Genomic DNA, 140,567 nt, shown 5'->3' on the forward strand with positions numbered 1-140,567 from the left:
TGCAGCCGTTTGCATGGAGTGCTTCCGAAGGCTTAAAAGGTATGTATGATCCTGTTTAAGGTAAGGCACTTGTTCCATTTTGCTAGCCTAATGTATTTTTCTCTTTTTTTCCTAGGTCCAACATGCCCCGTGTCGTGAGTGTGCAGCCGTTTGCATGGAGTGCTTCCGAAGGCTTCGAAGTATGTATGATCCTGTTTAAGGTAAGGCATTTGTTCAATTTTGCTACCCTAACTTATTTTTCTCTTTTTTTTCCTAGGTCCAACATGCCCGTGTTGTGAGTGTGCAGCGGTTTGCATGGAGTGCTTCCGAAGGCTTCGAAGGTATGTATGCTCCTGTTTTCCTGTTTAAGGTAAGCTATTTCTTCAATTTTGCTAATCTGATGTACTTTTTCTCTTTTTTTCCTACATCCAACATGCCCCGTGTCGTGAGTGTGCAGCGGTTTGCATGGAGTGCTTCCGAAGGCTTCGAAGGTATGTATGATCCTGTTTAAGGTAAGGCATTTGTTCAATTTTGCTACCCTAATGTATTTTTCTCTTTTTTTTCCTAGGTCCAACATGCCCCATGTCGTGAGTGTGCGGTATGTATGCTCCTGGTTTCCTGTTTAAGGTAAGCTATTTCTTCAATCTTTCTAATCTGATGTACTTTTTCTCTTTTTTTCCTACATGTCCCGTGTCGTGAGTGTGCAGCGGTTTGCATGGAGTGCTTCCGAAGGCTTCGAAGGGATGTATGATCCTGTTTAAGGTAAGGCATTTGTTCAATTTTGCTACCCTAATGTATTTTTCTCTTTTTTTTCCTAGGTCCAACATGCCCCGTGTCGTGAGTGTGCAGCGGTTTGCACGGAGTGCTTCCGAAGGCTTCGACGGTATGTATGCCCCTGTTTTCCTGTTTAAGGTAAGCCATTTCTTCAATCTTGCTAATCTGATGTGCTTTTTCTCTTTTTTTCCTACATCCAACATGCCCCGTGTCGTGAGTGTGCAGCGGTTTGCATGGAGTGCTTACGAAGGCTTCGAAGGTATGTATGATCCTGTTTAAGGTAAGGCATTTGTTCAATTTTGCTACTCTAATGTATTTTTCTCTTTTTTATCCTAGGTCCAACATGCCCCTTATTTTCGGGGATTCCAGAAAGTTCTCAGAGGTACGTGATGCAGCAAGATTCAGGTAAGTGCGACTTGTGCATGTACTTTTTTGGTTAGCCATCTTCTGCTTTGTTTTTCAGGTTTCTTCTGGCTGGTGTCCGGCTCGTGTCTTCAGGTCTCCTATACTAATATAATGTATTTTTCTCTTTTTTTTCCTAGGTCAAACATGCCCCGTGTCGTGAGTGTGCAGCAGTTTGCATGGAGTGCTTCCGAAGGCTTCGAAGGTATGTATGACCCTGTTTAAGGTAAGGCATTTGTTCAATTTTGCTACCCTAATGTATTTTTCTCTTTTTTTTCCTAGGTCCAACATGCCCTGTGTCGTGAGTGTGCAGCCGTTTGCATGGAGTGCTTCCGAAGGCTTAAAAGGTATGTATGATCCTGTTTAAGGTAAGGCACTTGTTCCATTTTGCTAGCCTAATGTATTTTTCTCTTTTTTTCCTAGGTCCAACATGCCCCGTGTCGTGAGTGTGCAGCCGTTTGCATGGAGTGCTTCCGAAGGCTTCGAAGTATGTATGATCCTGTTTAAGGTAAGGCATTTGTTCAATTTTGCTACCCTAACTTATTTTTCTCTTTTTTTTCCTAGGTCCAACATGCCCGTGTTGTGAGTGTGCAGCGGTTTGCATGGAGTGCTTCCGAAGGCTTCGAAGGTATGTATGCTCCTGTTTTCCTGTTTAAGGTAAGCTATTTCTTCAATTTTGCTAATCTGATGTACTTTTTCTCTTTTTTTCCTACATCCAACATGCCCCGTGTCGTGAGTGTGCAGCGGTTTGCATGGAGTGCTTCCGAAGGCTTCGAAGGTATGTATGATCCTGTTTAAGGTAAGGCATTTGTTCAATTTTGCTACCCTAATGTATTTTTCTCTTTTTTTTCCTAGGTCCAACATGCCCCATGTCGTGAATGTGCGGTATGTATGCTCCTGGTTTCCTGTTTAAGGTAAGCTATTTCTTCAATCTTTCTAATCTGATGTACTTTTTCTCTTTTTTTCCTACATGTCCCGTGTCGTGAGTGTGCAGCGGTTTGCATGGAGTGCTTCCGAAGGCTTCGAAGGGATGTATGATCCTGTTTAAGGTAAGGCATTTGTTCAATTTTGCTACCCTAATGTATTTTTCTCTTTTTTTTCCTAGGTCCAACATGCCCCGTGTCGTGAGTGTGCAGCGGTTTGCACGGAGTGCTTCCGAAGGCTTCGACGGTATGTATGCCCCTGTTTTCCTGTTTAAGGAGAAGCCATTTCTTCAATCTTGCTAATCTGATGTGCTTTTTCTCTTTTTTTCCTACATCCAACATGCCCCGTGTCGTGAGTGTGCAGCGGTTTGCATGGAGTGCTTACGAAGGCTTCGAAGGTATGTATGATCCTGTTTAAGGTAAGGCATTTGTTCAATTTTGCTACTCTAATGTATTTTTCTCTTTTTTTTCCTAGGTCCAACATGCCCCTTATTTTCGGGGATTCCAGAAAGTTCTCAGAGGTACGTGATGCAGCAAGATTCAGGTAAGTGCGACTTGTGCGTGTACTTTTTTGGTTAGCCATCTTCTGCTTTGTTTTTCAGGTTTCTTCTGGCTGGTGTCCGGCTCGTGTCTTCAGGTCTCCTATACTAATATAATGTATTTTTCTCTTTTTTTTCCTAGGTCAAACATGCCCCGTGTCGTGAGTGTGCAGCAGTTTGCATGGAGTGCTTCCGAAGGCTTCAAAGGTATGTATGATCCTGTTTAAGGTAAGGCATTTGTTCAATTTTGCTACCCTAATGTATTTTTCTCTTTCTTTTCCTAGGTCCAACATGCCCCATGTCGTCAGTGTGCAGCGGTTTGCATGGAGTGCTTCCGAAGGCTTCAAAGATATGTATGATCCTGTTTAAGGTAAGGCATTTGTTCAATTTTGCTACCCTAATGTATTTTTCTCTTTTTTTTTCCAAGGTCCAACAAGCCCCGTGTCGTGAGTGTGCAGCGGTTTGCATGGAGTGCTTCCGAAGGCTTCGAAGGTATGTAGGATCCTGTTTAAGGTAAGGCATTTGTTCAATTTTGCTACCCTAATGTATTTTTCTCTTTTTTTTCCTAGGTCCAACATGCCCCGTGTCGTGAGTGTGCAGCGGTTTGCACGGAGTGCTTCCGAAGGCTTCGACGGTATGTATGCTCCTGTTTTCCTGTTTAAGTTAAGCCATTTCTTCAATCTTGCTAATCTGATGTACTTTTTCTCTTTTTTTCCTACATCCAACATGCCCTGTGTCGTGAGTGTGCAGCGGTTTGCATGGAGTGCTTCGAAGGCTTCGAAGGTATGTATGATCCTGTTTAAGGTAAGGCATTTGTTGAATTTTGCTACCCTAATGTATTTTTCTCTTTTTTTTCCTAGTTCCAACATGCCACGTGTCGTGAGTGTGCAGCCGTTTGCATGGAGTGCTTCCGAAGGCTTCGAAGGTATGTATGATCCTGTTTAAGGTAAGGCATTTGTTCAATTTTGCTACCCTAATGTATTTTTCTCTTTTTTTTCCTAGGTCCAACATGCCCCGTGTCGTGAGTGTGCAGCGGTTTGCACGGAGTGCTTCCGAAGGCTTCGACGGTATGTATGACCCTGTTTTCCTGTTTAAGGTAAGCCATTTCTTCAATCTTGCTAATCTGATGTGCTTTTTCTCTTTTTTTCCTACATCCAACATGCCCCGTGTCGTGAGTGTGCAGCGGTTTGCATGGAGTGCTTTCGAAGGCTTCGAAGGTATGTATGATCCTGTTTAAGGTAAGGCATTTGTTCAATTTTGATACCCTAATGTATTTTTCTCTTTTTCTTCCTAGGTCCAACATGCCCCTTATTTTCGGGGATTCCAGAAAGTTCTACGAGGTACGTGATGCAGCAAGATTCAGGTAAGTGCGACTTGTGCGTGTACTTTTTGGGTTAGCCATCTTCTGCTTTGTCTTTCAGGTTTCTTCTGGCTGGTGTCCGGCTCGTGTCTTCAGGTCTCCTCTGCTAATATAATGTATTTTTCTCTTCTTTTTTCCTAGGTCCAACATGCCCCGTGTCGTGAGTGTGCAGCAGTTTGCATGGAGTGCTTCCCAAGGCTTCAAAGGTATGTATGATCCTGTTTAAGGTAAGGCATTTGTTCAATTTTGCTACCCTAATGTATTTTTCTCTTTTTTTTCCTAGGTCCAACATGCCCCGTGTCGTGAGTGTGCAGCCGTTTGCATGGAGTGCTTCTGAAGGCTTCGAAGGTATGTATGATCCTGTTTAAGGTAAGGAATTTGTTTAATTTTGCTACCCTAATTTATTTTTCTCTTTTTTTTCCAAGGTCCAACATGCCCCGTGTCGTGGTTGTCAGCGGTTTGCATGGAGTGCTTCCGAAGGCTTCGAAGGTATGTATGATCCTGTTTAAGGTTATGGCATTTGTTCAATTTTGCTACCCTAATGTATTTTTCTCTTTTTTTATCCTAGGTCCAACATGCCCCGTGTCGTGAGTGTGCAGCCGTTTGCCTGGAGTGCTTCCGAAGGCTTCGAAGGTATGTATGATCCTGTTTAAGGTAAGGCATTTGTTCAATTTTGCTACCCTAATGTATTTTTCTCTTCTTTTTCCTAGGTCCAATATGCCCCTCATTTTTGGGGATTCCAGAAAGTTCTCCGAGGTACGTGATGCAGCAAGATTCAGGTAAGTGCGACTTGTGCCTGTACTTTTTTGGTTAGCCATCTTCTGCTTTGTTTTTCAGGTTTCTTCTGGCTGGTGTCCGGCTTGTGTCTTCAGGTCTCCTCTACTAATATAATGTATTTTTCTCTTTTTTTTCCTAGGTCCAACATGCCTCGGGTCGTGAGTGTGCAGCAATTTGCATGGAGTGCTTCCAAAGGCTTCGAAGGTATGTATGATCCTATTTAAGGTAAGGCATGTGTTCAATTTTGCTACCCTAATGTATTTTTCTCTTTTTTTTCCTAGGTCCAACATGCCCCGTGTCGTGAGTGTGCAGCGGTTTGCATAGAGTGCTTCCGAAGGCTTCGAAGGTATGCATGATGTTGTTTAAGGTAAGGCATTTGTTCAATTTTGCTACCCTAATGTATTTTTCTCTTTTTTTTCCAAGGTCCAACATGCCCCATGTCGTGAGTGTGCAGCGGTTTGCATGGAGTGCTTCCGAAGGCTTCAAAGGTATGTATGATCCTGTTTAAGGTCAGGCATTTGTTCAATTTTGCTACCCTAATTTATTTTTCTCTTTTTTTTCCTAGGTCCAACATGCCCCATGTCGTGGTTGTCAGCGGTTTGCATGGAGTGCTTCTGAAGGCTTCGAAGGTATATATGATCCTGTTTAAGGTAAGGCATTTGTTCAATTTTGCTACCCGAATGTATTTTTCTCTTTTTTTTTCCTAGGTCCAACATGCCCCGTGTCGTGAGTGTGCAGCAGTTTGCATGGAGTGCTTCCGAAGGCTTCGAAGGTATGTATGATCCTGTTTAAGGTAAGGCATTTGTTCAATTTTGCTACCCTAATGTATTTTTCTCTTTTTTTTCCTAGGTCCAACATGCCCCTTATTTTCGGGGATTCCAGAAAGTTCTCCGAGGTACGTGATGCAGCAAGATTCAGGTAAGTGCGACTTGTGCCTGTACTTTTTTGGTTAGCCATCTTCTGCTTTGTTTTTCAGGTTTCTTCTGGCTGGTGTCCGGCTTGTGTCTTCAGGTCTCCTCTACTAATATAATGTATTTTTCTCTTTTTTTTCCTAGGTCCAACATGCCCCGTGTCGTGAGTGTGCAGCAGTTTGCATGGAGTGCTTCCGAAGGCTTCGAAGGTATGTATGATCCTGTTTAAGGTAAGGCATGTGTTCAATTTTGCTACCCTAATGTATTTTTCTCTTTTTTTTCCTAGGTCCAACATGCCCCGTGTCGTGAGTGTGCAGCGGTTTGCATGGAGTGCTTCTGAAGGCTTCGAAGGTATGTATGATCCTGTTTAAGGTAAGGCATTTGTTCAATTTTGCTACCCTAATGTATTTTTCTCTTTTTTTCCAAGGTCCAACATGCCCCATGTCGTGAGTGTGCAGCGGTTTGCATGGAGTGCTTCCGAAGGCTTCGAAGGTATGTATGATCCTGTTTAAGGTCAGGCATTTGTTCAATTTTGCTACCCTAATTTATTTTTCTCTTTTTTTTCCTAGGTCCAACATGCCCCGTGTCGTGGTTGTCAGCGGTTTGCATGGAGTGCTTCCGAAGGCTTCGAAGGTATGTATGATCCTGTTTAAGGTAAGGCATTTGTTCAATTTAGCTACCCTAATGTATTTTTCTCTTTTTTTTACTAGGTCCAACATGCCCCTTATTTTCGGGGATTCCAGAAAGTTCTCAGAGGTACGTGATGCAGCAAGATTCAGGTAAGTGCGACTTGTGCGTGTACTTTTTTGGTTAGCCATCTTCTGCTTTGTTTTTCAGGTTTCTTCTGGCTGGTGTCCGGTTTGTGTCTTCAGGTCTCCTCTGCTAATATAATGTATTTTTCTCTTTTTTTTCCTAGGTCCAACATGCCTGTGTCGTGAGTGTGCAGCCGTTTGCATGGAGTGCTTCCGAAGGCTTCGAAGTATGTATGATCCTGTTTAAGGTAAGGCATTTGTTCAATTTTGCTACCCTAACTTATTTTTCTCTTTTTTTTCCTAGGTCCAACATGCCCGTGTTGTGAGTGTGCAGCGGTTTGCATGGAGTGCTTCCGAAGGCTTCGAAGGTATGTATGCTCCTGTTTTCCTGTTTAAGGTAAGCTATTTCTTCAATTTTGCTAATCTGATGTACTTTTTCTCTTTTTTTCCTACATCCAACATGCCCCGTGTCGTGAGTGTGCAGCGGTTTGCATGGAGTGCTTCCGAAGGCTTCGAAGGTATGTATGATCCTGTTTAAGGTAAGGCATTTGTTCAATTTTGCTACCCTAATGTATTTTTCTCTTTTTTTTCCTAGGTCCAACATGCCCCATGTCGTGAGTGTGCGGTATGTATGCTCCTGGTTTCCTGTTTAAGGTAAGCTATTTCTTCAATCTTTCTAATCTGATGTACTTTTTCTCTTTTTTTCCTACATGTCCCGTGTCGTGAGTGTGCAGCGGTTTGCATGGAGTGCTTCCGAAGGCTTCGAAGGGATGTATGATCCTGTTTAAGGTAAGGCATTTGTTCAATTTTGCTACCCTAATGTATTTTTCTCTTTTTTTTCCTAGGTCCAACATGCCCCGTGTCGTGAGTGTGCAGCGGTTTGCACGGAGTGCTTCCGAAGGCTTCGACGGTATGTATGCCCCTGTTTTCCTGTTTAAGGTAAGCCATTTCTTCAATCTTGCTAATCTGATGTGCTTTTTCTCTTTTTTTCCTACATCCAACATGCCCCGTGTCGTGAGTGTGCAGCGGTTTGCATGGAGTGCTTACGAAGGCTTCGAAGGTATGTATGATCCTGTTTAAGGTAAGGCATTTGTTCAATTTTGCTACTCTAATGTATTTTTCTCTTTTTTATCCTAGGTCCAACATGCCCCTTATTTTCGGGGATTCCAGAAAGTTCTCAGAGGTACGTGATGCAGCAAGATTCAGGTAAGTGCGACTTGTGCGTGTACTTTTTTGGTTAGCCATCTTCTGCTTTGTTTTTCAGGTTTCTTCTGGCTGGTGTCCGGCTCGTGTCTTCAGGTCTCCTATACTAATATAATGTATTTTTCTCTTTTTTTTCCTAGGTCAAACATGCCCCGTGTCGTGAGTGTGCAGCAGTTTGCATGGAGTGCTTCCGAAGGCTTCGAAGGTATGTATGACCCTGTTTAAGGTAAGGCATTTGTTCAATTTTGCTACCCTAATGTATTTTTCTCTTTTTTTTCCTAGGTCCAACATGCCCTGTGTCGTGAGTGTGCAGCCGTTTGCATGGAGTGCTTCCGAAGGCTTAAAAGGTATGTATGATCCTGTTTAAGGTAAGGCACTTGTTCCATTTTGCTAGCCTAATGTATTTTTCTCTTTTTTTCCTAGGTCCAACATGCCCCGTGTCGTGAGTGTGCAGCCGTTTGCATGGAGTGCTTCCGAAGGCTTCGAAGTATGTATGATCCTGTTTAAGGTAAGGCATTTGTTCAATTTTGCTACCCTAACTTATTTTTCTCTTTTTTTTCCTAGGTCCAACATGCCCGTGTTGTGAGTGTGCAGCGGTTTGCATGGAGTGCTTCCGAAGGCTTCGAAGGTATGTATGCTCCTGTTTTCCTGTTTAAGGTAAGCTATTTCTTCAATTTTGCTAATCTGATGTACTTTTTCTCTTTTTTTCCTACATCCAACATGCCCCGTGTCGTGAGTGTGCAGCGGTTTGCATGGAGTGCTTCCGAAGGCTTCGAAGGTATGTATGATCCTGTTTAAGGTAAGGCATTTGTTCAATTTTGCTACCCTAATGTATTTTTCTCTTTTTTTTCCTAGGTCCAACATGCCCCATGTCGTGAATGTGCGGTATGTATGCTCCTGGTTTCCTGTTTAAGGTAAGCTATTTCTTCAATCTTTCTAATCTGATGTACTTTTTCTCTTTTTTTCCTACATGTCCCGTGTCGTGAGTGTGCAGCGGTTTGCATGGAGTGCTTCCGAAGGCTTCGAAGGGATGTATGATCCTGTTTAAGGTAAGGCATTTGTTCAATTTTGCTACCCTAATGTATTTTTCTCTTTTTTTTCCTAGGTCCAACATGCCCCGTGTCGTGAGTGTGCAGCGGTTTGCACGGAGTGCTTCCGAAGGCTTCGACGGTATGTATGCCCCTGTTTTCCTGTTTAAGGAGAAGCCATTTCTTCAATCTTGCTAATCTGATGTGCTTTTTCTCTTTTTTTCCTACATCCAACATGCCCCGTGTCGTGAGTGTGCAGCGGTTTGCATGGAGTGCTTACGAAGGCTTCGAAGGTATGTATGATCCTGTTTAAGGTAAGGCATTTGTTCAATTTTGCTACTCTAATGTATTTTTCTCTTTTTTTTCCTAGGTCCAACATGCCCCTTATTTTCGGGGATTCCAGAAAGTTCTCAGAGGTACGTGATGCAGCAAGATTCAGGTAAGTGCGACTTGTGCGTGTACTTTTTTGGTTAGCCATCTTCTGCTTTGTTTTTCAGGTTTCTTCTGGCTGGTGTCCGGCTCGTGTCTTCAGGTCTCCTATACTAATATAATGTATTTTTCTCTTTTTTTTCCTAGGTCAAACATGCCCCGTGTCGTGAGTGTGCAGCAGTTTGCATGGAGTGCTTCCGAAGGCTTCGAAGGTATGTATGATCCTGTTTAAGGTAAGGCATTTGTTCAATTTTGCTACCCTAATGTATTTTTCTCTTTCTTTTCCTAGGTCCAACATGCCCCATGTCGTCAGTGTGCAGCGGTTTGCATGGAGTGCTTCCGAAGGCTTCAAAGATATGTATGATCCTGTTTAAGGTAAGGCATTTGTTCAATTTTGCTACCCTAATGTATTTTTCTCTTTTTTTTTCCAAGGTCCAACAAGCCCCGTGTCGTGAGTGTGCAGCGGTTTGCATGGAGTGCTTCCGAAGGCTTCGAAGGTATGTAGGATCCTGTTTAAGGTAAGGCATTTGTTCAATTTTGCTACCCTAATGTATTTTTCTCTTTTTTTTCCTAGGTCCAACATGCCCCGTGTCGTGAGTGTGCAGCGGTTTGCACGGAGTGCTTCCGAAGGCTTCGACGGTATGTATGCTCCTGTTTTCCTGTTTAAGTTAAGCCATTTCTTCAATCTTGCTAATCTGATGTACTTTTTCTCTTTTTTTCCTACATCCAACATGCCCTGTGTCGTGAGTGTGCAGCGGTTTGCATGGAGTGCTTCGAAGGCTTCGAAGGTATGTATGATCCTGTTTAAGGTAAGGCATTTGTTGAATTTTGCTACCCTAATGTATTTTTCTCTTTTTTTTCCTAGTTCCAACATGCCACGTGTCGTGAGTGTGCAGCCGTTTGCATGGAGTGCTTCCGAAGGCTTCGAAGGTATGTATGATCCTGTTTAAGGTAAGGCATTTGTTCAATTTTGCTACCCTAATGTATTTTTCTCTTTTTTTTCCTAGGTCCAACATGCCCCGTGTCGTGAGTGTGCAGCGGTTTGCACGGAGTGCTTCCGAAGGATTCGACGGTATGTATGACCCTGTTTTCCTGTTTAAGGTAAGCCATTTCTTCAATCTTGCTAATCTGATGTGCTTTTTCTCTTTTTTTCCTACATCCAACATGCCCCGTGTCGTGAGTGTGCAGCGGTTTGCATGGAGTGCTTTCGAAGGCTTCGAAGGTATGTATGATCCTGTTTAAGGTAAGGCATTTGTTCAATTTTGATACCCTAATGTATTTTTCTCTTTTTCTTCCTAGGTCCAACATGCCCCTTATTTTCGGGGATTCCAGAAAGTTCTACGAGGTACGTGATGCAGCAAGATTCAGGTAAGTGCGACTTGTGCGTGTACTTTTTGGGTTAGCCATCTTCTGCTTTGTCTTTCAGGTTTCTTCTGGCTGGTGTCCGGCTCGTGTCTTCAGGTCTCCTCTGCTAATATAATGTATTTTTCTCTTCTTTTTTCCTAGGTCCAACATGCCCCGTGTCGTGAGTGTGCAGCAGTTTGCATGGAGTGCTTCCCAAGGCTTCAAAGGTATGTATGATCCTGTTTAAGGTAAGGCATTTGTTCAATTTTGCTACCCTAATGTATTTTTCTCTTTTTTTTCCTAGGTCCAACATGCCCCGTGTCGTGAGTGTGCAGCCGTTTGCATGGAGTGCTTCTGAAGGCTTCGAAGGTATGTATGATCCTGTTTAAGGTAAGGAATTTGTTTAATTTTGCTACCCTAATTTATTTTTCTCTTTTTTTTCCAAGGTCCAACATGCCCCGTGTCGTGGTTGTCAGCGGTTTGCATGGAGTGCTTCCGAAGGCTTCGAAGGTATGTATGATCCTGTTTAAGGTTATGGCATTTGTTCAATTTTGCTACCCTAATGTATTTTTCTCTTTTTTTATCCTAGGTCCAACATGCCCCGTGTCGTGAGTGTGCAGCCGTTTGCCTGGAGTGCTTCCGAAGGCTTCGAAGGTATGTATGATCCTGTTTAAGGTAAGGCATTTGTTCAATTTTGCTACCCTAATGTATTTTTCTCTTCTTTTTCCTAGGTCCAATATGCCCCTCATTTTTGGGGATTCCAGAAAGTTCTCCGAGGTACGTGATGCAGCAAGATTCAGGTAAGTGCGACTTGTGCGTGTACTTTTTGGGTTAGCCATCTTCTGCTTTGTTTTTCAGGTTTCTTCTGGCTGGTGTCCGGCTCGTGTCTTCAGGTCTCCTCTGCTAATATAATGTATTTTTCTCTTTTTTTCCTAGGTCCAACATGCCCCGTGTCGTGAGTGTGCAGCCGTTTGCATGGAGTGCTTCCGAAGGCTTCGAAGGTATGTATGATCCTGTTTAAGGTAAGGCACTTGTTCAATTTTGCTACCCTAATGTAATTTTCTCTTTTTTTTCCTAGGTCCAACATGCCCCGTGTCGTGAGTGTGCAGCGGTTTGCATGGAGTGCTTCCGAAGGCTTCGAAGGTATGTATGATCCTGTTTAAGGTAAGGCATTTGTTCCATTTTGCTACCCTAATGTATTTTTATCTTTTTTTTCCTAGGTCTAACATGCCCCGTGTCGTGAGTAAGCAGCCGTTTGCATGGAGTGCTTCCGAAGGCTTCGAAGGTATGTATGATCCTGTTTACGGTAAGGCATTTGTTCAATTTTGCTACCCTAATTTATTTTTCTCTTTTTTTTCCTAGGTCCAACATGCCCCGTGTTGTGAGTGTGCAGCGGTTTTCATGGAGTGCTTCCGAAGGCTTCGAAGGTATGTATGATCCTGTTTAAGGTAAGGCATTTGTTCAATTTTGCTACCCTAATGTATTTTCTCTTTTTTTTCCTAGGTCCAACATGCCACGTGTCGTGAGTGTGCAGCGGTTTGCACGGAGTGCTTCCGAAGGCTTCGACGGTATGTATGCTCCTGTTTTCCTGTTTAAGGTAAGCTATTTCTTCAATCTTGCTAATCTGATGTACTTTTTCTCTTTTTTTCCTACATCCAACATGCCCCGTGTCGTGAGTGTGCACCGGTTTGCATGGAGTGCTTCCGAAGGCTTCGAAGGTATGTATGATCCTGTTTAAGGTAAGGCATTTGTTCAATTTTGCTACCCTAATGTATTTTTCTCTTTTTTTTCCTAGTTCCAACATGCCACGTGTCGTGAGTGTGCAGCTGTTTGCATGGAGTGCTTCCGAAGGCTTCGAAGGTATGTATGATCCTGTTTAAGGTAAGGCATTTGTTCAATTTTGCTACCCTAATGTAGTTTTTCTCTGTTTTTTTCCTAGGTCCAACATGCCCCTTATTTTCGGGGATTCCAGAAAGTTCTCCGAGGTACGTGACGCAGCAAGATTCAGGTAAGTGCGACTTGTGCCTGTACTTTTTTGGTTAGCCATCTTCTGCTTTGTTTTTCAGGTTTCTTCTGGCTGGTGTCCGGCTTGTGTCTTCAGGTCTCCTCTACTAATATAATGTATTTTTCTCTTTTTTTTCCTAGGTCCAACATGCCTCGGGTCGTGAGTGTGCAGCAATTTGCATGGAGTGCTTCCAAAGGCTTCGAAGGGATGTATGATCCTATTTAAGGTAAGGCATGTGTTCAATTTTGCTACCCTAATGTATTTTTCTCTTTTTTTTCCTAGGTCCAACATGCCCCGTGTCGTGAGTGTGCAGCGGTTTGCATAGAGTGCTTCCGAAGGCTTCGAAGGTATGCATGATGTTGTTTAAGGTAAGGCATTTGTTCAATTTTGCTACCCTAATGTATTTTTCTCTTTTTTTTCCAAGGTCCAACATGCCCCATGTCGTGAGTGTGCAGCGGTTTGCATGGAGTGCTTCCGAAGGCTTCAAAGGTATGTATGATCCTGTTTAAGGTCAGGCATTTGTTCAATTTTGCTACCCTAATTTATTTTTCTCTTTTTTTCCTAGGTCCAACATGCCCCATGTCGTGGTTGTCAGCGGTTTGCATGGAGTGCTTCTGAAGGCTTCGAAGGTATGTATGATCCTGTTTAAGGTAAGGCATTTGTTCAATTTTGCTACCCGAATGTATTTTTCTCTTTTTTTTTCCTAGGTCCAACATGCCCCGTGTCGTGAGTGTGCAGCAGTTTGCATGGAGTGCTTCCGAAGGCTTCGAAGGTATGTATGATCCTGTTTAAGGTAAGGCATTTGTTCAATTTTGCTACCCTAATGTATTTTTCTCTTTTTTTTCCTAGGTCCAACATGCCCCCTATTTTCGGGGATTCCAGAAAGTTCTCCGAGGTACGTGATGCAGCAAGATTCAGGTAAGTGCGACTTGTGCCTGTACTTTTTTGGTTAGCCATCTTCTGCTTTGTTTTTCAGGTTTCTGCTGGCTGGTGTCCGGCTTGTGTCTTCAGGTCTCCTCTACTAATATAATGTATTTTTCTCTTTTTTTTCCTAGGTCCAACATGCCCCGTGTCGTGAGTGTGCAGCAGTTTGCATGGAGTGCTTCCGAAGGCTTCGAAGGTATGTATGATCCTGTTTAAGGTAAGGCATGTGTTCAATTTTGCTACCCTAATGTATTTTTCTCTTTTTTTTCCTAGGTCCAACATGCCCCGTGTCGTGAGTGTGCAGCGGTTTGCATGGAGTGCTTCTGAAGGCTTCGAAGGTATGTATGATCCTGTTTACGGTAAGGCATTTGTTCAATTTTGCTGCCCTAATGTAGTTTTTCTCTTTTTTTCCCTAGGTCCAACATGCCCCGTGTCGTGAGTGTGCAGCGGTTTGCATGGAGTGCTTCCGAAGGCTTCGAAGGTATGTATGATCCTGTTTAAGGTAAGGCATTTGTTCAATTTTGCTACCCTAATGTATTTTCTCTTTTTTTTCCTAGTTCCAACATGCCACATGTCGTGAGTGTGCAGCCGTTTGCATGGAGTGCTTCCGAAGGCTTCAAAGGTATGTATGATCCTGTTTAAGGTAAGGCATTTGTTCAATTTTGCCACCCTAATGTATTTTTCTCTTTTTTTCCTAGGTCCAACATGCCCCTTATTTTCGGGGATTCCAGAAAGTTCTCCGAGGTACGTGATGCAGCAAGATTCAGGTAAGTGCGACTTGTGCCTGTACTTTTTTGGTTAGCCATCTTCTGCTTTGTTTTTCAGGTTTCTTCTGGCTGGTGTCCGGCTTGTGTCTTCAGGTCTCGTCTACTAATATAATGTATTTTTCTCTTTTTTTCCTAGGTCCAACATGCCCCGTGTCGTGAGTGTGCAGTGGTTTGCATAGAGTGCTTCCGAAGTCTTCGAAGGTATGTATGATCCTGTTTAGGGTAAGGCATTTGTTCAATTTTGCTACCCTAATGTATTTTTCTCTTTTTTTTCCAAGGTCCAACATGCCCCATGTCGTGAGTATGCAGCGGTTTGCATGGAGTGCTTCCGAATGCTTCGAAGGTATGTATGATCCTGTTTAAGGTCAGGCATTTGTTCAATTTTGCTACCCTAATTTATTTTTCTCTTTTTTTTCCTAGGTCCAACATGCCCCATGTCGTGGTTGTCAGCGGTTTGCATGGAGTGCTTCCGAAGGCTTCGAAGGTATGTATGATCCTGTTTAAGGTAAGGCATTTGTTCAATTTTGCTACCCTAATGTATTTTTCTCTTTTTTTTTCCTAGGTCCAACATGCCCCGTGTCGTGAGTGTGCAGCAGTTTGCATGGAGTGCTTCCGAAGGCTTCGAAGGTATGTATGATCCTGTTTAAGGTAAGGCATTTGTTCAATTTTGCTACCCTAATGTATTTTTCTCTTTTTTTTCCAAGGTCCAACATTCCCCGTGTCGTGAGTGTGCAGCGGTTTGCAAGGAGTGCTTCCGAAGGCTTCGACGGTATGTATGCTCCTGTTTTCCTGTTTAAGGTAAGGCATTTCTTCAATCTTGCTAATCTGATGTACTTTTTCTCTTTTTTTCCTACATCCAACATGCCCCGTGTCGTGAGTGTGCAGCGGTTTGCATGGAGTGCTTCTGAAGGCTTCGAAAGGATCCTGTTTAAGGTAAAAAAAAAAAAGTTCTTTTTCAGAAACAAAAAGTTAAAGTGACTAGTGAAATAAATAAATAAACGAACTAGTGACGTTATAAAAAACGGACCGATATGTTATTTTCATATAGGGATGCCTAAAAAACAAAAAATAGTAAATCATTTCCAGTATTGGCATTTATGTTGTTGATTGCCTGTTTAAGGTAAGGCATTTGTTCAATTTTGCTACCTTAATGTATTTTTCTCTTTTTTTTCCTAGGTCCAACATGCCCCGTGTTGTGAGTGTGCAGCGGTTTGCATGGAGTGCTTCCGAAGGCTTCGAAGGTATGTATCATCCTGTTTAAGGTAAGGCATTTGTTCAATTTTGCTACCCTAATGTATTTTTCTCTTTTTTTTTCCTAGGTCCAACATGCCCCTTATTTTCGGGGATTCCAGAAAGTTCTACGAGGTACGTGATGCAGCAAGATTCAGGTAAGTGCGACTTGTGCGTGTACTTTTTTGGTTAGCCATCTTCTGCTTTGTTTTTCAGGTTTCTTCTGGCTGGTGTCCGGATCGGGTCTTCAGGTCTCCTCTACTAATATAATGTATTTTTCTCTTTTTTCTCCTAGGTCCAACATTCCCCGTGTCGTGAGTGTGCAGCAGTTTGCATGGAGTGCTTCCGAAGGCTTCAAAGGTATAGATGATCCTGTTTAAGGTAAGGCATTTGTTCAATTTTGCTACCCTAATGTATTTTTCTCTTTGTTTTCCTAGGTCCAACATGCCCTGTGTCATGAGTGTGCAGCCGTTTGCATGGAGTGCTTCCGAAGGCTTCGAAGGTATGTATGATCCTGTTTAAGGTAAGGCATTTGTTATATTATGCTACCCTAATGTATTATTCTCTTTTTTTTCCGAGGTCCAACATGCCCCGTGTCGTGAGTGTGCAGCGGTTTGCATGGAGTGCTTCTGAATGCTTCGAAGGTATGTATGATCCTGTTTAAGGTAAGGCATTGGTTCAATTTTGCTACCCTAATGTATTTTTCTCTTTTTTTTCCTAGGTCCAAAATGCCCCGTGTCGTGAGTGTGCAGCGGTTTGCACGGAGTGCTTCCAAAGGCTTCGACGGTATGTATGCTCCTGTTTTCCTGTTTAAGGTAAGCTATTTCTTCAATCTTTCTAATCTGATGTACTTTTTCTCTTTTTTTCCTACATGCCCCGTATAGTGAGTATGCAGCGGTTTGCATGGAGTGCTTCCGAAGGCTTCGAAGGTATGTTTGATCCTGTTTAAGGTAAGGCATTTGTTCAGTTTTGCTACCCTAATGTATTTTTCTCTTTTTTTCCAAGGTCCAACATGCCCCTTATTTTCGGGGATTCCAGAAAGTTCTCCGAGGTACGTGATGCAGCAAGATTCAGGTAAGTGCGACTTGTGCGTGTACTTTTTGGGTTAGCCATCTTCTGCTTTGTTTTTCAGGTTTCTTCTGGCTGGTGTCCGGCTCGTGTCTTCAGGTCTCCTATGCTAATATAATGTATTTTTCTCTTTTTTTTCCTAGGTCCAACATGCCCCGTGTCGTGAGTGTGCAGCCGTTTGCATGGAGTGCTTCCGAAGGCTTCGAAGGTATGTATGATCCTGTTGAAGGTAAGGCATTTGTTCAATTTTGCTACCCTAATGTATTTTTCTCTTTTTTTTCCTAGGTCTAACATGCCCCGTGTCGTGAGTAAGCAGCCGTTTGCATGGAGTGCTTCCGAAGGCTTCGAAGGTATGTATGATCCTGTTTACGGTAAGGCATTTGTTCAATTTTGCTACCCTAATTTATTTTTCTCTTTTTTTTCCTAGGTCCAACATGCCCCGTGTTGTGAGTGTGCAGCGGTTTGCATGGAGTGCTTCCGAAGGCTTCGAAGGTATGTATGATCCTGTTTAAGGTAAGGCATTTGTTCAATTTTGCTGCCCTAATGTAGTTTTTCTCTTTTTTTCCCTAGGTCCACCATGCCCCGTGTCGTGAGTGTGCAGCGGTTTGCATGGAGTGCTTCCGAAGGCTTCGAAGGTATGTATGATCCTGTTTAAGGTAAGGCATTTGTTCAATTTTGCTAGCCTAATGTATTTTCTCTTTTTTTTCCTAGTTCCAACATGCCACGTGTCGTGAGTGTGCAGCCGTTTGCATGGAGTGCTTCCGAAGGCTTCAAAGGTATGTATGATCCTGTTTAAGGTAAGGCATTTGTTCAATTTTGCCACCCTAATGTATTTTTCTCTTTTTTTCCTAGGTCCAACATGCCCCTTATTTTCGGGGATTCCAGAAAGTTCTCCGAGGTACGTGATGCAGCAAGATTCAGGTAAGTGCGACTTGTGCCTGTACTTTTTTGGTTAGCCATCTTCTGCTTTGTTTTTCAGGTTTCTTCTGGCTGGTGTCCGGCTTGTGTCTTCAGGTCTCCTCTACTAATATAATGTATTTTTCTCTTTTTTTTCCTAGGTCCAACATGCTCCGTGTCGTGAGTGTGCAGTGGTTTGCATAGAGTGCTTCCGAAGGCTTCGAAGGTATGTATGATCCTGTTTAAGGTAAGGCATTTGTTCAATTTTGCTACCCTAATGTATTTTTCTCTTTTTTTTCCAAGGTCCAACATGCCCCATGTCGTGAGTGTGCAGCGGTTTGCATGGAGTGCTTTCGAAGGCTTCGAAGGTATGTATGATCCTGTTTAAGGTAAGGCATTTGTTCAATTTTGCTACCTTAATGTATTTTTCTCTTTTTTTTCCTAGGTCCAACATGCCCCGTGTTGTGAGTGTGCAGCGGTTTGCATGGAGTGCTTCCGAAGGCTTTGAAGGTATGTATCATCCTGTTTAAGGTAAGGCATTTGTTCAATTTTGCTACCCTAATGTATTTTTCTCTTTTTTTTCCTAGGTCCAACATGCCCCTTATTTTTGGGGATTCCAGAAAGTTCTCCGAGGTACGTGATGCAGCAAGATTCAGGTAAGTGCGACTTGTGCGTGTACTTTTTGGATTAGCCATCTTCTACTTTGTTTTTCAGGTTTCTTCTGGCTGGTGTCCGGCTCGTGTCTTCAGGTCTCCTCTGCTAATATAATGTATTTTTCTCTTTTTTTTCCTAGGCCCAACATGCCCCGTGTCGTGAGTGTGCAGCAGTTTGCATGGAGTGCTTCCCAAGGCTTCAAAGGTATGTATGATCCTGTTTAAGGTAAGGCATTTATTCAATTTTGCTACCCTAATGTATTTTTCTCTTTTTTTCCTAGGTCCAACATGTCCTGTGTCGTGAGTGTGCAGCCGTTTGTATGGAGTGCTTCCGAAGGCTTCGAAGGTATGTATGATCCTGTTTAAGGTCAGGCATTTGTTCAATTTTGCTACCCTAATTTATTTTTCTCTTTTTTTTCCTAGGTCCAACATGCCCCATGTCGTGGTTGTCAGCGGTTTGCATGGAGTGCTTCTGAAGGCTTCGAAGGTATGTATGATCCTGTTTAAGGTAAGGCATTTGTTCAATTTTGCTACCCTAATGTATTTTTCTCTTTTTTTTCCTAGGTCCAACATGCCCCGTGTCGTGAGTGTGCAGCAGTTTGCATGGAGTGCTTCCGAAGGCTTCGAAGGTATGTATGATCCTGTTTAAGGTAAGGCATTTGTTCAATTTTGCTACCCTAATGTATTTTTCTCTTTTTTTTCCAAGGTCCAACATTCCCCGTGTAGTGAGTGTGCAGCGGATTGCACGGAGTGCTTCCGAAGGCTTCGATGGTATGTATGCTCCTGTTTTCCTGTTTAAGGTAAGGCATTTCTTCAATCTTGCTAATCTGATGTACTTTTTCTCTTTTTTTCCTACATCCAACATGCCCCGTGCCGTGAGTGTGCAGCGGTTTGCATGGAGTGCTTCTGAAGGCTTCGAAAGGATCCTGTTTAAGGTAAAAAAAAAAAAGTTCTTTTTCAGAAACAAAAAGTTAAAGTGACTAGTGAAATAAATAAATAAACAAACTAGTGACGTTATAAAAAACGGACCAATAAGTTTTTTTCATATAGGGATGCCTAAAAAACAAAAAATAGTAAATCATTTCCAGTATTGGCATTTGTGTTGTTGATTGCCTGTTTAAGGTAAGGCATTTGTTCAATTTTGCTACCTTAATGTATTTTTCTCTTTTTTTTCCTAGGTCCAACATGCCCCGTGTTGTGAGTGTGCAGCGGTTTGCATGGAGTGCTTTCGAAGGCTTCGAAGGTATGTATGATCCTGTTTAAGGTAAGGCATTTGTTCAATTTTGCTACCCTAATGTATTTTTCTCTTTTTTTTCCAAGGTCCAACATGCCCCGTGTCGTGAGTGTGCAGCGGTTTGCATGGAGTGCTTCCGAAGGCTTCGAAGGTATGTATGATCCTGTTTAAGGTAAGGCATTTGTTCAATTTTGCTACCCTAATGTATTTTACTCTTTTTTTTCCTAGGTCCAACATGCCCTTTATTTTTGGGGATTCCAGAAAGTTCTCCGAGGTACGTGATGCAGCAAGATTCAGGTAAGTGCGACTTGTGCGTGTACTTTTTGGGTTAGCCATCTTCTACTTTGTTTTTCAGGTTTCTTCTGGCTGGTGTCCGGCTCGTGTCTTCAGGTCTCCTCTGCTAATATAAAGTATTTTTCTCTTTTTTTCCTAGGTCCAACATGCCCCGTGTCGTGAGTGTGCAGCGGTTTGCATGGAGTGCTTCCGAAGGCTTCGAAGGTATGTATGATCCTGTTTAAGGTAAGGCATTTGTTCCATTTTGCTAGCCTAATGTATTTTTCTCTTTTTTTTCCTAGGTCCAACATGCCCCGTGTCGTGAGTGTGCAGCCGTTTGCATGGAGTGCTTCCGAAGGCTTCGAAGTATGTATGATCCTGTTTAAGGTAAGGCATTTGTTCAATTTTGCTACCCTAACTTATTTTTCTCTTTTTTTTCCTAGGTCCAACATGCCCGTGTTGTGAGTGTGCAGCGGTTTGCATGGAGTGCTTCCGAAGGCTTCGAAGGTATGTATGATCCTGTTTAAGGTAAGGCATTTGTTCAATTTTGCTGCCCTAATGTAGTTTTTCTCTTTTTTCCCCTAGGTCCAACATGCCCCGTGTCGTGAGTGTGCAGCGGTTTGCATGGAGTGCTTCCGAAGGCTTCGAAGGTATGTATGATCCTGTTTAAGGTAAGGCATTTGTTCAATTTTGCTAGCCTAATGTATTTTCTCTTTTTTTTCCTAGTTCCAACATGCCACGTGTCGTGAGTGTGCAGCCGTTTGCATGGAGTGCTTCCGAAGGCTTCAAAGGTATGTATGATCCTGTTTAAGGTAAGGCATTTGTTCAATTTCCCACCCTAATGTATTTTTCTCTTTTTTTCCTAGGTCCAACATGCCCCGTGTCGTGAGTGTGCAGCGGTTTGCATGGAGTGCTTCCGAAGGCTTCGAAGGTATGTATGATCCTGTTTAAGGTAAGGCATTTGTTCAATTTTGCTACCCTAATGTATTTTTCTCTTTTTTTTCCTAGTTCCAACATGCCACGTGTCGTGAGTGTGCAGCCGTTTGCATGGAGTGCTTCCGAAGGCTTCGAAGGTATGTATGATCCTGTTTAAGGTAAGGCATTTGTTCAATTTTGCTACCCTAATGTATTTTTCTCTGTTTTTTTCCTAGGTCCAACATGCCCCTTATTTTCGGGGATTCCAGAAAGTTCTCTGAGGTACGTGACGCAGCAAGATTCAGGTAAGTGCGACTTGTGCCTGTACTTTTTTGGTTAGCCATCTTCTGCTTTGTTTTTCAGGTTTCTTCTGGCTGGTGTCCGGCTTGTGTCTTCAGGTCTCCTCTACTAATATAATGTATTTTTCTCTTTTTTTTCCTAGGTCCAACATGTCTCGTGTCGTGAGTGTGCAGCAATTTGCAAGGAGTGCTTCCAAAGGCTTCGAAGGTATGTATGATCCTATTTAAGGTAAGGCATGTGTTCAATTTTGCTACCCTAATGTATTTTTCTCTTTTTTTTCCTAGGTCCAACATGCCCCGTGTCGTGAGTGTGCAGCGGTTTGCATAGAGTGCTTCCGAAGGCTTCGAAGGTATGTATGATCCTGTTTAAGGTAAGGCATTTGTTCAATTTTGCTACCCTAATGTATTTTTCTCTTTTTTTTCCAAGGTCCAACATGCCCCATGTCGTGAGTGTGCAGCGGTTTGCATGGAGTGCTTCCGAAGGCTTCGAAGGTATGTATGATCCTGTTTAAGGTCAGGCATTTGTTCAATTTTGCTACCCTAATTTATTTTTCTCTTTTTTTTCCTAGGTCCAACATGCCCCATGTCGTGGTTGTCAGCGGTTTGCATGGAGTGCTTCTGAAGGCTTCGAAGGTATGTATGATCCTGTTTAAGGTAAGGCATTTGTTCAATTTTGCTACCCGAATGTATTTTTCTCTTTTTTTTTCCTAGGTCCAACATGCCCCGTGTCGTGAGTGTGCAGCAGTTTGCATGGAGTGCTTCCGAAGGCTTCGAAGGTATGTATGATCCTGTTTAAGGTAAGGCATTTGTTCAATTTTGCTACCCTAATGTATTTTCTCTTTTTTTTCCTAGGTCCAACATGCCCCGTGTCGTGGTTGTCAGCGGTTTGCATGGAGTGCTTCCGAAGGGTTCGAAGGTATGTATGATCCTGTTTAAGGTAAGGCATTTGTTCAATTTTGCTACCCTAATGTATTTTTCTCTTTTTTTTCCTAGGTCCAACATGCCCCGTGTCGTGAGTGTGCAACGGATTGCACAGAGTGCTTCCGAAGGCTTCGACGGTATGTATGCTCCTGTTTTCCTGTTTAAGGTAAGCCATTTCTTCAATCTTGCTAATCTGATGTACTTTTTCTCTTTTTCTCTTTTTTTCCTACATCCAACATGCCCCGTGTCGTGAGTGTGCAGCGGTTTGCATGGAGTGCTTCCAAAGGCTTCGAAAAGTATGTATGATCCTGTTTAAGGTAAGGCGTTTGTTTAATTTTGCTACCCTAACTTATTTTTCTCTTTTTTTTCCTAGATCCAACATGCCCGTGTCGTGAGTGTGCAGCGGTTTGCATGAAGTGCTTCCGAAGGCTTCGAAGGTATGTATGATCCTGTTTAAGGTAAGGCATTTGTTCAATTTTGCTACCCTAATGTATTTTTCTCTTTTTTTCCTAGGTCCAACATGCCCCGTGTCGTGAGTGTGCAGCGGTTTGCATGGAGTGCTTCCGAAGGCTTCGAAGGTATGTATGATCCTGTTTAAGGTAAGGCATTTGTTAAATTTTGCTACCCTAATGTATTTTTCTCTTTTTCTACCTAGGTCCATCATGCCCCTTGTCGTGAGTGTGCAGCGGTTTGCACGGAGTGCTTCCGAAGGCTTCGACGGTATGTATTCTCCTGTTTTCCTGTTTAAGGTAAGCTATTTCTTCAATCTTTCTAATCTGATGTACTTTTTCTCTTTTTTTCCTACATGCCCCGTATAGTGAGTGTGCAGCGGTTTGCATGGAGTGCTTCCGAAGGCTTCAAAGGTATGTATGATCCTGTTTAAGGTAAGGCATTTGTTCAATTTTGCTACCCTAATGTATGTTTCTCTTTTTTTTCCTAGGTCCAACATGCCCTGTGTCGTGAGTGTGCAGCCGTTTGCATGGAGTGCTTCCGAAGTCTTCGAAGGTATGTATGATCCTGTTTAAGGTAAGGCATTTGTTCAATTTTGCTACCCTAATTTATTTTTCTCTTTTTTTTCCTAGGTCCAACATGCCCCGTGTCATGGTTGTCAGCGGTTTGCATGGAGTGCTTCCGAAGGCTTCGAAGGTATGTATGATCCTGTTTAAGGTAAGGCATTTGTTCAATTTTGCTACCCTAATGTATTTTTCTCATTTTTTTCTAGGTCCAACATGCCCCTTATTTTCGGGGATTCCAGAAAGTTCTCCGAGGTACGTGATGCCGCAAGATTCAGGTAAGTGCGACTTGTGCGTGTACTTTTTTGGTTAGCCATCTTCTGCTTTGTTTTTCAGGTTTCTTCTGGCTGGTGTCCGGCTCGTGTCTTCAGGTCTCCTCTACTAATATAATGTATTTTTCTCTTTTTTTTCCTAGGTCCAACATGCCCCGTGTCATGAGTGTGCAGCAGTTTGCATGGAGTGCTTCCAAAGGCTTCGAAGGTATGTATGATCCTGTTTAAGGTAAGGCATTTGTTCAATTTTGCTACCCTAATGTATTTTTCTATTTTTTTTCCAAGGTCCAACATGCCCCGTGTCGTGAGTGTGCAGCGGTTTGCATGGAGTGCTTCCGAAGGGTTCGAAGGTATGTATGATCCTGTTTAAGGTAAGGCATTTGTTCAATTTTGCTACCCTAATGTATTTTTCTCTTTTTTTTCCTAGGTCCAACATGCCCCGTGTCGTGAGTGTGCAGCGGTTTGCACGGAGTGCTTCCGAAGGCTTCGACGGTATGTATGCTCCTGTTTTCCTGTTTAAGGTAAGCCATTTCTTCAATCTTGCTAATCTGATGTACTTTTTCTCTTTTTTTCCTACATCCAACATGCCCCGTGTCGTGAGTGTGCAGCGGTTTGCATGGAGTGCTTCCGAAGGCTTCGAAAAGTATGTATGATCCTGTTTAAGGTAAGGCGTTTGTTTAATTTTGCTACCCTAACTTATTTTTCTCTTTTTTTTCCTAGATCCAACATGCCCGTGTCGTGAGTGTGCAGCGGTTTGCATGGAGTGCTTCCGAAGGCTTCGAAGGTATGTATGATCCTGTTTAAGGTAAGGCATTTGTTCAATTTTGCTACCCTAATGTATTTTTCTCTTTTTTTTCCTAGGTCCAACATGCCCCGTGTCGTGAGTGTGCAGCGGTTTGCATGGAGTGCTTCCGAAGGCTTCGAAGGTATGTATGATCCTGTTTAAGGTAAGGCATTTGTTAAATTTTGCTACCCTAATGTATTTTTCTCTTTTTTTACCTAGGTCCATCATGCCCCTTGTCGTGAGTGTGCAGCGGTTTGCACGGAGTGCTTCCGAAGGCTTCGACGGTATGTATTCTCCTGTTTTCCTGTTTAAGGTAAGCTATTTCTTCAATCTTTCTAATCTGATGTACTTTTTCTCTTTTTTTCCTACATGCCCCGTATAGTGAGTGTGCAGCGGTTTGCATGGAGTGCTTCCGAAGGCTTCAAAGGTATGTATGATCCTGTTTAAGGTAAGGCATTTTTTCAATTTTGCTACCCTAATGTATGTTTCTCTTTTTTTTCCTAGGTCCAACATGCCCTGTGTCGTGAGTGTGCAGCCGTTTGCATGGAGTGCTTCCGAAGTCTTCGAAGGTATGTATGATCCTGTTTAAGGTAAGGCATTTGTTCAATTTTGCTACCCTAATTTATTTTTCTCTTTTTTTTCCTAGGTCCAACATGCCCCGTGTCATGGTTGTCAGCGGTTTGCATGGAGTGCTTCCGAAGGCTTCGAAGGTATGTATGATCCTGTTTAAGGTAAGGCATTTGTTCAATTTTGCTACCCTAATGTATTTTTCTCTTTTTTTTTACTAGGTCCAACATGCCCCTTATTTTCGGGGATTCCAGAAAGTTCTCCGAGGTACGTGATGCAGCAAGATTCAGGTAAGTGCGACTTGTGCGTGTACTTTTTTGGTTAGCCATCTTCTACTTTGTTTTTCAGGTTTCTTCTGGCTGGTGTCCGGCTCGTGTCTTCAGGTCTCCTCTACTAATATAATGTATTTTTCTCTTTTTTTTCCTAGGTCCAACATGCCCTATGTCGTGAGTGTGCAGCGGTTTGCATGTGGTGCTTCCGAAGGCTTTGAAGGTATGTATGATCCTGTTTAAGGTAAGGCATTTGTTATATTTTGCTAGCCTAATGTATTTTTCTCTTTTTTTTCCAAGGTCCAACATGCCCCGTGTCGTGAGTGTGCCGCGGTTTGCATGGAGTGCTTCCGAAGGCTTCGAAGGTATGTATGATCCTGTTTAAGGTAAGGCATTTGTTCAATTTTGCTACCCTAATGTATTTTTCTCTTTTTTTTCCAAGGTCCAACATGCCCCGTGTCGTGAGTGTGCAGCGGTTTGCATGGAGTCCTTCCGAAGGCTTCGATGGTATGTATGATCCTGTTTAAGGTAAGGCATTTGTTCAATTTTGCTACCCTAATGTATTTTTCTCTTTTTTTTCCTAGGTCCAACATGCCCCGTGTCGTGAATGTGCAGCGATTTGCACAGAGTGCTTCCGAAGGCTTCGACGGTATGTATGCTCCTGTTTTCCTGTTTAAGGTAAGCCATTTCTTCAATCTTGCTAATCTGATGTACTTTTTTTATTTTTATCCTACATCCAACATGCCCCGTGTCGTGAGTGTGCAGCGGTTTGCATGGAGTGCTTCCGAAGGCTTCGAAGGTATGTATGATCCTGTTTAAGGTAAGGCATTTGTTAAATTTTGCTACCCTAATTTATTTTTCTCTTTTTTTCCTAGGTCCAACATGCCCCGTGTCGTGGTTGTCAGCGGTTTGCATGGAGTGCTTCCGAAGGCTTCGAAGGTATGTATGATCCTGTTTAAGGTAAGGCATTTGTTCAATTTTGCTACCCTAACTTATTTTTCTCTTTTTTTTCCTAGGTCCAACATGCCCGTGTCATGAGTGTGCAGCGGTTTGCATGGAGTGCTTCCGAAGGCTTCGAAGGTATGTATGATCCTGTTTAAGGTAAGGCATTTGTTCAATTTTGCTACCCTAATTTATTTTTCTCTTTTTTTTCCTAGGTCCAACATGCCCCGTGTCGTGGTTGTCAGCGGTTTGCATGGAGTGCTTCCGAAGGCTTCGAAGGTATGTATGATCCTGTTTAAGGTAAGGCATTTGTTCAATTTTGCTACCATAATGTATTTTTCTCTTTTTTTTCCTAGGTCCAACATGCCCCGTGTCGTGAGTGTGCAGCGGTTTGCACGGAGTGCTTCCGAAGGCTTCGACGGTATGTATGCTCCTGTTTTCCTGTTTAAGGTAAGCCATTTCTTCAATCTTGCTAATCTGATGTACTTTTTCTCTTTTTTTCCTACATCCAACATGCCCCGTGTCGTGAGTGTGCAGCGGTTTGCATGGAGTGCTTCCGAAGGCTTCGAAGGTATGTATGATCCTGTTTAAGGTAAGGCATTTGTTCAATTTTGGTACCCTAATGTATTTTTCCCTTTTTTTTCCTAGGTCCAGCATGCCCGTGTCGTGAGTGTGCAGCGGTTTACATGGAGTGCTTCCGAAGGCTTCGAAGGTATGTATGATCCTGTTTAAGGTAAGGCATTTGTTCAATTTTGCTACCCTAATGTATTATTCTCTTTTTTTTCCTAGGTCCAACATGCCCCGTGTCGTGAGTGTGCAGCGGTTTGCATGGAGTGCTTCCGAAGGCTTCGAAGGTATGTATGATCCTGTTTAAGGTAAGGCATTTGTTAAATTTTGCTACCCTAATGTATTTTTCTCTTTTTTTACCTAGGTCCATCATGCCCCGTGTCGTGAGTGTGCAGCGGTTTGCACGGAGTGCTTCCGAAGGCTTCGACGGTATGTATTCTCCTGTTTTCCTGTTTAAGGTAAGCTATTTCTTCAATCTTTCTAATCTGATGTACTTTTTCTCTTTTTTTCCTACATGCCCCGTATAGTGAGTGTGCAGCGGTTTGCATGGAGTGCTTCCGAAGGCTTCAAAGGTATGTATGATCCTGTTTAAGGTAAGGCATTTGTTCAATTTTGCTACCCTAATGTATGTTTCTCTTTTTTTTCCTAGGTCCAACATGCCCTGTGTCGTGAGTGTGCAGCCGTTTGCATGGAGTGCTTCCGAAGTCTTCGAAGGTATGTATGATCCTGTTTAAGGTAAGGCATTTGTTCAATTTTGCTACCCTAATTTATTTTTCTCTTTTTTTTCCTAGGTCCAACATGCCCCATGTCATGGTTGTCAGCGGTTTGCATGGAGTGCTTCCGAAGGCTTCGAAGGTATGTATGATCCTGTTTAAGGTAAGGCATTTGTTCAATTTTGCTACCCTAATGTATTTTTCTCATTTTTTTCTAGGTCCAACATGCCCCTTATTTTCGGGGATTCCAGAAAGTTCTCCGAGGTACGTGATGCCGCAAGATTCAGGTAAGTGTGACTTGTGCGTGTACTTTTTTGGTTAGCCATCTTCTGCTTTGTTTTTCAGGTTTCTTCTGGCTGGTGTCCGGCTCGTGTCTTCAGGTCTCCTCTACTAATATAATGTATTTTTCTCTTTTTTTTCCTAGGTCCAACATGCCCCGTGTCGTGAGTGTGCAGCAGTTTGCATGGAGTGCTTCCGAAGGCTTCGAAGGTATGTATGATCCTGTTTAAGGTAAGGCATTTGTTCAATTTTGCTACCATAATGTATTTTTCTCTTTTTTTTCCTAGGTCCAACATGCCCCGTGTCGTGAGTGTGCAGCGGTTTGCACGGAGTGCTTCCGAAGGCTTCGACGGTATGTATGCTCCTGTTTTCCTGTTTAAGGTAAGCCATTTCTTCAATCTTGCTAATCTGATGTACTTTTTCTCTTTTTTTCCTACATCCAACATGCCCCGTGTCGTGAGTGTGCAGCGGTTTGCATGGAGTGCTTCCGAAGGCTTCGAAGGTATGTATGATCCTGTTTAAGGTAAGGCATTTGTTCAATTTTGCTACCCTAATGTATTTTTCTCTTTTTTTTCCTAGGTCCAGCATGCCCCATGTCGTGAGTGTGCAGCGGTTTACATGGAGTGCTTCCGAAGGCTTCGACGGTATGTATGCTCCTGTTTTCCTGTTTAAGGTAAGCTATTTCTTCAATCTTTCTAATCTGATGTACTTTTTCTCTTTTTTTCCTACATGCCCCGTATAGTGAGTGTGCACCGGTTTGCATGGAGTGCTTCCGAAGGCTTCGAAGGTATGTATGATCCTGTTTAAGGTAAGGCATTTGTTCAATTTTGCTACCCTAACTTATTTTTCTCTTTTTTTTCCTAGGTCCAACATGCCCGTGTCATGAGTGTGCAGCGGTTTGCATGGAGTGCTTCCGAAGGCTTCGAAGGTATGTATGATCCTGTTTAAGGTAAGGCATTTGTTCAATTTTGCTACCCTAATTTATTTTTCTCTTTTTTTTCCTAGGTCCAACATGCCCCGTGTCGTGGTTGTCAGCGGTTTGCATGGAGTGCTTCCGAAGGCTTCGAAGGTATGTATGATCCTGTTTAAAGTAAGGCATTTGTTCAATTTTGCTACCATAATGTATTTTTCTCTTTTTTTTCCTAGGTCCAACATGCCCCGTGTCGTGAGTGTGCAGCGCTTTGCACGGAGTGCTTCCGAAGGCTTCGACGGTATGTATGCTCCTGTTTTCCTGTTTAAGGTAAGCCATTTCTTCAATCTTGCTAATCTGATGTACTTTTTCTCTTTTTTTCCTACATCCAACATGCCCCGTGTCGTGAGTGTGCAGCGGTTTGCATGGAGTGCTTCCGAAGGCTTCGAAGGTATGTATGATCCTGTTTAAGGTAAGGCATTTGTTCAATTTTGGTACCCTAATGTATTTTTCTCTTTTTTTTCCTAGGTCCAGCATGCCCGTGTCGTGAGTGTGCAGCGGTTTACATGGAGTGCTTCCGAAGGCTTCGAAGGTATGTATGATCCTGTTTAAGGTAAGGCATTTGTTCAATTTTGCTACCCTAATGTATTATTCTCTTTTTTTTCCTAGGTCCAACATGCCCCGTGTCGTGAGTGTGCAGCGGTTTGCATGGAGTGCTTCCGAAGGCTTCGAAGGTATGTATGATCCTGTTTAAGGTAAGGCATTTGTTAAATTTTGCTACCCTAATGTATTTTTCTCTTTTTTTACCTAGGTCCATCATGCCCCGTGTCGTGAGTGTGCAGCGGTTTGCACGGAGTGCTTCCGAAGGCTTCGACGGTATGTATTCTCCTGTTTTCCTGTTTAAGGTAAGCTATTTCTTCAATCTTTCTAATCTGATGTACTTTTTCTCTTTTTTTCCTACATGCCCCGTATAGTGAGTGTGCAGCGGTTTGCATGGAGTGCTTCCGAAGGCTTCAAAGGTATGTATGATCCTGTTTAAGGTAAGGCATTTGTTCAATTTTGCTACCCTAATGTATGTTTCTCTTTTTTTTCCTAGGTCCAACATGCCCTGTGTCGTGAGTGTGCAGCCGTTTGCATGGAGTGCTTCCGAAGTCTTCGAAGGTATGTATGATCCTGTTTAAGGTAAGGCATTTGTTCAATTTTGCTACCCTAATTTATTTTTCTCTTTTTTTTCCTAGGTCCAACATGCCCCATGTCATGGTTGTCAGCGGTTTGCATGGAGTGCTTCCGAAGGCTTCGAAGGTATGTATGATCCTGTTTAAGGTAAGGCATTTGTTCAATTTTGCTACCCTAATGTATTTTTCTCATTTTTTTCTAGGTCCAACATGCCCCTTATTTTCGGGGATTCCAGAAAGTTCTCCGAGGTACGTGATGCCGCAAGATTCAGGTAAGTGCGACTTGTGCGTGTACTTTTTTGGTTAGCCATCTTCTGCTTTGTTTTTCAGGTTTCTTCTGGCTGGTGTCCGGCTCGTGTCTTCAGGTCTCCTCTACTAATATAATGTATTTTTCTCTTTTTTTTCCTAGGTCCAACATGCCCCGTGTCGTGAGTGTGCAGCAGTTTGCATGGAGTGCTTCCGAAGGCTTCGAAGGTATGTATGATCCTGTTTAAGGTAAGGCATTTGTTCAATTTTGCTACCGTAATGTATTTTTCTATTTTTTTTCCAAGGTCCAACATGCCCCGTGTCGTGATTGTGCAGCGGTTTGCATGGAGTGCTTCCGAAGGGTTCGAAGGTATGTATGATCCTGTTTAAGGTAAGGCATTTGTTCAATTTTGCTACCATAATGTATTTTTCTCTTTTTTTTCCTAGGTCCAACATGCCCCGTGTCGTGAGTGTGCAGCGGTTTGCACGGAGTGCTTCCGAAGGCTTCGACGGTATGTATGCTCCTGTTTTCCTGTTTAAGGTAAGCCATTTCTTCAATCTTGCTAATCTGATGTACTTTTTCTCTTTTTTTCCTACATCCAACATGCCCCGTGTCGTGAGTGTGCAGCGGTTTGCATGGAGTGCTTCCGAAGGCTTCGAAGGTATGTATGATCCTGTTTAAGGTAAGGCATTTGTTCAATTTTGCTACCCTAATGTATTTTTCTCTTTTTTTTCCTAGGTCCAGCATGCCCCATGTCGTGAGTGTGCAGCGGTTTACATGGAGTGCTTCCGAAGGCTTCGACAGTATGTATGCTCCTGTTTTCCTGTTTAAGGTAAGCTATTTCTTCAATCTTTCTAATCTGATGTACTTTTTCTCTTTTTTTCCTACATGCCCCGTATAGTGAGTGTGCACCGGTTTGCATGGAGTGCTTCCGAAGGCTTCGAAGGTATGTATGATCCTGTATAAGGTAAGGCATTTGTCCAATTTTGCTACCCTAATGTATTTTTCTCTTTTTTTTTACTAGGTCCAACATGCCCCTTATTTTCGGGGATTCCAGAAAGTTCTCCGAGGTACGTGATGCAGCAAGATTCAGGTAAGTGCGACTTGTGCGTGTACTTTTTTGGTTAGCCATCTTCTGCTTTGTTTTTCAGGTTTCTTCTGGCTGGTGTCCGGCTCGTGTCTTCAGGTCTCCTCTACTAATATAATGTATTTTTCTCTTTTTTTTCCTAGGTCCAACATGCCCTATGTCGTGAGTGTGCAGCGGTTTGCATGGGGTGCTTCCGAAGGCTTTGAAGGTATGTATGATCCTGTTTAAGGTAAGGCATTTGTTATATTTTGCTAGCCTAATGTATTTTTCTCTTTTTTTTCCAAGGTCCAACATGCCCCGTGTCGTGAGTGTGCAGCGGTTTGCATGGAGTGCTTCCGAAGGCTTCGAAGGTATGTATGATCCTGTTTAAGGTAAGGCATTTGTTCAATTTTGCTACCCTAATGTATTTTTCTCTTTTTTTTCCAAGGTCCAACATGCCCCGTGTTGTGAGTGTGCAGCGGTTTGCATGGAGTCCTTCCGAAGGCTTCGATGGTATGTATGATCCTGTTTAAGGTAAGGCATTTGTTCAATTTTGCTACCCTAATGTATTTTTCTCTTTTTTTTCCTAGGTCCAACATGCCCCGTGTCGTGAATGTGCAGCGATTTGCACAGAGTGCTTCCGAAGGCTTCGACGGTATGTATGCTCCTGTTTTCCTGTTTAAGGTAAGCCATTTCTTCAATCTTGCTAATCTGATGTACTTTTTCTCTTTTTTTCCTACATCCAACATGCCCCGTGTCGTGAGTGTGCAGCGGTTTGCATGGAGTGCTTCCGAAGGCTTCGAAGGTATGTATGATCCTGTTTAAGGTAAGGCATTTGTTAAATTTTGCTAACCTAATTTATTTTTCTCTTTTTTTCCTAGGTCCAACATGCCCCATGTCGTGGTTGTCAGCGGTTTGCATGGAGTGCTTCCGAAGGCTTCGAAGGTATGTATGATCCTGTTTAAGGTAAGGCATTTGTTCCATTTTGCTAGCCTAATGTATTTTTCTCTTTTTTTTCCTAGGTCCAACATGCCCGTGTCGTGAGTGTGCAGCCGTTTGCATGGAGTGCTTCCGAAGGCTTCGAAGGTATGTATGATCCTGTTTAAGGTAAGGCATTTGTTCAATTTTGCTACCCTAACTTATTTTTCTCTTCTTTTTCCTAGGTCCAACATGCCCGTGTCATGAGTGTGCAGCGGTTTGCATGGAGTGCTTCCGAAGGCTTCGAAGGTATGTATGATCCTGTTTAAGGTAAGGCATTTGTTCAATTTTGCTACCCTAATTTATTTTGCTCTTTTTTTTCCTAGGTCCAACATGCCCCGTGTCGTGGTTGTCAGCGGTTTGCATGGAGTGCTTCCGAAGGCTTCGAAGGTATGTATGATCCTGTTTAAGGTAAGGCATTTGTTCCATTTTGCTAGCCTAATGTATTTTTCTCTTTTTTTTCCTAGGTCCAACATGCCCCGTGTCGTGAGTGTGCAGCCGTTTGCATGGAGTGCTTCCGAAGGCTTCGAAGGTATGTATGATCCTGTTTAAGGTAAGGCATTTGTTCAATTTTGCTACCCTAACTTATTTTTCTCTTTTTTTTCCTAGGTCCAACATGCCCGTGTCGTGAGTGTGCAACGGTTTGTAGGGAGTGCTTCCGAAAGGCTTCGACGGTATGTATGCTCCTGTTTTCCTGTTTAAGGTAAGCTATTTCTTCAATCTTTCTAATCTGATGTACTTTTTCTCTTTTTTTCCTACATGCCCCGTATAGTGTGTGTGCAGCGGTTTGCATGGAGTGCTTCCGAAGGCTTTGAAGGTATGTATGATCCTGTGTAAGGTAAGGCATTTGTTCAATTTTGCTACCCTAATGTATTTTTCTCTTTTTTTTCCTAGGTCCAACATGCCCCTTATTTTCGGGGATTCCAGAAAGTTCTCCGAGGTAAGTGATGCAGCAAGATTCAGGTAAGTGCGACTTGTGCGTGTACGTTTTGGGTTAGCCATCTTCTGCTTTGTTTTTCAGGTTTCTTCTGGCTGGTGTCCGTCTCGTGTCTTCTGGTCTCCTCTGCTAATATAATGTATTTTTCTCTTTTTTTCCTGGGTCCAACATTCCCCGTGTCGTGAGTGTGCAGCAGTTTGCATGGAGTGCTTCCGAAGGCTTCAAAGGTATGTATGATCCTTTTTAAGGTAAGGCATTTGTTCAATTTTGCTACCCTAATGTATTTTTCTCTTTTTTTTCCTAGGTCCAACATGCCCTGTGTCTTGAGTGTGCAGCCGTTTGCATGGAGTGCTTCCGAAGGCTTCGAAGGTATGTATGATCCTGTTTAAGGTAAGGCATTTGTTCAATTTTGCTATCCTAATTTATTTTTCTCTTTTTCTTCCTAGGTCCAACATGCCCCGTGTCGTGGTATTCAGCGGTTTGCATGGAGTGCTTCCGAAGGCTTCGAAGGTATGTATGATCCTGTTTAAGGTAAGGCATTTGTTCAATTTTGCTACCATAATGTATTTTTCTCTTTTTTTTCCTAGGTCCAACATGCCCCGTGTCGTGAGTGTGCAGCGGTTTGCACGGAGTGCTTCCGAAGGCTTCGACGGTATGTATGCTCCTGTTTTCCTGTTTAAGGTAAGCCATTTCTTCAATCTTGCTAATCTGATGTACTTTTTCTCTTTTTTTCCTACATCCAACATGCCCCGTGTCGTGAGTGTGCAGCGGTTTGCATGGAGTGCTTCCGAAGGCTTCGAAGGTATGTATGATCCTGTTTAAGGTAAGGCATTTGTTCAATTTTGCTACCCTAATGTATTTTTCTCTTTTTTTTCCTAGGTCCAGCATGCCCCATGTCGTGAGTGTGCAGCGGTTTACATGGAGTGCTTCCGAAGGCTTCGACGGTATGTATGCTCCTGTTTTCCTGTTTAAGGTAAGCTATTTCTTCAATCTTTCTAATCTGATGTACTTTTTCTCTTTTTTTCCTACATGCCCCGTATAGTGAGTGTGCACCGGTTTGCATGGAGTGCTTCCGAAGGCTTCGAAGGTATGTATGATCCTGTATAAGGTAAGGCATTTGTTCAATTTTGCTACCCTAATGTATTTTTCTCTTTTTTTTTACTAGGTCCAACATGCCCCTTATTTTCGGGATTCCAGAAAGTTCTCCGAGGTACGTGATGCAGCAAGATTCAGGTAAGTGCGACTTGTGCGTGTACTTTTTTGGTTAGCCATCTTCTGCTTTGTTTTTCAGGTTTCTTCTGGCTGGTGTCCGGCTCGTGTCTTCAGGTCTCCTCTACTAATATAATGTATTTTTCTCTTTTTTTTCCTAGGTCCAACATGCCCCGTGTCGTGAGTGTGCAGCAGTTTGCATGGAGTGCTTCCGAAGGCTTCGAAGGTATGTATGATCCTGTTTAAGGTAAGGCATTTGTTCAATTTTGCTACCGTAATGTATTTTTCTATTTTTTTTCCAAGGTCCAACATGCCCCGTGTCGTGATTGTGCAGCGGTTTGCATGGAGTGCTTCCGAAGGGTTCGAAGGTATGTATGATCCTGTTTAAGGTAAGGCATTTGTTCAATTTTGCTACCATAATGTATTTTTCTCTTTTTTTTCCTAGGTCCAACATGCCCCGTGTCGTGAGTGTGCAGCGGTTTGCACGGAGTGCTTCCGAAGGCTTCGACGGTATGTATGCTCCTGTTTTCCTGTTTAAGGTAAGCCATTTCTTCAATCTTGCTAATCTGATGTACTTTTTCTCTTTTTTTCCTACATCCAACATGCCGCGTGTCGTGAGTGTGCAGCGGTTTGCATGGAGTGCTTCCGAAGGCTTCGAAGGTATGTATGATCCTGTTTAAGGTAAGGCATTTGTTCAATTTTGCTACCCTAATGTATTTTTCTCTTTTTTTTTACTAGGTCCAACATGCCCCTTATTTTCGGGGATTCCAGAAAGTTCTCCGAGGTACGTGATGCAGCAAGATTCAGGTAAGTGCGACTTGTGCGTGTACTTTTTTGGTTAGCCATCTTCTGCTTTGTTTTTCAGGTTTCTTCTGGCTGGTGTCCGGCTCGTGTCTTCAGGTCTCCTCTACTAATATAATGTATTTTTCTCTTTTTTTTCCTAGGTCCAACATGCCCTATGTCGTGAGTGTGCAGCGGTTTGCATGGGGTGCTTCCGAAGGCTTTGAAGGTATGTATGATCCTGTTTAAGGTAAGGCATTTGTTATATTTTGCTAGCCTAATGTATTTTTCTCTTTTTTTTCCAAGGTCCAACATGCCCCGTGTCGTGAGTGTGCAGCGGTTTGCATGGAGTGCTTCCGAAGGCTTCGAAGGTATGTATGATCCTGTTTAAGGTAAGGCATTTGTTCAATTTTGCTACCCTAATGTATTTTTCTCTTTTTTTCCAAGGTCCAACATGCCCCGTGTCGTGAGTGTGCAGCGGTTTGCATGGAGTCCTTCCGAAGGCTTCGATGGTATGTATGATCCTGTTTAAGGTAAGGCATTTGTTCAATTTTGCTACCCTAATGTATTTTTCTCTTTTTTTTCCTAGGTCCAACATGCCCCGTGTCGTGAATGTGCAGCGATTTGCACAGAGTGCTTCCGAAGGCTTCGACGGTATGTATGCTCCTGTTTTCCTGTTTAAGGTAAGCCATTTCTTCAATCTTGCTAATCTGATGTACTTTTTCTCTTTTTTTCCTACATCCAACATGCCCCGTGTCGTGAGTGTGCAGCGGTTTGCATGGAGTGCTTCCGAAGGCTTCGAAGGTATGTATGATCCTGTTTAAGGTAAGGCATTTGTTAAATTTTGCTACCCTAATTTATTTTTCTCTTTTTTTCCTAGGTCCAACATGCCCCATGTCGTGGTTGTCAGCGGTTTGCATGGAGTGCTTCCGAAGGCTTCGAAGGTATGTATGATCCTGTTTAAGGTAAGGCATTTGTTCAATTTTGCTACCCTAACTTATTTTTCTCTTTTTTTTCCTAGGTCCAACATGCCCGTGTCATGAGTGTGCAGCGGTTTGCATGGAGTGCTTCCGAAGGCTTCGAAGGTATGTATGATCCTGTTTAAGGTAAGGCATTTGTTCAATTTTGCTACCCTAATTTATTTTTCTCTTTTTTTTCCTAGGTCCAACATGCCCCGTGTCGTGGTTGTCAGCGGTTTGCATGGAGTGCTTCCGAAGGCTTCGAAGGTATGTATGATCCTGTTTAAGGTAAGGCATTTGTTCCATTTTGCTAGCCTAATGTATTTTTCTCTTTTTTTTCCTAGGTCCAACATGCCCCGTGTCGTGAGTGTGCAGCCGTTTGCATGGAGTGCTTCCGAAGGCTTCGAAGGTATGTATGATCCTGTTTAAGGTAAGGCATTTGTTCAATTTTGCTACCCTAACTTATTTTTCTCTTTTTTTTCCTAGGTCCAACATGCCCGTGTCGTGAGTGTGCAACGGTTTGCAGGGAGTGCTTCCGAAAGGCTTCGACGGTATGTATGCTCCTGTTTTCCTGTTTAAGGTAAGCTATTTCTTCAATCTTTCTAATCTGATGTACTTTTTCTCTTTTTTTCCTACATGCCCCGTATAGTGTGTGTGCAGCGGTTTGCATGGAGTGCTTCCGAAGGCTTTGAAGGTATGTATGATCCTGTGTAAGGTAAGGCATTTGTTCAATTTTGCTACCCTAATGTATTTTTCTCTTTTTTTTCCTAGGTCCAACATGCCCCTTATTTTCGGGGATTCCAGAAAGTTCTCCGAGGTAAGTGATGCAGCAAGATTCAGGTAAGTGCGACTTGTGCGTGTACGTTTTGGGTTAGCCATCTTCTGCTTTGTTTTTCAGGTTTCTTCTGGCTGGTGTCCGTCTCGTGTCTTCTGGTCTCCTCTGCTAATATAATGTATTTTTCTCTTTTTTTTCCTAGGTCCAACATTCCCCGTGTCGTGAGTGTGCAGCAGTTTGCATGGAGTGCTTCCGAAGGCTTCAAAGGTATGTATGATCCTTTTTAAGGTAAGGCATTTGTTCAATTTTGCTACCCTAATGTATTTTTCTCTTTTTTTTCCTAGGTCCAACATGCCCTGTGTCTTGAGTGTGCAGCCGTTTGCATGGAGTGCTTCCGAAGGCTTCGAAGGTATGTATGATCCTGTTTAAGGTAAGGCATTTGTTCAATTTTGCTATCCTAATTTATTTTTCTCTTTTTCTTCCTAGGTCCAACATGCCCCGTGTCGTGGTATTCAGCGGTTTGCATGGAGTGCTTCCGAAGGCTTCGAAGGTATGTATGATCCTGTTTAAGGTAAGGCATTTGTTCAATTTTGCTACCATAATGTATTTTTCTCTTTTTTTTCCTAGGTCCAACATGCCCCGTGTCGTGAGTGTGCAGCGGTTTGCACGGAGTGCTTCCGAAGGCTTCGACGGTATGTATGCTCCTGTTTTCCTGTTTAAGGTAAGCCATTTCTTCAATCTTGCTAATCTGATGTACTTTTTCTCTTTTTTTCCTACATCCAACATGCCCCGTGTCGTGAGTGTGCAGCGGTTTGCATGGAGTGCTTCCGAAGGCTTCGAAGGTATGTATGCTCCTGTTTTCCTGTTTAAGGTAAGCTATTTCTTCAATCTTTCTAATCTGATGTACTTTTTCTTTTTTTTTTCCTACATGCCCCGTATAGTGAGTGTGCAGCGGTTTGCATGGAGTGCTTCCGAAGGCTTCGAAGGTATGTATGATCCTGTTTAAGGTAAGGCATTTGTTCAATTTTGCTACCCTAATGTATTTTTCTCTTTATTTTTTACTAGGTCCAACATGCCCCTTATTTTCGGGGATTCCAGAAAGGTCTCCGAGGTACGTGATGCAGCAAGATTCAGGTAAGTGCGACATGTGCGTGTACTTTTTTGGTTAGCCATCTTCTGCTTTGTTTTTCAGGTTTCTTCTGGCTGGTGTCCGGCTCGTGTCTTCAGGTCTCCTCTACTAATATAATGTATTTTTCTCTTTTTTTTCCTAGGTCAAACATGCCCCGTGTCATGAGTGTGCAGCAGTTTGCCTATTGTGCTTCCGAAGGCTTCGAAGGTGTGTATGATCCTGTTTAAGGTAAGGCATTTGTTCAATTTTGCTACCCTAATGTATTTTTCTCTTTTTTTTCCTAGGTCCAACATGCCCTATGTCGTGAGTGTGCAGCGGTTTGCATGGGGTGCTTCCGAAGGCTTTGAAGGTATGTATGATCCTGTTTAAGGTAAGGCATTTGTTATATTTTGCTAGCCTAATGTATTTTTCTCTTTTTTTTCCAAGGTCCAACATGCCCCGTGTCGTGAGTGTGCAGCGGTTTGCATGGAGTGCTTCCGAAGGCTTCGAAGGTATGTATGATCCTGTTTAAGGTAAGGCATTTGTTCAATTTTGCTACCCTAATGTATTTTTCTCTTTTTTTTCCAAGGTCCAACATGCCCCGTGTCGTGAGTGTGCAGCGGTTTGCATGGAGTGCTTCCGAAGGCTTCGAAGGTATGTATGATCCTGTTTAAGGTAAGGCATTTGTTCAATTTTGCTACCCTAATTTATTTTTCTCTTTTTTTTCCTAGGTCTAACATGCCCCGTGTCGTGGTTGTCAGCGGTTTGCATGGAGTGCTTCCGAAGGCTTCGAAGGTATGTATGATCCTGTTTAAGGTAAGGCATTTGTTCCATTTTGCTAGCCTAATGTATTTTTCTCTTTTTTTTCCTAGGTCCAACATGCCCCGTGTCGTGAGTGTGCAGCCGTTTGCATGGAGTGCTTCCGAAGGCTTCGAAGGTATGTATGATCCTGTTTAAGGTAAGGCATTTGTTCAATTTTGCTACCCTAACTTATTTTTCTCTTTTTTTTCCTAGGTCCAACATGCCCATGTCATGAGTGTGCAGCGGTTTGCATGGAGTGCTTTCGAAGGCTTCGAAGGTATGTATGATCCTGTTTAAGGTAAGGCATTTGTTCAATTTTGCTACCCTAATTTATTTTTCTCTTTTTTTTCCTAGGTCCAACATGCCCCGTGTCGTGGTTGTCAGCGGTTTGTATGGAGTGCTTCCCAAAGGCTTCGAAGGTATGTATGATCCTGTTTAGGGTAAGGCATTTGTTCCATTTTGCTAGCCTAATGTATTTTTCTCTTTTTTTTCGTAGGTCCAACATGCCCCTTGTCGTGAGTGTGCAGCCGTTTGCATGGAGTGCTTACGAAGGCTTCGAAGGTATGTATGATCCTGTTTAAGGTAAGGCATTTGTTCAATTTTGCTACCCTAACTTATTTTTCTCTGTTTTTTTCCTAGGTCCAACATGCCCGTGTCGTGAGTGTGCAGCGGTTTGCAGGGAGTGCTTCCGAAAGGCTTCGACGGTATGTATGCTCCTGTTTTCCTGTTTAAGGTAAGCTATTTCTTCAATCTTTCTAATCTGATGTACTTTTTCTCTTTTTTTCCTACATGCCCCGTATAGTGAGTGTGCAGCGGTTTGCATGGAGTGCTTCCGAAGGCTTTGAAGGTATGTATGATCCTGTGTAAGGTAAGGCATTTGTTCAATTTTGCTACCCTAATGTATTTTTCTCTTTTTTTTCCTAGGTCCAACATGCCCCTTATTTTCGGGGATTCCAGAAAGTTCTCCGAGGTAAGTGATGCAGCAAGATTCAGGTAAGTTCGACTTGTGCGTGTACGTTTTGGGTTAGCCATCTTCTGCTTTGTTTTTCAGGTTTCTTCTGGCTGGTGTCCGTCTCGTGTCTTCTGGTCTCCTCTGCTAATATAATGTATTTTTCTCTTTTTTTTCCTAGGTCCAACATTCCCCGTGTCGTGAGTGTGCAGCAGTTTGCATGGAGTGCTTCCGAAGGCTTCAAAGGTATGTATGATCCTTTTTAAGGTAAGGCATTTGTTCAATTTTGCTACCCTAATGTATTTTTCTCTTTTTTTTCCTAGGTCCAACATGCCCTGTGTCGTGAGTGTGCAGCCGTTTGCATGGAGTGCTTCCGAAGGCTTCGAAGGTATGTATGATCCTGTTTAAGGTAAGGCATTTGTTCAATTTTGCTATCCTAATTTATTTTTCTCTTTTTCTTCCTAGGTCCAACATGCCCCGTGTCGTGGTATTCAGCGGTTTGCATGGAGTGCTTCCGAAGGCTTCGAAGGTATGTATGATCCTGTTTAAGGTAAGGCATTTGTTCAATTTTGCTACCCTAACTTATTTTTCTCTTTTTTTTCCTAGGTCCAACATGCCCGTGTCGTGAGTGTGCAACGGTTTGCAGGGAGTGCTTCCGAAAGGCTTCGACGGTATGTATGCTCCTGTTTTCCTGTTTAAGGTAAGCTATTTCTTCAATCTTTCTAATCTGATGTACTTTTTCTCTTTTTTTCCTACATGCCCCGTATAGTGAGTGTGCAGCGGTTTGCATGGAGTGCTTCCGAAGGCTTTGAAGGTATGTATGATCCTGTGTAAGGTAAGGCATTTGTTCAATTTTGCTACCCTAATGTATTTTTCTCTTTTTTTTCCTAGGTCCAACATGCCCCTTATTTTCGGGGATTCCAGAAAGTTCTCCGAGGTCAGTGATGCAGCAAGATTCAGGTAAGTGCGACTTGTGCGTGTACGTTTTGGGTTAGCCATCTTCTGCTTTGTTTTTCAGGTTTCTTCTGGCTGGTGTCCGTCTCGTGTCTTCTGGTCTCCTCTGCTAATATAATGTATTTTTCTCTTTTTTTTCCTAGGTCCAACATTCCCCGTGTCGTGAGTGTGCAGCAGTTTGCATGGAGTGCTTCCGAAGGCTTCAAAGGTATGTATGATCCTTTTTAAGGTAAGGCATTTGTTCAATTTTGCTACCCTAATGTATTTTTCTCTTTTTTTTCCTAGGTCCAACATGCCCTGTGTCTTGAGTGTGCAGCCGTTTGCATGGAGTGCTTCCGAAGGCTTCGAAGGTATGTATGATCCTGTTTAAGGTAAGGCATTTGTTCAATTTTGCTATCCTAATTTATTTTTCTCTTTTTCTTCCTAGGTCCAACATGCCCCGTGTCGTGGTATTCAGCGGTTTGCATGGAGTGCTTCCGAAGGCTTCGAAGGTATGTATGATCCTGTTTAAGGTAAGGCATTTGTTCAATTTTGCTACCCTAATGTATTTTTCTCTTTTTTTTCCTAGGTCCAACATGCCCCGTGTCGTGAGTGTGCAGCGGTTTACATGGAGTGCTTCCGAAGGCTTTGAAGGTATGTATGATCCTGTTTAAGGTAAGGCATTTGTTCCATTTTGCTACCCTAATGTATTTTTCTCTCTTTTTTCCTAGGTCCAACATGCCCCGTGTCGTGAGTGTGCAGCCGTTTGCATGGAATGCTTCCGAAGGCTTCGAAGGTATGTATGATCCTGTTTAAGGTAAGGCACTTGTTCAATTTTGCTACCCTAACTTATTTTTCGCTTTTTTTTCCTAGGTCCAACATGCCCGTGTCGTGAGTGTGCAGCGGTTTGCATGGAGTGCTTCCGAAGGCTTCGAAGGTATGTATGATCCTGTTTAAGGTAAGGCATTTGTTAAATTTTGCTACCCTAATGTATTTTTCTCTTTTTTTACCTAGGTCCAACATGCCCCTTATTTTCGGGGATTCCAGAAAGTTCTCCGAGGTACGTGATGCAGCAAGATTCAGGTAAGTACGACTTGTGCGTGTACTTTTTTGGTTAGCCATCTTCTGCTTTGTTTTTCAGGTTTCTTCTGGCTGGTGTCCGGCTCGTGTCTTCAGGCCTCCTCTACTAATATAATGTTTTTTTCTCTTTTTTTCCCTAGGTCCAACATGCTCCGTGTCGTGAGTGTGCAGCGGTTTGCATGGAGTGCTTCCGTAGGCTTCGAAGGTATGTATGATCCTGTTTAAGGTAAGGCATTTGTTCAATTTTGCTACCCTAATGTATTTTTCTCTTTTTTTTCCAAGGTCCAACATGCCCCGTGTCGTGAGTGTGCAGCGGTTTGCATGGAGTGCTTCCGAAGGCTTCTAAGGTATGTATGATCCTGTTTAAGGTAAGGCATTTGTTCAATTTTGCTACCCTAATGTATTTTTCTCTTTTTTTTCCTAGGTCCAACATGCCCCGTGTCGTGAGTGTGCAGCGGTTTGCACGGAGTGCTTCCGAAGGCTTCGAAGGTATGTATGATCCTGTTTAAGGTAAGGCATTTGTTCAATTTTGCTACCCTAATGTATGTTTCTCTTTTTTTTCCTAGGTCCAACATGCCCCATGTCGTGAGTGTGCAGCAGTTTGCATGGAGTGCTTCCGAAGGCTTCGAAGGTATGTATGATCCTGTTTAAGGTAAGGCATTTGTTCAATTTTGCTACCCTAATGTATTTTTCTCTTTTTTTCCTAGGTCCAACATGCCCCGTGTTGTGAGTGTGCAGCGGTTTGCATGGAGGGCTTCCGAAGGCTTCGAAGGCATGTATGATCCTGTTTAAGGTAAGGCATTTGTTCAATTTTGCTACCCTAATGTATGTTTCTCTTTTTTTTCCTAGGTCCAACATGCCCCTTATTTTTGGGGATTCCAGAAAGTTCTCCGAGGTACGTGAAGCAGCAAGATTCAGGTAAGTGCGACTTGTGCGTGTACTTTTTGGGTTAGCCATCTTCTGCTTTGTCTTTCAGGTTTCTTTTGGCTGGTGTCCGGCTCGTGTCTTCAGGTCTCCTCTGCTAATATAATGTATTTTTCTCTTTTTTTCCTGGGTCCAACATGCCCTGTGTCGTGAGTGTGCAGCCGTTTGCATGGAGTGCTTCCGAAGGCTTCGAAGGTATGTATGATCCTGTTTAAGGTAAGGCATTTGTTCAATTTTGCTACCCTAATGTATTTTTCTCTTTTTTTTCCAAGGTCCAACATGCCCCGTGTCGTGAGTGTGCAGCGGTTTACATGGAGTGCTTCCGAAGGCTTCGAAGGTATGTATGATCCTGTTTAAGGAAAGGCACTTGCTCAATTTTGCTACCCTAATGTATTTTTCTCTTTTTTTTCCTAGGTCCAGCATGCCCCATGTCGTGAGTGTGCAGCAGTTTGCATGGAGTGCTTCCGAAGGCTTCGAAGGTATGTATGATCCTGTTTAAGGTAAGGCATTTGTTCAATTTTGCTACCCTAATGTATTTTTCTCTTTTTTTTCCAAGGTCCAACATGCCCCGTGTCGTGAGTGTGCAGCGGTTTACATGGAGTGCTTCCGAAGGCTTCGAAGGTATGTATGATCCTGTTTAAGGTAAGGCACTTGTTCAATTTTGCTACCCTAATGTATTTTTCTCTTTTTTTTCCTAGGTCCAGCATGCCCCATGTCGTGAGTGTGCAGCAGTTTGCATGGAGTGCTTACGAAGGCTTCGAAGGTATGTATGATCCTGTTTAAGGTAAGGCATTTGTTCAACTTTGCTACCCTAATGTATGTTTCTCTTTTTTTTTCCTAGGTCCAATATGCCCCTTATTTTTGGGGATTCCAGAAAGTTCTCCGAGGTACGTGATGCAGCAAGATTCAGGTAAGTGCGACTTGTGCATGTACTTTTTGGGTTAGCCATCTTCTGCTTTGTCTTTCAGGTTTCTTTTGGCTGGTGTCCGGCTCGTGTCTTCAGGTCTCCTCTGCTAATATAATGTATTTTTCTCTTTTTTTTCCTAGGTCCAACATGCTCTGTGTCGTGAGTGTGCAGCCGTTTGCATGGAGTGCTTCCGAAGGCTTCGAAGGTATGTATGATCCTGTTTAAGGTAAGGCATTTGTTCAATTTTGCTACCCTAATGTATTTTTCTCTTTTTTTTCCTAGGTCCAGCATGCCCCGTGTCGTGAGTGTGCAGCGGTTTACATGGAGTGCTTCCGAAGGCTTCGAAGGTATGTATGATCCTGTTTAAGGTAAGGCATTTGTTCCATTTTGCTACCCTAATGTATTTTTCTCTTTTTTTTTCCTAGGTCCAACATGCCCCGTGTCGTGAGTGTGCAGCCGTTTGCATGGAGTGCTTCCGAAGGCTTCGAAAAGTATGTATGATCCTGTTTAAGGTAAGGCGTTTGTTCAATTTTGCTACCCTAACTTATTTTTCTCTTTTTTTTCCTAGATCCAACATGCCCGTGTCGTGAGTGTGCAGCGGTTTGCATGGAGTGCTTCCGAAGGCTTCGAAGGTATGTATGATCCTGTTTAAGGTAAGGCATTTGTTAAATTTTGCTACCCTAATGTATTTTTCTCTGTTTTTACCTAGGTCCAACATGCCCCGTGTCGTGAGTGTGCAGCGGTTTGCACGGAGTGCTTCCGAAGGCTTCGACGGTATGTATGCTCCTGTTTTCCTGTTTAAGGTAAGCTATTTCTTCAATCTTTCTAATCTGATGTACTTTTTCTCTTTTTTTCCTACATGCCCCGTATAGTGAGTGTGCAGCGGTTTGCATGGAGTGCTTCCGAAGGCTTCGAAGGTATGTATGATCCTGTTTAAGGTAAGGCATTTGTTCAATTTTGCTACCCTAATGTATTTTTCTCTTTATTTTTTACTAGGTCCAACATGCCGCTTATTTTCGGGGATTCCAGAAAGGTCTCCGAGGTACGTGATGCAGCAAGATTCAGGTAAGTGCGACTTGTGCGTGTACTTTTTTGGTTAGCCATCTTCTGCTTTGTTTTTCAGGTTTCTTCTGGCTGGTGTCCGGCTCGTGTCTTCAGGTCTCCTCTACTAATATAATGTATTTTTCTCTTTTTTTTCCTAGGTCAAACATGCCCCGTGTCGTGAGTGTGCAGCAGTTTGCCTATTGTGCTTCCGAAGGCTTCGAAGGTGTGTATGATCCTGTTTAAGGTAAGGCATTTGTTCAATTTTGCTACCCTAATGTATTTTTCTCTTTTTTTTCCTAGGTCCAACATGCCCTATGTTGTGATTGTGCAGCGGTTTGCATGGGGTGCTTCCGAAGGCTTTGAAGGTATGTATGATCCTGTTTAAGGTAAGGCATTTGTTATATTTTGCTAGCCTAATGTATTTTTCTCTTTTTTTTCCAACGTCCAACATGCCCCGTGTCGTGAGTGTGCAGCGGTTTGCATGGAGTGCTTCCGAAGGCTTCGAAGGTATGTATGATCCTGTTTAAGGTAAGGCATTTGTTCAATTTTGCTACCCTAATGTATTTTTCTCTTTTTTTTCCAAGGTCCAACATGCCCCGTGTCGTGAGTGTGCAGCGGTTTGCATGGAGTCCTTCCGAAGGCTTCGATGGTATGTATGATCCTGTTTAAGGTAAGGCATTTGTTCAATTTTGCTACCCTAATGTATTTTTCTCTTTTTTTCCTACATCCAACATGCCCCGTGTCGTGAGTGTGCAGCGGTTTGCATGGAGTGCTTCCGAAGGCTTCGAAGGTATGTATGATCCTGTTTAAGGTAAGGCATTTGTTCAATTTTGCTACCCTCATTTATTTTTCTCTTTTTTTTCCTAGGTCCAACATGCCCCGTGTCGTGGTTGTCAGCGGTTTGCATGGAGTGCTTCCGAAGGCTTTGAAGGTATGTATGATCCTGTTTAAGGTAAGGCATTTGTTCCATTTTGCTAGCCTAATGTATTTTTCTCTTTTTTTTCCTAGGTCCAACATGCCCCGTGTCGTGAGTGTGCAGCCGTTTGCATGGAGTGCTTCCGAAGGCTTCGAAGGTATGTATGATCCTGTTTAAGGTAAGGCATTTGTTCAATTTTGCTACCCTAACTTATTTTTCTCTTTTTTTTCCTAGGTCCAACATGCCCGTGTCATGAGTGTGCAGCGGTTTGCATGGAGTGCTTCCGAAGGCTTCGAAGGTATGTATGATCCTGTTTAAGGTAAGGCATTTGTTCAATTTTGCTACCCTAATTTATTTTTCTCTTTTTTTTCCTAGGTCCAACATGCCCCGTGTCGTGGTTGTCAGCGGTTTGTATGGAGTGCTTCCCAAAGGCTTCGAAGGTATGTATGATCCTGTTTAAGGTAAGGCATTTGTTCCATTTTGCTAGCCTAATGTATTTTTCTCTTTTTTTTCCTAGGTCCAACATGCCCCTTGTCGTGAGTGTGCAGCCGTTTGCATGGAGTGCTTACGAAGGCTTCGAAGGTATGTATGATCCTGTTTAAGGTAAGGCATTTGTTCAATTTTGCTACCCTAACTTATTTTTCTCTTTTTTTTCCTAGGTCCAACATGCCCGTGTCGTGAGTGTGCAGCGGTTTGCAGGGAGTGCTTCCGAAAGGCTTCGACGGTATGTATGCTCCTGTTTTCCTGTTTAAGGTAAGCTATTTCTTCAATCTTTCTAATCTGATGTACTTTTTCTCTTTTTTTCCTACATGCCCTGTATAGTGAGTGTGCAGCGGTTTGCATGGAGTGCTTCCGAAGGCTTTGAAGGTATGTATGATCCTGTGTAAGGTAAGGCATTTGTTCAATTTTGCTACCCTAATGTATTTTTCTCTCTTTTTTCCTAGGTCCAACATGCCCCTTATTTTCGGGGATTCCAGAAAGTTCTCCGAGGTAAGTGATGCAGCAAGATTCAGGTAAGTGCGACTTGTGCGTGTACGTTTTGGGTTAGCCATCTTCTGCTTTGTTTTTCAGGTTTCTTCTGGCTGGTGTCCGTCTCGTGTCTTCTGGTCTCCTCTGCTAATATAATGTATTTTTCTCATTTTTTTCCTAGGTCCAACATTCCCCGTGTCGTGAGTGTGCAGCAGTTTGCATGGAGTGCTTCCGAAGGCTTCAAAGGTATGTATGATCCTTTTTAAGGTAAGGCATTTGTTCAATTTTGCTACCCTAATGTATTTTTCTCTTTTTTTTCCTAGGTCCAACATGCCCTGTGTCGTGAGTGTGCAGCCGTTTGCATGGAGTGCTTCCGAAGGCTTCGAAGGTATGTATGATCCTGTTTAAGGTAAGGCATTTGTTCAATTTTGCTATCCTAATTTATTTTTCTCTTTTTCTTCCTAGGTCCAACATGCCCCGTGTCGTGGTATTCAGCGGTTTGCATGGAGTGCTTCCGAAGGCTTCGAAGGTATGTATGATCCTGTTTAAGGTAAGGCATTTGTTCAATTTTGCTACCCTAATGTATTTTTCTCTTTTTTTTTCCTAGGTCCAACATGCCCCGTGTCGTGAGTGTGCAGCGGTTTACATGGAGTGCTTCCGAAGGCTTTGAAGGTATGTATGATCATGTTTAAGGTAAGGCATTTGTTCCATTTTGCTACCCTAATGTATTTTTCTCTCTTTTTTCCTAGGTCCAACATGCCCTGTGTCGTGAGTGTGCAGCCCTTTGCATGGAGTGCTTCCGAAGGCTTCGAAGGTATGTATGATCCTGTTTAAGGTAAGGCACTTGTTAAATTTTGCTACCCTAACTTATTTTTCTCTTTTTTTTCCTAGGTCCAACATGCCCGTGTCGTGAGTGTGCAGCGGTTTGCATTGAGTGCTTCCGAAGGCTTCGAAGGTATGTATGATCCTGTTTAAGGCAAGGCATTTGTTAAATTTTGCTACCCTAATGTATTTTTCTCTTTTTTTACCTAGGCCCAACATGCCCCGTGTTGTGAGTGAGCAGCGGTTTGCACTGAGTGCTTCCGAAGGCTTCGACGGTATGTATGCTCCTGTTTCCCTGTTTAAGGTAAGCTATTTCTTCAATCCTTCTAATCTGATGTACTTTTTCTCTTTTTTTCCTACATGCCCCGTATAGTGAGTGTGCAGCGGTTTGCATGGAGTGCTTCCGAAGGCTTCGAAGGTATGTATGATCCTGTTTAAGGTAAGGCATTTGTTCAATTTTGCTACCCTAATGTATTTTTCTCTTTTTTTCCTAGGTCCAACATGCCCCTTATTTTCGGGGATTCCAGAAAGTTCTCCGAGGTACGTGATGCAGCAAGATTCAGGTAAGTGCGACTTGTGCGTGTACTCTTTTGGTTAGCCATCTTCTGCTTTGTTTTTCAGGTTTCTTCTGGCTGGTGTCCGGCTCGTGTCTTCAGGCCTCCTCTACTAATATAATGTTTTTTTCTCTTTTTTTCCCTAGGTCCAACATGCCCCGTGTCATGAGTGTGCAGCGGTTTGCATGGAGTGCTTCCGAAGGCTTCGAAGGTATGTATGATCCTGTTTAAGGTAAGGCATTTGTTCAATTTTGCTACCCTAATGTATTTTTCTCTTTTTTTTCCTAGGTCCAACATGCCCCGTGTCATGAGTGTGCAGCGGTTTGCATGGAGTGCTTCCGAAGGCTTCGAAGGTATGTAGCATCCTGTTTTCCTGTTTAAGGTAAGCCATTTGTTCAATCTTGCTAATCTGATGTATTTTTCTCTTTTTTTCCTATGTCCAACATGCCCCGTGTCGTGAGTGTGCAGCGGTTTGCATGGAGTGCTTCCAACGGCTTCGAAGGTATGTATGATCCTGTTTAAGGTAAGGCATTTGTTCAATTTTGCTACCCTAATGTATTTTTCCCTTTTTTTTCCCAGGTCCAACATGCCCCGTGTCGTGAGTGTGCAGCGGTTTGTATGGAGTGCTTCCGAAGGCTTCGAAGGTATGTAGGATCCTGTTTAAGGTAAGGCATTTGTTCAATTTACTACCCTAATGTATTTTTATCTTTTTTTTCCTAGGTCCAACATGCCCCGTGTCGTGAGTGTGCAGCAGTTTGCACGGAGTGCTTCTGAAGGCTTCGAAGGTATGTATGCTCCTGTTTTCCTGTTTAAGGTAAGCCATTTGTTTAATCTTGCTAATCTGATGTATTTTTCTCTTTTTTTCCTAGGTCCAATATGCCCCGTGTCGTGAGTGTGCAGCGGTTTGCATGGAGTGCTTCCGAAGGCTTCGAAGGTATGTATGATCCTGTTTAATGTAAGGCATTTGTTCAATTTTGCTACCCTAATGTATTTTTTTTTTTTTTTTCCTAGGTCCAACATGCCCCGTGTCGTGAGTGTGCAGCGGTTTGCATGGAGTGCTTCCAAAAGCTTCGAAGGTATGTATGATCCTGTTTAAGGTAAGGCATTTGTTCAATTTTGCTACCCTAATGTATTTTTCTCTTTTTTTTCCTAGGTCCATTATGCCCCGTGTCGTGAGTGTGCAGCGGTTTGCATGGAGTGCTTCCGAAGGCTTCGAAGGTATGTATGATCCTGTTTAAGGTAAGGCATTTGTTCAATTTTGCTACCCTAATGTATTTTTCTCTTTTTTTTCCTAGGTCCAACATGCCCCGTGTCGTGAGTGTGCAGCCGTTTGCATGGAGTGCTTCCGAAGGCTTCGAAGGTATGTATGATCCTGTTTAAGGTAAGGCGTTTGTTCAATTTTGCTACCCTAATGTATTTTTCTGCTTTTTTTTCCTAGGTCCAACATGCCCCGTGTTGTGATTGTGCAGCGGTTTGCATGGAGTGATTCCAAAGGCTTCGAAGGTATGTATCATCCTGTTTAAGGTAAGGCATTTGTTCAATTTTGCTACCCTAATGTATTTTTCTCTTTTTTTTCCTAGGTCCAACATGCCCCGTGTCGTTAGTGTGCAGCGGTTTGTATGGAGTGCTTCCGAAGGCTTCGAAGGTATGTATGATCCTGTTTAAGGTAAGGCATTTGTTAAATGTTGCTACCCTAATGTATTTTTCTCTTTTTTTCCTAGGTCCAACATGCCCCGTGTCGTGAGTGTGCAGCGGTTTGCACAGAGTGCTTCCGAAGGCTTCAACCATATGTATGCCCCTGTTTTCCTGTTTAAGGTAAGCCATTTCTTCAATTTTGCTAAACTGATGTACTTTTTCTCTTTTTTTCCTACATCCGACATGCCCCGTGTCGTGAGTGTGCAGCGGTTTGCATTAAGTGCTTCCGAAGGCTTCGAAGGTATGTATGATCCTGTTTAAGGTAAGGAATTTGTTCAATTTTGCTACCCTAATGTATTTTTCTCTTTTTCTTCCTAGGTCCAAATGCACCTTATTTTCGGGGATTCCAGAAAGTTCTCCGAGGTACGTGATGCAGCAAGATTCAGGTAAGTACGACTTGTGTGTGTACTTTTTGTGTTAGCAATCTTCTGCTTTGTTTTTCAGGTTTCTTCTGGCTGGTGTCCGGCTCGTGTCTTCAGGTCTCCTCTGCCAATATAATGTATTTTTCTCTTTTTTTTCCTAGGTCCAACATGCCCTGTGTCGTGAGTGTGCAGCAGTTTGCATGGAGTGCTTCCGAAGGCTTCAAATGTATGTATGATCCTGTTTAAGGTATGGCATTTGTTCAATTTTGCTACCCTAATTTATTTTTCTCTTTTTTTTCCTAGGTCCAACATGCCCCGTGTAGTGAGTGTGCAGCGGTTTGCATGGAGTGCTTCCGAAGGCTTCGAAGGTATGTATGATCCTGTTTAAGGTAAGGCATTTGTTCAATTTTGCTACCCTAATTTATTTTTCTCTTTTTTTTCCTAGGTCCAACATGCCCCGTGTCGTGAGTGTGCAGCAGTTTGCATGGAGTGCTTCCGAAGGCTTCGAAGGTATGTATGATCCTGTTTAAGGTAAGGCACCTGTTCAATTTTGCTACCCTAATGTATTTTTCTCTTTTTTTTCCTAGGTCCAACATGCCCCGTGTCGTGAGTGTGCAGCGGTTTGCATGGAGTGCTTCCGAAGGCTTAGAAGGTATGTATGATCCTGTTTAAGGTAAGGCATTTGTTCAATTTTGCTACCCTAATGTATTTTTCTCTTTTTTTTTCTAGGTCCAACATGCCCCGTGTCGTGAGTGTGCAGCCGTTTGCCTCCGAAGGCTTCGAATGTATGTATGATCCTGTTTAAGGTATGGCATTTGTTCAATTTTGCTACCCTAATTTATTTTTCTCTTTTTTTTCCTAGGTCCAACATGCCCCGTGTAGTGAGTGTGCAGCGGTTTGCATGGAGTGCTTCCGAAGGCTTCGAAGGTATGTATGATCCTGTTTAAGGTAAGGCATTTGTTCAATTTTGCTACCCTAATTTATTTTTCTCTTTTTTTTCCTAGGTCCAACATGCCCCGTGTCGTGAGTGTGCAGCAGTTTGCATGGAGTGCTTCCGAAGGCTTCGAAGGTATGTATGATCCTGTTTGAGGTAAGGCATTTGTTCAATTTGCTACCCTAATGTATTTTTCTCTTTTTTTTCCTAGGTCCAACATTCCCCGTGTCGTGAATGTGCAGCAGTTTGCATGGAGTGCTTCCGAAGGCTTCGAAGGTATGTATGATCCTGTTTAAGGTAAGGCACCTGTTCAATTTTGCTACCCTAATGTATTTTTCTCTTTTTTTTCCTAGGTCCAACATGCCCCGTGTCGTGAGTGTGCAGCGGTTTGCATGGAGTGCTTCCGAAGGCTTAGAAGGTATGTATGATCCTGTTTAAGGTAAGGCATTTGTTCAATTTTGCTACCCTAATTTATTTTTCTCTTTTTTTTCCTAGGTCCAACATGCCCCGTGTCGTGAGTGTGCAGCAGTTTGCATGGAGTGCTTCCGAAGGCTTCGAAGGTATGTATGATCCTGTTTAAGGTAAGGCATTTGTTCAATTTTGCTACCCTAATGTATTTTTCTCTTTTTTTTCCTAGGTCCAACATGCCCCGTGTCGTGAGTGTGCAGCGGTTTGCACGGAGTGCTTCCGAAGGCTTCGACGGTATGTATGCTCCTGTTTTCCTGTTTAAGGTAAGCTATTCCTTCAATCTTGCTAATCTGATGTACTTTTTCTCTTTTTTTTCCTACATCCAACATGCCCCGTGTCGTGAGTGTGCAGCGGTTTGCATGGAGTGCTTCCGAAGGCTTCGAAGGTATGTATGATCCTGTTTAAGGTAAGGCATTTGTTCAATTTTGCTACCCTAATGTATTTTTCTCTTTTTTTCCTAGGTCCAACATGCCCCGTGTCGTGAGTGTGCAGCCGTTTGTATGGAGTGCTTCCGAAGGCTTCGAAGGTATGTATCATCCTGTTTAAGGTAAGGCATTTGTTCAATTTACTATCCTAATGTATTTTTATCTTTTTTTTCCTAGGTCCAACATGCCCCGTGTCGTGAGTGTGCAGCGGTTTACATGGAGGGCTTCCGAAGGCTTCGAAGGTATGTATGATCCTGTTTAAGGTCAGGCATTTGTTCAATTTTGCTACCCTAATTTATTTTTCTCTTTTTTTTCCTAGGTCCAACATGCCCCGTGTCGTGAGTGTGCAGCGGTTTGCATGGAGTGCTTCTGAAGGCTTCGAAGGTATGTATGATCCTGTTTAAGGTAAGGCGTTTGTTCAATTTTGCTACCCTAACTTATTTTTCTCTTTTTTTTCCTAGATCCAACATGCCCGTGTCGTGAGTGTGCAGCGGTTTGCATGGAGTGCTTCCGAAGGCTTCGAAGGTATGTATGATCCTGTTTAAGGTAAGGCATTTGTTAAATTTTGCTACCCTAATGTATTTTTCTCTGTTTTTACCTAGGTCCAACATGCCCCGTGTCGTGAGTGTGCAGCGGTTTGCACGGAGTGCTTCCGAAGGCTTCGACGGTATGTATGCTCCTGTTTTCCTGTTTAAGGTAAGCTATTTCTTCAATCTTTCTAATCTGATGTACTTTTTCTCTTTTTTTCCTACATGCCCCGTATAGTGAGTGTGCAGCGGTTTGCATGGAGTGCTTCCGAAGGCTTCGAAGGTATGTATGATCCTGTTTAAGGTAAGGCATTTGTTCAATTTTGCTACCCTAATGTATTTTTCTCTTTATTTTTTACTAGGTCCAACATGCCGCTTATTTTCGGGGATTCCAGAAAGGTCTCCGAGGTACGTGATGCAGCAAGATTCAGGTAAGTGCGACTTGTGCGTGTACTTTTTTGGTTAGCCATCTTCTGCTTTGTTTTTCAGGTTTCTTCTGGCTGGTGTCCGGCTCGTGTCTTCAGGTCTCCTCTACTAATATAATGTATTTTTCTCTTTTTTTTCCTAGGTCAAACATGCCCTGTCGTGAGTGTGCAGCAGTTTGCCTATTGTGCTTCCGAAGGCTTCGAAGGTGTGTATGATCCTGTTTAAGGTAAGGCATTTGTTCAATTTTGCTACCCTAATGTATTTTTCTCTTTTTTTTCCTAGGTCCAACATGCCCTATGTTGTGATTGTGCAGCGGTTTGCATGGGGTGCTTCCGAAGGCTTTGAAGGTATGTATGATCCTGTTTAAGGTAAGGCATTTGTTATATTTTGCTAGCCTAATGTATTTTTCTCTTTTTTTTCCAAGGTCCAACATGCCCCGTGTCGTGAGTGTGCAGCGGTTTGCATGGAGTGCTTCCGAAGGCTTCGAAGGTATGTATGATCCTGTTTAAGGTAAGGCATTTGTTCAATTTTGCTACCCTAATGTATTTTTCTCTTTTTTTTCCAAGGTCCAACATGCCCCGTGTCGTGAGTGTGCAGCGGTTTGCATGGAGTCCTTCCGAAGGCTTCGATGGTATGTATGATCCTGTTTAAGGTAAGGCATTTGTTCAATTTTGCTACCCTAATGTATTTTTCTCTTTTTTTTCCTAGGTCCAACATGCCCCGTGTCGTGAATGTGCAGCGATTTGCACGGAGTGCTTCCGAAGGCTTCGACGGTATGTATGCTCCTGTTTTCCTGTTTAAGGTAAGCCATTTCTTCAATCTTGCTAATCTGATGTACTTTTTCTCTTTTTTTCCTACATCCAACATGCCCCGTGTCGTGAGTGTGCAGCGGTTTGCATGGAGTGCTTCCGAAGGCTTCGAAGGTATGTATGATCCTGTTTAAGGTAAGGCATTTGTTCAATTTTGCTACCCTCATTTATTTTTCTCTTTTTTTTCCTAGGTCCAACATGCCCCGTGTCGTGGTTGTCAGCGGTTTGCATGGAGTGCTTCCGAAGGCTTCGAAGGTATGTATGATCCTGTTTAAGGTAAGGCATTTGTTCCATTTTGCTAGCCTAATGTATTTTTCTCTTTTTTTTCCTAGGTCCAACATGCCCCGTGTCGTGAGTGTGCAGCCGTTTGCATGGAGTGCTTCCGAAGGCTTCGAAGGTATGTATGATCCTGTTTAAGGTAAGGCATTTGTTCAATTTTGCTACCCTAACTTATTTTTCTCTTTTTTTTCCTAGGTCCAACATGCCCGTGTCATGAGTGTGCAGCGGTTTGCATGGAGTGCTTCCGAAGGCTTCGAAGGTATGTATGATCCTGTTTAAGGTAAGGCATTTGTTCAATTTTGCTACCCTAATTTATTTTTCTCTTTTTTTTCCTAGGTCCAACATGCCCCGTGTCGTGGTTGTCAGCGGTTAGTATGGAGTGCTTCCCAAAGGCTTCGAAGGTATGTATGATCCTGTTTAAGGTAAGGCATTTGTTCCATTTTGCTAGCCTAATGTATTTTTCTCTTTTTTTTCCTAGGTCCAACATGCCCCTTGTCGTGAGTGTGCAGCCGTTTGCATGGAGTGCTTACGAAGGCTTCGAAGGTATGTATGATCCTGTTTAAGGTAAGGCATTTGTTCAATTTTGCTACCCTAACTTATTTTTCTCTTTTTTTTCCTAGGTCCAACATGCCCGTGTCGTGAGTGTGCAGCGGTTTGCAGGGAGTGCTTCCGAAAGGCTTCGACGGTATGTATGCTCCTGTTTTCCTGTTTAAGGTAAGCTATTTCTTCAATCTTTCTAATCTGATGTACTTTTTCTCTTTTTTTCCTACATGCCCTGTATAGTGAGTGTGCAGCGGTTTGCATGGAGTGCTTCCGAAGGCTTTGAAGGTATGTATGATCCTGTGTAAGGTAAGGCATTTGTTCAATTTTGCTACCCTAATGTATTTTTCTCTCTTTTTTCCTAGGTCCAACATGCCCCTTATTTTCGGGGATTCCAGAAAGTTCTCCGAGGTAAGTGATGCAGCAAGATTCAGGTAAGTGCGACTTGTGCGTGTACGTTTTGGGTTAGCCATCTTCTGCTTTGTTTTTCAGGTTTCTTCTGGCTGGTGTCCGTCTCGTGTCTTCTGGTCTCCTCTGCTAATATAATGTATTTTTCTCTTTTTTTTCCTAGGTCCAACATTCCCCGTGTCGTGAGTGTGCAGCAGTTTGCATGGAGTGCTTCCGAAGGCTTCAAAGGTATGTATGATCCTTTTTAAGGTAAGGCATTTGTTCAATTTTGCTACCCTAATGTATTTTTCTCTTTTTTTTCCTAGGTCCAACATGCCCTGTGTCGTGAGTGTGCAGCCGTTTGCATGGAGTGCTTCCGAAGGCTTCGAAGGTATGTATGATCCTGTTTAAGGTAAGGCATTTGTTCAATTTTGCTATCCTAATTTATTTTTCTCTTTTTCTTCCTAGGTCCAACATGCCCCGTGTCGTGGTATTCAGCGGTTTGCATGGAGTGCTTCCGAAGGCTTCGAAGGTATGTATGATCCTGTTTAAGGTAAGGCATTTGTTCAATTTTGCTACCCTAATGTATTTTTCTCTTTTTTTTTCCTAGGTCCAACATGCCCCGTGTCGTGAGTGTGCAGCGGTTTACATGGAGTGCTTCCGAAGGCTTTGAAGGTATGTATGATCATGTTTAAGGTAAGGCATTTGTTCCATTTTGCTACCCTAATGTATTTTTCTCTCTTTTTTCCTAGGTCCAACATGCCCTGTGTCGTGAGTGTGCAGCGGTTTGCATTGAGTGCTTTCGAAGGCTTCGAAGGTATGTATGATCCTGTTTAAGGTAAGGCATTTGTTAAATTTTGCTACCCTAATGTATTTTTCTCTTTTTTTACCTAGGCCCAACATGCCCCGTGTTGTGAGTGAGCAGCGGTTTGCACTGAGTGCTTCCGAAGGCTTCGACGGTATGTATGCTCCTGTTTCCCTGTTTAAGGTAAGCTATTTCTTCAATCCTTCTAATCTGATGTACTTTTTCTCTTTTTTTCCTACATGCCCCGTATAGTGAGTGTGCAGCGGTTTGCATGGAGTGCTTCCGAAGGCTTCGAAGGTATGTATGATCCTGTTTAAGGTAAGGCATTTGTTCAATTTTGCTACCCTAATGTATTTTTCTCTTTTTTTCCTAGGTCCAACATGCCCCTTATTTTCGGGGATTCCAGAAAGTTCTCCGAGGTACGTGATGCAGCAAGATTCAGGTAAGTGCGACTTGTGCGTGTACTTTTTTGGTTAGCCATCTTCTGCTTTGTTTTTCAGGTTTCTTCTGGCTGGTGTCCGGCTCGTGTCTTCAGGCCTCCTCTACTAATATAATGTTTTTTTCTCTTTTTTTCCCTAGGTCCAACATGCCCCGTGTCATGAGTGTGCAGCGGTTTGCATGGAGTGCTTCCGAAGGCTTCGAAGGTATGTATGATCCTGTTTAAGGTAAGGCATTTGTTCAATTTTGCTACCCTAATGTATTTTTCTCTTTTTTTTCCTAGGTCCAACATGCCCCGTGTCATGAGTGTGCAGCGGTTTGCATGGAGTGCTTCCGAAGGCTTCGAAGGTATGTAGCATCCTGTTTTCCTGTTTAAGGTAAGCCATTTGTTCAATCTTGCTAATCTGATGTATTTTTCTCTTTTTTTCCTATGTCCAACATGCCCCGTGTCGTGAGTGTGCAGCGGTTTGCATGGAGTGCTTCCAAAGGCTTCGAAGGTATGTATGATCCTGTTTAAGGTAAGGCATTTGTTCAATTTTGCTACCCTAATGTATTTTTCCCTTTTTTTTCCCAGGTCCAACATGCCCCGTGTCGTGAGTGTGCAGCGGTTTGTATGGAGTGCTTCCGAAGGCTTCGAAGGTATGTAGGATCCTGTTTAAGGTAAGGCATTTGTTCAATTTACTACCCTAATGTATTTTTATCTTTTTTTTCCTCGGTCCAACATGCCCCGTGTCGTGAGTGTGCAGCTGTTTGCACGGAGTGCTTCTGAAGGCTTCGAAGGTATGTATGCTCCTGTTTTCCTGTTTAAGGTAAGCCATTTGTTTAATCTTGCTAATCTGATGTATTTTTCTCTTTTTTTCCTAGGTCCAATATGCCCCGTGTCGTGAGTGTGCAGCGGTTTGCATGGAGTGCTTCCGAAGGCTTCGAAGGTATGTATGATCCTGTTTAATGTAAGGCATTTGTTCAATTTTGCTACCCTAATGTATTTTTTATTTTTTTTTCCTAGGTCCAACATGCCCCGTGTCGTGAGTGTGCAGCGGTTTGCATGGAGTGCTTCCAAAAGCTTCGAAGGTATGTATGATCCTGTTTAAGGTAAGGCATTTGTTCAATTTTGCTACCCTAATGTATTTTTCTCTTTTTTTTCCTAGGTCCATTATGCCCCGTGTCGTGAGTGTGCAGCGGTTTGCATGGAGTGCTTCCGAAGGCTTCGAAGGTATGTATGATCCTGTTTAAGGTAAGGCATTTGTTCAATTTTGCTACCCTAATGTATTTTTCTCTTTTTTTTCCTAGGTCCAACATGCCCCGTGTCGTGAGTGTGCAGCCGTTTGCATGGAGTGCTTCCGAAGGCTTCGAAGGTATGTATGATCCTGTTTAAGGTAAGGCGTTTGTTCAATTTTGCTACCCTAATGTATTTTTCTGCTTTTTTTTCCTAGGTCCAACATGCCCCGTGTTGTGATTGTGCAGCGGTTTGCATGGAGTGATTCCAAAGGCTTCGAAGGTATGTATCATCCTGTTTAAGGTAAGGCATTTGTTCAATTTTGCTACCCTAATGTATTTTTCTCTTTTTTTTCCTAGGTCCAACATGCCCCGTGTCGTTAGTGTGCAGCGGTTTGTATGGAGTGCTTCCGAAGGCTTCGAAGGTATGTATGATCCTGTTTAAGGTAAGGCATTTGTTAAATGTTGCTACCCTAATGTATTTTTCTCTTTTTTTCCTAGGTCCAACATGCCCCGTGTCGTGAGTGTGCAGCGGTTTGCACAGAGTGCTTCCGAAGGCTTCAACCATATGTATGCCCCTGTTTTCCTGTTTAAGGTAAGCCATTTCTTCAATTTTGCTAAACTGATGTACTTTTTCTCTTTTTTTCCTACATCCGACATGCCCCGTGTCGTGAGTGTGCAGCGGTTTGCATTAAGTGCTTCCGAAGGCTTCGAAGGTATGTATGATCCTGTTTAAGGTAAGGAATTTGTTCAATTTTGCTACCCTAATGTATTTTTCTCTTTTTCTTCCTAGGTCCAAATGCACCTTATTTTCGGGGATTCCAGAAAGTTCTCCGAGGTACGTGATGCAGCAAGATTCAGGTAAGTACGACTTGTGTGTGTACTTTTTGTGTTAGCAATCTTCTGCTTTGTTTTTCAGGTTTCTTCTGGCTGGTGTCCGGCTCGTGTCTTCAGGTCTCCTCTGCCAATATAATGTATTTTTCTCTTTTTTTTCCTAGGTCCAACATGCCCTGTGTCGTGAGTGTGCAGCAGTTTGCATGGAGTGCTTCCGAAGGCTTCAAATGTATGTATGATCCTGTTTAAGGTAAGGCATTTTTTCAATTTTGCTACCCTAATGTATTTTTCTCTTTTTTTTTCTAGGTCCAACATGCCCCGTGTCGTGAGTGTGCAGCCGTTTGCCTCCGAAGGCTTCGAATGTATGTATGATCCTGTTTAAGGTATGGCATTTGTTCAATTTTGCTACCCTAATTTATTTTTCTCTTTTTTTTCCTAGGTCCAACATGCCCCGTGTAGTGAGTGTGCAGCGGTTTGCATGGAGTGCTTCCGAAGGCTTCGAAGGTATGTATGATCCTGTTTAAGGTAAGGCATTTGTTCAATTTTGCTACCCTAATTTATTTTTCTCTTTTTTTTCCTAGGTCCAACATGCCCCGTGTCGTGAGTGTGCAGCAGTTTGCATGGAGTGCTTCCGAAGGCTTCGAAGGTATGTATGATCCTGTTTGAGGTAAGGCATTTGTTCAATTTGCTACCCTAATGTATTTTTCTCTTTTTTTTCCTAGGTCCAACATTCCCCGTGTCGTGAATGTGCAGCAGTTTGCATGGAGTGCTTCCGAAGGCTTCGAAGGTATGTATGATCCTGTTTAAGGTAAGGCACCTGTTCAATTTTGCTACCCTAATGTATTTTTCTCTTTTTTTTCCTAGGTCCAACATGCCCCGTGTCGTGAGTGTGCAGCGGTTTGCATGGAGTGCTTCCGAAGGCTTAGAAGGTATGTATGATCCTGTTTAAGGTAAGGCATTTGTTCAATTTTGCTACCCTAATTTATTTTTCTCTTTTTTTTCCTAGGTCCAACATGCCCCGTGTCGTGAGTGTGCAGCAGTTTGCATGGAGTGCTTCCGAAGGCTTCGAAGGTATGTATGATCCTGTTTAAGGTAAGGCATTTGTTCAATTTTGCTACCCTAATGTATTTTTCTCTTTTTTTTCCTAGGTCCAACATGCCCCGTGTCGTGAGTGTGCAGCGGTTTGCACGGAGTGCTTCCGAAGGCTTCGACGGTATGTATGCTCCTGTTTTCCTGTTTAAGGTAAGCTATTCCTTCAATCTTGCTAATCTGATGTACTTTTTCTCTTTTTTTTCCTACATCCAACATGCCCCGTGTCGTGAGTGTGCAGCGGTTTGCATGGAGTGCTTCCGAAGGCTTCGAAGGTATGTATGATCCTGTTTAAGGTAAGGCATTTGTTCAATTTTGCTACCCTAATGTATTTTTCTCTTTTTTTCCTAGGTCCAACATGCCCCGTGTCGTGAGTGTGCAGCCGTTTGTATGGAGTGCTTCCGAAGGCTTCGAAGGTATGTATCATCCTGTTTAAGGTAAGGCATTTGTTCAATTTACTATCCTAATGTATTTTTATCTTTTTTTTCCTAGGTCCAACATGCCCCGTGTCGTGAGTGTGCAGCGGTTTACATGGAGGGCTTCCGAAGGCTTCGAAGGTATGTATGATCCTGTTTAAGGTCAGGCATTTGTTCAATTTTGCTACCCTAATTTATTTTTCTCTTTTTTTTCCTAGGTCCAACATGCCCCGTGTCGTGAGTGTGCAGCGGTTTGCATGGAGTGCTTCTGAAGGCTTCGAAGGTATGTATGATCCTGTTTAAGGTAAGGCATTTGCTCAATTTTGCATACCCTAATGTATTTTTCTCTTTTTTTTCCTAGGTCCAACATACCCCGTGTCGTGAGTGTGCAGCGGTTTGCATGGAGTGCTTCCGAAGGCTTCGAAGGTATGTATGATCCTGTTTAAGGTAAGGCATTTGCTCAATCTTGCTAATCTGATGTATTTTTCTCTTTTTTTCCTAGGTCCAACATGCCCCGTGTCGTGAGTGTGCAGCGGTTTGCATGGAGTGCTTCCAAAGGCTTCGAAGGTATGTATGATCCTGTTTAAGGTAAGGCATTTGTTCAATTTTGCTACCCTAATGTATTTTTCCCTTTTTTTTCCCAGGTCCAACATGCCCCGTGTCGTGAGTGTGCAGCGGTTTGCATGGAGTGCTTCCGAAGGCTTCGAAGGTATGTAGGATCCTGTTTAAGGTAAGGCATTTGTTCAATTTACTACCCTAATGTATTTTTATCTTTTTTTTCCTAGGTCCAACATGCCCCGTGTCGTGAGTGTGCAGCTGTTTGCACGGAGTGCTTCTGAAGGCTTCGAAGGTATGTATGCTCCTGTTTTCCTGTTTAAGGTAAGCCATTTGTTTAATCTTGCTAATCTGATGTATTTTTCTCTTTTTTTCCTAGGTCCAATATGCCCCGTGTCGTGAGTGTGCAGCGGTTTGCATGGAGTGCTTCCGAAGGCTTCGAAGGTATGTATGATCCTGTTTAATGTAAGGCATTTGTTCAATTTTGCTACCCTAATGTATTTTTTATTTTTTTTTCCTAGGTCCAACATGCCCCGTGTCGTGAGTGTGCAGCGGTTTGCATGGAGTGCTTCCAAAAGCTTCGAAGGTATGTATGATCCTGTTTAAGGTAAGGCATTTTTTCAATTTTGCTACCCTAATGTATTTTTCTCTTTTTTTTCTAGGTCCAACATGCCCCGTGTCGTGAGTGTGCAGCGCTTTGCATGGAGTACTTCCGAAGGCTTCGAAGGTATGTATGATCCTGTTTAAGGTAAGGCATTTGTTCAATTTTGCTACCCTAATGTATTTTTCTCTTTTTTTTCCTAGGTCCAACATGCCCCGTGTCGTGAGTGTGCAGCCGTTTGCATGGAGTGCTTCCGAAGGCTTCGAAGGTATGTATGATCCTGTTTAAAGTAAGGCATTTGTTCAATTTTGCTACCCTAATGTATTTTTCTGTTTTTTTTTCCTAGGTCCAACATGCCCCGTGTTGTGAGTGTGCAGCGGTTTGCATGGAGTGATTCCGAAGGCTTCGAAGGTATGTATCATCCTGTTTAAGGTAAGGCATTTGTTCAATTTTGCTACCCTAATGTATTTTTCTCTTTTTTTTCCTAGGGTCAACATGCCCCGTGTCGTTAGTGTGCAGCGGTTTGTATGGAGTGCTTCCGAAGGCTTCGAAGGTATGTATGATCCTGTTTAAGGTAAGGCATTTGTTAAATGTTGCTACCCTAATGTATTTTTCTCTTTTTTTCCTAGGTCCAACATGCCCCGTGTCGTGAGTGTGCAGCGGTTTGCACAGAGTGCTTCCGAAGGCTTCGACCATATGTATGCCCCTGTTTTCCTGTTTAAGGTAAGCCATTTCTTCAATTTTGCTAAACTAATGTACTTTTTCTCTTTTTTTCCTACATCCGACATGCCCCGTGTCGTGAGTGTGCAGCGGTTTGCATTAAGTGCTTCCGAAGGCTTCGAAGGTATGTATGATCCTGTTTAAGGTAAGGAATTTGTTCAATTTTGCTACCCTAATGTATTTTTCTCTTTTTCTTCCTAGGTCCAAATGCACCTTATTTTCGGGGATTCCAGAAAGTTCTCCGAGGTACATGATGCAGCAAGATTCAGGTAAGTACGACTTGTGCATGTACTTTTTGTGTTAGCAATCTTCTGCTTTGTTTTTCAGGTTTCTTCTGGCTGGTGTCCGGCTCGTGTCTTCAGGTCTCCTCTGCTAATATAATGTATTTTTCTCTTTTTTTTCCTAGGTCCAACATGCCCCGTGTCATGAGTGCGCAGCAGTTTGCATGGAGTGCTTCCGAAGGCTTCAAATGTATGTATGATCCTGTTTAAGGTAAGGCATTTTTTCAATTTTGCTACCCTAATGTATTTTTCTCTTTTTTTTCCTAGGTCCAACATGCCCCGTGTCGTGAGTGTGCAGCAGTTTGCATGGAGTGCTTCCGAAGGCTTCGAAGGTATGTATGATCCTGTTTGAGGTAAGGCATTTGTTCAATTTGCTACCCTAATGTATTTTTCTCTTTTTTTTCCTAGGTCCAACATTCCCCGTGTCGTGAATGTGCAGCAGTTTGCATGGAGTGCTTCCGAAGGCTTCGAAGGTATGTATGATCCTGTTTAAGGTAAGGCACCTGTTCAATTTTGCTACCCTAATGTATTTTTCTCTTTTTTTTCCTAGGTCCAACATGCCCCATGTTGTGAGTGTGCAGCGGTTTGCATGGAGTGCTTCCGAAGGCTTAGAAGGTATGTATGATCCTGTTTAAAGTAAGGCATTTGTTCCATTTTGCTACCGTAATGTATTTTTCTCTTTTTTTCCTAGGTCCAACATGCCCCGTGTCGTGAGTGTGCAGCCGTTTGCATGGAGTGCTTCTGAAGGCTTCGAAGGTATGTATGATCCTGTTTAAGGTAAGGCATTTGTTCAATTTTGCTACCCTAATTTATTTTTCTCTTTTTTTTCCTAGGTCCAACATGCCCCGTGTCGTGAGTGTGCAGCAGTTTGCATGGAGTGCTTCCGAAGGCTTCGAAGGTATGTATGATCCTGTTTAAGGTAAGGCATTTGTTCAATTTTGCTACCCTAATGTATTTTTCTCTTTTTTTTCCTAGGTCCAACATGCCCCGTGTCGTGAGTGTGCAGCGGTTTGCACGGAGTGCTTCCGAAGGCTTCGACGGTATGTATGCTCCTGTTTTCCTGTTTAAGGTAAGCTATTCCTTCAATCTTGCTAATCTGATGTATTTTTCTCTTTTTTTCCTAGGTCCAACATGCCCGTGTCGTGAGTGTGCAGCGGTTTGCATGGAGTGCTTCCAAAAGCTTCGAAGGTATGTATGATCCTGTATAAGGTAAGGCATTTGTTCAATTTTGCTACCCTAATGTATTTTTCTCTTTTTTTTCCTAGGTCCAACATGCCCCGTGTCGTGAGTGTGCAGCGGTTTGCATGGAGTGCTTCCGAAGGCTTCGAAGGTATGTATGATCCTGTTTAAGGTAAGGCATTTGTTCAATTTTGCTACCCTAATGTATTTTTCTCTTTTTTTTCCTAGGTCCAACATGCCCCGTGTCGTGAGTGTGCAGCCGTGTGCATGGAGTGCTTCCGAAGGCTTCGAAGGTATGTATGATCCTGTTTAAGGTAAGGCATTTGTTCAATTTTGCTACCCTAATGTATTTTTCAGTTTTTTTTTCCTAGGTCCAACATGCCCCGTGTTGTGAGTGTGCAGCGGTTTGCATGGAGTGATTCCGAAGGCTTCGAAGGTATGTATCATCCTGCTTAAGGTAAGGCATTTGTTCAATTTTGCTACCCTAATGTATTTTTCTCTTTTTTTTCCTAGGTCCAACATGCCCCGTGTCGTTAGTGTGCAGCGGTTTGTATGGAGTGCTTCCGAAGGCTTCGAAGGTATGTATGATCCTGTTTAAGGTAAGGCATTTGTTAAATGTTGCTACCCTAATGTATTTTTCTCTTTTTTTCCTAGGTCCAACATGCCCCGTGTCGTGAGTGTGCAGCGGTTTGCACAGAGTGCTTCCGAAGGCTTCGACCATATGTATGCCCCTGTTTTCCTGTTTAAGGTAAGCCATTTCTTCAATTTTGCTAAACTAATGTACTTTTTCTCTTTTTTTCCTACATCCGACATGCCCCGTGTCGTGAGTGTGCAGCGGTTTGCATTAAGTGCTTCCGAAGGCTTCGAAGGTATGTATGATCCTGTTTAAGGTAAGGAATTTGTTCAATTTTGCTACCCTAATGTATTTTTCTCTTTTTCTTCCTAGGTCCAAATGCACCTTATTTTCGGGGATTCCAGAAAGTTCTCCGAGGTACATGATGCAGCAAGATTCAGGTAAGTACGACTTGTGCATGTACTTTTTGTGTTAGCAATCTTCTGCTTTGTTTTTCAGGTTTCTTCTGGCTGGTGTCCGGCTCGTGTCTTCAGGTCTCCTCTGCTAATATAATGTATTTTTCTCTTTTTTTTCCTAGGTCCAACATGCCCCGTGTCATGAGTGTGCAGCAGTTTGCATGGAGTGCTTCCGAAGGCTTCAAATGTATGTATGATCCTGTTTAAGGTAAGGCATTTTTTCAATTTTGCTACCCTAATGTATTTTTCTCTTTTTTTTCCTAGGTCCAACATGCCCCGTGTCGTGAGTGTGCAGCCGTTTGAATGGAGTGCTTCCGAAGGCTTCGAATGTATGTATGATCCTGTTTAAGGTAAGGCATTTGTTCAATTTTGCTACCCTAATTTATTTTTCTCTTTTTTTTCCTAGGTCCAACATGCCCCGTGTAGTGAGTGTGCAGCGGTTTGCATGGAGTGCTTCCGAAGGCTTCGAAGGTATGTATGATCCTGTTTAAGGTAAGGCATTTGTTCAATTTTGCTACCCTAATTTATTTTTCTCTTGTTTTTCCTAGGTCCAACATGCCCCGTGTCGTGAGTGTGCAGCAGTTTGCATGGAGTGCTTCCGAAGGCTTCGAAGGTATGTATGATCCTGTTTAAGGTAAGGCATTTGTTCAATTTGCTACCCTAATGTATTTTTCTCTTTTTTTTCCTAGGTCCAACATTCCCCGTGTCGTGAATGTGCAGCAGTTTGCATGGAGTGCTTCCGAAGGCTTCGAAGGTATGTATGATCCTGTTTAAGGTAAGGCACCTGTTCAATTTTGCTACCCTAATGTATTTTTCTCTTTTTTTTCCTAGGTCCAACATGCCCCGTGTTGTGAGTGTGCAGCGGTTTGCATGGAGTGCTTCCGAAGGCTTAGAAGGTATGTATGATCCTGTTTAAGGTAAGGCATTTGTTCCATTTTGCTACCCTAATGTATTTTTCTCTTTTTTTCCTAGGTCCAACATGCCCCGTGTCGTGAGTGTGCAGCCGTTTGCATGGAGTGCTTCTGAAGGCTTCGAAGGTATGTATGATCCTGTTTAAGGTAAGGCATTTGTTCAATTTTGCTACCCTAATTTATTTTTCTCTTTTTTTTCCTAGGTCCAACATGCCCCGTGTCGTGAGTGTGCAGCAGTTTGCATGGAGTGCTTCCGAAGGCTTCGAAGGTATGTATGATCCTGTTTAAGTAAAGGCATTTGTTCAATTTTGCTACCCTAATGTATTTTTCTCTTTTTTTTCCTAGGTCCAACATGCCCCGTGTCGTGAGTGTGCAGCGGTTTGCACGGAGTGCTTCCGAAGGCTTCGACGGTATGTATGCTCCTGCTTTCCTGTTTAAGGTAAGCTATTCCTTCAATCTTGCTAATCTGATGTATTTTTCTCTTTTTTTCCTAGGTCCAACATGCCCGTGTCGTGAGTGTGCAGCGGTTTGCATGGAGTGCTTCCGAAGGCTTCGAAGGTATGTATGATCCTGTTTAAGGTAAGGCATTTGTTAAATGTTGCTACCCTAATGTATTTTTCTCTTTTTTTCCTAGGTCCAACATGCCCCGTGTCGTGAGTTTGCAGCGGTTTGCACAGAGTGCTTCCGAAGGCTTCGACCATATGTATGCCCCTGTTTTCCTGTTTAAGGTAAGCCATTTCTTCAATTTTGCTACCCTAATTTATTTTTCTCTTTTTTTTCCTAGGTCCAACATGCCCCGTGTCATGAGTGTGCAGCGGTTTGCATGGAGTGCTTCCGAAGGCTTCGAAGGTATGTATGATCCTGTTTAAGGTAAGGCATTTGTTAAATGTTGCTACCCTAATGTATTTTTCTCTTTTTTTCCTAGGTCCAACATGCCCCGTGTCGTGAGTTTGCAGCGGTTTGCACAGAGTGCTTCCGAAGGCTTCGACCATATGTATGCCCCTGTTTTCCTGTTTAAGGTAAGCCATTTCTTCAATTTTGCTAAACTAATGTACTTTTTCTCTTTTTTTCCTACATCCGACATGCCCCGTGTCGTGAGTGTGCAGCGGTTTGCATTAAGTGCTTCCGAAGGCTTCGAAGGTATGTATGATCCTGTTTAAGGTAAGGAATTTGTTCAATTTTGCTACCCTAATGTATTTTTCTCTTTTTCTTCCTAGGTCCAAATGCACCTTATTTTCGGGGATTCCAGAAAGTTCTCCGAGGTACATGATGCAGCAAGATTCAGGTAAGTACGACTTGTGCATGTACTTTTTGTGTTAGCAATCTTCTGCTTTGTTTTTCAGGTTTCTTCTGGCTGGTGTCCGGCTCGTGTCTTCAGGTCTCCTCTGCTAATATAATGTATTTTTCTCTTTTTTTTCCTAGGTCCAACATGCCCCGTGTCATGAGTGTGCAGCAGTTTGCATGGAGTGCTTCCGAAGGCTTCAAATGTATGTATGATCCTGTTTAAGGTAAGGCATTTTTTAAATTTTGCTACCCTAATGTATTATTCTCTTTTTTTTCCTAGGTCCAACATGCCCCGTGTCGTGAGTGTGCAGCCGTTTGAATGGAGTGCTTCCGAAGGCTTCGAATGTATGTATGATCCTGTTTAAGGTAAGGCATTTGTTCAATTTTGCTACCCTAATTTATTTTTCTCTTTTTTTTCCTAGGTCCAACATGCCCCGTGTAGTGAGTGTGCAGCGGTTTGCATGGAGTGCTTCCGAAGGCTTCGAAGGTATGTATGATCCTGTTTAAGGTAAGGCATTTGTTCAATTTTGCTACCCTAATTTATTTTTCTCTTGTTTTTCCTAGGTCCAACATGCCCCGTGTCGTGAGTGTGCAGCAGTTTGCATGGAGTGCTTCCGAAGGCTTCGAAGGTATGTATGATCCTGTTTGAGGTAAGGCATTTGTTCAATTTGCTACCCTAATGTATTTTTCTCTTTTTTTTCCTAGGTCCAACATTCCCCGTGTCGTGAATGTGCAGCAGTTTGCATGGAGTGCTTCCGAAGGCTTCGAAGGTATGTATGATCCTGTTTAAGGTAAGGCACCTGTTCAATTTTGCTACCCTAATGTATTTTTCTCTTTTTTTTCCTAGGTCCAACATGCCCCGTGTTGTGAGTGTGCAGCGGTTTGCATGGAGTGCTTCCGAAGGCTTCGAAGGTATGTATGATCCTGTTTAAGGTAAGGCATTTGTTAAATGTTGCTAGCCTAATGTATTTTTCTCTTTTTTTCCTAGGTCCAACATGCCCCGTGTCGTGAGTTTGCAGCGGTTTGCACAGAGTGCTTCCGAAGGCTTCGACCATATGTATGCCCCTGTTTTCCTGTTTAAGGTAAGCCATTTCTTCAATTTTGCTAAACTAATGTACTTTTTCTCTTTTTTTCCTACATCCGACATGCCCCGTGTCCTGAGTGTGCAGCGGTTTGCATTAAGTGCTTCCGAAGGCTTCGAAGGTATGTATGATCCTGTTTAAGGTAAGGAATTTGTTCAATTTTGCTACCCTAATGTATTTTTCTCTTTTTCTTCCTAGGTCCAAATGCACCTTATTTTCGGGGATTCCAGAAAGTTCTCCGAGGTACATGATGCAGCAAGATTCAGGTAAGTACGACTTGTGCATGTACTTTTTGTGTTAGCAATCTTCTGCTTTGTTTTTCAGGTTTCTTCTGGCTGGTGTCCGGCTCGTGTCTTCAGGTCTCCTCTGCTAATATAATGTATTTTTCTCTTTTTTTTCCTAGGTCCAACATGCCCCGTGTCATGAGTGTGCAGCAGTTTGCATGGAGTGCTTCCGAAGGCTTCGAATGTATGTATGATCCTGTTTAAGGTAAGGCATTTGTTCAATTTTGCTACCCTAATTTATTTTTCTCTTTTTTTTCCTAGGTCCAACATGGCCCGTGTAGTGAGTGTGCAGCGGTTTGCATGGAGTGCTTCCGAAGGCTTCGAAGGTATGTATGATCCTGTTTAAGGTAAGGCATTTGTTCAATTGTGCTACCCTAATGTATTTTTCTCTTGTTTTTCCTAGGTCCAACATGCCCCGTGTTGTGAGTGTGCAGCGGTTTGCATGGAGTGCTTCCGAAGGCTTCGAAGGTATGTATGATCCTGTTTAAGGTAAGGCATTTGTTAAATGTTGCTAGCCTAATGTATTTTTCTCTTTTTTTCCTAGGTCCAACATGCCCCGTGTCGTGAGTTTGCAGCGGTTTGCACAGAGTGCTTCCGAAGGCTTCGACCATATGTATGCCCCTGTTTTCCTGTTTAAGGTAAGCCATTTCTTCAATTTTGCTAAACTAATGTACTTTTTCTCTTTTTTTCCTACATCCGACATGCCCCGTGTCGTGAGTGTGCAGCGGTTTGCATTAAGTGCTTCCGAAGGCTTCGAAGGTATGTATGATCCTGTTTAAGGTAAGGAATTTGTTCAATTTTGCTACCCTAATGTATTTTTCTCTTTTTCTTCCTAGGTCCAAATGCACCTTATTTTCGGGGATTCCAGAAAGTTCTCCGAGGTACATGATGCAGCAAGATTCAGGTAAGTACGACTTGTGCATGTACTTTTTGTGTTAGCAATCTTCTGCTTTGTTTTTCAGGTTTCTTCTGGCTGGTGTCCGGCTCGTGTCTTCAGGTCTCCTCTGCTAATATAATGTATTTTTCTCTTTTTTTTCCTAGGTCCAACATGCCCCGTGTCATGAGTGTGCAGCAGTTTGCATGGAGTGCTTCCGAAGGCTTCGAATGTATGTATGATCCTGTTTAAGGTAAGGCATTTGTTCAATTTTGCTACCCTAATTTATTTTTCTCTTTTTTTTCCTAGGTCCAACATGGCCCGTGTAGTGAGTGTGCAGCGGTTTGCATGGAGTGCTTCCGAAGGCTTCGAAGGTATGTATGATCCTGTTTAAGGTAAGGCATTTGTTCAATTTTGCTACCCTAATTTATTTTTCTCTTGTTTTTCCTAGGTCCAACATGCCCCGTGTCGTGAGTGTGCAGCAGTTTGCATGGAGTGCTTCCGAAGGCTTCGAAGGTATGTATGATCCTGTTTGAGGTAAGGCATTTGTTCAATTTGCTACCCTAATGTATTTTTCTCTTTTTTTTCCTAGGTCCAACGTTCCCCGTGTCGTGAATGTGCAGCAGTTTGCATGGAGTGCTTCCGAAGGCTTCGAAGGTATGTATGATCCTGTTTAAGGTAAGGCACCTGTTCAATTTTGCTACCCTAATGTATTTTTCTCTTTTTTTTCCTAGGTCCAACATGCCCCGTGTTGTGAGTGTGCAGCGGTTTGCATGGAGTGCTTCCGAAGGCTTAGAAGGTATGTATGATCCTGTTTAAAGTAAGGCATTTGTTCCATTTTGCTACCCTAATGTATTTTTCTCTTTTTTTCCTAGGTCCAACATCCCCCGTGTCGTGAGTGTGCAGCCGTTTGCATGGAGTGCTTCCGAAGGCTTCGAACGTATGTATGATCCTGTTTAAGGTAAGGCATTTGTTAAATGTTGCTACCCTAATGTATTTTTCTCTTTTTTTTCCTAGGTCCAACATGCCCCGTGTCGTGAGTGTGCAGCGGTTTGCATGGAGTGCTTCCGAAGGCTTCGAAGGTATGTAGGATCCTGTTTAAGGTAAGGCATTTGTTCAATTTACTACCCTAATGTATTTTTATCTTTTTTTTCCTAGGTCCAACATGCCCCGTGTCGTGAGTGTGCAGCTGTTTGCACGGAGTGCTTCTGAAGGCTTCGAAGGTATGTATGCTCCTGTTTTCCTGTTTAAGGTAAGCCATTTGTTTAATCTTGCTAATCTGATGTATTTTTCTCTTTTTTTCCTAGGTCCAACATGCCCCGTGTCGTGAGTGTGCAGCGGTTTGCATGGAGTGCTTCCAAAAGCTTCGAAGGTATGTATGATCCTGTTTAAGGTAAGGCATTTGTTCAATTTTGCTACCCTAATGTATTTTTCTCTTTTTTTTCCTAGGTCCAACATGCCCCGTGTCGTGAGTGTGCAGCGGTTTGCATGGAGTGCTTCCGAAGGCTTCGAAGGTATGTATGATCCTGTTTAAGGTAAGGCATTTGTTCAATTTTGCTACCCTAATGTATTTTTCTCTTTTTTTTCCTAGGTCCAACATGCCCCGTGTCGTGAGTGTGCAGCCGTTTGCATGGAGTGCTTCCGAAGGCTTCGAAGGTATGTATGATCCTGTTTAAGGTAAGGCATTTGTTCAATTTTGCTACCCTAATGTATTTTTCTGTTTTTTTCCTAGGTCCAACATGCCCCGTGTTGTGAGTGTGCAGCGGTTTGCATGGAGTGATTCCGAAGGCTTCGAAGGTATGTATCATCCTGTTTAAGGTAAGGCATTTGTTCAATTTTGCTACCCTAATGTATTTTTCTCATTTTTTTCCTAGGTCCAACATGCCCCGTGTCGTTAGTGTGCAGCGGTTTGTATGGAGTGCTTCCGAAGGCTTCGAAGGTATGTATGATCCTGTTTAAGGTAAGGCATTTGTTAAATGTTGCTACCCTAATGTATTTTTCTCTTTTTTTTCCTAGGTCCAACATGCCCCGTGTCGTGAGTGTGCAGCGGTTTGCACAGAGTGCTTCCGAATGCTTCGACCATATGTATGCCCCTGTTTTCCTGTTTAAGGTAAGCCATTTCTTCAATTTTGCTAAACTAATGTACTTTTTCTCTTTTTTTCCTACATCCGACATGCCCCGTGTCGTGAGTGTGCAGCGGTTTGCATTAAGTGCTTCCGAAGGCTTCGAAGGTATGTATGATCCTGTTTAAGGTAAGGAATTTGTTCAATTTTGCTACCCTAATGTATTTTTCTCTTTTTTTTCCTAGGTCCAACATGCCCCGTGTTGTGAGTGTGCAGCCGTTTGCATGGAGTGCTTCCGAAGGCTTCGAAGGTATGTATGATCCTGTTTAAGGTAAGGCATTTGTTCAATTTTGCTACCCTAATTTATTTTTCTCTTGTTTTTCCTAGGTCCAACATGCCCCGTGTCGTGAGTGTGCAGCAGTTTGCATGGAGTGCTTCCGAAGGCTTTGAAGGTATGTATGATCCTGTTTGAGGTAAGGCATTTGTTCAATTTGCTACCCTAATGTATTTTTCTCTTTTTTTTCCTAGGTCCAACATTCCCCGTGTCGTGAATGTGCAGCAGTTTGCATGGAGTGCTTCCGACGGCTTCGAAGGTATGTATGATCCTGTTTAAGGTAAGGCACCTGTTCAATTTTGCTACCCTAATGTATTTTTCTCTTTTTTTTCCTAGGTCCAACATGCCCCGTGTTGTGAGTGTGCAGCGGTTTGCATGGAGTGCTTCCGAAGGCTTAGAAGGTATGTATGATCCTGTTTAAGGTAAGGCATTTGTTCCATTTTGCTACCCTAATGTATTTTTCTCTTTTTTTCCTAGGTCCAACATGCCCCGTGTCGTGAGTGTGCAGCCGTTTGCATGGAGTGCTTCCGAAGGCTTCGAAGGTATGTATGATCCTGTTTAAGGTAAGGCATTTGTTCAATTTTGCTACCCTAATGTATTTTTCTCTTTTTTTTCCTAGGTCCAACATGCCCCGTGTCGTGAGTGTGCAGCGGTTTGCACGGAGTGCTTCCGAAGGCTTCGACGGTATGTATGCTCCTGTTTTCCTGTTTAAGGTAAGCTATTCCTTCAATCTTGCTAATCTGATGTATTTTTCTCTTTTTTTCCTAGGTCCAACATGCCCGTGTCGTGAGTGTGCAGCGGTTTGCATGGAGTGCTTCCAAAAGCTTCGAAGGTATGTATGATCCTGTTTAAGGTAAGGCATTTGTTCAATTTTGCTACCCTAATGTATTTTTCTCTTTTTTTTCCTAGGTCCAACATGCCCCGTGTCGTTAGTGTGTAGCGGTTTGTATGGAGTGCTTCCGAAGGCTTCGAAGGTATGTATGATCCTGTTTTCCTGTTTAAGGTAAGCCATTTGTTCAATCTTGCTAATCTGATGTATTTTTCTCTTTTTTTCCTATGTCCAACATGCCCCGTGTCGTGAGTGTGCAGCGGTTTGCATGGAGTGCTTCCAAAGGCTTCGAAGGTATGTATGATCCTGTTTAAGGTAAGGCATTTGTTCAATTTTGCTACCCTAATGTATTTTTCCCTTTTTTTTCCCAGGTCCAACATGCCCCGTGTCGTGAGTGTGCAGCGGTTTGCATGGAGTGCTTCCGAAGGCTTCGAAGGTATGTAGGATCCTGTTTAAGGTAAGGCATTTGTTCAATTTACTACCCTAATGTATTTTTATCTTTTTTTTCCTAGGTCCAACATGCCCCGTGTTGTGAGTGTGCAGCTGTTTGCACGGAGTGCTTCTGAAGGCTTCGAAGGTATGTATGCTCCTGTTTTCCTGTTTAAGGTAAGCCATTTGTTTAATCTTGCTAATCTGATGTATTTTTCTCTTTTTTTCCTAGGTCCAATATGCCCCGTGTCGTGAGTGTGCAGCGGTTTGCATGGAGTGCTTCCGAAGGCTTCGAAGGTATGTATGATCCTGTTTAATGTAAGGCATTTGTTCAATTTTGCTACCCTAATGTATTTTTTATTTTTTTTTCCTAGGTCCAACATGCCCCGTGTCGTGAGTGTGCAGCGGTTTGCATGGAGTGCTTCCAAAAGCTTCGAAGGTATGTATGATCCTGTTTAAGGTAAGGCATCTGTTCAATTTTGCTACCCTAATGTATTTTTCTCTTTTTTTTCCTAGGTCCAACATGCCCCGTGTCGTGAGTGTGCAGCGGTTTGCATAGAGTGCTTCCGAAGGCTTCGAAGGTATGTATGATCCTGTTTAAGGTAAGGCATTTGTTCAATTTTGCTACCCTAATGTATTTTTCTCTTTTTTTTCCTAGGTCCAACATGCCCCGTGTCGTGAGTGTGCAGCCGTTTGCATGGAGTGCTTCCGAAGGCTTCGAAGGTATGTATGATCCTGTTTAAGGTAAGGCATTTGTTCAATTTTGCTACCCTAATGTATTTTTCTGTTTTTTTTCCTAGGTCCAACATGCCCCGTGTTGTGAGTGTGCAGCGGTTTGCATGGAGTGATTCCGAAGGCTTCGAAGGTATGTATCATCCTGTTTAAGGTAAGGCATTTGTTCAATTTTGCTACCCTAATGTATTTTTCTCATTTTTTTCCTAGGTCCAACATGCCCCGTGTCGTTAGTGTGCAGCGGTTTGTATGGAGTGCTTCCGAAGGCTTCGAAGGTATGTATGATCCTGTTTAAGGTAAGGCATTTGTTAAATGTTGCTACCCTAATGTATTTTTCTCTTTTTTTCCTAGGTCCAACATGCCCCGTGTCGTGAGTGTGCAGCGGTTTGCACAGAGTGCTTCCGAATGCTTCGACCATATGTATGCCCCTGTTTTCCTGTTTAAGGTAAGCCATTTCTTCAATTTTGCTAAACTAATGTACTTTTTCTCTTTTTTTCCTACATCCGACATGCCCCGTGTCGTGAGTGTGCAGCGGTTTGCATTAAGTGCTTCCGAAGGCTTCGAAGGTATGTATGATCCTGTTTAAGGTAAGGAATTTGTTCAATTTTGCTACCCTAATGTATTTTTCTCTTTTTCTTCCTAGGTCCAAATGCACCTTATTTTCGGGGATTCCAGAAAGTTCTCCGAGGTACATGATGCAGCAAGATTCAGGTAAGTACGACTTGTGCATGTACTTTTTGTGTTAGCAATCTTCTGCTTTGTTTTTCAGGTTTCTTCTGGCTGGTGTCCGGCTCGTGTCTTCAGGTCTCCTCTGCTAATATAATGTATTTTTCTCTTTTTTTTCCTAGGTCCAACATGCCCCGTGTCATGAGTGTGCAGCAGTTTGCATGGAGTGCTTCCGAAGGCTTCAAATGTATGTATGATCCTGTTTAAGGTAAGGCATTTTTCAATTTTGCTACCCTAATGTATTTTTCTCTTTTTTTTCCTAGGTCCAACATGCCCCGTGTCGTGAGTGTGCAGCCGTTTGCATGGAGTGCTTCCGTAGGCTTCGAATGTATGTATGATCCTGTTTAAGGTAAGGCATTTGTTCAATTTTGCTACCCTAATTTATTTTTCTCTTTTTTTTCCTAGGTCCAACATGCCCCGTGTAGTGAGTGTGCAGCGGTTTGCATGGAGTGCTTCCGAAGGCTTCGAAGGTATGTATGATCATGTTTAAGGTAAGGCATTTGTTCAATTTTGCTACCCTAATTTATTTTTCTCTTGTTTTTCCTAGGTCCAACATGCCCCGTGTCGTGAGTGTGCAGCAGTTTGCATGGCGTGCTTCCGAAGGCTTCGAAGGTATGTATGATCCTGTTTGAGGTAAGGCATTTGTTCAATTTGCTACCCTAATGTATTTTTCTCTTTTTTTTCCTAGGTCCAACATTCCCCGTGTCGTGAATGTGCAGCAGTTTGCATGGAGTGCTTCCGAAGGCTTCGAAGGTATGTATGATCCTGTTTAAGGTAAGGCACCTGTTCAATTTTGCTACCCTAATGTATTTTTCTCTTTTTTTTCCTAGGTCTAACATGCCCCGTGTTGTGAGTGTGCAGCGGTTTGCATGGAGTGCTTCCGAAGGCTTAGAAGGTATGTATGATCCTGTTTAAGGTAAGGCATTTGTTCCATTTTGCTACCCTAATGTATTTTTCTCTTTTTTTCCTAGGTCCAACATGCCCCGTGTCGTGAGTGTGCAGCCGTTTGCATGGAGTGCTTCTGAAGGCTTCGAAGGTATGTATGATCCTGTTTAAGGTAAGGCATTTGTTCAATTTTGCTACCCTAATTTATTTTTCTCTTTTTTTTCCTAGGTCCAACATGCCCCGTGTCGTGAGTGTGCAGCCGTTTGCATGGAGTGCTTCCGAAGGCTTCAAATGTATGTATGATCCTGTTTAAGGTAAGGCATTTTTCAATTTTGCTACCCTAATGTATTTTTCTCTTTTTTTTCCTAGGTCCAACATGCCCCGTGTCGTGAGTGTGCAGCCGTTTGCATGGAGTGCTTCCGAAGGCTTCGAATGTATGTATGATCCTGTTTAAGGTAAGGCATTTGTTCAATTTTGCTACCCTAATTTATTTTTCTCTTTTTTTTCCTAGGTCCAACATGCCCCGTGTAGTGAGTGTGCAGCGGTTTGCATGGAGTGCTTCCGAAGGCTTCGAAGGTATGTATGATCATGTTTAAGGTAAGGCATTTGTTCAATTTTGCTACCCTAATTTATTTTTCTCTTGTTTTTCATAGGTCCAACATGCCCCGTGTCGTGAGTGTGCAGCAGTTTGCATGGAGTGCTTCCGAAGGCTTCGAAGGTATGTATGATCCTGTTTGAGGTAAGGCATTTGTTCAATTTGCTACCCTAATGTATTTTTCTCTTTTTTTTCCTAGGTCCAACATTCCCCGTGTCGTGAATGTGCAGCAGTTTGCATGGAGTGCTTCCGAAGGCTTCGAAGGTATGTATGATCCTGTTTAAGGTAAGGCACCTGTTCAATTTTGCTACCCTAATGTATTTTTCTCTTTTTTTTCCTAGGTCCAACATGCCCCGTGTTGTGAGTGTGCAGCGGTTTGCATGGAGTGCTTCCGAAGGCTTAGAAGGTATGTATGATCCTGTTTAAGGTAAGGCATTTGTTCCATTTTGCTACCCTAATGTATTTTTCTCTTTTTTTCCTAGGTCCAACATGCCCCGTGTCGTGAGTGTGCAGCCGTTTGCATGGAGTGCTTCTGAAGGCTTCGAAGGTATGTATGATCCTGTTTAAGGTAAGGCATTTGTTCAATTTTGCTACCCTAATTTATTTTTCTCTTTTTTTTCCTAGGTCCAACATGCCCCGTGTCGTGAGTGTGCAGCAGTTTGCATGGAGTGCTTCCGAAGGCTTCGAAGGTATGTATGATCCTGTTTAAGGTAAGGCATTTGTTCAATTTTGCTACCCTAATGTATTTTTCTCTTTTTTTTCCTAGGTCCAACATGCCCCGTGTTGTGAGTGTGCAGCGGTTTGCACGGAGTGCTTCCGAAGGCTTCAACGGTATGTATGCTCCTGTTTTCCTGTTTAAGGTAAGCTATTCCTTCAATCTTGCTAATCTGATGTACTTTTTCTCTTTTTTTTCCTACATCCAACATGCCCCTTGTCGTGAGTGTGCAGCGGTTTGCATGGAGTGCTTCCGAAGGCTTCGAAGGTATGTATGATCCTGTTTAAGGTAAGGCATTTGTTCAATTTTGCTACCCTAATGTATTTTTCTCTTTTTTTCCCTAGGTCCAACATGCCCTGTGTCGTGAGTATGCAGCCGTTTGCATGGAGTGCTTCCGAAGGCTTCGAAGGTATGTATGATCCTTTTTAAGGTAAGGCATTTGTTCAATTTTGCTACCCTAATGTATATTTCTCTTTTTTTTCCTAGGTCCAACATGCCCCGTGTCGTGAGTGTGCAGCGGTTTGCATGGAGTGCTTCCGAAGGCTTCGAAGGTATGTATCATCCTGTTTAAGGTAAGGCATTTGTTCAATTTTGCTACCCTAATGTATTTTTCTCTTTTTTTTCCTAGGTCCAACATGCCCCGTGTCGTGAGTATGCAGCCGTTTGCATGGAGTGCTTCCGAAGGCTTCGAAGGTATGTATGATCCTTTTTAAGGTAAGGCATTTGTTCAATTTTGCTACCCTAATGTATTTTCTCTTTTTTTTCCTAGGTCCAACATGCCCCGTGTCGTGAGTGTGCAGCGGTTTGCACGGAGTGCTTCCGAAGGCTTCGACGGTATGGATGCTCCTGTTTTCCTGTTTAAGGTAAGCTATTCCTTCAATCTTGCTAATCTGATGTACTTTTTCTCTTTTTTTTCCTACATCCAACATGCCCCGTTTCGTGAGTGTGCAGCGGTTTGCATGGAGTCCTTCCGAAGGCTTCGAAGGTATGTATGATCCTGTTTAAGGTAAGGCATTTGTTCAATTTTGCTACCCTAATGTATTTTTCTCTTTTTTTTCCTAGGTCCAACATGCCCCGTGTCGTGAGTGTGCAGCCGTTTGCATGGAGTGCTTCCGAAGGCTTCAAAGGTATGTATGATCCTGTTTAAGGTAAGGCATTTGTTCAATTTTGCTACCCTAATGTATTTTTCTCTTTTTTTTTCCTAGGTCCAACATGCCCCGTGTCGTGAGTGTGCAGCGGTTTGCATGGAGTGCTTCCGAAGGCTTCGAAGGTATGTATCATCCTGTTTAAGGTAAGGCATTTGTTCAATTTACTACCCTAATGTATTTTTATCTTTTTTTTCCTAGGTCCAACATGCCCCGTGTCGTGAGTGTGCAGCGGTTTACATGGAGTGCTTCCGAAGGCTTCGAAGGTATGTATGATCCTGTTTAAGGTCAGGCATTTGTTCAATTTTGCTACCCTAATTTATTTTTCTCTTTTTTTTCCTAGGTCCAACATGCCCCGTGTCGTGAGTGTGCAGCGGTTTGCATGGAGTGCTTCTGAAGGCTTCGAAGGTATGTATGATCCTGTTTAAGGTAAGGCATTTGCTCAATTTTGCATACGCTAATGTATTTTTCTCTTTTTTTTCCTAGGTCCAACATACCCCGTGTCGTGAGTGTGCAGCGGTTTGCATGGAGTGCTTCCGAAGGCTTCGAAGGTATGTATGATCCTGTTTAAGGTAAGGCATTTGCTCAATCTTGCTAATCTGATGTATTTTTCTCTTTTTTTTCCTAGGTCCAACATGCCCGTGTCGTGAGTGTGCAGCGGTTTGCATGGAGTGCTTCCTAAGGCTTCGAAGGTATGTATGCTCCTGTTTTCCTGTTTAAGGTAAGCCATTTGTTCAATCTTGCTAATCTGATGTACTTCTCCCTTTTTTTCCTAGGTCCAACATGCCCCGTGTCGTGAGTGTGCAGCGATTTGCACAGAGTACTTCTGAAGGCTTCGACAGTATGTATGCTCCTGTTTTCCAGTTTAAGGTAAGCCATTTGTTCAATCTTGCTAATCTGATGTATTTTTCTCTTTTTTTCCTAGGTCCAACATGCCCCATGTCGTGAGTGTGCAGCGGTTTGCATGGAGTGCTTCCGAAGGCTTCGAAGGTATGTATGCTCCTGTTTTCCTGTTTAAGGTAAGGCATTTGCTCAATCTTGCTAATCTGATGTATTTTTCTCTTTTTTTCCTAGGTCCAACATGCCCGTGTCGTGAGTGTGCAGCGGTTTGCATGGAGTGCTTCCGAAGGCTTCGACGAAATGTATGCTCCTGTTTTCCTGTTTAAGGTAAGCCATTTCTTCAATCTTGCTAATCTGATGTACTTTTTCTCTTTTTTTCCTAGGTCCAACATACCCCGTGTCGTGAGTGTGCAGCGGTTTGCATGGAGTGCTTCCAAAGGCTTCGAAGGTATGTATGATCCTGTTTAAGGTAAGGCATTTGCTCAATCTTGCTAATCTGATGTATTTTTCTCTTTTTTTCCTAGGTCCAACATGCCCGTGTCGTGAGTGTGCAGCGGTTTGCATGGAGTGCTTCCTAAGGCTTCGAAGGTATGTATGCTCCTGTTTTCCTGTTTAAGGTAAGCCATTTGTTCAATCTTGCTAATCTGATGTTCTTCTCTCTTTTTTTCCTAGGTCCAACATGCCCCGTGTCGTGAGTGTGCAGCGATTTGCACAGAGTGCTTCTGAAGGCTTCGACGGTATGTATGCTCCTGTTTTCCAGTTTAAGGTAAGCCATTTGTTCAATCTTGCTAATCTGATGTATTTTTCTCTTTTTTTCCTAGGTCCAACATGCCTCGTGTCGTGAGTGTGCAGCGGTTTGCATGGAGTGCTTCCGAAGGCTTCGAAGGTATGTATGCTCCTGTTTTCCTGTTTAAGGTAAGCCATTTGTTCAATCTTGCTAATCTGATATATTCTTTGCTTTTTTTCCTAGGTCCAACATGCCCCGTGTCGTGAGTGTGCAGTGGTTTGCATGGAGTGCTTTCGAAGGCTTCGAAGGTATGTATGATCATGTTTAAGGTAAGGCATTTGTTCAATTTTGCTGCCCTAATGTATTTTTCTCTTATTTTTCCTAGGTCCAACAAGCCCCGTGTCGTGAGTGTGCAGCTGTTTGCACAGAGTGCTTCCGAAGGCTTCGATGGTATGTATGCTCCTGTTTTCCTGTTTAAGGTAAGCCATTTGTTTAATCTTGCTAATCTGATGTATTTTCTCTTTTTTTCCTAGGTCCAATATGCCCCGTGTCGTGAGTGTGCAGCGGTTTGCATGGAGTGCTTCCGAAGGCTTCGAAGGTATGTATGATCCTGTTTAAGGTAGGGCATTTGTTCAATTTTGCTACCCTAATGTATTTTTCTATTTTTTTTCCTAGGTCCAACATGCCCCATGTCGTGAGTGTGCAGCGGTTTGCATGGAGTGCTTCCGAAGGCTTCGAAGGTATGTATGATCCTGTTTAAGGTAAGGCATTTGTTCAATTTTGCTACCCTAATTTATTTTTCTCTTTTTTTTCCTAGGTCCAACATGCCTCGTGTCATGAGTGTGCAGCGGTTTGCATGGAGTGCTTCCGAAGGCTTTGAAGGTAGGTATGATCCTGTTTAAGGTAAGGCATTTGTTCAATTTTGCTACCCTAATGTATTTTTCTCTTTTTTTCCTAGGTCCAACATGCCCCGTGTCGTGAGTGTGCAACGGTTTACATGGAGTGCTTCCGAAGGCTTCGAAGGTATGTATGCTCCTGTTTTCCTGTTTAAGGTAAGGCATTTGTTCAATTTTGCTACCCTAATGTATTTTTTATTTTTTTTTCCTAGGTCCAACATGCCCCGTGTCGTGAGTGTGCAGCGGTTTGCATGGAGTGCTTCCAAAAGCTTCGAAGGTATGTATGATCCTGTTTAAGGTAAGGCATTTGTTCAATTTTGCTACCCTAATGTATTTTTCTCTTTTTTTTCCTAGGTCCAACATGCCCCGTGTCGTGAGTGTGCAGCGGTTTGCATGGAGTGCTTCCGAAGGCTTCGAAGGTATGTATGATCCTGTTTAAGGTAAGGCATTTGTTCAATTTTGCTACCCTAATGTATTTTTCTCTTTTTTTTCCTAGGTCCAACATGCCCCGTGTCGTGAGTGTGCAGCCGTTTGCATGGAGTGCTTCCGAAGGCTACGAAGGTATGTATGATCCTGTTTAAGGTAAGGCATTTGTTCAATTTTGCTACCCTAATGTATTTTTCTGTTTTTTTTCCTAGGTCCAACATGCCCCGTGTTGTGAGTGTGCAGCGGTTTGCATGGAGTGATTCCGAAGGCTTCGAAGGTATGTATCATCCTGTTTAAGGTAAGGCATTTGTTCAATTTTGCTACCCTAATGTATTTTTCTCATTTTTTTCCTAGGTCCAACATGCCCCGTGTCGTTAGTGTGCAGCGGTTTGTATGGAGTGCTTCCGAAGGCTTCGAAGGTATGTATGATCCTGTTTAAGGTAAGGCATTTGTTAAATGTTGCTACCCTAATGTATTTTTCTCTTTTTTTCCTAGGTCCAACATGCCCCGTGTCGTGAGTGTGCAGCGGTTTGCACAGAGTGCTTCCGAATGCTTCGACCATATGTATGCCCCTGTTTTCCTGTTTAAGGTAAGCCATTTCTTCAATTTTGCTAAACTAATGTACTTTTTCTTTTTTTTTCCTACATCCGACATGCCCCGTGTCGTGAGTGTGCAGCGGTTTGCATTAAGTGCTTCCGAAGGCTTCGAAGGTATGTATGATCCTGTTTAAGGTAAGGAATTTGTTCAATTTTGCTACCCTAATGTATTTTTCTCTTTTTCTTCCTAGGTCCAAATGCACCTTATTTTCGGGGATTCCAGAAAGTTCTCCGAGGTACATGATGCAGCAAGATTCAGGTAAGTACGACTTGTGCATGTACTTTTTGTGTTAGCAATCTTCTGCTTTGTTTTTCAGGTTTCTTCTGGCTGGTGTCCGGCTCGTGTCTTCAGGTCTCCTCTGCTAATATAATGTATTTTTCTCTTTTTTTTCCTAGGTCCAACATGCCCCGTGTCATGAGTGTGCAGCAGTTTGCATGGAGTGCTTCCGAAGGCTTCAAATGTATGTATGATCCTGTTTAAGGTAAGGCATTTTTCAATTTTGCTACCCTAATGTATTTTTCTCTTTTTTTTCCTAGGTCCAACATGCCCCGTGTCGTGAGTGTGCAGCCGTTTGCATGGAGTGCTTCCGAAGGCTTCGAATGTATGTATGATCCTGTTTAAGGTAAGGCATTTGTTCAATTTTGCTACCCTAATGTATTTTTCTCTTTTTTTTCCTAGGTCCAACATGCCCCGTGTAGTGAGTGTATAGCGGTTTGCATGGAGTGCTTCCGAAGGCTTCGAAGGTATGTATGATCATGTTTAAGGTAAGGCATTTGTTCAATTTTGCTACCCTAATTTATTTTTCTCTTGTTTTTCCTAGGTCCAACATGCCCCGTGTCGTGAGTGTGCAGCAGTTTGCATGGAGTGCTTCCGAAGGCTTCGAAGGTATGTATGATCCTGTTTGAGGTAAGGCATTTGTTCAATTTGCTACCCTAATGTATTTTTCTCTTTTTTTTCCTAGGTCCAACATTCCCCGTGTCGTGAATGTGCAGCAGTTTGCATGGAGTGCTTCCGAAGGCTTCGAAGGTATGTATGGTCCTGTTTAAGGTAAGGCACCTGTTCAATTTTGCTACCCTAATGTATTTTTCTCTTTTTTTTCCTAGGTCCAACATGCCCCGTGTTGTGAGTGTGCAGCGGTTTGCATGGAGTGCTTCCGAAGGCTTAGAAGGTATGTATGATCCTGTTTAAGGTAAGGCATTTGTTCCATTTTGCTACCCTAATGTATTTTTCTCTTTTTTTCCTAGGTCCAACATGCCCCGTGTCGTGAGTGTGCAGCCGTTTGCATGGAGTGCTTCTGAAGGCTTCGAAGGTATGTATGATCCTGTTTAAGGTAAGGCATTTGTTCAATTTTGCTACCCTAATTTATTTTTCTCTTTTTTTTCCTAGGTCCAACATGCCCCGTGTCGTGAGTGTGCAGCAGTTTGCATGGAGTGCTTCCGAAGGCTTCGAAGGTATGTATGATCCTGTTTAAGGTAAGGCATTTGTTCAATTTTGCTACCCTAATGTATTTTTCTCTTTTTTTTCCTAGGTCCAACATGCCCCGTGTCGTGAGTGTGCAGCGGTTTGCACGGAGTGCTTCCGAAGGCTTCGATGGTATGTATGCTCCTGTTTTCCTGTTTAAGGTAAGCTATTCCTTCAATCTTGCTAATCTGATGTACTTTTTCTCTTTTTTTTCCTACATCCAACATGCCCCTTGTCGTGAGTGTGCAGCGGTTTGCATGGAGTGCTCCTGAAGGCTTCGAAGGTATGTATGATCCTGTTTAAGGTAAGGCATTTGTTCAATTTTGCTACCCTAATGTATTTTTCTCTTTTTTTTCCTAGGTCCAACATGCCCTGTGTCGTGAGTATGCAGCCGTTTGCATGGAGTGCTTCCGAAGGCTTCGAAGGTATGTATGATCCTTTTTAAGGTAAGGCATTTGTTCAATTTTGCTACCCTAATGTATATTTCTCTTTTTTTTCCTAGGTCCAACATGCCCCGTGTCGTGAGTGTGCAGCGGTTTGCATGGAGTGCTTCCGAAGGCTTCGAAGGTATGTATCATCCTGTTTAAGGTAAGGCATTTGTTCAATTTTGCTACCCTAATGTATTTTTCTCTTTTTTTTCCTAGGTCCAACATGCCCCGTGTCGTGAGTATGCAGCCGTTTGCATGGAGTGCTTCCGAAGGCTTCGAAGGTATGTATGATCCTTTTTAAGGTAAGGCATTTGTTCAATTTTGCTACCCTAATGTATTTTTCTCTTTTTTTTCCTAGGTCCAACATGCCCCGTGTCGTGAGTGTGCAGCGGTTTGCACGGAGTGCTTCCGAAGGCTTCGACGGTATGTATGCTCCTGTTTTCCTGTTTAAGGTAAGCTATTCCTTCAATCTTGCTAATCTGATGTACTTTTTCTCTTTTTTTTCCTACATCCAACATGCCCCGTTTCGTGAGTGTGCAGCGGTTTGCATGGAGTCCTTCCGAAGGCTTCGAAGGTATGTATGATCCTGTTTAAGGTAAGGCATTTGTTCAATTTTGCTACCCTAATGTATTTTTCTCTTTTTTTTCCTAGGTCCAACATGCCCCGTGTCGTGAGTGTGCAGCCGTTTGCATGGAGTGCTTCCGAAGGCTTCAAAGGTATGTATGATCCTGTTTAAGGTAAGGCATTTGTTCAATTTTGCTACCCTAATGTATTTTTCTCTTTTTTTTTCCTAGGTCCATCATGCCCCGTGTCGTGAGTGTGCAGCGGTTTGCATGGAGTGCTTCCGAAGGCTTCGAAGGTATGTATCATCCTGTTTAAGGTAAGGCATTTGTTCAATTTACTACCCTAATGTATTTTTATCTTTTTTTTCCTAGGTCCAACATGCCCCGTGTCGTGAGTGTGCAGCGGTTTACATGGAGTGCTTCCGAAGGCTTCGAAGGTATGTATGATCCTGTTTAAGGTCAGGCATTTGTTCAATTTTGCTACCCTAATTTATTTTTCTCTTTTTTTTCCTAGGTCCAACATGCCCTGTGTCGTGAGTGTGCAGCGGTTTGCATGGAGTGCTTCTGAAGGCTTCGAAGGTATGTATGATCCTGTTTAAGGTAAGGCATTTGCTCAATTTTGCATACCCTAATGTATTTTTCTCTTTTTTTTCCTAGGTCCAACATACCCCGTGTCGTGAGTGTGCAGCGGTTTGCATGGAGTGCTTCCGGGGGCTTCGAAGGTATGTATGATCCTGTTTAAGGTAAGGCATTTGCTCAATCTTGCTAATCTGATGTATTTTTCTCTTTTTTTTCCTAGGTCCAACATGCCCGTGTCGTGAGTGTGCAGCGGTTTGCATGGAGTGCTTCCTAAGGCTTCGAAGGTATGTATGCTCCTGTTTTCCTGTTTAAGGTAAGCTATTTGTTCAATCTTGCTAATCTGATGTACTTCTCCCTTTTTTTCCTAGGTCCAACATGCCCCGTGTCGTGAGTGTGCAGCGATTTGCACAGAGTGCTTCTGAAGGCTTCGACAGTATGTATGCTCCTGTTTTCCAGTTTAAGGTAAGCCATTTGTTCAATCTTGCTAATCTGATGTATTTTTCTCTTTTTTTCCTAGGTCCAACATGCCCCATGTCGTGAGTGTGCAGCGGTTTGCATGGAGTGCTTCCGAAGGCTTCGAAGGTATGTATGCTCCTGTTTTCCTGTTTAAGGTAAGGCATTTGCTCAATCTTGCTAATCTGATGTATTTTTCTCTTTTTTTCCTAGGTCCAACATGCCCGTGTCGTGAGTGTGCAGCGGTTTGCATGGAGTGCTTCCGAAGGCTTCGACGAAATGTATGCTCCTGTTTTCCTGTTTAAGGTAAGCCATTTCTTCAATCTTGCTAATCTGATGTACTTTTTCTCTTTTTTTCCTAGGTCCAACATACCCCGTGTCGTGAGTGTGCAGCGGTTTGCATGGAGTGCTGCCGAAGGCTTCGAAGGTATGTATGATCCTGTTTAAGGTAAGGCATTTGCTCAATCTTGCTAATCTGATGTATTTTTCTCTTTTTTTCCTAGGTCCAACATGCCCGTGTCGTGAGTGTGCAGCGGTTTGCATGGAGTGCTTCCTAAGGCTTCGAAGGTATGTATGCTCCTGTTTTCCTGTTTAAGGTAAGCCATTTGTTCAATCTTGCTAATCTGATGTACTTCTCTCTTTTTTTCCTAGGTCCAACATGCCCCGTGTCGTGAGTGTGCAGCGATTTGCACAGAGTGCTTCTGAAGGCTTCGACGGTATGTATGCTCCTGTTTTCCAGTTTAAGGTAAGCCATTTGTTCAATCTTGCTACCCTAATGTATTTTTTATTTTTTTTTCCTAGGTCCAACATGCCCCGTGTCGTGAGTGTGCAGCGGTTTGCATGGAGTGCTTCCAAAAGCTTCGAAGGTATGTATGATCCTGTTTAAGGTAAGGCATATGTTCAATTTTGCTACCCTAATGTATTTTTCTCTTTTTTTTCCTAGGTCCAACATGCCCCGTGTCGTGAGTGTGCAGCGGTTTGCATGGAGTGCTTCCGAAGGCTTCGAAGGTATGTATGATCCTGTTTAAGGTAAGGCATTTGTTCAATTTTACTACCCTAATGTATTTTTCTCTTTTTTTTCCTAGGTCCAACATGCCCCGTGTCGTGAGTGTGCAGCCGTTTGCATGGAGTGCTTCCGAAGGCTTCGAAGGTATGTATGATCCTGTTTAAGGTAAGGCATTTGTTCAATTTTGCTACCCTAATGTATTTTTCTGTTTTTTTTCCTAGGTCCAACATGCCCCGTGTTGTGAGTGTGCAGCGGTTTGCATGGAGTGATTCCGAAGGCTTCGAAGGTATGTATCATCCTGTTTAAGGTAAGGCATTTGTTCAATTTTGCTACCCTAATGTATTTTTCTCTTTTTTTTCCTAGGTCCAACATGCCCCTTATTTTCGGGGATTCCAGAAAGTTCTCCGAGGTACGTGATGCAGCAAGATTCAGGTAAGTGTGACTTGTGCGTGTACTTTTTTGGTTAGCCATCTTCTACTTTGTTTTTAAGGTTTCTTCAGGCTGGTGTCCGGCTTGTGTCTTCAGGTCTCCTCTGCTAATATAATGTATTTTTCTCTTTTTTTTCTTAGGTCAAACATGCCCCATGTCGTGAATGTGCAGCAGTTTGGATGAAGTGCTTCCGAAGGCTTCGAAGGTATGTAGGATCCTGTTTAAGGTAAGGCATTTGTTCAATTTTGCTACCCTAATGTATTTTTCTCTTTTTTTTCCTAGGTCCAACATGCCCCCTGTCGTTAGTGTGCAGCGGTTTGCATGGAGTGCTTCCACAGACTTCGAAGGTATGTATGATCCTGTTTAAGGTAAGGCATTTGTTAAATGTTGCTACCCTAATGTATTTTTCTCTTTCTTTCCTATGTCCAACATACCCCGTGTCGTGAGTGTGCAGCGGTTTGCACAGAGTGCTTCCGAAGGCTTCGACCATATGTATGCCCCTGTTTTCCTGTTTAAGGTAAGCCATTTCTTCAATCTTGCTAATCTGATGTACTTTTTCTCTTTTTTACCTACATCCAACATGCCCCGTGTCGTGAGTGTGCAGCGATTTGCATTAAGTGCTTCCGAAGGTTTCGAAGGTATGTATGATCCTGTTTAAGGTAAGGCATTTGTTCAATTTTGCTACCCTAATGTATTTTTCTCTTTTTCTTCCTAGGTCCAACATGCACCTTATTTTCGGGGATTCCAGAAAGTTCTCCGAGGTACGTGATGCAGCAAGATTCAGGTAAGTGCGACTTGTGCATGTACTTTTTGGGTTAGCAATCTTCCGCTTTGTTTTTCAGGTTTCTTCTGGCTGGTGTCCGGCTCGTGTCTTCAGGTCTCCTCTGCTAATATAATGTATTTTTCTCTTTTTTTCTTAGGTCCAACATGCCCCTTGTCGTGAGTGTGCAGCAGTTTGCATGGAGTGCTTGCGAAGGCTTCAAAGGTATGTATGATCCTGTTTAAGGTAAGGCATTTTTTCAATTTTGCTACCCTAATGTATTTTTTTCTTATTTTTCCTAGGTCCAACATGCCCCGTGTCGTGAGTGTGCAGCAGTTCGCATGGAGTGCTTCCGAAGGCTTCGAATGTATGTATGATCCTGTTTAAGGTAAGGCATTTGTTCAATTTTGCTACCCTAATGTATTTTTCTCTTTTTTTTCCTAGGTCCAACATTCCCCGTGTCGTGAGTGTGCAGCAGTTTGCATGGAGTGCTTCCGAAGGCTTCAAAGGTATGTATGATCCTGTTTAAGGTAAGGCACTTGTTCAATTTTGCTACCCTAATGTATTTTTCCCTTTTTTTTCCCAGGTCCAACATGCCCCATGTCGTGAGTGTGCAGCGGTTTGCATGGAGTGCTTCCGAAGGCTTCGAAGGTATGTAGGGTCCTGTTTAAGGTAAGGCATTTGTTCAATTTACTACCCTAATGTATTTTTATCTTTTTTTTCCTAGGTCCAACATGCCCCGTGTCGTGAGTGTGCAGCTGTTTGCACGGAGTGCTTCTGAAGGCTTCGAAGGTATGTATGCTCCTGTTTTCCTGTTTAAGGTAAGCCATTTGTTTAATCTTGCTAATCTGATGTATTTTTTTCTTTTTTCCCTAGGTTCAATATGCCCCGTGTCGTGAGTGTGCAGCGGTTTGCATGGAGTGCTTCCAAAAGCTTCGAAGGTATGTATGATCCTGTTTAAGGTAAGGCATTTGTTCAATTTTGCTACCCTAATGTATTTTTCTCTTTTTTTTCCTAGGTCCAACATTCCCCGTGTCGTGAGTGTGCAGCGGTTTGCATGGAGTGCTTCCGAAGGCTTCGAAGGTATGTATGATCCTGTTTCAGGTAAGGCATTTGTTCAAGTTTGCTACCCTAATTTATTTTTCTCTTTTTTTTCCTAGGTCCAACATGCCCCGTGTAGTGAGTGTGCAGCGGTTTGCATGGAGTGCTTCCGAAGGCTTCGAAGGTATGTATGATCATGTTTAAGGTAAGGCATTTGTTCAATTTTGCTACCCTAATTTATTTTTCTCTTGTTTTTCCTAGGTCCAACATGCCCCGTGTCGTGAGTGTGCAGCGGTTTGCATGGAGTGCTTCCAAAGACTTCGAAGGTATGTATGATCCTGTTTAAGGTAAGGCATTTGTTCAATTTTGCTACCCTAATGTATTTTCCCTTTTTTTTCCCAGGTCCAACATGCCCCGTGTCGTGAGTGTGCAGCGGTTTGCATGGAGTGCTTCCGAAGGCTTCGAAGGTATGTAGCATCCTGTTTAAGGTAAGGCATTTGTTCAATTTACTACCCTAATGTATTTTTATCTTTTTTTTCCTAGGTCCAACATGCCCCGTGTCGTGAGTGTGCAGCTGTTTGCACGGAGTGCTTCTGAAGGCTTCGAAGGTATGTATGCTCCTGTTTTCCTGTTTAAGGTAAGCCATTTGTTTAATCTTGCTAATCTGATGTATTTTTCTCTTTTTTTCCTAGGTCCAATATGCCCCGTGTCGTGAGTGTGCAGCGGTTTGCATGGAGTGCTTCCGAAGGCTTCGAAGGTATGTATGATCCTGTTTAATGTAAGGCGTTTGTTCAATTTTGCTACCCTAATGTATTTTTTATTTTTTTTTCCTAGGTCCAACATGCCCCGTGTCGTGAGTGTGCAGCGGTTTGCATGGAGTGCTTCCAAAAGCTTCGAAGGTATGTATGATCCTGTTTAAGGTAAGGCATATGTTCAATGTTGCTACCCTAATGTATTTTTCTCTTTTTTTTCCTAGGTCCAACATGCCCCGTGTCGTGAGTGTGCAGCGGTTTGCATGGAGTGCTTCCGAAGGCTTCGAAGGTATGTATGATCCTGTTTAAGGTAAGGCATTTGTTCAATTTTACTACCCTAATGTATTTTTCTCTTTTTTTTCCTAGGTCCAACATGCCCCGTGTCGTGAGTGTGCAGCCGTTTGCATGGAGTGCTTCCGAAGGCTTCGAAGGTATGTATGATCCTGTTTAAGGTAAGGCATTTGTTCAATTTTGCTACCCTAATGTATTTTTCTGTTTTTTTTCCTAGGTCCAACATGCCCCGTGTTGTGAGTGTGCAGCGGTTTGCATGGAGTGATTCCGAAGGCTTCGAAGGTATGTATCATCCTGTTTAAGGTAAGGCATTTGTTCAATTTTGCTACCCTAATGTATTTTTCTCTTTTTTTTCCTAGGTCCAACATGCCCCTTATTTTCGGGGATTCCAGAAAGTTCTCCGAGGTACGTGATGCAGCAAGATTCAGGTAAGTGTGACTTGTGCGTGTACTTTTTTGGTTAGCCATCTTCTACTTTGTTTTTAAGGTTTCTTCAGGCTGGTGTCCGGCTTGTGTCTTCAGGTCTCCTCTGCTAATATAATGTATTTTTCTCTTTTTTTTCTTAGGTCAAACATGCCCCATGTCGTGAATGTGCAGCAGTTTGGATGAAGTGCTTCCGAAGGCTTCGAAGGTATGTAGGATCCTGTTTAAGGTAAGGCATTTGTTCAATTTTGCTACCCTAATGTATTTTTCTCTTTTTTTTCCTAGGTCCAACATGCCCCCTGTCGTTAGTGTGCAGCGGTTTGCATGGAGTGCTTCCACAGACTTCGAAGGTATGTATGATCCTGTTTAAGGTAAGGCATTTGTTAAATGTTGCTACCCTAATGTATTTTTCTCTTTCTTTCCTATGTCCAACATACCCCGTGTCGTGAGTGTGCAGCGGTTTGCACAGAGTGCTTCCGAAGGCTTCGACCATATGTATGCCCCTGTTTTCCTGTTTAAGGTAAGCCATTTCTTCAATCTTGCTAATCTGATGTACTTTTTCTCTTTTTTACCTACATCCAACATGCCCCGTGTCGTGAGTGTGCAGCGATTTGCATTAAGTGCTTCCGAAGGTTTCGAAGGTATGTATGATCCTGTTTAAGGTAAGGCATTTGTTCAATTTTGCTACCCTAATGTATTTTTCTCTTTTTCTTCCTAGGTCCAACATGCACCTTATTTTCGGGGATTCCAGAAAGTTCTCCGAGGTACGTGATGCAGCAAGATTCAGGTAAGTGCGACTTGTGCATGTACTTTTTGGGTTAGCAATCTTCCGCTTTGTTTTTCAGGTTTCTTCTGGCTGGTGTCCGGCTCGTGTCTTCAGGTCTCCTCTGCTAATATAATGTATTTTTCTCTTTTTTTCTTAGGTCCAACATGCCCCTTGTCGTGAGTGTGCAGCAGTTTGCATGGAGTGCTTGCGAAGGCTTCAAAGGTATGTATGATCCTGTTTAAGGTAAGGCATTTTTTCAATTTTGCTACCCTAATGTATTTTTCTCTTTTTTTTCCTAGGTCCAACATTCCCCGTGTCGTGAGTGTGCAGCAGTTTGCATGGAGTGCTTCCGAAGGCTTCAAAGGTATGTATGATCCTGTTTAAGGTAAGGCACTTGTTCAATTTTGCTACCCTAATGTATTTTTCTCTTTTTTTTCCTAGGTCCAACATGCCCCGTGTCGTGAGTGTGCAGCCGTTTGCATGGAGTGCTTCTGAAGGCTTCGAAGGTATGTATGATCCTGTTTAGGGTAAGGCATTTGTTCAATTTTGCTACCCTAATTTATTTTTCTCTTTTTTTTCCTAGGTCCAACATGCCCCGTGTCGTGAGTGTGCAGCGGTTTGCATGGAGTGCTTCCGAAGGCTTCGAAGGTATGTATGATCCTGTTTAAGGTAAGGCATTTGCTCAATCTTGCTAATCTGATGTATTTTTCTCTTTTTTTCCTAGGTCCAACATGCCCGTGTCGTGAGTGTGCAGCGGTTTGCATGGAGTGCTTCCTAAGGCTTCGAAGTTATGTATGCTCCTGTTTTCCTGTTTAAGGTAAGCCATTTGTTCAATCTTGCTAATCTGATGTACTTCTCTCTTTTTTTCCTAGGTCCAACATGCCCCGTGTCGTGAGTGTGCAGCGATTTGCACAGAGTGCTTCTGAAGGCTTCGACGGTATGTATGCTCCTGTTTTCCAGTTTAAGGTAAGCCATTTGTTCAATCTTGCTAATCTGATGTGTTTTTCTCTTTTTTTCCTAGGTCCAACATGCCTCGTGTCGTGAGTGTGCAGCGGTTTGCATGGAGTGCTTCCGAAGGCTTCGAAGGTATGTATGCTCCTGTTTTCCTGTTTAAGGTAAGCCATTTGTTCAATCTTGCTAATCTGATATATTCTTTGCTTTTTTTTCTAGGTCCAACATGCCCCGTGTCGTGAGTGTGCAGTGGTTTGCATGGAGTGCTTTCGAAGGCTTCGAAGGTATGTATGATCATGTTTAAGGTAAGGCATTTGTTCAATTTTGCTGCCCTAATGTATTTTTCTCTTATTTTTCCTAGGTCCAACAAGCCCCGTGTCGTGAGTGTGCAGCTGTTTGCACGGAGTGCTTCCGAAGGCTTCGATGGTATGTATGCTCCTGTGTTCCTGTTTAAGGTAAGCCATTTGTTTAATCTTGCTAATCTGATGTATTTTCTCTTTTTTTCCTAGGTCCAATATGCCCCGTGTCGTGAGTGTGCAGCGGTTTGCATGGAGTGCTTCCGAAGGCTTCGAAGGTATGTATGATCCTGTTTAAGGTAGGGCATTTGTTCAATTTTGCTACCCTAATGTATTTTTCTATTTTTTTTCCTAGGTCCAACATGCCCCATGTCGTGAGTGTGCAGCGGTTTGCATGGAGTGCTTCCGAAGGCTTCGAAGGTATGTATGATCCTGTTTAAGGTAAGGCATTTGTTCAATTTTGCTACCCTAATTTATTTTTCTCTTTTTTTTCCTAGGTCCAACATGCCCCGTGTCATGAGTGTGCAGCGGTTTGCATGGAGTGCTTCCGAAGGCTTTGAAGGTAGGTATGATCCTGTTTAAGGTAAGGCATTTGTTCTATTTTGCTACCCTAATGTATTTTTCTCTTTTTTTCCCTAGGCCCAACATGCCCCATGTCGTGAGTGTGCAGCAGTTTGCACGGAGTGCTTCCGAAGGCTTCGAAGGTATGTATGATCCTGTTTAAGGTAAGGCATTTGTTCAATTTTGCTACCCTAATGTATTTTTCTCTTTTTTTCCTAGGTCCAACATGCCCCGTGTCGTGAGTGTGCAACGGTTTACATGGAGTGCTTCCGAAGGCTTCGAAGGTATGTATGCTCCTGTTTTCCTGTTTAAGGTAAGCCATTTGTTCAATCTTGCTAATCTGATGTATTTTTCTCTTTTTTTCCTATGTCCAACATGCCCCGTGTCGTGAGTGTGCAGCGGTTTGCATGGAGTGCTTCCAAAGGCTTCGAAGGTATGTATGATCCTGTTTAAGGTAAGGCCTTTGTTCAATTTTGCTACCCTAATGTATTTTTCCCTTTTTTTTCCCAGGTCCAACATGCCCCGTGTCGTGAGTGTGCAGCGGTTTGCATGGAGTGCTTCCGAAGGCTTCGAAGGTATGTAGGATCCCTTTTAAGGTAAGGCATTTGTTCAATTTACTACCCTAATGTATTTTTATCTTTTTTTTCCTAGGTCCAACATGCCCTGTGTCGTGAGTGTGCAGCTGTTTGCACGGAGTGCTTCTGAAGGCTTCGAAGGTATGTATGCTCCTGTTTTCCTGTTTAAGGTAAGCCATTTGTTTAATCTTGCTAATCTGATGTATTTTTTTCTTTTTTCCCTAGGTCCAATATGCCCCGTGTCGTGAGTGTGCAGCGGTTTGCATGGAGTGCTTCCAAAAGCTTCGAAGGTATGTATGATCCTGTTTAAGGTAAGGCATTTGTTCAATTTTGCTACCCTAATGTATTTTTCTCTTTTTTTTCCTAGGTCCAACATGCCCCGTGTCGTGAGTGTGCAGCGGTTTGCATGGAGTGCTTCCGAAGGCTTCGAAGGTATGTATGATCCTGTTTCAGGTAAGGCATTTGTTCAAGTTTGCTACCCTAATTTATTTTTCTCTTTTTTTTCCTAGGTCCAACATGCCCCGTGTCATGAGTGTGCAGCGGTTTGCATGGAGTGCTTCCGAAGGCTTCGAAGGTATGTAGGATCCTGTTTTCCTGTTTAAGGTAAGCCATTTGTTCAATCTTGCTAATCTGATGTATTTTTCTCTTTTTTTCCTATGTCCAACATGCCCCGTGTCGTGAGTGTGCAGCGGTTTGCATGGAGTGCTTCCAAAGGCTTCGAAGGTATGTATGATCCTGTTTAAGGTAAGGCATTTGTTCAATTTTGCTACCCTAATGTATTTTTCCCTTTTTTTTCCCAGGTCCAACATGCCCCGTGTCGTGAGTGTGCAGCGGTTTGCATGGAGTGCTTCCGAAGGCTTCGAAGGTATGTAGCATCCTGTTTAAGGTAAGGCATTTGTTCAATTTACTACCCTAATGTATTTTTTTCTTTTTTTTTCTAGGTCCAACATGCCCCGTGTCGTGAGTGTGCAGCTGTTTGCACGGAGTGCTTCTGAAGGCTTCGAAGGTATGTATGCTCCTGTTTTCCTGTTTAAGGTAAGCCATTTGTTTAATCTTGCTAATCTGATGTATTTTTCTCTTTTTTTCCTAGGTCCAATATGCCCCGTGTCGTGAGTGTGCAGCGGTTTGCATGGAGTGCTTCCAAAAGCTTCGAAGGTATGTATGATCCTGTTTAAGGTAAGGCATTTGTTCAATTTTGCTACCCTAATGTATTTTTCTCTTTTTTTTCCTAGGTCCAACATGCCCCGTGTCGTGAGTGTGCAGCGGTTTGCATGGAGTGCTTCTGAAGGCTTCGAAGGTATGTATGATCCTGTTTAAGGTAAGGCATTTGTTCAATTTTGCTACCCTAATGTATTTTTCTCTATTTTTTCCTAGGTCCAACATGCCCCGTGTCGTGAGTGTGCAGCGGTTTGCATGGAGTGCTTCCGAAGGCTTCGAAGGTATGTATGATCCTGTTTAAGGTAAGGCATTTGTTCAATTTTGCTACCCTAATGTATTTTTCTGTTTTTTTCCTAGGTCCAACATGCCCCGTGTTGTGAGTGTGCAGCGGTTTGCATGGAGTGATTCCGAAGGCTTCGAAGGTATGTATCATCCTGTTTAAGGTAAGGCATTTGTTCAATTTTGCTACCCTAATGTATTTTTCTCTTTTTTTTCCTAGGTCCAACATGCCCCTTATTTTCGGGGATTCCAGAAAGTTCTCCGAGGTACGTTATGCAGCAAGATTCAGGTAAGTGTGACTTGTGCGTGTACTTTTTTGGTTAGCCATCTTCTACTTTGTTTTTAAGGTTTCTTCAGGCTGGTGTCCGGCTTGTGTCTTCAGGTCTCCTCTGCTAATATAATGTATTTTTCTCTTTTTTTTCTTAGGTCAAACATGCCCCATGTCGTGAATGTGCAGCAGTTTGGATGAAGTGCTTCCGAAGGCTTCGAAGGTATGTATGATCCTGTTTAAGGTAAGGCATTTGTTCAATTTTGCTACCCTAATGTATTTTTCTCTTTTTTTTCCTAGGTCCAACATGCCCCCTGTCGTTAGTGTGCAGCGGTTTGCATGGAGTGCTTCCGAAGACTTCGAAGGTATGTATGATCCTGTTTAAGGTAAGGCATTTGTTAAATGTTGCTACCCTAATGTATTTTTCTCTTTTTTTCCTATGTCCAACATACCCCGTGTCGTGAGTGTGCAGCGGTTTGCACAGAGTGCTTCCGAAGGCTTCGACCATATGTATGCCCCTGTTTTCCTGTTTAAGGTAAGCCATTTCTTCAATCTTGCTAATCTGATGTACTTTTTCTCTTTTTTACCTACATCCAACATGCCCCGTGTCGTGAGTGTGCAGCGATTTGCATTAAGTGCTTCCGAAGGTTTCGAAGGTATGTATGATCCTGTTTAAGGTAAGGCATTTGTTCAATTTTGCTACCCTAATGTATTTTTCTCTTTTTCTTCCTAGGTCCAACATGCACCTTATTTTCGGGGATTCCAGAAAGTTCTCCGAGGTACGTGATGCAGCAAGATTCAGGTAAGTGCGACTTGTGCATGTACTTTTTGGGTTAGCAATCTTCCGCTTTGTCTTTCAGGTTTCTTCTGGCTGGTGTCCGGCTCGTGTCTTCAGGTCTCCTCTGCTAATATAATGTATTTTTCTCATTTTTTTCTTAGGTCCAACATGCCCCTTGTCGTGAGTGTGCAGCAGCTTGCATGGAGTGCTTCCGAAGGCTTCAAAGGTATGTATGATCCTGTTTAAGGTAAGGCATTTTTTCAATTTTGCTACCCTAATGTATTTTTCTCTTATTTTTCCTAGGTCCAACATGCCCCGTGTCGTGAGTGTGCAGCAGTTCGCATGGAGTGCTTCCGAAGGCTTCGAATGTATGTATGATCCTGTTTAAGGTAAGGCATTTGTTCAATTTTGCTACCCTAATGTATTTTTCTCTTTTTTTTCCTAGGTCCAACATTCCCCGTGTCGTGAGTGTGCAGCAGTTTGCATGGAGTGCTTCCGAAGGCTTCAAAGGTATGTATGATCCTGTTTAAGGTAAGGCACTTGTTCAATTTTGCTACCCTAATGTATTTTTCTCTTTTTTTTCCTAGGTCCAACATGCCCCGTGTCGTGAGTGTGCAGCCGTTTGCATGGAGTGCTTCTGAAGGCTTCGAAGGTATGTATGATCCTGTTTAGGGTAAGGCATTTGTTCAATTTTGCTACCCTAATTTATTTTTCTCTTTTTTTTCCTAGGTCCAACATGCCCCGTGTCGTGAGTGTGCAGCAGTTTGCATGGAGTGCTTCCGAAGGCTTCGAAGGTATGTATGATCCTGTTTAAGGTAAGGCATTTGTTCAATTTTGCTACCCTAATGTAATTTTTCTCTTTTTTTTCCTAGGTCCAACATGCCCCGTGTTGTGAGTGTGCAGCGGTTTGCACGGAGTGCTTCCGAAGGCTTCAACGGTATGTATGCTCCTGTTTTCCTGTTTAAGGTAAGCTATTCCTTCAATCTTGCTAATCTGATGTACTTTTTCTCTTTTTTTTTCCTACATCCAACATGCCCCGTGTCGTGAGTGTGCAGCGGTGTGCATGGAGTGCTTCCGAAGGCTACGAAGGTATGTATGATCCTGTTTAAGGTAAGGCATTTGTTCAAGTTTCTACCCTAATGTATTTTTCTCTTTTTTTTCCTAGGTCCAACATGCCACGCGTCGTGAGTGTGCAGCCGTTTGCATGGAGTGCTTCCGAAGGCTTCGAAGGTATGTATGATCCTGTTTAAGGTAAGGCATTTGTTCAATTTTGCTACCCTAATGTATTTTTCTGTTTTTTTTCCTAGGTCCAACATGCCCCGTGTCGTGAGTGTGCAGCAGTTTGGATGAAGTGCTTCCGAAGGCTTCGAAGGTATGTATGATCCTGTTTAAGGTAAGGCATTTGTTCAATTTACTACCCTAATGTATTTTTATCTTTTTTTTCCTAGGTCCAACATGCCCCGTGTCGTGAGTGTGCAGCGGTTTACATGGAGTGCTTCCGAAGGCTTCGAAGGTATGTATGATCCTGTTTAAGGTCAGGCATTTGTTCAATTTTGCTACCCTAATTTATTTTTCTCTTTTTTTTCCTAGGTCCAACATGCCCCGTGTCGTGAGTGTGCAGCGGTTTGCATGGAGTGTTTCTGAAGGCTTCGAAGGTATGTATGATCCTGTTTAAGGTAAGGCATTTGCTCAATTTTGCATACCCTAATGTATTTTTCTCTTTTTTTTCCTAGGTCCAACATGCCCCGTGTCGTGAGTGTGCAGCGATTTGCATGGAGTGCTTCCGAAGGCTTCGACGGTATGTATGCTCCTGTTTTCCTGTTTTAGGTAAGCTATTCCTTCAATCTTGCTAATCTGATGTACTTTTTCTCTTTTTTTTTCCTACATCCAACATGCCCCGTGTCTTGAGTGTGCAGCGGTTTGCATGGAGTGCTTCCGAAGCCTTCGAAGGTATGTATGATCCTGTTTAAGGTAAGGAATTTGTTCAATTTTGCTACCCTAATGTATTTTTCTCTTTTTTTTCCTAGGTCCAACATGCCCCGTGTCGTGAGTGTGCAGCCGTTTGCATGGAGTGCTTCCGAAGGCTTCGAAGGTATGTATGATCCTGTTTAAGGTAAGGCATTTGTTCAATTTTGCTACCCTAATGTATTTTTCTGTTTTTTTTCCTAGGTCCAACATGCCCCGTGTCGTGAGTGTGCAGCGGTTTGCATGGAGTGCTTCCGAAGGCTTTGAAGGTGTGTATCATCCTGTTTAAGGTAAGGCATTTGTTAAATTTTGCTACCCTAATGTATTTTTCTCTTTTTTTTCCTAGGTCCAACATGCCCCTTATTTTCGGGGATTCCAGAAAGTTCTCCGAGGTACATGATGCAGCAAGATTCAGGTAAGTGTGACTTGTGCGTGTACTTTTTTGGTTAGCCATCTTCTACTTTGTTTTTAAGGTTTCTTCAGGCTGGTGTCCGGCTTGTGTCTTCAGGTCTCCTCTGCTAATATAATGTATTTTTCTCTTTTTTTTCTTAGGTCAAACATGCCCCATGTCGTGAGTGTGCAGCAGTTTGGATGAAGTGCTTCCGAAGGCTTCGAAGGTATGTATGATCCTGTTTAAGGTAAGGCATTTGTTCAATTTTGCTACCCTAATGTATTTTTCTCTTTTTTTTCCTAGGTCCAACATGCCCCGTGTCGTGAGTGTGCAGCGGTTTGCATGGAGTGCTTCCGAAGGCTTCGAAGGTATGTATGATCCTGTTTAAGGTAAGGCATTTGTTCAATTTACTACCCTAATGTATTTTTCTCTTTTTTTTCCTAGGTCCAACATGCCCCGTGTCGTGAGTGTGCAGCGGTTTACATGGAGTGCTTCCGAAGGCTTCGAAGGTATGTATGATCCGGTTTAAGGTCAGGCATTTGTTCAATTTTGCTACCCTAATTTATTTTTCTCTTTTTTTTCCTAGGTCCAACATGCCCCGTGTTGTGAGTGTGCAGCGGTTTGCATGGAGTGTTTCTGAAGGCTTCGACGGTATGTATGCTCCTGTTTTCCAGTTTAAGGTAAGCCATTTGTTCAATCTTGCTCATCTGATGTATTTTTCTCTTTTTTTCCTAGGTCCAACATGCCCCGTGTCGTGAGTGTGCAGCGGTTTGCACAGAGTGCTTCCGAAGGCTTCGACCATATGTATGCCCCTGTTTTCCTGTTTAAGGTAAGCCATTTCTTCAATTTTGCTAAACTGATGTACTTTTTCTCTTTTTTTCCTACATCCGACATGCCCCGTGTCGTGAGTGTGCAGCGGTTTGCATTAAGTGCTTCCGAAGGCTTCGAAGGTATGTATGATCCTGTTTAAGGTAAGGAATTTGTTCAATTTTGCTACCCTAATGTATTTTTCTCTTTTTCTTCCTAGGTCCAAATGCACCTTATTTTCGGGGATTCCAGAAAGTTCTCCGAGGTACGTGATGCAGCAAGATTCAGGTAAGTACGACTTGTGCGTGTACTTTTTGTGTTAGCAATCTTCTGCTTTGTTTTTCAGGTTTCTTCTGGCTGGTGTCCGGCTCGTGTCTTCAGGTCTCCTCTGCTAATATAATGTATTTTTCTCTTTTTTTTCCTAGGTCCAACATGCCCCGTGTCGTGAGTGTGCAGCAGTTTGCATGGAGTGCTTCCGAAGGCTTCAAATGTATGTATGATCCTGTTTAAGGTAAGGCATTTTTTCAATTTTCCTACCCTAATGTATTTTTCTCTTTTTTTTCCTAGGTCCAACATGCCCCGTGTCGTGAGTGTGCAGCCGTTTGCATGGAGTGCTTCTGAAGGCTTCGAATGTATGTATGATCCTGTTTAAGGTAAGGCATTTGTTCAATTTTGCTACCCTAATTTATTTTTCTCTTTTTTTTCCTAGGTCCAACATGCCCCGTGTCGTGAGTGTGCAGCAGTTTGCATGGAGTGCTTCCGAAGGCTTCGAAGGTATGTATGATCCTGTTTGAGGTAAGGCATTTGTTCAATTTGCTACCCTAATGTATTTTTCTCTTTTTTTTCCTAGGTCCAACATTCCCCGTGTCGTGAATGTGCAGCAGTTTGCATGGAGTGCTTCCGAAGGCTTCGAAGGTATGTATGATCCTGTTTAAGGTAAGGCACCTGTTCAATTTTGCTACCCTAATGTATTTTTCTCTTTTTTTCCTAGGTCCAACATGCCCCGTGTTGTGAGTGTGCAGCGGTTTGCATGGAGTGCTTCCGAAGGCTTAGAAGGTATGTATGATCCTGTTTAAGGTAAGGCATTTGTTCCATTTTGCTACCCTAATGTATTTTTCTCTTTTTTTCCTAGGTCCAACATGCCCCGTGTCGTGAGTGTGCAGCCGTTTGCATGGAGTGCTTCTGAAGGCTTCGAAGGTCTGTATGATCCTGTTTAAGGTAAGGCATTTGTTCAATTTTGCTACCCTAATTTATTTTTCTCTTTTTTTTCCTAGGTCCAACATGCCCCGTGTCGTGAGTGTGCAGCAGTTTGCATGGAGTGCTTCCGAAGGCTTCGAAGGTATGTATGATCCTGTTTAAGGTAAGGCATTTGTTCAATTTTGCTACCCTAATGTATTTTCTCTTTTGTTTCCTAGGTCCAACATGCCCCGTGTCGTGAGTGTGCAGCGGTTTGCACGGAGTGCTTCCGAAGGCTTCGACGGTATGTATGCTCCTGTTTTCCTGTTTAAGGTAAGCTATTCCTTCAATCTTGCTAATCTGATGTACTTTTTCTCTTTTTTTTCCTACATCCAACATGCCCCGTGTCGTGAGTGTGCAGCGGTTTGCATGGAGTGCTTCCGAAGGCTTCGAAGGTATGTATCATCCTGTTTAAGGTAAGGCATTTGTTCAATTTTGCTACCCTAATGTATTTTTCTCTTTTTTTTCCTAGGTCCAACATGCCCCGTGTCGTGAGTGTGCAGCGGTTTGCACGGAGTGCTTCCGAAGGCTTCGACGGTATGTATGCTCCTGTTTTCCTGTTTAAGGTAAGCTATTCCTTCAATCTTGCTAATCTGATGTACTTTTTCTCTTTTTTTTCCTACATCCAACATGCCCCGTTTCGTGAGTGTGCAGCGGTTTGCATGGAGTCCTTCCGAAGGCTTCGAAGGTATGTATGATCCTGTTTAAGGTAAGGCATTTGTTCAATTTTGCTACCCTAATGTATTTTTCTCTTTTTTTTCTAGGTCCAACATGCCCCGTGTCGTGAGTGTGCAGCCGTTTGCATGGAGTGCTTCCGAAGGCTTCAAAGGTATGTATGATCCTGTTTAAGGTAAGGCATTTGTTCAATTTTGCTACCCTAATGTATTTTTCTCTTTTTTTTTCCTAGGTCCAACATGCCCCGTGTCGTGAGTGTGCAGCGGTTTGCATGGAGTGCTTCCGAAGGCTTCGAAGGTATGTATCATCCTGTTTAAGGTAAGGCATTTGTTCAATTTACTACCCTAATGTATTTTTATCTTTTTTTTCCTAGGTCCAACATGCCCCGTGTCGTGAGTGTGCAGCGGTTTACATGGAGTGCTTCCGAAGGCTTCGAAGGTATGTATGATCCTGTTTAAGGTCAGGCATTTGTTCAATTTTGCTACCCTAATTTATTTTTCTCTTTTTTTTCCTAGGTCCAACATGCCCCGTGTCGTGAGTGTGCAGCGGTTTGCATGGAGTGCTTCTGAAGGCTTCGAAGGTATGTATGATCCTGTTTAAGGTAAGGCATTTGCTCAATTTTGCATACCCTAATGTATTTTTCTCTTTTTTTTCCTAGGTCCAACATACCCCGTGTCGTGAGTGTGCAGCGGTTTGCATGGAGTGCTTCCGAAGGCTTCGAAGGTATGTATGCTCCTGTTTTCCTGTTTAAGGTAAGCCATTTGTTCAATCTTGCTAATCTGATGTACTTCTCCCTTTTTTTCCTAGGTCCAACATGCCCCGTGTCGTGAGTATGCAGCGATTTGCACAGAGTGCTTCTGAAGGCTTCGACAGTATGGATGCTCCTGTTTTCCAGTTTAAGGTAAGCCATTTGTTCAATCTTGCTAATCTGATGTATTTTTCTCTTTTTTTCCTAGGTCCAACATGCCCCATGTCGTGAGTGTGCAGCGGTTTGCATGGAGTGCTTCCGAAGGCTTCGAAGGTATGTATGCTCCTGTTTTCCTGTTTAAGGTAAGGCATTTGCTCAATCTTGCTAATCTGATGTATTTTTCTCTTTTTTTCCTAGGTCTAACATGCCCGTGTCGTGAGTGTGCAGCGGTTTGTATGGAGTGCTTCCGAAGGCTTCGACGAAATGTATGCTCCTGTTTTCCTGTTTAAGGTAAGCCATTTCTTCAATCTTGCTAATCTGATGTACTTTTTCTCTTTTTTTCCTAGGTCCAACATACCCCGTGTCGTGAGTGTGCAGCGGTTTGCATGGAGTGCTTCCGAAGGCTTCGAAGGTATGTATGATCCTGTTTAAGGTAAGGCATTTGCTCAATCTTGCTAATCTGATGTATTTTTCTCTTTTTTTCCTAGGTCCAACATGCCCGTGTCGTGAGTGTGCAGCGGTTTGCATGGAGTGCTTCCTAAGGCTTCGAAGGTATGTATGATCCTGTTTAAGGTAAGGCATTTGTTCAATTTTGCTACCCTAATGTATTTTTATCTTTTTTTTCCTAGGTCCAACATGCCCCGTGTCGTGAGTGTGCAGCGATTTGCACAGAGTGCTTCTGAAGGCTTCGACGGTATGTATGCTCCTGTTTTCCAGTTTAAGGTAAGCCATTTGTTCAATCTTGCTAATCTGATGTATTTTTCTCTTTTTTTCCTAGGTCCAACATGCCTCGTGTCGTGAGTGTGCAGCGGTTTGCATGGAGTGCTTCCGAAGGCTTCGAAGGTATGTATGCTCCTGTTTTCCTGTTTAAGGTAAGCCATTTGTTCAATCTTGCTAATCTGATGTATTTTTATCTTTTTTTCCTAGGTCCAACATTGTTCAATTTTGCTGCCCTAATGTATTTTTCTCTTATTTTTCCTAGGTCCAACAAGCCCCGTGTCGTGAGTGTGCAGCTGTTTGCACGGAGTGCTTCCGAAGGCTTCGATGGTATGTATGCTCCTGTTTTCCTGTTTAAGGTAAGCCATTTGTTTAATCTTGCTAATCTGATGTATTTTCTCTTTTTTTCCTAGGTCCAATATGCCCCGTGTAGTGAGTGTGCAGCGGTTTGCATGGAGTGCTTCCGAAGGCTTCGAAGGTATGTATGATCCTGTTTAATGTAGGGCATTTGTTCAATTTTGCTACCCTAATGTATTTTTCTATTTTTTTTCCTAGGTCCAACATGCCCCATGTCGTGAGTGTGCAGCGGTTTGCATGGAGTGCTTCCGAAGGCTTCGAAGGTATGTATGATCCTGTTTAAGGTAAGGCATTTGTTCAATTTTGCTACCCTAATTTATTTTTCTCTTTTTTTTCCTAGGTCCAACATGCCCCGTGCATGAGTTTGCAGCGGTTTGCATGGAGTGCTTCCGAAGGCTTTGAAGGTAGGTATGATCCTGTTTAAGGTAAGGCATTTGTTCAATTTTGCTACCCTAATGTATTTTTCTCTTTTTTTCCTAGGTCCAACATGCCCCGTGTCGTGAGTGTGCAACGGTTTACATGGAGTGCTTCCGAAGGCTTCGAAGGTATGTATGCTCCTGTTTTCCTGTTTAAGGTAAGCCATTTGTTCAATCTTGCTAATCTGATGTATTTTTCTCTTTTTTTCCTATGTCCAACATGCCCCGTGTCGTGAGTGTGCAGCGGTTTGCATGGAGTGCTTCCAAAGGCTTCGAAGGTATGTATGATCCTGTTTAAGGTAAGGCCTTTGTTCAATTTTGCTACCCTAATGTATTTTTCCCTTTTTTTTCCCAGGTCCAACATGCCCCGTGTCGTGAGTGTGCAGCGGTTTGCATGGAGTGCTTCCGAAGGCTTCGAAGGTATGTAGGATCCTGTTTAAGGTAAGGCATTTGTTCAATTTACTACCCTAATGTATTTTTATCTTTTTTTTCCTAGGTCCAACATGCCCCGTGTCGTGAGTGTGCAGCTGTTTGCACGGAGTGCTTCTGAAGGCTTCGAAGGTATGTATGCTCCTGTTTTCCTGTTTAAGGTAAGCCATTTGTTCAATCTTGCTAATCTGATGTATTTTTTTCTTTTTTCCCTAGGTCCAATATGCCCCGTGTCGTGAGTGTGCAGCGGTTTGCATGGAGTGCTTCCAAAAGCTTCGAAGGTATGTATGATCCTGTTTAAGGTAAGGCATTTGTTCAATTTTGCTACCCTAATGTATTTTTCTTTTTTTTTTCCTAGGTCCAACATGCCCCGTGTCGTGAGTGTGCAGCGGTTTGCATGGAGTGCTTCCGAAGGCTTCGAAGGTATGTATGATCCTGTTTAAGGTAAGGCATTTGTTCAATTTTGCTACCCTAATTTATTTTTCTCTTTTTTTTCCTAGGTCCAACATGCCCCGTGTCATGAGTGTGCAGCGGTTTGCATGGAGTGCTTCCGAAGGCTTCGAAGGTATGTAGGATCCTGTTTTCCTGTTTAAGGTAAGCCATTTGTTCAATCTTGCTAATCTGATGTATTTTTCTCTTTTTTTCCTATGTCCAACATGCCCCGTGTCGTGAGTGTGCAGCGGTTTGCATGGAGTGCTTCCAAAGGCTTCGAAGGTATGTATGATCCTGTTTAAGGTAAGGCATTTGTTCAATTTTGCTACCCTAATGTATTTTTATCTTTTTTTTCCTAGGTCCAACATGCCCCGTGTCGTGAGTGTGCAGCTGTTTGCACGGAGTGCTTCTGAAGGCTTCGAAGGTATGTATGCTCCTGTTTTCCTGTTTAAGGTAAGCCATTTGTTTAATCTTGCTAATCTGATGTATTTTTCTGTTTTTTTCCTAGGTCCAATATGCCCCGTGTCGTGAGTGTGCAGCGGTTTGCATGGAGTGCTTCCGAAGGCTTCGAAGGTATGTATGATCCTGTTTAAGGTAAGGCATTTGTTCAATTTTGCTACCCTAATGTATTTTTCTGTTTTTTTTCCTAGGTCCAACATGCCCCGTGTGGTGAGTGTGCAGCGGTTTGCATGGAGTGATTCCGAAGGCTTCGAAGGTATGTATCATCCTGTTTAAGGTAAGGCATTTGTTCAATTTTGCTACCCTAATGTATTTTTCTCTTTTTTTTCCTAGGTCCAACATGCCCCCTGTCGTTAGTGTGCAGCGGTTTGCATGGAGTGCTTCCGAAGACTTCGAAGGTATGTATGATCCTGTTTAAGGTAAGGCATTTGTTAAATGTTGCTACCCTAATGTATTTTTCTCTTTTTTTCCTATTTCCAACATGCCCCGTGTCGTGAGTGTGCAGCGGTTTGCACAGAGTGCTTCCGAAGGCTTCGACCATATGTATGCCCCTGTTTTCCTGTTTAAGGTAAGCCATTTCTTCAATCTTGCTAATCTGATGTACTTTTTCTCTTTTTTACCTACATCCAACATGCCCCGTGTCGTGAGTGTGCAGCGGTTTGCATTAAGTGCTTCCGAAGGTTTCGAAGGTATGTATGATCCTGTTTAAGGTAAGGCATTTGTTCAATTTTGCTACCCTAATGTATTTTTCTCTTTTTTTCCTATGTCCAACATGCCCCGTGTCGTGAGTGTGCAGCGGTTTGCACAGAGTGCTTCCGAAGGCTTCAACGGTATGTATGCTCCTGTTTTCCTGTTTAAGGTAAGCTATTCCTTCAATCTTGCTAATCTGATGTACTTTTTCTCTTTTTTTTTCCTACATCCAACATGCCCCGTGTCGTGAGTGTGCAGCGGTTTGCATGGAGTGCTTCCGAAGGCTTCGAAGGTATGTATGATCCTGTTTAAGGTAAGGCATTTGTTCAATTTTGCTACCCTAATGTATTTTTCTCTTTTTTTTCCTAGGTCCAACATGTCACGCGTCGTGAGTGTGCAGCCGTTTGCATGGAGTGCTTCCGAAGGCTTCGAAGGTATGTATGATCCTGTTTAAGGTAAGGCATTTGTTCAATTTTGCTACCCTAATGTATTTTTCTGGTTTTCTTCCTAGGTCCAACATGCCCCGTGTCGTGAGTGTGCAGCGGTTTGCATGGAGTGCTTCCGAAGGCTTCGAAGGTATGTATCATCCTGTTTAAGGTAAGGCATTTGTTCAATTTTGCTACCCTAATGTATTTTTCTCTTTTTTTTCCTAGGTCCAACATGCCCCTGATTTTCCGGGATTCCAGAAAGTTCTCCGAGGTACGTGATGCAGCAAGATTCAGGTAAGTGTGACATGTGCGTGTACTTTTTTGGTTAGCCATCTTCTACTTTGTTTTTAAGGTTTCTTTAGGCTGGTGTCCGGCTTGTGTCTTCAGGTCTCCTCTGCTAATATAGTGTATTTTTCTCTTTTTTTTCTTAGGTCAAACATGCCCCATGTCGTGAGTGTGCAGCAGTTTGGATGAAGTGCTTCCGAAGGCTTCGAAGGTATGTATGATCCTGTTTAAGGTAAAGCATTTGTTCAATTTACTACCCTAATGTATTTTTATCTTTTTTTTCCTAGGTCCAACATGCCCCGTGTCGTGAGTGTGCAGCGGTTTACATGGAGTGTTTCCGAAGGCTTCGAAGGTATGTATGATCCTGTTTAAGGTCAGGCATTTGTTCAATTTTGCTACCCTAATTTATTTTTCTCTAATTTTTTCCTAGGTCCAACATGCCCCGTGTCGTGAGTGTGCAGCGGTTTGCATGGAGTGTTTCTGAAGTCTTCGAAGGTATGTATGATCCTGTTTAAGGTAAGGCATTTGCTCAATTTTGCATACCCTAATGTATTTTTCTCTTTTTTTTCCTAGGTCCAACATGCCCCGTGTCGTGAGTGTGCAGCGGTTTGCACGGAGTGCTTCCGAAGGCTTCGACGGTATGTATGCTCCTGTTTTCCTGTTTAAGGTAAACTATTCCTTCAATCTTGCTAATCTGATGTACTTTTTCTCTTTTTTTTTCCTACATCCAACATGCCCCGTGTCGTGAGTGTGCAGCGGTTTGCATGGAGTGCTTCCGAAGCCTTCGAAGGTATGTATGATCCTGTTTAAGTTAAGGAATTTGTTCAATTTTGCTACCCTAATGTATTTTTCTCTTTTTTTTCCAAGGTCCAACATGCCCTGTGTCGTGAGTGTGCAGCCGTTTGCATGGAGTGCTTTCGAAGGCTTCGAAGGTATGTATGATCCTGTTTAAGGTAAGGCATTTGTTCAATTTTGCTACCCTAATGTATTTTTCTGTTTTTTTTCCTAGGTCCAACATGCCCCGTGTCGTGAGTGTGCAGCGGTTTGCATGGAGTGCTTCCGAAGGCTTCGAAGGTATGTATGATCCTGTTTAAGGTAAGGCATTTGTTCAATTTACTACCCTAATGTATTTTTCTCTTTTTTTTCCTAGGTCCAACATGCCCCGTGTCGTGAGTGTGCAGCGGTTTACATGGAGTGCTTCCGAAGGCTTCGAAGGTATGTATGATCCGGTTTAAGGTCAGGCATTTGTTCAATTTTGCTACCCTAATTTATTTTTCTCTTTTTTTTCCTAGGTCCAACATGCCCCGTGTCGTGAGTGTGCAGCGGTTTGCATGGAGTGTTTCTGAAGGCTTCGACGGTATGTATGCTCCTGTTTTCCAGTTTAAGGTAAGCCATTTGTTCAATCTTGCTCATCTGATGTATTTTTCTCTTTTTTTCCTAGGTCCAACATGCCCCGTGTCGTGAGTGTGCAGCGGTTTGCACGGAGTGCTTCCGAAGGCTTCGAAGGTATGTATGCTCCTGTTTTCCTGTTTAAGGTAAGGCATTTGCTCAATCTTGCTAATCTGATGTATTTTTCTCTTTTTTTCCTAGGTCCAACATGCCCGTGTCGTGAGTGTGCAGCGGTTTGCATGGAGTGCTTCCGAAGGCTTCGAAGGTATGTATGCTCCTGTTTTCCTGTTTAAGGTAAGCCATTTGTTCAATCTTGCTAATCTGATGTATTCTTTGCTTTTTTATCTAGGTCCAACATGCCCGTGTCGTGAGTGTGCAGCGGTTTGCATGGAGTGCTTCTGAAGGCTTCGAAGGTATGTATGATCATGTTTAAGGTAAGGCATTTGTTCAATTTTGCTGCCCTAATGTATTTTTCTCTTATTTTTCCTAGGTCCAACATGCCCCGTGTGGTGAGTGTGCAGCTGTTTGCACGGAGTGCTTCCGAAGGCTTCGATGGTATGTATGCTCCTGTTTTCCTGTTTAAGGTAAGCCATTTTGTTTAATCTTGCTAATCTGATTTATTTTCTCTTTTTCCTAGGTCCAATATGCCCCATGTCGTGAGTGTGCAGCCCTTTGCATGGAGTGCTTCCGAATGCTTCGAAGGTATGTATGATCCTGTTTTCTGATTTATTTTTCTCTTTTTTTTTCTAGGTCCAACATGCCCGTGTCGTGAGTGTGCAGCGGTTTGCATGGAGTGCTTCCGAAGGCTTCGAAGGTATGTATGCTCCTGTTTTCCTGTTTAAGGTAAGCCATTTGTTCAATCTTGCTAATCTGATGTATTCTTTGTTTTTTTATCTATGTCCAACATGCCCGTGTCGTGAGTGTGCAGCGGTTTGCATGGAGTGCTTCCGAAGGCTTCGAAGGTATGTATGATCATGTTTAAGGTAAGGCATTTGTTCAATTTTGCTGCCCTAATGTATTTTTCTCTTATTTTTCCTAGGTCCAACATGCCCCGTGTGGTGAGTGTGCAGCTGTTTGCACGGAGTGCTTCCGAAGGCTTCGATGGTATGTATGCTCCTGTTTTCCTGTTTAAGGTAAGCCATTTGTTTAATCTTGCTAATCTGATTTATTTTCTCTTTTTTCCTAGGTCCAATATGCCCCATGTCGTGAGTGTGCAGCCCTTTGCATGGAGTGCTTCCGAAGGCTTCGAAGGTATGTATGCTCCTGTTTTCCTGTTTAAGGTAAGCCATTTGTTTAATCTTCCTAATCTGATGTATTTTTCTCTTTTTTTCCTAGGTCCAACATGCCCCGTGTCGTTAGTGTGCAGCGGTTTGCATGGAGTTCTTCCGAAGGCTTCGAAGGTATGTATGCTCCTGTTTTCCTGTTTAAGGTAAGCCATTTGTTCAATTTTGCTACCCTAATGTATTTTTCTATTTTTTTTCCTAGGTCCAACATGCCCCATGTCGTGAGTGTGCAGCGGTTTGCACCGAGTGCTTCCGAAGGCTTCAACGGTATGTATGCTCCTGTTTTCTGATTTATTTTTCTCTTTTTTTTTCTAGGTCCAACATGCCCCGTGTCGTGAGTGCGCAGCGGTTTGCACGGAGTGCTTCCGAAGGCTTCGAAGGTATGTATGCTCCTGTTTTCCTGTTTAAGGTAAGCCATTTGTTTAATCTTCCTAATCTGATGTATTTTTCTCTTTTTTTCCTAGGTCCAACATGCCCCGTGTCGTTAGTGTGCAGCGGTTTGCATGGAGTTCTTCCGAAGGCTTCGAAGGTATGTATGCTCCTGTTTTCCTGTTTAAGGTAAGCCATTTGTTCAATCTTGCTAATCTGATGTATTTCTCTCTTTTTTTCCTAGGTCCAACATGCCCCGTGTCGTGAGTGTGCAGCGATTTGCACAGAGTGCTTCTGAAGGCTTCGACAGTATGTATGCTCCTGTTTTCCTGTTTAAGGTAAGGCATTTGCTCAATCTTGCTAATCTGATGTATTTTTCTCTTTTTTTCCTAGGTCCAACATGCCCGTGTCGTGAGTGTGCAGCGGTTTGCATGGAGTGCTTCCGAAGGCTTCGAAGGTATGTATGCTCCTGTTTTCCTGATTAAGGTAAGCCATTTGTTCAATCTTGCTAATCTGATGTATTCTTTGCTTTTTTATCTAGGTCCAACGTTCCCGTGTCGTGAGTGTGCAGCGGTTTGCATGTAGTGCTTCCGAAGGCTTCGAAGGTATGTATGATCATGTTTAAGGTAAGGCATTTGTTTAATTTTGCTGCCCTAATGTATTTTTCTCTTATTTTTTCTAGGTCCAACATGCCCCGTGTCGTGAGTGTGCAGCTGTTTGCACGGAGTGCTTCCGAAGGCTTCGATGGTATGTATGCTCCTGTTTTCCTGTTTAAGGTAAGCCATTTGTTTAATCTTGCTAATCTGATGTATTTTCTCTTTTTTTCCTAGGTTCAATATGCCCCGTGTCGTGAGTGTGCAGCCGTTTGCATGGAGTGCTTCCGAAGGCTTCGAAGGTATGGATGATCCTGTTTAAGGTAAGGCATTTGTTCAATTTTGCTACCCTAATGTATTTTTCTATTTTTTTTCCTAGGTCCAACATGCCCCATGTCGTGAGTGTGCACCGGTTTGCACGGAGTGCTTCCGAAGGCTTCGACAGTATGTATGCTCCTGTTTTCTGATGTATTTTTCTCTTTTTTTTCTAGGTCCAACATGCCCCGTGTCGTGAGTGTGCAGCGGTTTGCACGGAGTGCTTCCGAAGGCTTCGAAGGTATGTATGCTCCTGTTTTCCTGTTTAAGGTAAGCCATTTGTTTAATCTTGCTAATCTGATGTATTTTTCTCTTTTTTTCCTAGGTCCAACATGCCCCATGTCGTGAGTGTGCAGCTTTTTGCATGGAGTGCTTCCGAAGGCTTCGAAGGTATGTATGATCCTCTTTAAGGTAAGGCATTTGTTCCATTTTGCTACCCTAATGTATTTTCTCATTTTTTTCCTAGGTCCAACATGCCCCGTGTCGTGAGTGTGCAGCGGTTTGCATGGAGTGCTTCCGAAGGCTTTGAAGGTATGTATGATCCTGTTTAAGGTAAGGCATTTGTTCAATTTTGCTACCCTCATTTATTTTTCTCTTTTTTTCCTAGGTCCAACATGCCCCGTGTCGTGAGTGTGCAGCGGTTTGCACGGAGTGCTTCCGAAGGCTTCGAAGGTATGTATGCTCCTGTTTTCCTGTTTAAGGTAAGGCATTTGCTCAATCTTGCTAATCTGATGTATTTTTCTCTTTTTTTCCTAGGTCCAACATGCCCGTGTCGTGAGTGTGCAGCGGTTTGCATGGAGTGCTTCCGAAGGCTTCGAAGGTATGTATGCTCCTGTTTTCCTGATTAAGGTAAGCCATTTGTTCAATCTTGCTAATCTGATGTATTCTTTGCTTTTTTATCTAGGTATAACGTGCCCGTGTCGTGAGTGTGCATCGGTTTGCATGGAGTGCTTCCGAAGGCTTCGAAGGTATGTATGATCATGTTTAAGGTAAGGCATTTGTTCAATTTTGCTACCCTAATGTATTTTTCTCTTTTTTTCCCTAGGTCCAACATGCCCCATGTCGTGAGTGTGCAGCGGTTTGCATGGAGTGCTTCTGAAAGGCTTCGAAGGTATGTATGATCCTGTTTAAGGTAAGGCATTTGTTCAATTTTGCTACCCTAATGTATTTTTCTCTTTTTTTCCTAGGTCCAACATGCCCCGTGTCGTGAGTGTGCAGCGGTTTGCACGGAGTGCTTCCGAAGTCTTCGACGGTATGTATGCTCCTGTTTTCCTGTTTAAGGTAAGCTATTTCTTCAATCTTGCTAATCTGATGTACTTTTCCTCTTTTTGTCCTACATCCAACATGCCCCGTGTCGTGAGTGTGCAGCCGTTTGCATGGAGTGCTTCCGAAGGCTTCGAAGGTATGTATGATCCTGTTTAATGTAAGGCATTTGTTCAATTTTACTACCCTAATGTATTTTTCTCTTCTTTTTTCCTAGGTCCAACATGCCCCGTGTCGAGAGTGTGCAGCCGTTTGCATGGAGTGCTTCCGAAGGCTTCGAAGGTATGTATGATCCTGTTAAAGGTAAGGCATTTGTTCAATTTTGCTACCCTAATGTATTTTTCTCTTTTTTTTCCTAGGTCCAACATGCCCCATGTCGTGAGTGTGCAGCGGTTTGCATGGAGTGCTTCCGAAGGCTTCAAAGGTATGTATGATCCTGTTTAAGGTAAGGCATTTGTTCAATTTTGCTACCCTAATGTATTTTTCTCTTTTTTTTCCTAGGTCCAACATTCCCCGTGTCGTGAGTGTGCAGCGGTTTGCACGGAGTGCTTCCGAAGGCTTCGACGGTATGTATGCTCCTGTTTTCCTGTTTAAGTTAAGCCATTTCTTCAATCTTTCTAATTTGATGTACTTTTTCTCTTTTTTCCTAGGTCCAACATGCCCCGTGTCGTGAGTGTGCAGCGGTTTGCATGGAGTGCTTCCGAAAGCTTCGAAGGTATGTATGATCCTGTTTAAGGTAGGGCATTTGCTCAATCTTGCTAATCTGATGTTTTTTTCTCTTTTTTTCCTAGATCCAACATGCCCCATGTCGTGAGTGTGCAGCGGTTTGCATGGAGTGCTTCCTAAGGCTTCAAAGGTATGTATGCTCCTGTTTTCCTGTTTAAGGTAAGCCATTTGTTCAATCTTGCTAATCTGATGTATTTCTCTCTTTTTTTCCTAGGTCCAACATGCCCCGTGTCGTGAGTGTGCAGCGATTTGCACAGAGTGCTTCTGAAGGCTTCAACGGTATGTATGCTCCTGTTTTCCAGTTTAAGGTAAGCCATTGGTTCAATCTTGCTAATCTGATGTATTTTTCTCTTTTTTTCCTAGGTCCAACATGCCCCGTGTCGTGAGTGTGTAGCGGTTTGCACGGAGTGCTTCCGAAGGCTTCGAAGGTATGTATGCTCCTGTTTTCCTGTTTAAGGTAAGGCATTTGCTCAATCTTGCTAATCTGATGTATTTTTATCTTTTTTTCCTAGGTCCAACATGCCCGTGTCGTGAGTGTGCAGCGGTTTGCATGGAGTGCTTCCGAAGGCTTCGAAGGTATGTATGCTCCTGTTTTCCTGTTTAAGGAAAGCCATTTGTTCAATCTTGCTAATCTGATGTATTCTTTGCTTTTTTATCTAGGTCCAACATGCCCGTGTCGTGAGTGTGCAGCGGTTTGCACGGAGTGCTTCCGAAGGCTTCGAAGGTATGTATGCTCCTGTTTTCCTGTTTAAGGTAAGCCATTTGTTTAATCTTGCTAATCTGATGTATTTTCTCTTTTTTTCCTAGGTTCAATATGCCCCGTGTCGTGAGTGTGCAGCCGTTTGCATGGAGTGCTTCCGAAGTCTTCGAAGGTATGTATGATCCTGTTAAAGGTAAGGCATTTGTTCAATTTTACTACCCTAATGTATTTTTCTCTTTTTTTTCCTAGATCCAACATGCCCCGTGTCGAGAGTGTGCAGCCGTTTGCATGGAGTGCTTCCGAAGGCTTCGAAGGTATGTATGATCCTGTTAAAGGTAAGGCATTTGTTCAATTTTGCTACCCTAATGTATTTTTCTCTTTTTTTTCCTAGGTCCAACATGCCCCATGTCGTGAGTGTGCAGCGGTTTGCATGGAGTGCTTCCGAAGGCTTCAAAGGTATGTATGATCCTGTTTAAGGTAAGGCATTTGTTCAATTTTGCTACCCTAATGTATTTTTCTCTTTTTTTTCCTAGGTCCAACATTCCCCGTGTCGTGAGTGTGCAGCGGTTTGCACGGAGTGCTTCCGAAGGCTTCGACAGTATGTATGCTCCTGTTTTCCTGTTTAAGGTAAGCCATTTCTTCAATCTTGCTAATTTGATGTACTTTTTCTCTTTTTTCCTAGGTCCAACATGCCCCGTGTCGTGAGTGTGCAGCGGTTTGCATGGAGTGCTTCCGAAGGCTTCGAAGGTATGTATGATCCTGTTTAAGGTAAGGCATTTGCTCAATCTTGCTAATCTGATGTTTTTTTCTCTTTTTTTCCTAGGTCCAACATGCCCCATGTCGTGAGTGTGCAGCGGTTTGCATGGAGTGCTTCCTAAGGCTTCGAAGGTATGTATGCTCCTGTTTTCCTATTTAAGGTAAGCCATTTGTTCAATCTTGCTAATCTGATGTATTTCTCTCTTTTTTTCCTAGGTCCAATCAGCCCCGTGTCGTGAGTGTGCAGCGATTTGCACAGAGTGCTTCTGAAGGCTTCAACGGTATGTATGCTCCTGTTTTCCAGTTTAAGGTAAGCCATTGGTTCAATCTTGCTAATCTGATGTATTTTTCTCTTTTTTCCTAGGTCCAACATGCCCCGTGTCGTGAGTGTGCAGCGGTTTGCACGGAGTGCTTCCGAAGGCTTTGAAGGTATGTATGCTCCTGTTTTCCTGTTTAAGGTAAGGCATTTGCTCAATCTTGCTAATCTGATGTATTTTTATCTTTTTTTCCTAGGTCCAACATGCCCGTGTCGTGAGTGTGCAGCGGTTTGCATGGAGTGCTTCCGAAGGCTTCAAAGGTATGTATGCTCCTGTTTTCCTGTTTAAGGTAAGCCATTTGTTCAATCTTGCTAATCTGATGTATTCTTTGCTTTTTTATCTAGGTCCAACATGACCGTGTCGTGAGTGTGCAGCGGTTTGCACGGAGTGCTTCCGAAGGCTTCGAAGGTATGTATGCTCCTGTTTTCCTGTTTAAGGTAAGCCATTTGTTTAATCTTGCTAATCTGATGTATTTTCTCTTTTTTTCCTAGGTCCAATCAGCCCCGTGTCGTGAGTGTGCAGCGATTTGCACAGAGTGCTTCTGAAGGCTTCAACGGTATGTATGCTCCTGTTTTCCAGTTTAAGGTAAGCCATTGGTTCAATCTTGCTAATCTGATGTATTTTTCTCTTTTTTTCCTAGGTCCAACATGCCCCGTGTCGTGAGTGTGCAGCGGTTTGCACGGAGTGCTTCCGAAGGCTTCGAAGGTATGTATGCTCCTGTTTTCCTGTTTAAGGTAAGGCATTTGCTCAATCTTGCTAATCTGATGTATTTTTATCTTTTTTTCCTAGGTCCAACATGCCCGTGTCGTGAGTGTGCAGCGGTTTGCATGGAGTGCTTCCGAAGGCTTCGAAGGTATGTATGCTCCTGTTTTCCTGTTTAAGGTAAGCCATTTGTTCAATCTTGCTAATCTGATGTATTCTTTGCTTTTTTATCTAGGTCCAACATGACCGTGTCGTGAGTGTGCAGCGGTTTGCACGGAGTGCTTCTGAAGGCTTCGAAGGTATGTATGCTCCTGTTTTCCTGTTTAAGGTAAGCCATTTGTTTAATCTTGCTAATCTGATGTATTTTCTCTTTTTTTCCTAGGTTCAATATGCCCCGTGTCGTGAGTGTGCAGCCGTTTGCATGGAGTGCTTCCGAAGGCTTCGAAGGTATGTATGATCCTGTTTAAGGTAAGGCATTTGTTCAATTTTGCTACCCTAATGTATTTTTCTATTTTTTTTCCTAGGTCCAACATGCCCTATGTCGTGAGAATGCAGCGGTTTGCACGGAGTGCTTCCGAAGGCTTCGACGGTATGTATGCTCCTGTTTTCTGATGTATTTTTCTTTTTTTTCTAGGTCCAACATGCCCCGTGTCGTGAGTGTGCAGCGGTTTGCACGGAGTGCTTCCGAAGGCTTCGAAGGTATGTATGCTCCTGTTTTCCTGTTTAAGGTAAACCATTTGTTTAATCTTGCTAATCTGATGTATTTTTCTCTTTTTTTCCTAGGTCCAACATGCCCCGTGTCGTTAGTGTGCAGCGGTTTGCATGGAGTGCTTCCGAAGGCTTCGAAGGTATGTATGATCCTGTTAAAGGTAAGGCATTTGTTCAATTTTGCTACCCTAATGTATTTTTCTCTTTTTTTTCCTAGGTCCAACATGCCCCATGTCGTGAGTGTGCAGCGGTTTGCATGGAGTGCTTCCGAAGGCTTCAAAGGTATGTATGATCCTGTTTAAGGTAAGGCATTTGTTCAATTTTGCTACCCTAATGTATTTTTCTCTTTTTTTTCCTAGGTCCAACATTCCCCGTGTCGTGAGTGTGCAGCGGTTTGCACGGAGTGCTTCCGAAGTCTTCGACGGTATGTATGCTCCTGTTTTCCTGTTTAAGGTAAGCCATTTCTTCAATCTTGCTAATTTGATGTACTTTTTCTCTTTTTTCCTAGGTCCATCATGCCCCGTGTCGTGAGTGTGCAGCGGTTTGCATGGAGTGCTTCCGAAGGCTTCGAAGGTATGTATGATCCTGTTTAAGGTAAGGCATTTGCTCAATCTTGCTAATCTGATGTATTTTTCTCTTTTTTTCCTAGGTCCAACATGCCCCTTGTCGTGAGTGTGCAGCGGTTTGCATGGAGTGCTTCCTAAGGCTTCGAAGGTATGTATGCTCCTGTTTTCCTGTTTAAGGTAAGCCATTTGTTCAATCTTGCTAATCTGATGTATTTCTCTCTTTTTTTCCTAGGTCCAACATGCCCCGTGTCGTGAGTGTGCAGCGATTTGCACAGAGTGCTTCTGAAGGCTTCAACGGTATGTATGCTCCTGTTTTCCAGTTTAAGGTAAGCCATTGGTTCAATCTTGCTAATCTGATGTATTTTTCTCTTTTTTTCCTAGGTCCAACATGCCCCGTGTCGTGAGTGTGCAGCGGTTTGCACGGAGTGATTCCGAAGGCTTCGAAGGTATGTATGCTCCTGTTTTCCTGTTTAAGGTAAGCCATTTGTTTAATCTTGCTAATCTGATGTATTTTTCTCTTTTTTTCCTAGGTCCAACATGCCCCATGTCGTGAGTGTGCAGCGGTTTGCATGGAGTGCTTCCGAAGGCTTCGAAGGTATGTATGATCCTTTTTAAGGTAAGGCATTTGTTCCATTTTGCTACCCTAATGTATTTTCTCTTTTTTTTTCTAGGTCCAACATGCCCCGTGTCGTGAGTGTGCAGCGGTTGGCACGGAGTGCTTCCGAAGGCTTAGAAGGTATGTATGCTCCTGTTTTCCTGTTTAAGGTAAGCCATTTGTTTAATCTTGCTAATCTGATGTATTTTTCTCTTTTTTTCCTAGGTCCAACATGCCCCGTGTCGTGAGTGTGCAGCGGTTTGCATGGAGTGCTTCCGAAGGCTTCGAAGGTATGTATGATCCTCTTTAAGGTAAGGCATTTGTTCCATTTTGCTACCCTAATGTATTTTCTCATTTTTTTCCTAGGTCCAACATGCCCCGTGTCGTGAGTGTGCAGCGGTTTGCATGGAGTGCTTCCGAAGGCTTTGAAGGTATGTATGATCCTGTTTAAGGTAAGGCATTTGTTCAATTTTGCTACCCTAATGTATTTTTCTCTTTTTTTCCTAGGTCCAACATGCCCCGTGTCGTGAGTGTGCAGCATTTTGCACGGAGTGCTTCCGAAGTCTTCGACGGTATGTATGCTCCTGTTTTCCTGTTTAAGGTAAGCTATTTCTTCAATCTTGCTAATCTGATGTACTTTTTCTCTTTTTTTCCTACATCCAACATGCCCCGTGTCGTGAGTGTGCAGCGGTTTGCATGGAGTGCTTCCGAAGGCTTCGAAGGTATATATGATCCTGTTAAAGGTAAGGCATTTGTTCAATTTTACTATCCTAATGTATTTTTCTCTTTTTTTTCCTAGGTCCAACATGCCCCGTGTCGAGAGTGTGCAGCCGTTTGCATGGAGTGCTTCCGAAGGCTTCGAAGGTATGTATGATCCTGTTAAAGGTAAGGCATTTGTTCAATTTTGCTACCCTAATGTATTTTTCTCTTTTTTTTCCTAGGTCCAACATGCCCCATGTCGTGAGTGTGCAGCGGTTTGCATGGAGTGCTTCCGAATGCTTCAAAGGTATGTATGCTCCTGTTTTCCAGTTTAAGGTAAGCCATTGCTTCAATCTTGCTAATCTGATGTATTTTTCTCTTTTTTTCCTAGGTCCAACATGCCCCGTGTCGTGAGTGTGCAGCGGTTTGCACGGAGTGCTTCCGAAGGCTTCGAAGGTATGTATGCTCCTGTTTTCCTGTTTAAGGTAAGGCATTTGCTCAATCTTGCTAATCTGATGTATTTTTCTCGTTTTTTTCCTAGGTCCAACATGTCCGTGTCGTGAGTGTGCAGCGGTTTGCATGGGGTGCTTCCGAAGGCTTCGAAGGTATGTATGCGCCTGTTTTCCTGTTTAAGGTAAGCCATTTGTTCAATCTTGCTAATCTGATGTATTCTTTGCTTTTTTATCTAGGTCCAACATGCCCGTGTCGTGAGTGTGCAGCGGTTTGCACGGAGTGCTTCCGAAGGCTTCGATGGTATGTATGCTCCTGTTTTCCTGTTTAAGGTAAGCCATTTGTTTAATCTTGCTAATTTGATGTATTTTCTCTTTTTTTCCTAGGTTCAATATGCCCCGTGTCGTGAGTGTGCAGCCGTTTGCATGGAGTGGTTCCGAAGGCTTCGAAGGTATGTATGATCCTGTTTAAGGTAAGGCATTTGTTCAATTTTGCTACCCTAATATATTTTTCTATTTTTTTTCCTAGGTCCAACATGCCCTATGTCGTGAGTGTGCAACGGTTTGCACGGAGTGCTTCCGAAGGCTTCGACGGTATGTATGCTCCTGTTTTCTGATGTATTTTTCTTTTTTTTTTCTAGGTCCAACATGCCCCGTGTCGTGAGTGTGCAGCGGTTTGCACGGAGTGCTTCCGAAGGCTTCGAAGGTATGTATGCTCCTGTTTTCCTGTTTAAGGTAAACCATTTGTTTAATCTTGCTAATCTGATGTATTTTTTTCTTTTTTCTTTTTTTCCTAGGTCCAACATGCCCCGTATCGTTAGTGTGCAGCGGTTTGCATGGAGTGCTTCCGAAGGCTTCGAAGGTATGTATGATCCTTTTTAAGGTAAGGCATTTGTTCCATTTTGCTAACCTAATGTATTTTCTCTTTTTTTTTCTAGGTCCAACATGCCCCGTGTCGTGAGTGTGCAGCGTTTTGCATGGAGTGCTTCCGAAGGCTTCGAAGGTATGTATGATCCTATTTAAGGTAAGGCATTTGTTCAATTTTGCTACCCTAATTTATTTTTCTCTTTTTTTCCTAGGTCCAACATGCCCCGTGTCGTGAGTGTGCAGCGGTTTGCATGGAGTGCTTCCGAAGGCTTCGAAGGTATGTATGATCCTGTTTAAGGTAAGGCATTTGTTCAATTTTGCTACCCTAATGTATTTTTCTCTTTTTTTCCTAGGTCCAACATGCCCCGTGTCGTGAGTGTGCAGCGGTTTGCACGGAGTGCTTCCGAAGTCTTCGACGGTATGTATGCTCCTGTTTTCCTGTTTAAGGTAAGCTATTTCTTCAATCTTGCTAATCTGATGTACTTTTTCTCTTTTTTTCCTACATCCAACATGCCCCGTGTCGTGAGTGTGCAGCGCTTTGCATGGAGTGCTTCCGAAGGCTTCGAAGGTATGTATGATCCTGTTTAAGGTAAGGCATTTGTTCAATTTTGCTACCCTAATGTATTTTTCTCTTTTTTTTCCTAGGTCCAACATGACCCGTGTCGTGAGTGTGCAGCCGTTTGCATTGAGTGCTTCCGAAGGCTTCGAAGGTATGTATGATCCTGTTAAAGGTAAGGCATTTGTTCAATTTTGCTACCCTAATGTATTTTTCTCTTTTTTTTCCTAGGTCCGACATGCCCCGTGTCGTGAGTGTGCAGCGGTTTGCATGGAGCGCTTCCGAAGGCTTAGACGGTATGTATGCTCCTGTTTTCTGATGTATTTTTCTCTCTTTTTTCTAGGTCCAACATGCCCGTGTCGTGAGTGTGCAGCGGTTTGCATGGAGTGCTTCCGACGGCTTTGAAGGTATGTATGCTCCTGTTTTCCTGTTAAGGTAAGCCATTTGTTCAATCTTGCTAATCTGATGTATTTTTCTCTTTTTTTCCTAGGTCCAACATGCTCCGTGTCGAGAGTGTGCAGCGGTTTGCATGGATTGCTTCCGAAGGCTTCGAAGGTATGTATGATCCTGTTTAAGGTAAGGCATTTGTTCAATTTTGCTACCCTAATTTATTTTTCTCTTTTTTTTCCTAGGTCCAACATGCCCCGTGTCGTGAGTGTGCAGCGGTTTGCATGGAGCGTTTCCGAAGGCTTCGAAGGTATGTATGATCCTGTTTAAGGTAAGGCATTTGTTCAATTTTGCTACCCTAACTTATTTTTCTCTTTTTTTTCCTAGGTCCAACATGCCCTGTGTCCTGAGTGTGCAGCGGTTTGCATGGAGTGCTTCCGAAGGCTTGGAAGGTATGCATAATCCTGTTTAAGCTAAGGCATTTGTTCAATTTTGCTACCCTAATATATTTTTCTCTTTTTTTTCCTAGGTCCAACATGCCCCTTATTTTCGGGGATTCCAGAAAGTTCTCAGAGGTACGTGATGCAGCAAGATTCAGGTAAGTGCGACTTGTGCGTGTACTTTTTGGGTTAGCCATCTTCTGCTTTGTTTTTCAGGTTTCTTCTGGCTGGTGTCCGGCTCGTGTCTTCAGGTCTCCTCTGCTAATATAATGTATTTTTCTCTTTTTTTTCCTAGGTCCAACATGCCCTGTGTCGTGAGTGTGCAGCAGTTTGCATGGAGTGCTTCCGAAGGCTTTGAAGGTATGTATGATCCTGCTTAAGGTAAGGCATTTGTTCAATTTTGCTACCCTAATGTATTTTTCTCTTTTTTTTCCTAGGTCCAACATGACCCGTGTCGTGAGTGTGCAGCCGTTTGCATTGAGTGCTTCCGAAGGCTTCGAAGGTATGTATGATCCTGTTAAAGGTAAGGCATTTGTTCAATTTTGCTACCCTAATGTATTTTTCTCTTTTTTTTCCTAGGTCCAACATGCCCCGTGTCGTGAGTGTGCAGCGGTTTGCATGGAGCGCTTCCGAAGGCTTAGACGGTATGTATGCTCCTGTTTTCTGATGTATTTTTCTCTTTTTTTTCTAGGTCCAACATGCCCGTGTCGTGAGTGTGCAGCGGTTTGCATGGAGTGCTTCCGACGGCTTTGAAGGTATGTATGCTCCTGTTTTCCTGTTAAGGTAAGCCATTTGTTCAATCTTGCTAATCTGATGTATTTTTCTCTTTTTTTCCTAGGTCCAACATGCCCCGTGTCGTGAGTGTGCAGCGGTTTGCATGGATTGCTTCCGAAGGCTTCGAAGGTATGTATGATCCTGTTTAAGGTAAGGCATTTGTTCAATTTTGCTACCCTAATTTATTTTTCTCTTTTTTTTCCTAGGTCCAACATGCCCCGTGTCGTGAGTGTGCAGCGGTTTGCATGGAGCGCTTCCGAAGGCTTCGAAGGTATGTATGATCCTGTTTAAGGTAAGGCATTTGTTCAATTTTGCTACCCTAATTTATTTTTCTCTTTTTTTTCCTAGGTCCAACATGCCCTGTGTCCTGAGTGTGCAGCGGTTTGCATGGAGTGCTTCCGAAGGCTTGGAAGGTATGTATAATCCTGTTTAAGCTAAGGCATTTGTTCAATTTTGCTACCCTAATATATTTTTCTCTTTTTTTTCCTAGGTCCAACATGCCCCTTATTTTCGGGGATTCCAGAAAGTTCTCAGAGGTACGTGATGCAGCAAGATTCAGGTAAGTGCGACTTGTGCATGTACTTTTTGGGTTAGCCATCTTCTGCTTTGTTTTTCAGGTTTCTTCTGGCTGGTGTCCGGCTCGTGTCTTCAGGTCTCCTCTGCTAATATAATGTATTTTTCTCTTTTTTTTCCTAGGTCCAACATGCCCTGTGTCGTGAGTGTGCAGCGGTTTGCATGGAGTGCTTCCGAAGGCTTCAAAGGTATGTATGATCCTGTTTAAGGTAAGGCATTTGTTCAATTTTGCTACCCTAATGTATTTTTCTCTTTTTTTTCCTAGGTCCAACATTCCCCGTGTCGTGAGTGTGCAGCGGTTTGCACGGAGTGCTTCCGAAGTCTTCGACGGTATGTATGCTCCTGTTTTCCTGTTTAAGGTAAGCCATTTCTTCAATCTTGCTAATTTGATGTACTTTTTCTCTTTTTTCCTAGGTCCATCATGCCCCGTGTCGTGAGTGTGCAGCGGTTTGCATGGAGTGCTTCCGAAGGCTTCGAAGGTATGTATGATCCTGTTTAAGGTAAGGCATTTGCTCAATCTTGCTAATCTGATGTATTTTTCTCTTTTTTTCCTAGGTCCAACATGCCCCTTGTCGTGAGTGTGCAGCGGTTTGCATGGAGTGCTTCCTAAGGCTTCGAAGGTATGTATGCTCCTGTTTTCCTGTTTAAGGTAAGCCATTTGTTCAATCTTGCTAATCTGATGTATTTCTCTCTTTTTTTCCTAGGTCCAACATGCCCCGTGTCGTGAGTGTGCAGCGATTTGCACAGAGTGCTTCTGAAGGCTTCAACGGTATGTATGCTCCTGTTTTCCAGTTTAAGGTAAGCCATTGGTTCAATCTTGCTAATCTGATGTATTTTTCTCTTTTTTTCCTAGGTCCAACATGCCCCGTGTCGTGAGTGTGCAGCGGTTTGCACGGAGTGATTCCGAAGGCTTCGAAGGTATGTATGCTCCTGTTTTCCTGTTTAAGGTAAGCCATTTGTTTAATCTTGCTAATCTGATGTATTTTTCTCTTTTTTTCCTAGGTCCAACATGCCCCATGTCGTGAGTGTGCAGCGGTTTGCATGGAGTGCTTCCGAAGGCTTCGAAGGTATGTATGATCCTTTTTAAGGTAAGGCATTTGTTCCATTTTGCTACCCTAATGTATTTTCTCATTTTTTTCTAGGTCCAACATGCCCCGTGTCGTGAGTGTGCAGCGGTTGGCACGGAGTGCTTCCGAAGGCTTAGAAGGTATGTATGCTCCTGTTTTCCTGTTTAAGGTAAGCCATTTGTTTAATCTTGCTAATCTGATGTATTTTTCTCTTTTTTTCCTAGGTCCAACATGCCCCGTGTCGTGAGTGTGCAGCGGTTTGCATGGAGTGCTTCCGAAGGCTTCGAAGGTATGTATGATCCTGTTTAAGGTAAGGCATTTGTTCAATTTTGCTACCCTAATGTATTTTTCTCTTTTTTTCCTAGGTCCAACATGCCCCGTGTCGTGAGTGTGCAGCATTTTGCACGGAGTGCTTCCGAAGTCTTCGACGGTATGTATGCTCCTGTTTTCCTGTTTAAGGTAAGCTATTTCTTCAATCTTGCTAATCTGATGTACTTTTTCTCTTTTTTTCCTACATCCAACATGCCCCGTGTCGTGAGTGTGCAGCGGTTTGCATGGAGTGCTTCCGAAGGCTTCGAAGGTATATATGATCCTGTTAAAGGTAAGGCATTTGTTCAATTTTAATATCCTAATGTATTTTTCTCTTTTTTTTCCTAGGTCCAACATGCCCCGTGTCGAGAGTGTGCAGCCGTTTGCATGGAGTGCTTCCGAAGGCTTCGAAGGTATGTATGATCCTGTTAAAGGTAAGGCATTTGTTCAATTTTGCTACCCTAATGTATTTTTCTCTTTTTTTTCCTAGGTCCAACATGCCCCATGTCGTGAGTGTGCAGCGGTTTGCATGGAGTGCTTCCGAATGCTTCAAAGGTATGTATGATCCTGTTTAAGGTAAGGCATTTGTTCAATTTTGCTACCCTAATGTATTTTTCTCTTTTTTTTCCTAGGTCCAACATTCCCCGTGTCGTGAGTGTGCAGCGGTTTGCACGGAGTGCTTCCGAAGGCTTCGACGGTATGTATGCTCCTGTTTTCCTGTTTAAGGTAAGCCATTTGTTCAATCTTGCTAATCTGATGTATTTCTCTCTTTTTTTCCTAGGTCCAACATGCCCCGTGTCGTGAGTGTGCAGCGATTTGCACAGAGTGCTTCTGAAGGCTTCAACGGTATGTATGCTCCTGTTTTCCAGTTTAAGGTAAGCCATTGCTTCAATCTTGCTAATCTGATGTATTTTTCTCTTTTTTTCCTAGGTCCAACATGCCCCGTGTCATGAGTGTGCAGCGGTTTGCACGGAGTGCTTCCGAAGGCTTCGAAGGTATGTATGCTCCTGTTTTCCTGTTTAAGGTAAGGCATTTGCTCAATCTTGCTAATCTGATGTATTTTTCTCGTTTTTTTCCTAGGTCCAACATGTCCGTGTCGTGAGTGTGCAGCGGTTTGCATGGGGTGCTTCCGAAGGCTTCGAAGGTATGTATGCGCCTGTTTTCCTGTTTAAGGTAAGCCATTTGTTCAATCTTGCTAATCTGATGTATTCTTTGCTTTTTTATCTAGGTCCAACATGCCCGTGTCGTGAGTGTGCAGCGGTTTGCACGGAGTGCTTCCGAAGGCTTCGAAGGTATGTATGCTCCTGTTTTCCTGTTTAAGGTAAGCCATTTGTTTAATCTTGCTAATTTGATGTATTTTCTCTTTTTTTCCTAGGTTCAATATGCCCCGTGTCGTGAGTGTGCAGCCGTTTGCATGGAGTGCTTCCGAAGGCTTCGAAGGTATGTATGATCCTGTTTAAGGTAAGGCATTTGTTCAATTTTGCTACCCTAATATATTTTTCTATTTTTTTTCCTAGGTCCAACATGCCCTATGTCGTGAGTGTGCAACGGTTTGCACGGAGTGCTTCCGAAGGCTTCGACGGTATGTATGCTCCTGTTTTCTGATGTATTTTTCTTTTTTTTTTCTAGGTCCAACATGCCCCGTGTCGTGAGTGTGCAGCGGTTTGCACGGAGTGCTTCCGAAGGCTTCGAAGGTATGTATGCTCCTGTTTTCCTGTTTAAGGTAAACCATTTGTTTAATCTTGCTAATCTGATGTATTTTTTTCTTTTTTCTTTTTTTCCTAGGTCCAACATGCCCCGTGTCGTTAGTGTGCAGCGGTTTGCATGGAGTGCTTCCGAAGGCTTCGAAGGTATGTATGATCCTTTTTAAGGTAAGGCATTTGTTCCATTTTGCTAACCTAATGTATTTTCTCTTTTTTTTTCTAGGTCCAACATGCCCCGTGTCGTGAGTGTGCAGCGTTTTGCATGGAGTGCTTCCGAAGGCTTCGAAGGTATGTATGATCCTATTTAAGGTAAGGCATTTGTTCAATTTTGCTACCCTAATTTATTTTTCTCTTTTTTTTCCTAGGTCCAACATGCCCCGTGTCGTGAGTGTGCAGCGGTTTGCATGGAGTGCTTCCGAAGGCTTCGAAGGTATGTATGATCCTGTTTAAGGTAAGGCATTTGTTCAATTTTGCTACCCTAATGTATTTTTCTCTTTTTTTCCCTAGGTCCAACATGCCCCATGTCGTGAGTGTGCAGCGGTTTGCATGGAGTGCTTCTGAAAGGCTTCGAAGGTATGTATGATCCTGTTTAAGGTAAGGCATTTGTTCAATTTTGCTACCCTAATGTATTTTTCTCTTTTTTTCCAAGGTCCAACATGCCCCGTGTCGTGAGTGTGCAGCGGTTTGCACGGAGTGCTTCCGAAGTCTTCGACGGTATGTATGCTCCTGTTTTCCTGTTTAAGGTAAGCTATTTCTTCAATCTTGCTAATCTGATGTACTTTTTCTCTTTTTTTCCTACATCCAACATGCCCCGTGTCGTGAGTGTGCAGCGCTTTGCATGGAGTGCTTCCGAAGGCTTCGAAGGTATGTATGATCCTGTTTAAGGTAAGGCATTTGTTCAATTTTGCTACCCTAATGTATTTTTCTCTTTTTTTTCCTAGGTCCAACATGACCCGTGTCGTGAGTGTGCAGCCGTTTGCATTGAGTGCTTCCGAAGGCTTCGAAGGTATGTATGATCCTGTTAAAGGTAAGGCATTTGTTCAATTTTGCTACCCTAATGTATTTTTCTCTTTTTTTTCCTAGGTCCGACATGCCCCGTGTCGTGAGTGTGCAGCGGTTTGCATGGAGCGCTTCCGAAGGCTTAGACGGTATGTATGCTCCTGTTTTCTGATGTATTTTTCTCTTTTTTTTCTAGGTCCAACATGCCCGTGTCGTGAGTGTGCAGCGGTTTGCATGGAGTGCTTCCGACGGCTTTGAAGGTATGTATGCTCCTGTTTTCCTGTTAAGGTAAGCCATTTGTTCAATCTTGCTAATCTGATGTATTTTTCTCTTTTTTTCCTAGGTCCAACATGCTCCGTGTCGAGAGTGTGCAGCGGTTTGCATGGATTGCTTCCGAAGGCTTCGAAGGTATGTATGATCCTGTTTAAGGTAAGGCATTTGTTCAATTTTGCTACCCTAATTTATTTTTCTCTTTTTTTTCCTAGGTCCAACATGCCCCGTGTCGTGAGTGTGCAGCGGTTTGCATGGAGCGTTTCCGAAGGCTTCGAAGGTATGTATGATCTTGTTTAAGGTAAGGCATTTGTTCAATTTTGCTACCCTAATTTATTTTTCTCTTTTTTTTCCTAGGTCCAACATGCCCTGTGTCCTGAGTGTGCAGCGGTTTGCATGGAGTGCTTCCGAAGGCTTGGAAGGTATGCATAATCCTGTTTAAGCTAAGGCATTTGTTCAATTTTGCTACCCTAATATATTTTTCTCTTTTTTTTCCTAGGTCCAACATGCCCCTTATTTTCGGGGATTCCAGAAAGTTCTCAGAGGTACGTGATGCAGCAAGATTCAGGTAAGTGCGACTTGTGCGTGTACTTTTTGGGTTAGCCATCTTCTGCTTTGTTTTTCAGGTTTCTTCTGGCTGGTGTCCGGCTCGTGTCTTCAGGTCTCCTCTGCTAATATAATGTATTTTTCTCTTTTTTTTCCTAGGTCCAACATGCCCTGTGTCGTGAGTGTGCAGCAGTTTGCATGGAGTGCTTCCGAAGGCTTTGAAGGTATGTATGATCCTGCTTAAGGTAAGGCATTTGTTCAATTTTGCTACCCTAATGTATTTTTCTCTTTTTTTTCCTAGGTCCAACATGACCCGTGTCGTGAGTGTGCAGCCGTTTGCATTGAGTGCTTCCGAAGGCTTCGAAGGTATGTATGATCCTGTTAAAGGTAAGGCATTTGTTCAATTTTGCTACCCTAATGTATTTTTCTCTTTTTTTTCCTAGGTCCAACATGCCCCGTGTCGTGAGTGTGCAGGGGTTTGCATGGAGCGCTTCCGAAGGCTTAGACGGTATGTATGCTCCTGTTTTCTGATGTATTTTTCTCTTTTTTTTCTAGGTCCAACATGCCCGTGTCGTGAGTGTGCAGCGGTTTGCATGGAGTGCTTCCGACGGCTTTGAAGGTATGTATGCTCCTGTTTTCCTCTTAAGGTAAGCCATTTGTTCAATCTTGCTAATCTGATGTATTTTTCTCTTTTTTTCCTAGGTCCAACATGCCCCGTGTCGTGAGTGTGCAGCGGTTTGCATGGATTGCTTCCGAAGGCTTCGAAGGTATGTATGATCCTGTTTAAGGTAAGGCATTTGTTCAATTTTGCTACCCTAATTTATTTTTCTCTTTTTTTTCCTAGGTCCAACATGCCCCGTGTCGTGAGTGTGCAGCGGTTTGCATGGAGCGCTTCCGAAGGCTTCGAAGGTATGTATGATCCTGTTTAAGGTAAGGCATTTGTTCAATTTTGCTACCCTAATTTATTTTTCTCTTTTTTTTCCTAGGTCCAACATGCCCTGTGTCCTGAGTGTGCAGCGGTTTGCATGGAGTGCTTCCGAAGGCTTGGAAGGTATGTATAATCCTGTTTAAGCTAAGGCATTTGTTCAATTTTGCTACCCTAATATATTTTTCTCTTTTTTTTCCTAGGTCCAACATGCCCCTTATTTTCGGGGATTCCAGAAAGTTCTCAGAGGTACGTGATGCAGCAAGATTCAGGTAAGTGCGACTTGTGCATGTACTTTTTGGGTTAGCCATCTTCTGCTTTGTTTTTCAGGTTTCTTCTGGCTGGTGTCCGGCTCGTGTCTTCAGGTCTCCTCTGCTAATATAATGTATTTTTCTCTTTTTTTTCCTAGGTCCAACATGCCCTGTGTCGTGAGTGTGCAGCAGTTTGCATGGAGTGCTTCCGAAGGCTTCGAAGGTATGTATGATCCTGCTTAAGGTAAGGCATTTGTTCAATTTTGCTACCCTAATGTATTTTTCTCTTTTTTTCCCTAGGTCCAACATGCCCCATGTCGTGAGTGTGCAGGGGTTTGCATGGAGTGCTTCTGAAAGGCTTCGAAGGTATGTATGATCCTGTTTAAGGTAAGGCATTTGTTCAATTTTGCTACCCTAATGTATTTTTCTCTTTTTTTCCTAGGTCCAACATGCCCCGTGTCGTGAGTGTGCAGCGGTTTGCACGGAGTGCTTCCGAAGTCTTCGACGGTATGTATGCTCCTGTTTTCCTGTTTAAGGTAAGCTATTTCTTCAATCTTGCTAATCTGCTGTACTTTTTCTCTTTTTTTCCTACATCCAACATGCCCAGTGTCGTGAGTGTGCAGCGGTTTGCATGGAGTGCTTCCGAAGGCTTAGACGGTATGTATGCTCCTGTTTTCTGATGTATTTTTCTCTTTTTTTTCTAGGTCCAACATGCCCGTGTCGTGAGTGTGCAGCGGTTTGCATGGAGTGCTTCCGACGGCTTTGAAGGTATGTATGCTCCTGTTTTCCTGTTAAGGTAAGCCATTTGTTCAATCTTGCTAATCTGATGTATTTTTCTCTTTTTTTCCTAGGTCCAACATGCCCCGTGTCGTGAGTGTGCAGCGGTTTGCATGGATTGCTTCCGAAGGCTTCGAAGGTATGTATGATCCTGTTTAAGGTAAGGCATTTGTTCAATTTTGCTACCCTAATTTATTTTTCTCTTTTTTTTCCTAGGTCCAACATGCCCCGTGTCGTGAGTGTGCAGCGGTTTGCATGGAGCACTTCCGAAGGCTTCGAAGGTATGTATGATCCTGTTTAAGGTAAGGCATTTGTTCAATTTTGCTACCCTAATTTATTTTTCTCTTTTTTTTCCTAGGTCCAACATGCCCTGTGTCCTGAGTGTGCAGCGGTTTGCATGGAGTGCTTCCGAAGGCTTGGAAGGTATGTATAATCCTGTTTAAGCTAAGGCATTTGTTCAATTTTGCTACCCTAATATATTTTTCTCTTTTTTTTCCTAGGTCCAACATGCCCCTTATTTTCGGGGATTCCAGAAAGTTCTCAGAGGTACGTGATGCAGCAAGATTCAGGTAAGTGCGACTTGTGCGTGTACTTTTTGGGTTAGCCATCTTCTGCTTTGTTTTTCAGGTTTCTTCTGGCTGGTGTCCGGCTCGTGTCTTCAGGTCTCCTCTGCTAATATAATGTATTTTTCTCTTTTTTTCCTAGGTCCAACATGCCCTGTGTCGTGAGTGTGCAGCAGCTTGCATGGAGTGCTTCCGAAGGATTCGAAGGTATGTATGATCCTGCTTAAGGTAAGGCATTTGTTCAATTTTGCTACCCTAATGTATTTTTCTCTTTTTTTCCCTAGGTCCAACATGCCCCATGTCGTGAGTGTGCAGGGGTTTGCATGGAGTGCTTCTGAAAGGCTTCAAAGGTATGTATGATCCTGTTTAAGGTAAGGCATTTGTTCAATTTTGCTACCCTAATGTATTTTTCTCTTTTTTTCCTAGGTCCAACATGCCCCGTGTCGTGAGTGTGCAGCGGTTTGCACGGAGTGCTTCCGAAGTCTTCGACGGTATGTATGCTCCTGTTTTCCTGTTTAAGGTAAGCTATTTCTTCAATCTTGCTAATCTGCTGTACTTTTTCTCTTTTTTTCCTACATCCAACATGCCCAGTGTCGTGAGTGTGCAGCGGTTTGCATGGAGTGCTTCCGAAGGCTTCGAAGGTATGTATGATCCTGTTTAAGGTAAGGCATTTGTTCAATTTTGCTACCCTAATGTATTTTTCTATTTTTTTTCCTAGGTCCATCATGCCCCGTGTCGTGAGTGTGCAGCCGTTTGCATGGAGTGCTTCCGAAGGCATCGAAGGTATGTATGATCCTGTTTAAGGTAAGGCATTTGGTCAATTTTGCTACCCTAATGTATTTTTCTCTTTTTTTCCTAGGTCCAACATGCCCCGTGTCGTGAGTGTGCAGCGGTTTGCATGGAGCGCTTCCGAAGGCTTCGACGGTATGTATGCTCCTGTTTTCTGATGTATTTTTCTCTTTTTTTTCTAGGTCCAACATGCCCCGTGTCGTGAGTGTGCAGCGGTTTGCATGGAGCGCTTCCGAAGGCATCGAAGGTATGTATGATCCTGTTTAAGGTAAGGCATTTGTTCAATTTTGCTACCCTAATTTATTTTTCTCTTTTTTTTCCTAGGTCCAACATGCCCTGTGTCCTGAGTGTGCAGCGGTTTGCATGGAGTGCTTCCGAAGGCTTCGAAGGTATGTATGATCCTGTTTAAGGTAAGGCATTTGTTCAATTTTGCTACCCTAATATATTTTTCTCTTTTTTTTCCTAGGTCCAACATGCCCCTTATTTTCGGGGATTCCAGAAAGTTCTCAGAGGTACGTGATGCAGCAAGATTCAGGTAAGTGCGACTTGTGCGTGTACTTTTTGGGTTAGCCATCTTCTGCTTTGTTTTTCAGGTTTCTTCTGCCTGGTGTCCGGCTCGTGTCTTCAGGTCTCCTCTGCTAATATAATGTATTTTTCTCTTTTTTTTTCCTAGGTCCAACATGCCCTGTGTCGTGAGTGTGCAGCAGTTTGCATGGAGTGCTTCCGAAGGCTTCGAAGGTATGTATGATCCTGTTTAACGTAAGGCATTTGTTCAATTTTGCTACCCTAATGTATTTTTCTCTTTTTTTTCCTAGGTCCAACATGCCCCGTGTCGTGAGTGTGCAGCGGTTTGCATGGAGTGCTTGCGAAGGCTTCGAAGGTATGTATGATCCTGTTTAAGGTAAGGCATTTGTTTAATTTTGCTACCCTAATGTATTTTTCTCTTTTTTTTCCTAGGTCCAACATGCCCCGTGTCGTTAGTGTGCAGCGGTTTGCATGGAGTGCTTCTGAAGGCTTCGAAGGTATGTATGATCCTGTTTAAGGTAAGGCATTTGTTCCATTTGGCTACCCTAATGTATTTTTCTCTTTTTTTTCCTAGGTCCAACATGCCCCGTGTCGTGAGTGTGCAGCGGTTTGCATGGAGTGCTTCCGAAGGCTTCGAAGGTATGTATGATCCTGTTTAAGGTAAGGAATTTGTTCAATTTTGCTACCCTAATTTATTTTTCTCTTTTTTTTCCTAGGTCCAACATGCCCCGTGTCGTGAGTGTGCAGCGGTTTGCATGGAGTGCTTCCGAAGGCTTCGGAGGTATGTATGATCCTGTTTTCCTGTTTAAGGTAAGCTATTTCTTCAATCTTGCTAATCTGATGTACTTTTTCTCTTTTTTTCCTACATCCAACATGCCCCGTGTCGTGAGTGTGCAGCGGTTTGCATGGAGTGCTTCCGAAGGCTTCGAAGGTATGTATGATCCTGTTTAAGGTAAGGCATTTGTTTAATTTTGCTACCCTAATGTATTCTTCTCTTTTTTTTCCTAGGTCCAACATGCCCCGTGTCGTGTGTGTGCAGCCGTTTGCATGGAGTGCTTCCGAAGGTTTCGAAGGTATGTATGATCCTGTTTAAGGTAAGGCATTTGTTCAATTTTGCTACCCTAATGTATTTTTCTCTTTTTTTTCCTAGGTCCAACATGCCCCGTGTTGTGAGTGTGCAGCGGTTTGCATGGAGCACTTCCGAAGGCTTCGACGGTATGTATGCTCCTGTTTTCTGATGTATTTTTCTCTTTTTTTTCTAGGTCCAACATGCCCCGTGTCGTGAGTGTGCAGCGGTTTGCATGGAGTGCTTCCGAAGGCTTCGGAGGTATGTATGATCCTGTTTTCCTGTTTAAGGTAAGCTATTTCTTCAATCTTGCTAATCTGATGTACTTTTTCTCTTTTTTTCCTACATCCAACATGCCCCTTGTCGTGAGTGTGCAGCGGTTTGCACGGAGTGCTTCCGAAGGCTTTGAAGGTATGTATGCTCCTGTTTTCCTGTTAAGGTAAGCCATTTGTTCAATCTTGCTAATCTGATGTATTTTTCTCTTTTTTTCCTAGGTCCAACATGCCCCGTGTCGTGACTGTGCAGCGGTTTGCAATGAGTGCTTCCGAAGGCTTCGAAGGTATGTATGATCCTGTTTAAGGTAAGGCATTTGTTCAATTTTGCTACCCTAATGTATTTTTCTCATTTTTTTTCCTAGGTCCAACATGCCCCGTGTCGTGAGTGTGCAGCGGTTTGCATGGAGCGCTTCCGAAGGCTTCGAAGGTATGTATGATCCTGTTTAAGGTAAGGCATTTGTTCAATTTTGCTACCCTAATGTATTTTTCTCTTTTTTTTCCTAGGTCCAACATGCCCTGTGTCGTGAGTGTGCAGCGGTTTGCATGGAGTGCTCCGAAGGCTTCGAAGGTATGTATGATCCTGTTTAAGGTAAGGCATTTGTTCAATTTTGCTACCCTAATATATTTTTCTCTTTTTTTTTCCTAGGTCCAACATGTCCCTTATTTTCGGGGATTCCAGAAAGTTCTCCGAGGTACGTGATGCAGCAAGATTCAGGTAAGTGCGACTTGTGCGTGTACTTTTTGGGTTAGCCATCTTCTGCTTTGTTTTTCAGGTTTCTTCTGGCTGGTGTCCGGCTCGTGTCTTCAGGTCTCCTCTGCTAATATAATGTATTTTTCTCTTTTTTTTTCTAGGTCCAACATGCCCTGTGTCATGAGTGTGCAGCAGTTTGCATGGAGTGCTTCCGAAGGCTTCGAAGGTATGTATGATCCTGTTTAAGGTAAGGCATTTGTTCAATTTTGCTACCCTAATGTATTTTTCTCTCTTTTTTTCCTAGGTACAACATGCCCCGTGTCGTCAGTGTACAGCGGTTTGCATGGAGCGCTTCCGAAGGCTTCAAAGGTATGTATGATCCTGTTTAAGGTAAGGCATTTGTTCAATTTTGCTACCCTAATGTATTTTTCTCTTTTTTTTCCTAGTTCCAACATGCCCTGTGTCGTGAGTGTGCAGCGGTTTGCATGGAGTGCTTCCGAAGGCTTCGAAGGTATGTATGATCCTGTTTAAGGTAAGGCATTTGTTCAATTTTGCTACCCTAATATATTTTTCTCTTTTTTTTCCTAGGTCCAACATGCCCCTTATTTTCGGGGATTCCAGAAAGTTCTCCGAGGTACGTGATGCAGCAAGATTCAGGTAAGTGCGACTTGTGCGTGTACTTTTTGGGTTAGCCATCTTCTGCTTTGTTTTTTAGGTTTCTTCTGGCTGGTGTCCGGCTCGTGTCTTCAGCTCTCCTCTGCTAATATAATGTAATTTTTCTCTTTTTTTCCTAGGTCCAACATGCCCTGTGTCGTGAGTGGGCAGCAGTTTGCATGGAGTGCTTCCGAAGGCTTCGAAGGTATGTATGATTCTGTTTAAGGTAAAGCATTTGTTCAATTTTGCTACTCTAATGTATTTTTCTCTTTTTTTTTCCTAGGTCCAACATGCCCCGTGTCGTGAGTGTGCAGCGGTTTGCATGGAGCGCTTCCGAAGGCTTCGAAGGTATGTATGATCCTGTTTAAGGTAAGGCATTTGTTCAATTTTGCTACCCTAATGTATTTTTCTCTTTTTTTCCTAGGTCCAACATGCCCCGTGTCGTGAGTGTGCAGCGGTTTGCATGGAGCGCTTCCGAAGGCTTCGACGGTATGTATGCTCCTGTTTTTTGATGTATTTTTCTCTTTTTTTTCTAGGTCCAACATGCCCCGTGTCGTGAGTGTGCAGCGGTTTGCATGGAGCGCTTCCGAAGGCATCGAAGGTATGTATGATCCTGTTTAAGGTAAGGCATTTGTTCAATTTTGCTACCCTAATTTATTTTTCTCTTTTTTTTCCTAGGTCCAACATGCCCTGTGTCCTGAGTGTGCAGCGGTTTGCATGGAGTGCTTCCGAAGGCTTCGAAGGTATGTATGATCCTGTTTAAGGTAAGGCATTTGTTCAATTTTGCTACCCTAATATATTTTTCTCTTTTTTTTCCTAGGTCCAACATGCCCCTTATTTTCGGGGATTCCAGAAAGTTCTCAGAGGTACGTGATGCAGCAAGATTCAGGTAAGTGCGACTTGTGCGTGTACTTTTTGGGTTAGCCATCTTCTGCTTTGTTTTTCAGGTTTCTTCTGCCTGGTGTCCGGCTCGTGTCTTCAGGTCTCCTCTGCTAATATAATGTATTTTTCTCTTTTTTTTTCCTAGGTCCAACATGCCCTGTGTCGTGAGTGTGCAGCAGTTTGCATGGAGTGCTTCCGAAGGCTTCGAAGGTATGTATGATCCTGTTTAACGTAAGGCATTTGTTCAATTTTGCTACCCTAATGTATTTTTCTCTTTTTTTTCCTAGGTCCAACATGCCCCGTGTCGTGAGTGTGCAGCGGTTTGCATGGAGTGCTTGCGAAGGCTTCGAAGGTATGTATGATCCTGTTTAAGGTAAGGCATTTGTTTAATTTTGCTACCCTAATGTATTTTTCTCTTTTTTTTCCTAGGTCCAACATGCCCCGTGTCGTTAGTGTGCAGCGGTTTGCATGGAGTGCTTCTGAAGGCTTCGAAGGTATGTATGATCCTGTTTAAGGTAAGGCATTTGTTCCATTTGGCTACCCTAATGTATTTTTCTCTTTTTTTTCCTAGGTCCAACATGCCCCGTGTCGTGAGTGTGCAGCGGTTTGCATGGAGTGCTTCCGAAGGCTTCGAAGGTATGTATGATCCTGTTTAAGGTAAGGAATTTGTTCAATTTTGCTACCCTAATTTATTTTTCTCTTTTTTTTCCTAGGTCCAACATGCCCCGTGTCGTGAGTGTGCAGCGGTTTGCATGGAGTGCTTCCGAAGGCTTCGGAGGTATGTATGATCCTGTTTTCCTGTTTAAGGTAAGCTATTTCTTCAATCTTGCTAATCTGATGTACTTTTTCTCTTTTTTTCCTACATCCAACATGCCCCGTGTCGTGAGTGTGCAGCGGTTTGCATGGAGTGCTTCCGAAGGCTTCAAAGGTATGTATGATCCTGTTTAAGGTAAGGCATTTGTTTAATTTTGCTACCCTAATGTATTCTTCTCTTTTTTTTCCTAGGTCCAACATGCCCCGTGTCGTGTGTGTGCAGCCGTTTGCATGGAGTGCTTCCGAAGGTTTCGAAGGTATGTATGATCCTGTTTAAGGTAAGGCATTTGTTCAATTTTGCTACCCTAATGTATTTTTCTCTTTTTTTTCCTAGGTCCAACATGCCCCGTGTTGTGAGTGTGCAGCGGTTTGCATGGAGCACTTCCGAAGGCTTCGACGGTATGTATGCTCCTGTTTTCTGATGTATTTTTCTCTTTTTTTTCTAGGTCCAACATGCCCCTTGTCGTGAGTGTGCAGCGGTTTGCACGGAGTGCTTCCGAAGGCTTTGAAGGTATGTATGCTCCTGTTTTCCTGTTAAGGTAAGCCATTTGTTCAATCTTGCTAATCTGATGTATTTTTCTCTTTTTTTCCTAGGTCCAACATGCCCCGTGTCGTGACTGTGCAGCGGTTTGCAATGAGTGCTTCCGAAGGCTTCGAAGGTATGTATGATCCTGTTTAAGGTAAGGCATTTGTTCAATTTTGCTACCCTAATGTATTTTTCTCATTTTTTTTCCTAGGTCCAACATGCCCCGTGTCGTGAGTGTGCAGCGGTTTGCATGGAGCGCTTCCGAAGGCTTCGAAGGTATGTATGATCCTGTTTAAGGTAAGGCATTTGTTCAATTTTGCTACCCTAATGTATTTTTCTCTTTTTTTTCCTAGGTCCAACATGCCCTGTGTCGTGAGTGTGCAGCGGTTTGCATGGAGTGCTCCGAAGGCTTCGAAGGTATGTATGATCCTGTTTAAGGTAAGGCATTTGTTCAATTTTGCTACCCTAATATATTTTTCTCTTTTTTTTCCTAGGTCCAACATGCCCCTTATTTTCGGGGATTCCAGAAAGTTCTCCGAGGTACGTGATGCAGCAAGATTCAGGTAAGTGCGACTTGTGCGTGTACTTTTTGGGTTAGCCATCTTCTGCTTTGTTTTTTAGGTTTCTTCTGGCTGGTGTCCGGCTCGTGTCTTCAGCTCTCCTCTGCTAATATAATGTAATTTTTCTCTTTTTTTCCTAGGTCCAACATGCCCTGTGTCGTGAGTGGGCAGCAGTTTGCATGGAGTGCTTCCGAAGGCTTCGAAGGTATGTATGATTCTGTTTAAGGTAAAGCATTTGTTCAATTTTGCTACTCTAATGTATTTTTCTCTTTTTTTTTCCTAGGTCCAACATGCCCCGTGTCGTGAGTGTGCAGCGGTTTGCATGGAGCGCTTCCGAAGGCTTCGAAGGTATGTATGATCCTGTTTAAGGTAAGGCATTTGTTCAATTTTGCTACCCTAATATATTTTTCTCTTTTTTTTCCTAGGTCCAACATGCCCTGTGTCGTGAGTGTGCAGGGGTTTGCATGGAGTGCTTCCGAAGGCTTCGAAGGTATGTATGATCCTGTTTAAGGTAAGGCATTTGTTCAATTTTGCTACCCTAATATATTTTTCTCTTTTTTTTTCCTAGGTCCAACATGTCCCTTATTTTCGGGGATTCCAGAAAGTTCTCCGAGGCACGTGAAGCAGCAAGATTCAGGTAAGTGCGACTTGTGCGTGTACTTTTTTGGTTAGCCATCTTCTGCTTTGTTTTTCAGGTTTCTTCTGGCTGGTGTCCGGCTCGTGTCTTCAGGTCTCCTCTGCTAATATAATGTATTTTTCTCTTTTTTTCCTAGGTCCAACATGCCCTGTGTCGTGAGTGTGCAGCAGTTTGCATGGAGTGCTTCCGAAGGCTTCGAAGGTATGTATGATCCTGTTTAAGGTAAGGTATTTGTTCAATTTTGCTACCCTAATGTATTTTTCTCTTTTTTTTCCTAGTTCCAACATGCCCCGTGTCGTGAGTGTGCAGCGGTTTGCATGGAGTGCTTCCGAAGGCTTCGAAGGTATGTATGATCCTGTTTAAGGTAAGGCATTTGTTTAATTTTGCTACCCTAATGTATTCTTCTCTTTTTTTTCCTAGGTCCAACATGCCCCGTGTCGTGTGTGTGCAGACGTTTGCATGGAGTGCTTCTGAAGGCTTCGAAGGTATGTATGATCCTGTTTAAGGTAAGGCATTTGTTCCATTTGGCTACCCTAATGTATTTTTCTCTTTTTTTTCCTAGGTCCAACATGCCCCGTGTCGTGAGTGTGCAGCGGTTTGCATGGAGTGCTTCCGAAGGCTTCGAAGGTATGTATGATCCTGTTTAAGGTAAGGAATTTGTTCAATTTTGCTACCCTAATTTATTTTTCTCTTTTTTTTCCTAGGTCCAACATGCCCCGTGTCGTGAGTGTGCAGCGGTTTGCATGGAGTGCTTCCGAAGGCTTCGGAGGTATGTATGATCCTGTTTAAGGTAAGGCATTTGTTCAATTTTGCTACCCTAATGTATTTTTCTCTTTTTTTCCCTAGGTCCAACATGCCCCATGTCGTGAGTGTGCAGCGGTTTGCATGGAGTGCTTCCGAAGGCTTCGAAGGTATGTATGATCCTGTTTAAGGTAAGGCATTTGTTCAATTTTGCTACCCTAATGTATTTTTCTCTTTTTTTTCCTAGGTCCAACATGCCCCGTGTCGTGAGTGTGCAGCGGTTTGCACGGAGTGCTTCCGAAGGCTTCGACGGTATGTATGCTCCTGTTTTCCTGTTTAAGGTAAGCTATTTCTTCAATCTTGCTAATCTGATGTACTTTTTCTCTTTTTTTCCTACATCCAACATGCCCCGTGTCGTGAGTGTGCAGCGGTTTGCATGGAGTGCTTCCGAAGGCTTCGAAGGTATGTATGATCCTGTTTAAGGTAAGGCATTTGTTTAATTTTGCTACCCTAATGTATTCTTCTCTTTTTTTTCCTAGGTCCAACATGCCCCGTGTCGTGTGTGTGCAGCCGTTTGCATGGAATGCTTCCGAAGGTTTCGAAGGTATGTATGATCCTGTTTAAGGTAAGGCATTTGTTCAATTTTGCTACCCTAATGTATTTTTCTCTATTTTTTTCCTAGGTCCAACATGCCCCGTGTTGTGAGTGTGCAGCGGTTTGCATGGAGCACTTCCGAAGGCTTCGAGGGTATGTATGCTCCTGTATTCTGATGTATTTTTCTCTTTTTTTTCTAGGTCCAACATGCCCCTTGTCGTGAGTGTGCAGCGGTTTGCACGGAGTGCTTCCGAAGGCTTTGAAGGTATGTATGCTCCTGTTTTCCTGTTAAGGTAAGCCATTTTTTCAATCTTGCTAATCTGATGTATTTTTCTCTTTTTTTCCTAGGTCCAACATGCCCCGTGTCGTGACTGTGCAGCGGTTTGCAATGAGTGCTTCCGAAGGCTTCAAAGGTATGTATGATCCTGTTTAAGGTAAGGCATTTGTTCAATTTTGCTACCCTAATGTATTTTTCTCTTTTTTTTTCCTAGGTCCAACATGTCCCGTGTCGTGAGTGTGCAGCGGTTTGCATGGAGCGCTTCCGAAGGCTTCAAAGGTATGTATGATCCTGTTTAAGGTAAGGCATTTGTTCAATTTTGCTACCCTAATGTATTTTTTTCTTTTTTTTCCTAGGTCCAACATGCCCTGTGTCGTGAGTGTGCAGCGGTTTGCATGGAGTGCTCCGAAGGCTTCGAAGGTATGTATGATCCTGTTTAAGGTAAGGCATTTGTTCAATTTTGCTACCCTAATATATTTTTCTCTTTTTTTTTCCTAGGTCCAACATGTCCCTTATTTTCGGGGATTCCAGAAAGTTCTCCGAGGTACGTGATGCAGCAAGATTCAGGTAAGTGCGACTTGTGCGTGTACTTTTTGGGTTAGCCATCTTCTGCTTTGTTTTTCAGGTTTCTTCTGGCTGGTGTCCGGCTCGTGTCTTCAGGTCTCCTCTGCTAATATAATGTATTTTTCTCTTTTTTTTTCTAGGTCCAACATGCCCTGTGTCATGAGTGTGCAGCAGTTTGCATGGAGTGCTTCCGAAGGCTTCGAAGGTATGTATGATCCTGTTTAAGGTAAGGCATTTGTTCAATTTTGCTACCCTAATGTATTTTTCTCTCTTTTTTTCCTAGGTACAACATGCCCCGTGTCGTCAGTGTACAGCGGTTTGCATGGAGCGCTTCCGAAGGCTTCAAAGGTATGTATGATCCTGTTTAAGGTGAGGCATTTGTTCAATTTTGCTACCCTAATGTATTTTTCTCTTTTTTTTCCTAGTTCCAACATGCCCTGTGTCGTGAGTGTGCAGCGGTTTGCATGGAGTGCTTCCGAAGGCTTCGAAGGTATGTATGATCCTGTTTAAGGTAAGGCATTTGTTCAATTTTGCTACCCTAATATATTTTTCTCTTTTTTTTCCTAGGTCCAACATGCCCCTTATTTTCGGGGATTCCAGAAAGTTCTCCGAGGTACGTGATGCAGCAAGATTCAGGTAAGTGCGACTTGTGCGTGTACTTTTTGGGTTAGCCATCTTCTGCTTTGTTTTTCAGGTTTCTTCTGGCTGGTGTCCGGCTCGTGTCTTCAGCTCTCCTCTGCTAATATAATGTAATTTTTCTCTTTTTTTCCTAGGTCCAACATGCCCTGTGTCGTGAGTGGGCAGCAGTTTGCATGGAGTGCTTCCGAAGGCTTCGAAGGTATGTATGATTCTGTTTAAGGTAAAGCATTTGTTCAATTTTGCTACTCTAATGTATTTTTCTCTTTTTTTTTCCTAGGTCCAACATGCCCCGTGTCGTGAGTGTGCAGCGGTTTGCATGGAGCGCTTCCGAAGGCTTCGAAGGTATGTATGATCCTGTTTAAGGTAAGGCATTTGTTCAATTTTGCTACCCTAATATATTTTTCTCTTTTTTTTCCTAGGTCCAACATGCCCTGTGTCGTGAGTGTGCAGGGGTTTGCATGGAGTGCTTCCGAAGGCTTCGAAGGTATGTATGATCCTGTTTAAGGTAAGGCATTTGTTCAATTTTGCTACCCTAATATATTTTTCTCTTTTTTTTTCCTAGGTCCAACATGTCCCTTATTTTCGGGGATTCCAGAAAGTTCTCCGAGGCACGTGAAGCAGCAAGATTCAGGTAAGTGCGACTTGTGCGTGTACTTTTTTGGTTAGCCATCTTCTGCTTTGTTTTTCAGGTTTCTTCTGGCTGGTGTCCGGCTCGTGTCTTCAGGTCTCCTCTGCTAATATAATGTATTTTTCTCTTTTTTTCCTAGGTCCAACATGCCCTGTGTCGTGAGTGTGCAGCAGTTTGCATGGAGTGCTTCCGAAGGCTTTGAAGGTATGTATGATCCTGTTTAAGGTAAGGTATTTGTTCAATTTTGCTACCCTAATGTATTTTTCTCTTTTTTTTCCTAGTTCCAACATGCCCCGTGTCGTGAGTGTGCAGCGGTTTGCATGGAGTGCTTCCGAAGGCTTCGAAGGTATGTATGATCCTGTTTAAGGTAAGGCAGTTGTTCAATTTTGCTACCCTAACTTATTTTTCTCTTTTTTTCCTAGATCCAACATGCCCATGTCGTGAGTGTGCAGCGGTTTGCATGGAGTGCTTCCGAAGGCTTCGAAGGTATGTATGATCCTGTTTAAGGTAAGGCATTTGTTCAATTTTGCTACCCTAATGTATTTTTCTCTTTTTTTTCCTAGGTCCATCATGCCCCGTGTCGTGAGTCTGCAGCGGTTTGCATGGAGTGCTTCCGAAGGCTTCGAAGGTATGTATGATCCTGTTTAAGGTAAGGCATTTGTTCAATTTTGCTACCCTAATGTATTTTTCTCTTTTTTTCCCTAGGTCTAACATGCCCCGTGTCGTGAGTGTGCAACGGTTTGCATGGAGTGCTTCCGAAGGCTTCGAAGGTATGAATGATCCTGTTTAAGGTAAGGCATTTGATCAATTTTGCTACCCTAATGTATTTTTCTCTTTTTTTTCCTAGGTCCAACATGCCCCATGTCGTGAGTGTGCAGCAGTTTGCATGGAGCGCTTCCGAAGTCTTCGAAGGTATGTATGCTCCTGTTTTCCTGTTTAAGGTAAGCCATTTCTTCAATCTTGCTAATCTGATGTACTTTTTCTCTTTTTTTCCTACATCCAACATGCCCCGTGTCGTGAATGTGCAGCGGTTTGCATGGAGTGCTTCTGAAGGATTCAAAGGTATGTTTGATCCTGTTTAAGGTAAGGCATTTGTTCAATTTTGCTACCCTAATGTATTTTTCTCTTTTTTTTCCTAGGTCAAACATGCCCCTTATTTTTGGGGATTCCAGAAAGTTCTACGAGGTACGTGATGCAGCAAGATTCAGGTAAGTGCGACTTGTGCGTGTACTTTTTTGGTTAGCCATCTTCTGCTTTGTTTTTCAGGTTTCTTCTGGCTGGTGTCCGGCTCGTGTCTTCAGGTCTCCTCTACTAATATAATGTATTTTTCTCTTTTTTTTCCAAGGTCCAACATGCCCCGTGTCGTGAGTGTGCAGCGGTTTGCATGGAGTGCTTCCGAAGGCTTCGAAGGTATGTATGATCCTGTTTAAGGTAAGGCATTTGTTCAATTTTGCTACCTTAATGTATTTTTCTTTTTTTTTTTCCTAGGTCCAACATGCCCCGTTTCGTGAGTGTGCAGCGGTTTGCATGGAGTGCTTCCGAAGGCTTCGAAGGTATGTATGATCCTGTTTAAGGTCAGGCATTTGTTCAATTTTGCTACCCTAATGTATTTTTCTCTTTTTTTTCCTAGGTCCAACATGCCCCGTGTCGTGAGTGTGCAGCGGTTTGCATGGAGCGCTTCCGAAGGCTTCGACGGTATGTATGCTCCTGTTTTCTGATGTATTTTTCTCTTTTTTTTCTAGGTCCAACATGCCCCGTGTCGTGAGTGTGCAGCGGTTTGCATGGAGCGCTTCCGAAGGCATCGAAGGTATGTATGATCCTGTTTAAGGTAAGGCATTTGTTCAATTTTGCTACCCTAATTTATTTTTCTCTTTTTTTTCCTAGGTCCAACATGCCCTGTGTCCTGAGTGTGCAGCGGTTTGCATGGAGTGCTTCCGAAGGCTTCGAAGGTATGTATGATCCTGTTTAAGGTAAGGCATTTGTTCAATTTTGCTACCCTAATATATTTTTCTCTTTTTTTTCCTAGGTCCAACATGCCCCTTATTTTCGGGGATTCCAGAAAGTTCTCAGAGGTACGTGATGCAGCAAGATTCAGGTAAGTGCGACTTGTGCGTGTACTTTTTGGGTTAGCCATCTTCTGCTTTGTTTTTCAGGTTTCTTCTGCCTGGTGTCCGGCTCGTGTCTTCAGGTCTCCTCTGCTAATATAATGTATTTTTCTCTTTTTTTTTTCATAGGTCCAACATGCCCTGTGTCGTGAGTGTGCAGCAGTTTGCATGGAGTGCTTCCGAAGGCTTCGAAGGTATGTATGATCCTGTTTAACGTAAGGCATTTGTTCAATTTTGCTACCCTAATGTATTTTTCTCTTTTTTTTCCTAGGTCCAACATGCTCCGTGTCGTGAGTGTGCAGCGGTTTGCATGGAGTGCTTGCGAAGGCTTCGAAGGTATGTATGATCCTGTTTAAGGTAAGGCATTTGTTCAATTTTGCTACCCTAATGTATTTTTCTCTTTTTTTTCCTAGGTCCAACATGCCCCGTGTCGTTAGTGTGCAGCGGTTTGCATGGAGTGCTTCTGAAGGCTTCGAAGGTATGTATGATCCTGTTTAAGGTAAGGCATTTGTTCCATTTGGCTACCCTAATGTATTTTTCTCTTTTTTTTCCTAGGTCCAACATGCCCCGTGTCGTGAGTGTGCAGCGGTTTGCATGGAGTGCTTCCGAAGGCTTCGAAGGTATGTATGATCCTGTTTAAGGTAAGGAATTTGTTCAATTTTGCTACCCTAATTTATTTTTCTCTTTTTTTTCCTAGGTCCAACATGCCCTGTGTCCTGAGTGTGCAGCGGTTTGCATGGAGTGCTTCCGAAGGCTTCGAAGGTATGTATGATCCTGTTTAAGGTAAGGCATTTGTTCAATTTTGCTACCCTAATATATTTTTCTCTTTTTTTTCCTAGGTCCAACATGCCCCTTATTTTCGGGGATTCCAGAAAGTTCTCAGAGGTACGTGATGCAGCAAGATTCAGGTAATTGCGACTTGTGCGTGTACTTTTTGGGTTAGCCATCTTCTGCTTTGTTTTTCAGGTTTCTTCTGCCTGGTGTCCGGCTCGTGTCTTCAGGTCTCCTCTGCTAATATAATGTATTTTTCTCTTTTTTTTTCCTAGGTCCAACATGCCCTGTGTCGTGAGTGTGCAGCAGTTTGCATGGAGTGCTTCCGAAGGCTTCGAAGGTATGTATGATCCTGTTTAACGTAAGGCATTTGTTCAATTTTGCTACCCTAATGTATTTTTCTCTTTTTTTTCCTAGGTCCAACATGCTCCGTGTCGTGAGTGTGCAGCGGTTTGCATGGAGTGCTTGCGAAGGCTTCGAAGGTATGTATGATCCTGTTTAAGGTAAGGCATTTGTTCAATTTTGCTACCCTAATGTATTTTTCTCTTTTTTTTCCTAGGTCCAACATGCCCCGTGTCGTTAGTGTGCAGCGGTTTGCATGGAGTGCTTCTGAAGGCTTCGAAGGTATGTATGATCCTGTTTAAGGTAAGGCATTTGTTCCATTTGGCTACCCTAATGTATTTTTCTCTTTTTTTTCCTAGGTCCAACATGCCCCGTATCGTGAGTGTGCAGCGGTTTGCATGGAGTGCTTCCGAAGGCTTCGAAGGTATGTATGATCCTGTTTAAGGTAAGGAATTTGTTCAATTTTGCTACCCTAATTTATTTTTCTCTTTTTTTTCCTAGGTCCAACATGCCCCGTGTCGTGAGTGTGCAGCGGTTTGCATGGAGTGCTTCCGAAGGCTTCGGAGGTATGTATGATCCTGTTTAAGGTAAGGCAT

This window comes from Lissotriton helveticus, chromosome 2_1, assembly GCF_964261635.1.
Source record: "Lissotriton helveticus chromosome 2_1, aLisHel1.1, whole genome shotgun sequence".
Taxonomy (NCBI): Eukaryota; Metazoa; Chordata; class Amphibia; order Caudata; family Salamandridae; genus Lissotriton; species Lissotriton helveticus.